The sequence below is a fragment of the Hyla sarda genome, chromosome 8, assembly GCF_029499605.1.
Source record: "Hyla sarda isolate aHylSar1 chromosome 8, aHylSar1.hap1, whole genome shotgun sequence".
Lineage (NCBI taxonomy): Eukaryota > Metazoa > Chordata > Amphibia > Anura > Hylidae > Hyla > Hyla sarda.
This window is the reverse complement of record NC_079196.1, coordinates 13,427,002-13,545,840: the sequence shown is the minus strand read 5'-3', so window position 1 is coordinate 13,545,840 and position 118,839 is coordinate 13,427,002. Positions and strand designations below refer to the sequence as shown.

At 47.6% G+C, this 118,839-nt stretch overlaps 4 protein-coding genes across 4 annotated transcripts in view; 2 read left to right on the top strand and 2 right to left on the bottom strand.

Annotated features, from left to right (window-relative positions):
* Positions 1–5,933: 5,933 nt before the first annotated feature.
* C8H2orf76 (chromosome 8 C2orf76 homolog) lies at positions 5,934–23,233 on the bottom strand. Its single transcript, XM_056535425.1, has 6 exons — positions 23,102–23,233; positions 16,045–16,179; positions 15,923–15,973; positions 14,769–14,806; positions 13,552–13,633; positions 5,934–6,580 (listed from the first exon to the last, which is right to left on the bottom strand). The coding sequence occupies exons 2-6, from the start codon at positions 16,172–16,174 to the stop codon at positions 6,504–6,506; spliced, it is 378 nt and encodes a 125-aa protein (XP_056391400.1). The 5' UTR covers positions 16,175–16,179; positions 23,102–23,233; the 3' UTR covers positions 5,934–6,503.
* Positions 23,234–41,871: 18,638 nt separating this feature from the next.
* Positions 41,872–51,049, top strand: DBI (diazepam binding inhibitor, acyl-CoA binding protein). Its single transcript, XM_056534005.1, has 4 exons — positions 41,872–42,028; positions 48,975–49,092; positions 50,683–50,745; positions 50,908–51,049. The coding sequence occupies exons 1-4, from the start codon at positions 42,020–42,022 to the stop codon at positions 50,982–50,984; spliced, it is 267 nt and encodes an 88-aa protein (XP_056389980.1). The 5' UTR covers positions 41,872–42,019; the 3' UTR covers positions 50,985–51,049.
* Positions 51,050–61,862: 10,813 nt separating this feature from the next.
* TMEM37 (transmembrane protein 37) lies at positions 61,863–69,803 on the top strand. The gene is made up of 2 exons (XM_056534004.1): positions 61,863–62,019; positions 68,969–69,803. Exons 1-2 carry the CDS (start codon positions 61,999–62,001, stop codon positions 69,485–69,487), a joined length of 540 nt encoding a protein of 179 aa, XP_056389979.1. The 5' UTR covers positions 61,863–61,998; the 3' UTR covers positions 69,488–69,803.
* Positions 69,804–76,906: 7,103 nt separating this feature from the next.
* Positions 76,907–118,839, bottom strand: part of SCTR (secretin receptor) — a 57,197-nt gene continuing 15,264 nt past the window's right edge. Inside the window, exons 4-13 of the mRNA XM_056534013.1 lie at positions 110,715–110,818; positions 107,442–107,539; positions 106,994–107,126; positions 98,241–98,394; positions 98,104–98,164; positions 92,596–92,665; positions 91,337–91,428; positions 90,287–90,425; positions 79,665–79,706; positions 76,907–77,556 (exon numbers count right to left, since the gene is read on the bottom strand). Coding sequence (XP_056389988.1) covers positions 77,377–77,556; positions 79,665–79,706; positions 90,287–90,425; positions 91,337–91,428; positions 92,596–92,665; positions 98,104–98,164; positions 98,241–98,394; positions 106,994–107,126; positions 107,442–107,539; positions 110,715–110,818 — 1,073 coding nt within the window. The 3' untranslated portion in view covers positions 76,907–77,376. The remainder of the gene's footprint in view (positions 77,557–79,664; positions 79,707–90,286; positions 90,426–91,336; positions 91,429–92,595; positions 92,666–98,103; positions 98,165–98,240; positions 98,395–106,993; positions 107,127–107,441; positions 107,540–110,714; positions 110,819–118,839) is intronic.

Sequence of the window (118,839 nt, the reverse complement as noted above, 5' to 3'; positions counted from 1 at the left end):
TTCTGCATTTTTCGAAGATTTTGTGTATAACTTTTCATATAAAAAAAACATAAATTACTCTTGCCGGTAATTGTTTGACGTTGAATCCACGACGGCACCCACGGAGAGATGACACCCTCATCCGCAGGACAGGAACAACTTGCATATAAGGATGACACAGGCTGCTATTCCCCAGTTCTTAAAGGGGTATTCCAGGAAAAAACATATATATATATATATATATATATATATATATCTCAACTGGCTCCAGACAGTTAAACAGATTTGTAAATTACTTCTATTGAAAAATCTTAAATCTTAATCCTTCCAATAATTACCAGCTGCTGAAGTTGAGTTGTTCTTTTCTGTCTGGCAACAGTGCTCTCTGCTGACATCTCTGCCTGACCCCCAAAATTTGTAACCCCATTTCTTCTGAGTATGGAAATACCCCATGTGTGGACGTCAAGTGCTCTGCTGGCGAACTACAATGCTCAGAAGAGAAGGAGCGCCATTGGGCTTTTGGAGAGAGAATTTGGTTGGAATAGAAGTTGGGGGCCATGTGCATTTACAAAGCCCCCCCCCCGTGGTGCCAGAACAGTGGACCCTCCCCACATATGACCCCATTTTGGAAACTACACCCCTCACAGAATTTATTAAGGGGTGCAGTGAGTATTTACACCCCACTGGCGTTTGACAGATCTTTGGAACAGTGGGCTGAGTAAATGAAAAATTAAATTTCATAAATGCTCACTGTACCCCTTATTACATTACGTGAGGGGTGTAGTTTCCAAAATGGGATCACATGTGGGGAGGGTCCACTGTTCTGGCACCACGGGGGGGCTTTGTAAACGCACATGGCCCCCGACTTCTATTTCAACCAAATTCTCTCTCCAAAAGCCCAATGGTGCTCCTTCTCTTCTGAGCATTGTAGTACGCCCGCAGAGCACTTTACATCCACATATGGGATATGTTCTTACTAAGAAGAAATGGGGTTACAAATTTTGGGGGGCTTTTTTTCCCCTATTTCCCCAAGCATTTTAGTTAAAAAAATAAAAAATTTTAGTCATTTTCCCATCCAACTTTAACAAAAATTCTTCAAACACCTGTGGGGTGTTAAGGCGCATTATACCCCTTGCTACGTTCCATGAGGGGTGTAGTTTCCAAAATGGGGTCACATGTGGGTATTTATTTTTTTGCGTTTATGTCAGAACCGCTGTAAAATCAGCCACTCCAGTGCAAATCACCAATTTAAGCCTCAAATGTACATAGTGCACTCTCACTCCTGAGCCTTGTTGTGCGTCCGCAGAGCATTTTACGCCCACATATGGGGTATTTCTGTACTCAGGAGAAATTGCGTTACAAATTTTGGGGGTCTTTTTTTCCTTTTACCGCTTGTGAAAATAAAAAGTATGGGGCAACACCAGCATGTTAGTGTAAAAAAATATATTTTTTTACACTAGCAGGCTGGAGTAGACCCCAAATTTTCCTTTTCATAAAGGGTAAAAGGAGAAAAAGCCCCCCAAAACTTGTAACGCAATTTCTCCCGAGTACGGAAATACCCCATATGTGGCCCTAAACTGTTTCCTTGAAATACGACAGGGCTTTGAAGTGAGAGAGCTCCATGCGCATTTGAAGACTATTATAGGGGTGAACATAAGGGTATTTTATGCCAGTGATTCCCAAACAGGGAGCCTCCAGCTGTTACCAAACTCCCAGAATGCCTGGACAGTCAGTGGCTGTCCGGAAATGCTGGGAGTTGTTGCTTTGCAACAGCTGGAGGCTCCGTTTTGGAAACACTGCCATACCATGCGTTTTTCATTTTTATTGGGGGGGGGGGTTTCAGTGTAAGGGTAGTATATATAGCGTTTTACCCTTTATTATGTGTTAGTGTAGTGTAGTGTTTTTAGGGTAAATTCACACAGGCGGGTTTACGGTGAGTTTCCCACTAGGAGTTTGCGCTGCGGCTCAAACGCAGCTCAGACTTGACGTAGTGGAGAACGTTCTGCTGCCTGCAACATCCTCCAGCATGACTGGTTTGGCGGTGGGTCAGGAATGGTGTGGGGTGGCATTCCTTTGGGGGGCCGCACAGCCCTCCATGTTCTTGTCAGAGGTAGCCTGACTGCCATTAGGTACCAAGATGAGATCCTCAGACCCCTTGTGAGACCATATGCTGATGCGGTTGGCCCTGGGGGAGCTTGGGACAGACCAAAGGGAAGAGCCTGAAATTGCAGGGGCACTAAGGAAATCCCTAGAAAAACTGCCACTCTGAGATACTTCTGGTGACCCTGGAAAATCAGGACATTATTGTATGCGTCTCTCAGATCCAGGGTGACCATCAAACAGTTCTGACTCAGGTTCAGGATGGCTAACAATCGTCTCCATACAGAATTTTTCGTATTTCAGGAAACTATTCAGCAGCTTCAGATGGATTATAGTGCGGAAGGAGCCATTTGGTTTTCTTACCAAGAAGAGGGACAAATAGTAAACTCGGCCCTGCTCCCTCACCCGAGTCAGAACTCCTTTCTCCAAGGCAGCTTGCTTCTCTGGAAACGCTCAGAGATCTGTTTGACCAAACCTGGAGGTCGGGAGACATGAAAAAACATTTTTTAAACCATATTTTATTGTAGAGAACACCCAGTGGCTTGTAGAAATGTTCTCCCATTGCGGTAGAAACTGGGACATCCTGCCTCTACCTCTCTTTTGGCCTTTGGTTCCCCCCTCCCCCGAAAGGGCTTTGTATTTTGGAAGGGAAAGGAAGGAACAGACGGAAACTTTTCTTCCTATCTGAGGCCTTTTCTGAAACTTGATCCAACTCTTTAACAAAGAGGAAAGAACCTTTCTCCTTTATCTGCTTTCCATTCCTTCAACCATATGGCTCTTCTGGCAGGGTTGGAATAAGCCGAGGCTCTAGCAGAAAGCTTTAAGGTATCTGCGGAAGCATCTGAAGTAAAGTCTGCTGCTGCCCCTAGGATTGATTGTAGTAGCGGTTCTCTTGGGGTACCATCTCTGATTTTATCCCCCAGCTGATCAATCCAGACCCTTAGAGATCTGGCTACTGATGTGGTAGCAATCATGGGTCTAAAGGAGCCAGCGGTCGCTTCCCAAGTTTTTTTTCTGGAAGCCATACGCCCTCTTTTCCATCGGATCCTTTAGAGAACCTGCATCCTCAAATGGTAGGGCTGCTTTTTTTTGCCATTTTAGCTACAGGTGGATCGATTTTAGGGGATCTGTCCCTATTCACAGAATCCCCTTCTTGAAAAGGATATTTTTTTTTTTATAATTCCTGGTACCACAGCAAACTTTTTATCTGGCTTCTGCCATTCAGACTTTATGATAGAAGATAAGGAATCATGAACTGTAAAGGCAATTCTCTTTTTGGGTGTAGGACCCTCAAACATATGCTCTTGCACAGACATAGGCTCGACTTTATCCTCTAGCTTCATAGTTTTCAGTAGTTACAAGAGCCCCGCTATGACATTCATCCAAAACTTCAGACTCCTCACGTGGGAAAGTGTCCCCTTACCCCACCATAAAGGTACTGGCTTAGCTACCACAGTGGGTTCCATATTCTCAATGCGGGTTGTTTGCTCCATCTTTCCATGGACTGGCGCGAAGTCCTTCTCCTTTAAAGGTCTGAGAAGGCCCTGGAACTGGCTGGGCACCTCTCCTGTTAAAATCCTCCACCGGATTACCACCCTTCCCGGCCTGAAGTCATGGGACCTCCCCTCTCTGGGTATTTTCCCATAGGCCGCAGCACCCCATCCTCCTTCCGGTCACATGATGATGTCGCTGCACGCACACCGCGTACGCAAGCTCAACCCCCTCCCCGGCCGCCGGTAGCGAACCCAGAAGAGGACAGAGCCCACATGGAGACCCAGCGCCGAAAGGAGTAAGAGGGACAGGGAGACGTGCGCCATGCACAGGCGGAGAGAGGCTGCACCAGGCTCTGTAGCGGCCTCTTGAAAGAGGACTTCTGCTGCTAGAGGTACCCTGTAAATCCCATCTAGACCAGGGTCCCACAGTTCCGTAATCCCTATATGCAATTCAGTAACGGAGACCCACCCTGTTCCTCCGCAGGACAGGAAACAAAACTGGGGAATAGCAGCCTGTGTCATCCTTATATGCAAGTTGTTCCGGTTTCCTGTCCCGCGGATGAGGGGGCGGTGTCTTCATGGACAACAGGGAAAAATTTTAGCTTTATATCCAGTAACTGTGAAAGTCTGGGCCATACTGGTCAGACTTAGCTGTGACACACTGTAACAGACCCTCAGTCGTGAGAAGTGCTGCACAGTTTTTCAGATTCTAGCTTTAATTGGTTAACGACCAATGGTGTATGGCGCAGGCTCCCGACTCGAGCCGGCGTTAATAGCAGACATGCGGCGAGCGCCACAGGTGGCTATTAACCCTTTAGATCGCTGCTGTCAAAGCTGACAGCGACATCTAAAGGAACCTGTAAACACTCCCTGGTGGTCCAGTGGGGTGGACAGCCCACCCGCAGCACAATTGCAGGGGGGGGGCGATCCACTGCTGAGGTAGCCGAAGGGCTTAACTCTCATCCTGTCCTTGTACCGGCTCTCGCATTGATAAAGCCTGGCTGAACCAGGCTTTATCAATCGATTGCAGATCACACAGATCAACGAAGTTCTTTGGAACCACATTGATCTATATGAGGAATCTACTGATTTCTCCTAATAAAGTGTAAAAAAAAGAGGGATTAAAAAGGTAACGTTTAATAAACGTTTACAAAAAGAAAGAAAAAATTTAATATTTCAATACCTGGTACACATATTACAGATCGAGATAGGAGATCGAGATATGAAGTCAAAAGCCTCCTCTGTTGATTTTCCTCCACACCAAGGATTAGGAAGGAAAAACCGGGCAACGCCGGGTACTCAGCTAGTACTCTTATAAATGTTGAGTTATAATGTTGCTGTAATGTAACTTCCTGCTGAGCCTGGGATAGATGTGTATTATATCCTGTAGCCAGAGGAAGTAGATCTGCAGGGGTGGGGCATTGCAGCAGCCTAAATCAGTAAGGAAGAGAGATGTCTCAAAAGGGAAGATCTGCAGGGGAGGAACACAGCAGCAGCCTGAACCAATCAGGAGAAAATGTGTGTCTGAGGAGGTAGCTCTGCAGGGGAGGAGCATAGCAGCAGCCTAAATCCATCAGGAAAAAGGTGCCTCTTAGGAGGTAGATCTGCAGGAGAGGGACATAGCATCAGCCTGAACCAGTAAGGAGAAAAGGAGGCGTCTCAAATGAGAGTTCTGCAGAGGAGGGGCATAGCAGCCTGAATCAGGAAGAAGATCCGCAAGGGAAGGGCATAACAGCAACCTGGACCAATCAGGAGTAAGTAGGTGTGTCTGAGGCAGGGGAAGAGCAGAGCAGCCTGAATCTTTAAGAGAAGAGGCTTCTCGAAGGCAAATCTGCAGGGGTGGAGCATAGCAGCAGCCTGAACCAATCCGGAGAAAGCGGGTGTGTCTACTACCACAGGACCCCATTATGCATTGAAGCTGCCGTGATGTGGCTGTGAGCAAAGATGGCTTCAAAAAATAAATAAAACCTATAGGGATTTATCAACTATTGTGTATCAGTTTTTTTTTTAAACTACATATATTTGTACAAATATTTTATAAAGAGGGTGTATTTAAATGAGAGAGAGGGCGTGACCTTCAACTTTGACAATTTATTAATTCCAAAGTCAGAAAATGTAACAAGTTTTAGAACAGTCCACACTGGCTTTTATTTTGTAATTCCAGAACAGACCAGAATACCCATTTCAGTCAAATTGGCACAAACTTACTCCAACAAACTGTAGGTTAAAGGGAACCAGTCATCGCTTTCCTGCGGCTTAAACCACGAGACATCAGGGTGAACCCCGGAAACTTCTCCCTGCTCCGCCCGCCTTCATTGATCTCAACCTGAACCCAAAATGGGAAGAGATCTACCAATAAAAATGTTTTTTTATTTTTTTACAGGCCATCGCTGCTTTATTCTAAAAACAGCGCCACTCTTGTCCAAAGGTTGTAGCTGGCATTACAGCCCAGCTCCACTGAATTAAATGGAGCAGAGTTGTAATACCACACACAACCTAAGGACAGGTGGGGCGCTGTTTATGGAAGAAAACCGCACTTGCTTGACTTGTCACCTAGTCTGACGCCCAGGGTAATGACGCGGTCATTGCTGCATTATTCAACACTCAGCTTTCTAAAGTAACAGATTGGAATTGAATTTTTAGGACAGTTTCCCAAGCAGCATTCCTCTCCAATTGTTGCAAAACTTCAACTCCCAGCATGCCCGGACAGCCTTCGGCTGTCCGGGCATGCTGGGAGTTGTAGTTTTGCAACAGCTGGAGAGGAACCCTGCTTGGGAAACACCGGTATAAGAAGCTGTCAAATTTTAAAGGGGTGACCCTGGTATTGAGGGGTGTCTCTGATCCTTTATGTTCAGACATCCAGCGCTCCGCGGTCTCCATTGTACGTGATAACAGGGATGATGGTCACATGTAGCGCGATCCAGTGCGGTGTCACCAGGACGACACCGGGTTCTGCTTGTACCGTCTATAGTCGGCGTCGCAAAAGAGGGCGAGCTCCGTCTCCTGGGCTGAGGACAAAGCAGAGGAGAAACATAGGACATGATCACAGGACCCCATATAATTCGTCCCGGATCATTCCCTTCAGTTATACAATTGCAGGAGCTACTGCTCTCTCCTATCTACAGGACCCTCGTACCCCCCCACTTCTAAGATCTGGTTAGCCTACATTACCCAGGCTTCTAGAACCTCCGGTAGACCCCCAGGCTCCCCGTGTGCACCCAACCGCTAAACCTACAGTATCTATGCTTCTAGAACCTTCTGTAGCCACCCCCAGGAGCCTGTGTGCCCACCACTCGGAGCACAACACCTACTGAAGCTTGTGGACCCAATGTCAGGGTGTCAGGTCGGGAAGCAGCCTGGATCTAGTCCGTCTCTGTAATATACAGTGGCGCTTGGGGAATCACATCTGGAGCTGCAGGAATGCAGAAGAAAAAAAAAAAAAAACGATCCTCCCGGCGCTCACCCGGTAAGTTTAAAGAAGCCGTTCGGACATGGATGAAAGATTAAAGGGGTATTCCAGGCCAAAACTTATTTTATTTTTTTTTATATATCAACTGGCTCCGGAAAGTTAAACAGATTTGTAAATTACTTCTATTAAAAAATCTTAATCCTTCCAATAGTTATTAGCTTCTGAAGTTTTCTGTCTAACTGCTCAATGATGATGTCACGTCCCGGGAGCTGTGCATGATGGGAGAATATCCCCATAGGAACTGCACAGCTCCCGGGACGTGACATCATCATTGAGCAGTTAGACAGAAAACAACAACTCAACTTCAGAAGCTAATACCTAATGGAAGGAGAGAAAGATAGATAGATATAAAAAAGGTTTTGCCTGGAATACCCCTTTATTTAGCGCTACAGACTATGCGTTTCAAGGGGTGAGACCCCCTCTTTGTCAGGTCCTCTGATAGGTTAAACAACATACACGTCATATTTATATGGGGGAAAACCCGTGAAAACGTACGTGTGTGTGAGAGAGATAGATAGATAGATAGATAGATAGATAGATATAGATATATATATATATCTCTATCTATCTATCTATCTCTCCCAATAAAATATAATATAACTATGTAAACCCTAATAACAATGCACAGTTAGATACACTGGATGTTTAAAAATTCACCTTAAATACCAATTCTAGGAATAATGCTTAAAACAAAACCAAGGAGACTCGATTTGCCTGGGAGTCTGTGCGGCCGTAAGTCCCTGTTAGGTGCCGTATTCCTATGGAGTAAAACCACGGATATTTTCCTAAAGCTGCTCAGTGTATATCACGGCTCTAATGAGAATGAGTTTTACTCCATAGGAATACGGCACCTAACAGGGACTTACGGCCGCACAGACTCCCAGGCAAATCGAGTCTCCTTGGTTTTGTTTTAAGCATTATTCCTAGAATTGGTATTTAAGGTGAATTTTTAAACATCCAGTGTATCTAACTGTGCATTGTTATTAGGGTTTTTATCATATATATATATAATAAAAACCCTAATAACAATGCACAGTTAGTGTGTGTGTGTATGTGTATATTATATATATATACATATACATATATATATATATATATATATATATATATATATATATATATATATATATATATATATATATATATATATATATATATATATATATATATATACACACACACACACACACACATATACACCGTATTTTTCGCCCTATAGGACGCACCGGCGTATAAGACGCACCCAATTTATAGGTGCAAAATCTAAAAAAAAATAAAGATTTTGAACCCAATAGTGGTCTTCAACCTGAGGACCTCCAGATGCCGCAAAACTACAACTCCCAGCATGCTGGGAGTTGTAGTTTTGCAACATCTGGAGGTCCGCAGATTGAAGACCACTGCATAGGAGGTAATACTCACATGTCCCCGCCGCTCCGGACCCGTCACCGCTGCCCTGGATGTCGCTCCATCGCTGTCGCCGTGTCCCCGTCGCTCCGGAACGTCTCTGCTGCCGGCCGGGTATCCTCGCTCTCCGTCACCACCATCACGTCGTTACGCACGCCGACGTATGTACGTGACGACGTGATGACGAGGAAGGAGAGCGCCGGCCATACAGGGGATCCCTGAACGGAGAAGACACCGAGGAGCCAGGTAAGGTCCCCAATAATTATATATATATATACACACACACACACTCTATTGTAACTTATTAACATGTTTTTGCGGGTTTTTCCCCGTATAAATATGACGTGTATGTTGTTTAATCAGAGGACCTGACGAAGAGGGGGTTCCACCCCTTGAAACGCGTAGTCCGTAGCGCTAAATAAAGGATTCTTAATCTTTCATCCATGTCCAAACGGCTTCTTTAAACTTACCAGGTGAGCGCCAGGAGGATCAGGTTTTATCTTCTGCATTCCTGCAGCTCCAGATGTGATACACAATATATAATGAATCAGTCTAAGTCTTCAGTACCTCTGCTTCTAGAACCTCCTGTAACCCCACCAGCGCCACTGCCGCCACCCCCCCCCCCCCCCCCCAGTTCTAAGCCTACAGTACCAATTCTTCTAGAACCTGCTTTTACCACCTCCAGCACCCACTTTTAAGCCAACAGTATCTATGAAGACCTCCTGTAACCCCACCAGTGCCCACCTACTCCCCCCATTTCTAAGCCTACAGTACCCATGCTTCTAGAACCTCCTGTAAACCCTCCCCCCAGTTCTAAGGCTACAGTACTTAAAGGGGTACTCCGGTGGGAATTTTTTTTTTTTTTTTTTTTAAATCAACTGGTGCCAGAAAGTTACAGATTTGTAAATTACTTTTATTTAAAAATAGCAATTCTTCCAGTACTTATCAGCTGCTGTATACTACAGAGGAAGTTTTCTTTTTTAATTCCTTTCCAGTCTGACCACAGTGCTCTCTGCTGACACCTCTGTCCATGTCAGGAACTGTTCAGAGAGCACTGTGGTCAGACAGACAAGAGCTATACAACTTCCTGTGGAGCATACAGCTGCTAATAAGTACGGGAAGGGTTAAGATTTTTTAATAGAAGCAATTTCCAATCTGTTTAACTTTCTGGCACCAGTTGATTAAATAAAAAAAAAAAACATTAAATTCCCCCAGAGTACCCTCTTTAAGCTTCTAGAATCTCCTATTACACTGCAACTCCGTCTCTAGGAACCGATCCATTCCCTGCATTTCTAAGCCTGCAGTACCTATGCTTCTAGAACCATCCTACAGTATCTATACTTTTAGTAACTCCTGTTACCCCACCAGTGCCTCCTGCAGGACCCCTGTACCCCCCCCCCCACTTTTAAGCCTACAATACCTTATATTTCCAGAAACTTGGTACCCCACCAGTGCCCCCTGCAGGACCCCTGTACCCCCCACTTTTAAGCCTACAGTACCTTATACTTCTAGAATCTCCTATTACACCACAACTCCGTCTCTAGGAACCGATCCATTCCCTGCATTTCTAAGCCTGCAGTACCTATGCTTCTAGAACCATCCTACAGTATCTATACTTTTAGTAACTCCTGTTACCCCACCAGTACCTCCTGCAGGACCCCTGTACCCCCCCCCCCACCACTTTTAAGCCTACAATACCTTATATTTCTAGAACCTCTTGGTACCCCCGCAGTGCCCCCTGCAGGACCCCTGTACCCCCTACAGTACCTTATCCTTTTAGAACCCCAGCAGTGCCCCCTGCAGGACCCCTGTACCCCCTACAGTATCTTATCCTTCTAGAACCTCTTGGTGCCCCCTGCAGGACCCCTGTACCCCCTACAGTACCTTATCCTTTTAGAATCCCAGCAGTGCCCCCTGCAGGACCCCTGTACCCCCCTACAGTACCTTATCCTTCTAGAACCTCTTGGTACCCCAGCAGTGCCCCCTGCAGGACCTCTGTACCCCCTACAGTACCTTATCCTTTTAGAACCCCAGCAGTGCCCCCTGCAGGACCCCTGTACCCCCTACAGTATCTTATCCTTCTAGAACCTCTTGGTACCCCAGCAGTGCCCCCTGTAGGACCCCTGTACCCCCTATTTTTAAGCCTACAGTACCTTCTACTTCTAGAGCCTCCTGTGACCCCCTGGACCCCTGTGTGCCCCCCATTTCCAGGACAGCTGCGTCTGGCACAATAAGACACGTAGAATCTTTTCCATTCTCCGTCTGTCGGTCTCATCACTCCTGATGATTAATTCATACAGCTGGAAGAATATGCAAAGTGAGAGACAAATTGGCTGCTCCTGCCGCACCTTCAAACACCTAATTACCCACATGGGACGGAGCCGAGCCGCAGCACATCGCAGCAGTCACTGCGCCGTCACCCCAACAGGTCAGCCACCCAAAACCCGTGTCAGCACATTTATTCATTCCAAGCAACGAGAGCCACACAGGAGCTCCAGCGCTAACCCCGACACCCCCTACCCCAGACGTCCAGACAGGAGCTGCATAAGGACACGGGGTGCAATGCTCTGCAGACAAAAGAGAACTTTTATGCTGTGCAATGCGCTGCAGCCAAAAGACAACTCACTGTGCAATGCTCTTCAGCCAAGAAACAATCATATACTGTGCAATGCCCTGCAGACTAGAGACAACTGATACTGTGTAATGCTCTGCACCCAAAGCAACTCATACAGTGCAATGCTCTGCAGCCAAGACAACTCCCAGTGCAACGCTCTGCAGCCAAGACCACTTCCAGTGCAATTCTCTGCAGCCAAGACAACCCACAGTGCAACACTCTGCAGCCAAGACAACACACAGTGCAACGCTCTTCAGCCAAGACAACACACAGGGAAATGCTCTGCAGCCAAGACAACTCATGACACAATGCTCTGCATACCAGAGACAACTCCTACTGTGCAAGGTTCTGCAGCCAAGGCAACTCATACGGGGTAATGCTCTGCAGAAAAGACAACTCATGACGCAATGCTCTGCAGCCAAGGCACAACTCATACGGGATAATCCTCTGCAGCCAAGACAGCTCATATGGTGCAATGCTCTGCAGCTGAAACAATGGATACACCATACATTTCTCTGCAGCCAAGAGTCAACTAACAGTGCAAAGCTCTGCAGCCAAGAGGCAACGTAGACTGCAATGACCTACAGCCAAATGAAAGCGTGCAATGCTCTGCAAAAAAGTACGTTTTCATTGTGCAATGCTCTGTAGCCAAGGAAGCGTTCACACAATACTCATTGCTCCGCAGGCAAAATAAACTTTGCATACCATGCAATGTTCTGCAACCAAGTGTGCATTGTAATGCTCTGCAGTCAAAGCCATCTACACGCTATGGAATGTTCTGCCAAAAAAAAAAAAAAACACAAGGAAAGGCTCTGCAGCTAAATGGCCATACACACAGTGTGCAACGCTCTGCGAGACAAACTATTCCCGTGTTGTGTAAGGCTGTGCAGCCAAGAGGCTGTTTACATATTGTGCAATGCTCTGCGGCTGAAAAGGAAGATATTCACGTGTAGCCAAGGGGGGGGCCGCATGTGCAATAATCTGCCACCACAAGTGCTATTCACACACACTATGCAATGCTCTGTTCCTGCAGTCACTGTGACCCTGGGAAGTAGGACAATGACACGCTCTGCAGAAATAGTTCTGCCCCCCTGATGCCAACAGCTGAGGGGCAGTTACTAATACCCCGCGGTGACCTCCTCGTCTGGATCATGATCAATGCCCGCAGCAGGGACAGGACCCCGGCCCTTCGCCCCCGCACACTCAGCTCGGGCTTTGTTTTTCGCCTCTGTTTTCTTGCCAGCTGCTCACACTGAGAATAAGGCTGCACAGAGCGCCCCCTGCTGATCATCTTTCCCAACCGCAGCATTGAAGCTGCTGGAGCAGTGTTTTCCCTTACCAGTGTGTCTCCAGCTGTTGCAAAACTACAACTCCCAGCATGCCCGGACAGCCGAAGGCTGTCCGGGCATGCTGAGAGTTGTAGTTTTGCAACAGCTGTAAAGAGACTACTGATAAATAACCCCGCCCCATTGTTTTTATACATTTTTGTATATCCTAATGATACATCTCTGCGGTCATCATTATCTTCCATTCTTTAGGGTACATTCACACGGGCGGATTTATGTGCGGGTTTCCAGCTGCATATTTGAAAGGGGGCTCTTCTCAGAAGATTTTCCGCTGCGGAATTTCTGCTCTGGAAAATCCGCCGCAGACCCTACTTGACTTCAATGGGGCTTGCTGTGGATTTTCCGCAGCGGAAAACCTGCTGCGGACAACCGCAAAGAACCCGCCCCCTTTCAAATACGCAGCGGGAAGCCCGCTAATAAATCAGCCTGTGTGAACGTACCTAGAGATGAGCGAATTTACAGTAAATTCGATTCGTCACGAACTTCTCGGCTCGGCAGTTGATGGCTTTTCCTGCATAAATTTGTTCAGCTTTCCGGTGCTCCCGTGGGCTGGAAAAGGTGGATACAGTCCTAGGAAAGAGTCTCCTGGGACTGTATCCACCGTTTCCAGCCCACGGGAGCACCTGAAAGCTGAACTAATTTATGCAGGATAAGCCATCAACTGCCGAGCCGAGAAGTTCGTGACGAATCGAACTTACTGTAAATTCGCTCATCTCTAAACGTACCCTTAGGCTAGGTTCACACTACGAAATTTCCGCCTGCCATTCCGCTTTGAAATTGCGGGCAGAAATTCCGTTTGCTAAAATGTATAGTGTAGCGAATGGGTTTCCGTTCACAAATTCAAACTTCAGAATTTGTGAACGGAAAATCCGCTTGGAAATTTCCGCCTGAAGAATGGCGTTGCTCATTCTTCAGGCAGAAATACTCGCGGAACACATTGCAGTCTATTGGAGACTGCTGCGTCCGCACGGTCCTAGTGCCGACTGATTCAGTCGGCGCTGGCCGCACTCGGAATCTATGGGCGGAAACTTTCTGCCCGGAGATTCCGCAGTGTGAACCTAGACTTTCACTACATCACTCGGAGAATGCACAGCAGACAGACTGCTCACTCTCCTGCACACCCCGGACATCCCCGTTGACTCTTACCTACTCCAGCTGCTCGCAGGGTGTCCTCACTCCGCAGGATCAGCTTCTCGTCGTCTTCTAGACTCACCACCAGTTCATTGGTCTAAAAGAAGGAGATTTTCTAAGTGTCTAGGAAGCACAAAGCCCAGCGCAGGCATCTAGCAGGCCTGACCATTATACACAGCAGTATTAGGGTGGGTTCACACCACGTGTTCAAGTACGTTTCCCGTATACGTTTTCATTATTGAAAACGTATGGAACCGTATTGAAAACCGTATACATAAATAATTGAAAACCATATGCATCCGGTTTGCTTGCAATACAGTTTTCTCCCATACTCAAAACCGTGGTTAATTCACGCTTTTGTCTCCAGTTTAAAAACCGTAATGCAACTGCATACATTTTTATTTATTTATTTTTTAACATGGACGTCAATGGGAAACACACATGTATACGGTTTTTACTTTGCACATGCGCATTTGCATCCTAAAGTCCCCACCCAACACCCCTCCCATTAAAAATGGACAAAATTTTCAAAAACGTATGTTTTTTTTTTTTTTTTTTATAAAAATGGACGGAACTGTATGCACTTTTAAAAACAGTATACGGTTTAAAATCGCATACGGTTTACTTTTTCCCCATACTGTTCCATCCGTTTTTTTGCCATACGGATTTCATTCCTTTTTTAATAATAATAATAATAATAATAATAATAATTAATAAATTATATAATAGGTTTTTGATAATTTTGTCCATTTTTAATGGGAGGGGTGTTGGGTGGGGACTTTAGGATGCAAATGCGCATGAGCAAAGTAAAAACTGTATACGGTTTCCTGTATGGAACTGTATACATGTGCGTTTCCCATTGACGTCCATGTTAAAAAAAATTTAAAAAAATGTATGCGGTTGCAGTACGGTTTTTAAACCGGAGACAAAAACATGGTCCCCCCCCCCCTCCCATTAAAAATGGACAAAATTATCAAAAACTTATGTTTTTTTTTTTTTTTTTTTATAAAAACGGACAGAACTGTATGCACTTTTAAAAACAGCATACGGTTTACTTTTTACCCATACTGTTCCATCCGGTTTTTTTTTGCCATACGGTTTTCTTTAGCAAAAACAGATTGAAAACAGTATGGCAAAAAACGTGATGTGAACCCGGCCTTAGTCACCATTCACACTAGTGCAGACATGATGTAGAGACCGGACTACAGATCTCAGCAATCACAAGTAAATACCTTAGATCCATGCGCCTGGTGAAGGATCTTCATCATATCTAAAGAGAGAAAACAAAAAAAACTTATCGGGGGCCAAGAAGTCATTATGTTACCTATGACCTCAGCATTTGCCAAAGCAAAATATAGTAGAAGTCCGTCCTATATATTTCTTATCCTTTTGGATCCACTTTTGGCCTTTGTTCAAAGACAATAAAAAACTACCACAAAAACGTCATCTGTGAAATCTCCGTAAGGCCGCATGCACACCACGTTTTTGCTATACAGTTCCAAGTTAAAAACCGTACGGAACCGTATAGAAAACCGTATGCATCGACTTAACATTGTAAACCGTACGTCAAACGCATCATCCGGTTTAGTCTGTTTTGTGTCTTATATGGTTTTGTCCGTTTATTTAAACCTACCCAAAACCGTAGTCTACCACGATTTTTGGTCAGGGTGAAAAACATTCTCTGTGATTGGGGGGGGGGGGGGGGAGAGGAACATTATTTGTGTTGAGGGGAAAAGACCATTACTAAGAATCGGACAGGTAAATGTCCATTAAAGGGTTACTCCGGCACTTAGACATCTTATCCCCTATCCTGCCGCTGGGGACCCCCGTGATCTTGCACGCAGCACCCCAGTTAAAAATCAGTCCCCGGAGCATGCTCGCTCCGGGTCTGATTACCGGCGACCACGGGGCAGGTGGCATGTGACATCACGCCTCCGCCCCTCAATGCAAGCCTATGGGAGGGGGCGTGATAGCTCCGGGGACTGATTATAAATGGGGTGCCGCGTGCAAGATCATGGGGGTCCCCAGCGGTGGGACCCCCGTGATCAGGCATCTTATCCCCTATCCTTTGGATAGGGGATAAGATGTCTAAGCGTCGGAGAACCCCTTTAAGGCCGAGCTGAGAGGACAGGAACAATCAACTACTGTAATACCAACAAGATGGAGCCCGACCACAACCAAACTACACTGACACCTTTCCCCTGCAGCGCCCCTAGAGGCAGAAATGCATATTAATTGCATTCTCAGTATATGAATTGTATTCCAGGATCTGCTTGTCTTCAGGTGAGACTGGAGAACTTATATAGTGTTATATATAGTGTTATATATAGTGTTATATATAGTGTTATATAGTTTGGATGTTTTATTCCGCCATTGAACAACTTACCGTACGAATGTCTCCTGAAGGGGGGAGGCAGCCCATCCCGCTGCGCCACATCTGAAATCAATAATCCACATATTACTGATCAGTAACAGAAGCCGCGCCCGACCTCTCCTCTAGACATTTACCTTTTTTGACAAATTCTAAGAACTCCTGCACCGTCTGATCCAGGATGACGTCATGGTAAACGACCGGACGGAAATTCCGATGTTCAAAGGATCTGACGAGACGAACGGTGACGGTAACTCCCCCGGACATGAGAACTGGGGGAAGAAGGATCATCACTGGTCGTCACCACAGAGGGGCCCCAACCTGCACGGCCCCTATAGACTTCATGTCAGCTGGACCAATGTTTACCAACCAGTGAGCTTCCAGCTATTGAAAAACTACAACTCCCAGCATGCCCAGACAAACAAAGGCTGTCCGAGCATGTGTAGTAGTTGTAGTTTTGCAACAGCTGGAGAAACCCTGGTTGGGAAACACTGATGCAAATACCGTAAGAAAAAACGTATTGGACCCCAATCATTGGATTCAGTCCCCCAGGTGTATAACATCAAGTGCAAACCTGTGCAGTCACCTCTACAGTCATTGGTGATACGATGGGACCCCCGCAGTGAGGCCCCCCCCCCCTCTATACTGGGACCCCACAGTGAGGGCCCCCCCCCCCCCTCTATACTGGGACCCCACAGTGAGGCCCCCCCTCTATACTGGGACCCCACAGTGAGGCCCCCCCCCCCCTCTATACTGGGACCCCACAGTGAGGCCCCCCCTCTATACTGGGACCCCACAGTGAGGCCCCCCCCCTCTATACTGGGACCCCACAGTGAGGCCCCCCCCTCTATACTGGGACCCCACAGTGAGGCCCCCCCCCCTCTATACTGGGAACCCACAGTGAGGCCCCCCCCCTCTATACTGGGACCCCACAGTGAGGCCCCCCCTCTATACTGGGACCCCACAGTGAGGCCCCCCCCCCCCCTCTATACTGGGACCCCACAGTGAGGCCCCCCCCTCTATACTGGGACCCCCGCAGCGAGGCCCCCCCCCCCCTCTACACTGGGACCCCCGCAGCGAGGCCCCCCTACACTGGGACCCCCGCAGCGAGGCCCCCCTCTACACTGGGACCCCCGTAGTGAGGCCCCTCTACACTGGGACCCCACAGTGAGGCCCCCCCCCCCCTCTACACTGGGACCCCACAGTGAGGCCCCCCCCCCCCTCTACACTGGGACCCCACAGTGAGGCCCCCCCCCCTCTACACTGGGACCCCACAGTGAGGCCCCCCCCCTCTACACTGGGACCCCACAGTGAGGCCCCCCCCCCTCTACACTGGGACCCCACAGTGAGGCCCCCCCCCCTCTATACTGGGACCCCACAGTGAGGCCCCCCCCCCCTCTATACTGGGACCCCACAGTGAGGCCCCCCCCCCCCTCTATACTGGGACCCCACAGTGAGGCCCCCCCCCCCCCCTCTATACTGGGACCCCACAGTGAGGCCCCCCCCTCTATACTGGGACCCCACAGTGAGGCCCCCCCCCTCTATACTAGGACCCCACAGTGAGGCCCCCCCTCTATACTGGGACCCCCACAGTGAGGCCCCCCCCCCCTCTATACTGGGACCCCACAGTGAGGCCCCCCCTCTATACTGGGACCCCCGCAGCGAGGCCCCCCCTACACTGGGACCCCCGCAGTGAGGCCCCCCTCTACACTGGGACCCCCGCAGTGAGGCCCCCCTCTACACTGGGACCCCCGTAGTGAGGCCCCCCTCTACACTGGGACCTCACAGTGAGGCCCCCCCCTCTACACTGGGACCCCACAGTGAGGCCCCCCCCCCCTCTACACTGGGACCCCACAGTGAGGCCCCCCCCCTCTACACTGGGACCCCACAGTGAGGCCCCCCCCCCTCTACACTGGGACCCCACAGTGAGGGCCCCCCCCCTCTACACTGGGACCCCACAGTGAGGCCCCCCCTATACTGGGACCCCACAGTGAGGCCCCCCCCCCCCTCTATACTGGGACCCCACAGTGAGGCCCCCCCCCCCCTCTATACTGGACCCCACAGTGAGGCCCCCCCCCCTCTATACTGGACCCCACAGTGAGGCCCCCCCCCCTCTATACTGGGACCCCACAGTGAGGGCCCCCCCTCTATACTGGGACCCCACAGTGAGGGCCCCCCCCCTCTATACTGGACCCCACAGTGAGGCCCCCCTCTATACTGGGACTCCACAGTGAGGCACCCCTCTATACTGGGACCCCACAGTGAGGCCCCCCCCCCCCTCTATACTGGGACCCCACAGTGAGGCCCCCCCCCTCTATACTGGGACCCCACAGTGAGCCCCCCCCCCCTCTATACTGGGACCCCACAGTGAGCCCCCCCCCCCCTCTATACTGGGACCCCACAGTGAGCCCCCCCCCCTCTATACTGGGACCCCACAGTGAGCCCCCCCCCCTCTATACTGGGACCCCACAGTGAGGCCCCCCCTCTATACTGGGACCCCACAGTGAGGCACCCCCTCTATACTGGGACCCCACAGTGAGGCCCCCCCCCTCTATACTGGGACCCCACAGTGAGCCCCCTCTATACTGGGACCCCACAGTGAGGCCCCCCCCCCCCTATACTGGGACCCCACAGTGAGGCCCCCCCCCCTATACTGGGACCCCACAGTGAGGCCCCCCCCCTCTATACTGGGACCCCACAGTGAGGCCCCCCCCCCTCTACACTGGGACCTCACAGTGAGGCCCCCCCCTCTACACTGGGACCCCACAGTGAGGCCCCCCCCCCTCTACACTGGGACCCCACAGTGAGGCCCCCCTCTACACTGGGACCCCACAGTGAGGGGCCCCCCCTCTACACTGGGACCCCACAGTGAGGCCCCCCCCCTATACTGGGACCCCACAGTGAGGCCCCCCCCCCCTCTATACTGGGACCCCACAGTGAGGCCCCCCCCCTCTATACTGGACCCCACAGTGAGGCCCCCCCCCCCTCTATACTGGACCCCACAGTGAGGCCCCCCCTCTATACTGGGACCCCACAGTGAGGGCCCCCCCCCCTCTATACTGGGACCCCACAGTGAGGGCCCCCCCCTCTATACTGGGACCCCACAGTGAGGCCCCCCCCTCTATACTGGGACCCCACAGTGAGGCCCCCCCCCTCTATACTGGGACCCCACAGTGAGGCCCCCCCTCTATACTGGGACCCCACAGTGAGGCCCCCCCCTCTATACTGGGACCCCACAGTGAGGCCCCCCCTCTATACTGGGACCCCACAGTGAGGCCCCCCCTCTATACTGGGACCCCACAGTGAGGCCCCCCCTCTATACTGGGACCCCACAGTGAGGCCCCCCCCTCTATACTGGGACCCCACAGTGAGGCCCCCCCCCCTATACTGGGACCCCACAGTGAGGCCCCCCCCCCCTATACTGGGACCCCACAGTGAGGCCCCCCCCCCTCTATACTGGGACCCCACAGTGAGGCCCCCCCCCTCTATACTGGGACCCCACAGTGAGGCCCCCCCCCCTCTATACTGGGACCCCACAGTGAGGCCCCCCCCCCTCTATACTGGGACCCCACAGTGAGGCCCCCCCCCCCTCTATACTGGGACCCCACAGTGAGGCCCCCCCCCTCTATACTGGGACCCCACAGTGAGGCCCCCCCCCTCTATACTGGGACCCCACAGTGAGGCCCCCCCCCTCTATACTGGGACCCCACAGTGAGGCCCCCCCTCTATACTGGGACCCCACAGTGAGGCCCCCCCCTATACTGGGACCCCACAGTGAGGCCCCCCCCCTATACTGGGACCCCACAGTGAGGCCCCCCCCCCCCTATACTGGGACCCCACAGTGAGGCCCCCCCCTCTATACTGGGACCCCACAGTGAGGCCCCCCCCCCTCTATACTGGGACCCCACAGTGAGGCCCCCCCCCCCCTCTATACTGGGACCCCACAGTGAGGCCCCCCCCCTCTATACTGGGACCCCACAGTGAGGCCCCCCCCCCTCTATACTGGGACCCCACAGTGAGGCCCCCCCCCTCTATACTGGGACCCCACAGTGAGGCCCCCCCTCTATACTGGGACCCCACAGTGAGGCCCCCCCTCTATACTGGGACCCCACAGTGAGGCCCCCCCCCCTCTATACTGGGACCCCACAGTGAGGCCCCCCCCCCTCTATACTGGGACCCCACAGTGAGGCCCCCCCCCCTCTATACTGGGACCCCACAGTGAGGCCCCCCCCCCCCTCTATACTGGGACCCCACAGTGAGGCCCCCCCCCCTCTATACTGGGACCCCCACAGTGAGGCCCCCCCCCCCTCTATACTGGGACCCCACAGTGAGGCCCCCCTCTATACTGGGACCCCACAGTGAGGCCCCCCCCCCTCTATACTGGGACCCCACAGTGAGGCCCCCCCCTCTATACTGGGACCCCACAGTGAGGCCCCCCCCCTCTATACTGGGACCCCCACAGTGAGGCCCCCCCCTCTATACTGGGACCCCACAGTGAGGCCCCCCCCCCTCTATACTGGGACCCCACAGTGAGGCCCCCCCCCTCTATACTGGGACCCCACAGTGAGGCCCCCCCCCCCCTCTATACTGGGACCCCACAGTGAGGCCCCCCCTCTATACTGGGACCCCACAGTGAGGCCCCCCCCTCTATACTGGGACCCCACAGTGAGGCCCCCCCCTCTATACTGGGACCCCCCGCAGCGAGGCCCCCCCTACACTGGGACCCCCGCAGCGAGGCCCCCCCTACACTGGGACCCCCCGCAGCGAGGCCCCCCCTACACTGGGACCCCCGCAGCGAGGCCCCCCTCTACACTGGGACCCCACAGTGAGGCCCCCCTCTACACTGGGACCCCACAGTGAGGCCCCCCCTCTACACTGGGACCCCACAGTGAGGCCCCCCCTCTACACTGGGACCCCACAGTGAGGCCCCCCCCCTCTACACTGGGACCTCTACACTGGGACCCCACAGTGAGGCCCCCCTCTACACTGGGACCCCACAGTGAGGCCCCCCTCTACACTGGGACCCCACAGTGAGGGCCCCCCCCCCTCTACACTGGGACCCCACAGTGAGGCCCCCCCCCTCTATACTGGGACCCCACAGTGAGGCCCCCCCCCCTCTATACTGGACCCCACAGTGAGTACCCCCCTCTATACTGGGACCCCACAGTGAGGCCCCCCTCTATACTGGGACCCCACAGTGAGGCCCCCCTCTATACTGGGACCCCCACAGTGAGGCCCCCCCTCTACACTGGGACCCCCACAGTGAGGCCCCCCTCTACATTGGGACCCCACAGTGAGCACCCCCCCCCCCTCTACACTGGGACCCCACAGTGAGCACCCCCCCCCCCCTCTACACTGGGACCCCACAGTGAGGCCCCCCCCCCCTCTATACTGGGACCCCACAGTGAGGCCCCCCCTCTATACTGGACCCCACAGTGAGGCCCCCCCCTCTATGCTGGGACCCCGCAGTGAGGCCCCCCTCTACACTGGGACCCCACAGAGAGGCCCCCTCTATACTGGGACCCCACAGTGAGGCCCCCCTCTATACTGGACCCCACAGTGAGGCCCCCCTCTATACTGGGACCCCACAGTGAGGCCCCCCTCTACACTGGGACCCCACAGTGAGGCCCCCCTCTACACTGGGACCCCCACAGTGAGGCCCCCCTCTACACTGGGACCCCCACAGTGAGACCCCCCTCTACACTGGGACCCCACAGTGAGCCCCCCCCCCCTCTACACTGGGACCCCACAGTGAGGCCCCCCTCTACACTGGGACCCCACAGTGAGGCCCCCCCTCTATGCTGGGACCCCACAGTGAGGCCCCCCCTCTATGCTGGGACCCCACAGAGAGGCCCCCCCTCTATGCTGGGACCCCACAGAGAGGCCCCCCCCTCTATGCTGGGACCCCACAGAGAGGCCCCCCCTCTATACTGGGACCCCACAGTGAGGCCCCCCTCTATACTGGGACCCCACAGTGAGGCCCCCCTCTATACTGGGACCCCACAGTGAGGCCCCCCTCTATACTGGGACCCCACAGTGAGGCCCCCCTCTATACTGGGACCCCACAGTGAGACCCCCCCTCTACACTGGGACCCCACAGTGAGCCCCCCCCCTCTACACTGGGACCCCACAGTGAGGCCCCCCTCTACACTGGGACCCCACAGTGAGCCCCCCCCCCCCTCTATACTGGGACCCCACAGTGAGGCCCCCCCTCTATACTGGACCCCACAGTGAGGCCCCCCCTCTATGCTGGGACCCCGCAGTGAGTCCCCCCTCTACACAGGGACCCCACAGTGAGGCCCCCCCCCCTCTATACTGGGACCCCACAGTGAGGCCCCCCCCCCTCTATACTGGGACCCCACAGTGAGGCCCCCCCTCTACACTGGGACCCCACAGTGAGGCCCCCCCTCTACACTGGGACCCCACAGTGAGGCCCCCCCCTCTACACTGGGACCCCACAGTGAGGCCCCCCCCCTCTATACTGGACCCCACAATGAGGCCCCCCCTCTATACTGGACCCCACAGTGAGGCCCCCCCCTCTATGCTGGGACCGCACAGTGAGGCCTCCCTCTATACTGGGACCCCGCAGTGAGGCCCCCCCCTCTATACTGGGACCCCGCAGTGAGGCCCCCCCTCTATACTGGGACCCCCGCAGTGAGGCCCCCCCCTCTATACTGGGACCCCACAGTGAGGCCCCCCCTCTACACTGGGACCCCACAGTGAGGCCCCCCCTCTATACTGGGACCCCACAGTGAGGCCCCCCCTCTACACTGGGACCCCACAGTGAGGCACCCCTCTATACTGGGACCCCACAGTGAGGGCCCCCCCTCTATACTGGGACCCCACAGTGAGGCCCCCCCTCTACACTGGGACCCCACAGTGAGGCCCCCCCTCTACACTGGGACGCCACAGTGAGGCCCCCCCTCTACACTGGGACCCCACAGTGAGGCCCCCCCTCTACACTGGGACGCCACAGTGAGGCCCCCCCTCTACACTGGGACCCCACAGTGAGGCCCCCCTCTACACTGGGACCCCACAGTGAGGCCCCCTCTATACTGGACCCACAGTGAGGCCCCCCCTCTATACTGGGACCCCACAGTGAGGCACCCCTCTATACTGGGACCCCACAGTGAGGCCCCCCTCTATACGGGACCCCCTGTGACTCTCTATATAACACACGCAGCCATCACTCACACTACGGCTCGCAGCAGGGGTCAATCCTCCTCACACTTCGCGGAACCTCGCCTGGATGGTCGTTATGACAACCGCCGGACGCCATGGGCGGAGCTATGAAGCGCGCGATGTGATGACGTCACACGAGGCTAGCGAACACAGAGGGGAAAGACATGACCCGTCAGCCATATTTGTGAAGACCGGAAACGTGAGGAAAAACATTGCGTCTGCACCTGTACACTGTAACGACCGCTCAGCTGTGACACGTATCAGTATAATGGGAATTTCCACCTACAGACACATATGAGGACTTGTTTTGGGCGCTCCCAAGTGTACTTTGTAATGGCATCACTCATTTTACTCTAAAATCTGCAGCAAAAGGGAAAAACTATTATTTGTGGAACAAAATTGATGAAAAAAAAAAGTTTTGCAACTTTTGGGGGCTTCCGACTTTAGCAGTGCAGTTTTCAGAAAAATGACGCATTATGTTTAGGTTCATACGATTATAAGGATTTATATAGGTTTAATTTTGTTTTACTACTGTAAAAAAAAAGAAGTATAATTTTAATATATTTAATTAATATGGTTAAAGGGGTACTCCGGTGGGAAACAATTTTTTTAAAATCAACTGGTGCAAGAAAGTTATACAGATTTGTAAATTACTTCTATTTAAAAATCTTAATCCTTCCAGTACTTATCAACTGCTGGATGTTCCATAGGAAATTCTTTCCTTTTTGAATTTTCCTTTCTGTCTGACCACAGTGCTCTCTGCTGACACCTCTGTCCATGTCAGGAACTGTCCAGAGCAGGAGAGGTTTGCTATGGGGATTTTCTCCTGCTCAGGACAGTTCCTGACATGGACAGAGGTATCAGCAGAGAGCACTGCAACATATAACAACCGATGAAGTACCTCTGAAACATACAGCAGCTAAGTACTGGAAGGATTAAGATTTTTAAATAGAAGTAATTTACAAATCTGTTAAATTTTCTGGCACCAGTTGGTTTAACCCCTTAAGGACGCAGGACGTAAATGTACGTCCTGGTGAGGTGGTACTTAATAATACTGATCTGTTCTATGTCCTATACATAGAACAGATCAGTATTAGCAATCATGATATTGCTATGAATAGTCCCCTATGGGGACTATTCAAGTGTAAAAAAAAATGTAAAAGTAAAAGTAAAAAAAAAGTGAAAAATCCCCTCCCCCAATAAAAAAGTAAAACGTCCGTTTTTTCCTATTTTACCCCCAAAAAGCGTAAAAAAACATTTTTTATAGACATATTTGGTATCGCCGCGTGCGTAAATGTCCGAACTATTAAAATAAAATGTTAATGATCTCGTACGGTGAACGGCGTGAACGAAAAAAAAAAAAAGAAGTCCAAAATTCCTACTTTTTTAATACATTTTATTAAAAAAAAAATTATAAAAAATGTATTAAAAGTTTTTTATATGCAAATGTGGTATCAAAAAAAAGTACAGATCATGGCGCAAAAAATGAGCCCCAATACCGCCGCTTATACGGAAAAATAAAAAAGTTAGAGGTCATCAAAATAAAGGGATTATAAACGTACTAATTTGGTTAAAAAGTTTGTGATTTTTTTAAGCGCAACAATAATATAAAAGTATGTAATAATGGGTATCATTTTAATCGTATTGACCCTCAGAATAAAGAACACACGTCATTTTTACCATAAATTGTACGGCGTGAAAACGAAACCTTCCAAAATTAGCAAAATTGCGTTTTTCATTTTAATTTCCCCACAAAAATAGTGTTTTTTGGTTGCGCCATACATTTTATGATATAATGAGTGATGTCATTACAAAGGACAACTGGTCGCGCAAAAAACAAGCCCTCATACTAGTCTGTGGATGAAAATATAAAAGAGTTATGATTTTTAGAAGGCGAGGAGGAAAAAATGAAAACGTAAAAATTAAATTGTCTGAGTCCTTAAGGCCAAAATGGGTTTGTGCAAAAAAAAAAAAAAAACTTCTAATTATAATTTGTGCAAATAATAAATACCGTATTTTTCGCCCTATAGGACGCACCGGCGTATAAGACGCACCCAATTTATAGGTGCAAAATCTAAAAAAATAAAGATTTTGAACCCAATAGTGGTCTTCAACCTGCAGACTTCCAGATGTTGCAAAACTACAACTCCCAGCATGCCCGGACAGCCGTTGGCTGTCCGGGCATGCTGGGAGTTGTAGTTTTGCAACATCTGGAGGTCCGCAGATTGAAGACCACTGCATAGGAGGTAATACTCACGTGTCCCCGCCGCTCCGGACCCGTCACCGCTGCCCTGGATGTCGCTCCATCGCTGTCGCCGTGTCCCCGTCGCTCCGGAACGTCTTTGCTGCCGGCCGGGTATCCTCGCTCTCCGTCGCCGCCATCACGTCGTTACGCACGCCGACGCACGTACGCGACGACGTGATGACGAGGAAGGAGAGCGCCGGCCATACAGGGGATCCCTGAACGGAGAAGACACCGAGGAGGCAGGTAAGGTCCCCCCCGGTGTCCTGTAAGCACTAACCCGGATATTCAGTCGGGCTGTTCGGAACCGCGGCGGTGAAACCGCGGCGGTCCCGAACAGCCCGACTGAACAGCCGGGTTAGTGTCACTTTCCCTTCAGACGCGGCGGTCAGCTTTGATCGCCGCCTCTGAAGGGTTAATACAGGGCATTACCGCGATCGGTGATGTCCTGTATTAGCCGCGGGTCCCGGCCGTTGATGGCCGCAGGGACCGCCGCGATAGGTGTGTATTCGCCGTGTAAGACGCACCGACTTCCCCCCCCCAGTTCTGGGGAAGAAAAAGTGCATCTTATACGGCATAAAATACGGTACAGCTCTACTGCAAAAAGTGGGGTACGATGGACCAAACAGTAGACAACCTTGAAAGATGTTCTACCAGAAATTGCGCAAAAAAAAAAATTAGTAAAAAATGCGATTGCAGGGACATTGAGAACATTAAAGTGGTGTAAAGCCAACGCTAAATGTCCCCCTATGAAACAAAAACCACCACTAAACCTACAAGGCTTCTCCACAAGGGTAATTATCGCTGTGGTCACCGCATCTGTGTTACATTTACTCATTTGTCCGTAACCGACAACATTACATCAACACAAACTATGACATCATATCCTATCAATTGCTACATCAACCGTAACATTACTAATATTATTTATGTGGCCGCCTGTACAGCAACATACAATATGTCGGACATACGTCTAATTCAGTGTTTCCCAACCAGGGGGCCTCCAGCTGTGGCAAAACTACAACTCCCAGCATGCCCATTGTCATTACTGTACGCTAAGTATTTAGCAATAAGGCAGCAATAAGGCAGAGGCCGGGCCACGCGTTATAGAATGGGAGAGGACTCAGGACGTACCGGTACGTCCTTGGTCCTTAAAGGGATACTCCCGTGGAAAACTTATATATATATATATATATCAACTGGTGCCAGAAAGTTAAACAGATTTGTAAATCACTTCTATTAAAAAATCTTAATCCTTCCAGTACTTTTTAGGGGCTGTATACTAAAGAGAAATCCAGAAAAGAAATGCATTTCCTCTGATGTCCTGACCACAGTGCTCTCTGCTGACCTCTGCTGTCCATTTTAGGAACTGTCCAGAGCAGGAGAAAATCCCCAAAGCAAACATATGCTGCTCTGGACAGTTCCTAAAATGGACAGCAGAGGTCAGCAGAGAGCACTGTGGTCATGACGTCAGAGGAAATGCATTTCTTTTTTGGATTTCTCTTTAGTATATAGCCCCTAAAAAGTACTGGAAGGATTAAGATTTTTTTAATAAAGGGATTTACAAATCTGTTTAACTTTCTGGCACCAGTTGATTTAAAAAAAAGTTTTCCACGGGAGTACCCCTTTAAGAGGTTAAAGGGATACTCCCGTGGAAAACTTTTTTTTTATTTTTTTAAATCAATTGCTGCCAGAAATTTAAACCGATTTGTAAGTTACTTCTATTAAAAAATCTTAATCCTTCCAGTACATTTTAGGGGCTATATACTGTTAGGATTCGGCAGGCTGGAGGTGGATCCTCTGTGTCAGCGAGGGATTGGCGTGGACCGTGTCGGTGGACCGGTTCTAGGTTGCTACTGGTTTTTACCAGAGCCCGCCGCAAAGCGGGATGGTCTTGCTGCGGCGGTAGCAACCAGGTCGTATCCACCGGTAACGGCTCAACCTCGCTGACTGCTGAGAAGGCGTGGGACAGAAGGACTAGACAGAGGCAAGGTCAGACGTAGCAGAAGGTCAGGGCAGGCGGCAAGGGTCGTAGTCAGGGGCAACAGCAGGAGGTCTGGAACACAGGCTTGGGACATACACAAAACGCTTTCTCTGGCACAAGGCAACAAGATTCGGCCATGACAGGAAGGGGAAGTGAGGTAATATGGACAGGGAGCAGGTGGAAGCTAATTAGGCTGATTGGGCCAGGCACCAATCATTGGTGCACTGGCCCTTTAAATCTTAGAGAGCTGGCGCGCGCGCGCCCTAAGGAGCGGAGCCGCGCGCGCCAGGACGAGACAGCCGGGGACCGGTACAGGTGAGTGACTTGGGATGCGATTCGCAAGCGGGCGCATCCCGCTATGCGAATCGCATCCCCGTCGGCAGTGTCAGTGCAGCGCTCCCGGTCAGCGGGTCTGACCGGGGCGCTGTAGAGAGAGGAACGCCGCCAGCGCTCCGGGGAGGAGCAGGGACCCGGAGCGCTCGGCGTAACAACTACAGAGGAAACTCTTCTGACTCAACCACAGTGCTTTCTGCTGACCTCTGCTGTCCATTTTAGGAACTGTCCAGAGCAGGAGAAAATCCCAATAGCAAACATATGCTGCTTTGGACAGTTCCTAAAATGGACAGCAGAGGTCAGCAGAGAGCACTGTGCTCGTGACAGAAAGAGAAATCCAAAAAAGAAAAGCATTTCCTCTGTAGTATACAGCCCCTAAAAAGTATTGGAAGGATTAAGATTTTTTAACAGAAGTAATTTACAAATCTGTTTAACTTTCTGGCACCAGTTGATTTAAAGACAAAAGTTTTCCACGGGAGTACCCCTTAAAGCATGCTGATATCTGTAGTTCCCCAGACTTGATGTATTTGTGCATAGGTCGAGTAAAACATTTTTATAAGCTTTTGAAAATGCCTTATACCGGTGTTTCCCAACCAGGGCGCCTGTGGCTGTTCCAAAACTACAACTCCCAGCATGCCCGGGCAGCCGTTGGCTGTCCGGGCATGCTGGGAGTTGTAGTTTTGCCACAGCTGGAGGCCCCCTGGTTGGGAAACACTGGTCTAATTCTTTGAAAACGAGATCTAGAAAACATCTTAAAGGGGTACTCCACTGGAAAACATTTTTCTTTAAATCAACTGGTGCCAGAAAGTTAAAAAGATTTGTAAATTACTTCTATTTAAAAATCTTAATCCTTCCAGTACTTTTCAGATGCTGTATGCTCCAGAGGAAGTTCTTTTCTATTTGAATTTCCTTTCTGTCTGACCACAGTGCTCTCTGCTGACACCTCTGTCCATTTTAGGAACTGTCCAGAGTAGGAGCAAATCCGCATAGCAAACCTCTCCTGCTCTGAACAGTTCCTGACATGGACAGAGGTGTCAGCAGAGAGCACTGTGGTCAGACAGAAATTAAATTCAAAAAGAAAAGAACTTCCTCTGGAGCATACAGCATCTGAAAAGTACTGGAAGGATTAAGATTTTTTAATAGAAGTCATTTACAAATCTGGCAAAACTTTCTGGCACCAGTTGATTTTAAAAATAATGTTTTCCAGAGGAGTACCCCTTTAATGACATAAACAATGATAATCTTAGTCGTCACTTTCGAGAAACACATGCTGGTGTCGTGGTGGTAGCATGAAAGGTAAACTCCTCAATAGATAGACATACTGGAATACCTACAGGATTAAATTCCTGACTAGATCGGGTGTTAAAGGGGTACTCCGGTGGAAAACTTTTTTTTTTTAAATGAACTGGTGCCAGAATGTTAAACCGATTTGTAAATTACTTCTATAAAAAAATATTTACCCTTCCAGTACTTATTAGCAGCTCTATTCTTTATGAATTTCTTATTGGCCTTGTCCACAGTGCTCTCTGCTGACACCTCTGTCCGTGTCAGGAACTGTCCAGAGCAGCATAGGTTTGCTATGGGGATTTTCTCCCGCTCTGGACAGTTCCTGACACGTACAGAGGTGTCAGCAGAGAGAGCACTGTGGACAAGACAAAAAAAATTTATTCAAAAAGAAAAGAATTTCCTCTGTAGCATACAGCTGCTAATAAGTACTGGAAGGGTAAAGATTTTTTAATAGAAGTCATTTACAAATCTGTTTAACCTTCTGGCACCAGTTGATTTAAAAAAAAAAATAATAATAATAATTCCACCGGAGTACCCCTTTAACCTATTAATAATTTACTATTGAGCTTACCTCTATATGTAATTCTGAACTAACTTTATGTTAGTCATTCCTCTTTTTTGTAAAAAAAAAAAAAAAAAAAACAAATCTGCAAAAAATCTGCTTATTGAGTACAGTGACCCCTCGACCTACGATGGCCCTTACATACGATCATTTCAACATATGATGCTTTTGTATGTCGGGGCCATCGCATAAACGGCTATCCGACAGAGCAGACTGCTTCAGCTGCCCCCGGATAGCCGTTTACAGTGCCCCGTGTGGTCCGCTGACGATCACTTACCTGTCCTCGGTGCTCCGGCGCATCCTCTTCGGGATCCCCTGCATCGTCGGCGCTCTCCATCGTCGTCATCACGTCGCTGCGCACGCCGTCCCGTCATCCAATAGGAGCGGCGTACGTAGCGACGTGATGGCGGCGACGGAGAGCGAGGATCCCGGGGAAGCAGAGGCCTTGCCGGAGCGTCTGGGACACCACGGGGACGCGGCGACAGTGATGGACGGCGACATCCAGGGCAGCGGTGACGAGCGGTGACGGTCCGGAGCGGCGGGGACAGGTGAGTACAACTTCCTCTAACAGTGGTCTACAACCTGCGGACCTACAACGTGCGCAGCGACGCGATTATGTGGATGCAGAGCGCCGACGATGCAGAGGAACCCGAAGAGGACGCGCCGGAGCCCCGAGGACAGGTAAGTGATCGTCAGCGGACCACACGGGGCACCGTAAACGGCTATCCGGTGGCAACTGAAGCAGTCTGCGATGCCGGATAGCCGTTTATGCGATGGCTCCGACATACAAAAGCATCGTATGTTGATGCTGCCTCTGAGAGGCCATCGCATGTTGAAATTATCGTATGTCGGGGCCATCGTAGGTCGAATGGTCACTGTACTATTCATTCGCTCGTGGCCACTATACTGTTCATACGCTTGTGGTGGTTGATACTTTTCTTAGGCTCTTGGCATTTATACTTTTTATATGCTCATGGTATTTATACTGTTCATTAGCCCACAGTATTTATATTGTTCACACGCTCATGACAGTTGTAATCATATGCTCGTGGCATTGATACTGTTTACACGCTCATGGCATTTATATTATTCATGCACTTTACACGATTATTTACACGATTCATACCCTCATGATATGCAGTTTCATATGCCCATAGTATTCATACTGTTTTAAACATTTATGGCTTTTCACTGTCCATTCGCTCGAGGCATTTATACTGCCCTTATGCTCTTGGCAATTATACTGATCATACGCTCACGGCATTCATACTGTCATACGCTCATGGAATCTATATTGTTCACACGCTCGTGGCATCTATACTGTTCATACACTCTTAGCATTCATACTGGTCAGACACTCAAGGCATTTGTACTGTTCACGTTCATGGCAGTCATACTGTTTTGCAATCAGGGTATTCACACTGTCCATACGCTCCCGTTGTTCATACATTCATAGCATTCATGTGGTATGGGCACTCGTGGTGTTTTGTGCTGCACATGCGCTTGTGCGTTAGGTGCAGGCACTCAGGGCATTTATAATGCGCATGGCGTTATACAGTTTTAAACGCTTATAGTATTGCAGTTGTTTTCCCATCATACCTGCCACGTCTGCAGGGGAATACATTGCATAGTTGTTGTTACTGACACGTCTTCGGAACAAAACATCACGACACATAGGCGGTTGTATATCCATTATACCTGCTACGTCTGCAGGGGGATACATTGCATAGTTTTTGTCACTGACACGTTTTCAGAGCGACAACATCACAACACATAGGTGGTCGTATACCCATTATACCTGCCACATCTGCAGAAGGGTACATTGTATAGTTGTTGTTACTGACACGTTTTCAGAGCGACAAAATCACGACACATAGGCGGTTGTATACCCTTTGAACCTGCCATGTCTACAGAGGGATGCACTGTGCAATTGTTGTTACTGACACATCTTCAGAGCGACAACATCACGACGCATAGGCGGTGGTATACCCATTATACCTGCCACGTCTGCAGGGGATACATTGCATAGTTGTTGTTACTGACACGTCTTCAGAGGGACAACATCACGACACATAGGTGGTGGTATACCCATTATACCTGCCACGTCTGCAGGGGCATACATTGCATAGTTGATGTTACTGATATGTTTTCAGAGCGACAACATCATGACACATAGGTGGTTGTATACCTACCATACCCGCCACATCTGCAGGGGAATAAACTGCACAGTTGTTGTCACTGACACGTCTTCAGAGCAACATCACAACATATAGGTGGCTGTATGCCTTGATACCTGACACGGCTGTTACTGACATGCTTTCAGAGCAACAACATCATGACACATAGGGGTCGTATTCCCTTCATACCTGCCACACCTGAAGTGGGATGCACTGCGTAGTTACTTGTGTGATTGTTATTGACACGCTTTCTGAGTTATAGTTTCATGACACATAGTTGGTTATAAAATAAAATAATGTAAAAAAAAACAATGGTTATGCAAAGACCTGTCACGTCCACAGGAACGATGGTTATGAAAAGACCTGTCACGTCTACAGGCACAATGGTTACGGAAAGACCTGGTGAATCTTCAAGCACGGTGGTTCTCGAATAGACCTACAGGTATGAGGGTTATGCAAGGAACTGTCACGTCTACAGACATCATGGCAATGTAGGTATCTGTCACTCGCGGTAGGATGTCACCCCAGAGACCAGTTTTTGAGTCAGATGTTCGGCAGTTTAAGGTTGGGTTCAGTGTCCAGGAAAGGGGTTGATCGAGTGTAGTCCCATAGTACGCAAGACCTGTTAGGTTGATAGGCACGTTGTTTACTCACAGTCCTGGCCCGTCTGCAGGCACGATGGTTATGCAAGGATTGATTACCCGCAGCAAGCCATTACTCTGAAGTCCAGTTGGTGGGTAGCTCATGGTATGGCTGTTGGTACAGTTCGGGTAGTTTTCAGGTAAGTTTCTCGAGCATAGTTCTGGTTACAGGTAATATGGAGATCATGGTCAAGGTCTGTCATGTGGTCTGGTTACTTGTTTGTCGGTTGGCTAACAATTTGTGTTTTTGGCCTCTAAAATCGGGATTTGGATAGCTTAGTGTTAGGCCTGACAGGCATCTATCCGTTTCCCTTGTCATAATGACACAGGTCAGTATGTTTAGCTAGTATGCTAGCCTGGTCCTGATTCAGTGCTGGCTTATTCTTCAGAGTAGGCACTGGCCATAGCTATTCAATACCAGGTATCGCCTTCATTGATAACTAGTTGGTAGATTCTACTGTCTCTCAGGGTAGGGTCAGTGTATTTAGGGTGTGGTGTTGTTTATGAGGTTTATGCATTCTGCTATTTACCCTAATGAGTTATGTGTTTTGCCCTCTTAAGGTGTGCCCTCAGTCACGGTTATGGGAATGGATCAACCTCTGTTCTTAGGTTTAATGTCTTCCATGCAGGTATGTAAAATGTTTGTGACACGAGCACGAGTGTAAGCCCTGAGCACAAGCGTTAAGCCTTTCAGGCTGTATTTGTGCAAGGGGCTGGAGTATTCCGCCCCTAAACTACTAGGCGGGGCATATTGGGGTTGTGGGTGGGGGGCAGGTGTATATAACACCCCCTGCTCTAACTAGCGGGGTGTACATGACATTTTTGTGGATACCTCCCAACCCTCCCTATCTTATTTATTCAATTTAATTTATTCATTACAGGGTATGCCCTCTTAAAGGGGTACTCCACCCCTAGACATCTTACCCCTAGGGGATAAGATGTCCGATCGCCGGGGTCCCGCTGCTGTGGACCCCCTGGATCTACCATGCAGCACCCACCTTTAGCGTCTTCCGAAACCGCAGGAGGTCCTCAGGCTGAGTCCATCTCGACCACCGGGATGGAAGATCGTGACGTCACACCCCGCCCCTCAATGCAAGTCTATGGGAGGGGGCGTGACAACAATAAATGTTTTCCAAAGGAGTACCCCTTTAAGCAGACCACTCTCAGTTTCTACTTTGATTTTCCCTCATTATGTTGGGTGAATCGTGCAACACGTGTGATGTCTGTTATACAACCCGCCACATAAATTGGGTATCCTTGTAACCGTATGGACCTACAGAATAAAGATAGGGGGTTAATTTTACCGATAAGTGCACTGCGTAGAAACGGAAGCCCCCCAAATTTACTAAATGTTTTTGGGTTTTTTTCACCCCACAAACAAGTTTTTATTTGTTTCCCCGCAGATTGTTATAAAATAAGTGATGTCATTACAACATACAATTGGTGACGCAAAAAACAAGCCCTTATATAGGGTCTTTAGGTGCAAAATTTATTGTGTTAGGATTTTTAGAAGGGAAGGAGGAAAAAACGAAAATTTGCTTGGTCCTTAAAGGGGTACTCCACCTCTAGACATCTTATTCCCTATCCAAAGGATAGGGGATAAGATGTCTGATCGCGGAGGTCCCGCCTCTGCACCCGGCGTTCGTTTAGAGCGTCGGGTGCAGCGCCGGAGGCTCATGACGTCATGGCCGCGCCCTGTTCGTGATGTCATTGCCACGCCCCCTCATTGTAAGTCCCATAGACTTGCATTGAGGGGGCATGGCTGTGACGTCACAAGCGGGACGCGACTGTGACATCACAAGCCTCTGCCCCGCATCGGCAGTCATCCGGCACGGAGCGAAGTTCAGATGTCTGGGTGTGCCGCATAGGTATAGGGGGATAAGATGTCTAGGGGCGGAGTACCCTTTAGGGCCAAAAATGGGCTTGGTCCCCAAGGGGTTAAGAGAGTGCTCCTAATCTCAGCTCGTAACCAATATAAAAGACATCTGGGAGCCAAAAATCTTGCCTATTCATAGGGGGTCAAATACTTATTTCTGTAAAATGCAAATCAATTCATAACTTATTTGAAATACGTTTTTCAGGATTTTTTTTGTTGTAATTCTGTCTCTCACTATTCAAATTAACAGACCATTAAAATTGTTATTAAAAAATTTTTGTCGGGGGAAACCATACAGCAGGGGGTCAAATACTTTTTTCCTTCACTGTACGTAATGGATGTTCTCATTCACTGACAGCAAGCAGTAAGGAATTAAAATACAAATAGTTTATTAGAAAGTTGCAGAAGTTTTCATTCTATGGCTATGAAACATTATACAATGTGATGATCTGCAGATCGTGACCCCCCCCCCCATTTTTCCCCAGTCACATGGTGCAGATTTATGTCCTGGTATTTGGGTCATGGGTCCGGCCCCGCTGAGGCTCACCCCTGCCCTCCTCTGCTGCTTGTTCTCATTCAGGGGTGATACTACTCAGGAATGGGGGACAGGGGGCACTCGACTCTAAACTGTGCGGCTCTGCACTTTACACGCCGGGGAGGAGACCCCCAACACAGACATAGTGATAATCCAGCACAGAATTGCAGAATTGTCATATAGTGTGCACTTTTTTTTGGGGGGGGGGGGGGGGGGGGAACACTTTCTTTCTGGGGGTCTGCCCCTTCCTGAAGATAATAACTCAGCTGTCTGATAATCCAGAATATCTGATCATCCAGCTCCTATCACAGTGGTCTCCAAATTGTGTGCCCCCAGCTGTTGCAAAACTACAACTCCCAGCATGCCAAGCCGTTGGCTGGATGTGCATGCTGAAAGTTGTAGTTTTGCAACAGCTGGAGGTCCACAGTTCGGAGACCACTGGTCTATAGGACAGTGGTTTCTTATATGTGCCTGTCCAGCTGTTACAAAACTACATCTCCCAGCATGCCCGGACAGTCCTTGGAGTTGTAGTTTTGCCACAGCTGGAGGTCCACAGTTCGGAGACCACTGGTCTATAGGACAGTGGTTTCTTATATGTGCCTGTCCAGCTGTTACAAAACTACAACTCCCAGCATGCCCGGACAGTCCTTGGAGTTGTAGTAATTTTGCAACAGCTGGAGGTCCACAGTTCGGAGTCCACTGATCTATAGGACAGTGGTTTCTTATATGTGCCTGTCCAGCTGTTACAAAACTACAACTCCCAGCATGCCCGGACAGTCCTTGGAGTTGTAATTTTGCAACAGCTGGAGGTCCACAGTTCGGAGACCACTGATCTATAGGACAGTGGTTTCTTATATGTGCCTGTCCAGCTGTTACAAAACTACAACTCCCAGCATGCCCGGACAGTCCTTGGAGTTGTAGTAATTTTTCAACAGCTGGAGGTCCACAGTTCGGAGACCACTGGTCTATAGGACAGTGGTTTCTTATATGTGCCTGTCCAGCTGTTACAAAACTACAACTCCCAGCATGCCCGGACAGTCCTTGGAGTTGTGATTTTGCAACAGCTGGAGGTCCACAGTTCGGAGACCACTGATCTATAGGACAGTGGTTTCTTATATGTGCCTGTCCAGCTGTTACAAAACTACAACTCCCAGCATGCCCGGACAGTCCTTGGAGTTGTAGTAATTTTTCAACAGCTGGAGGTCCACAGTTCGGAGACCACTGTTCTATAGGACAGTGATCTCTTATATATGCCTGTCCAGCTGTTACAAAACTACAACTCCCAGCATGCCCGGACAGTCCTTGGAGTTGTAGTAATTTTGCAACAGCTGGAGGTCCACAGTTCGGAGACCACTGGTCTATAGGACAGTGGTTTCTTATATGTGCCTGTCCAGCTGTTACAAAACTACAACTCCCAGCATGCCCGGACAGTCCTTGGAGTTGTAATTTTGCAACAGCTGGAGGTCCACAGTTCGGAGACCACTGTTCTATAGGACAGTGATCTCTTATATATGCCTGTCCAGCTGTTACAAAACTACAACTCCCAGCATGCCCGGACAGTCCTTGGAGTTGTAGTAATTTTGCAACAGCTGGAGGTCCACAGTTCGGAGACCACTGGTCTATAGGACAGTGGTTTCTTATATGTGCCTGTCCAGCTGTTACAAAACTACAACTCCCAGCATGCCCGGACAGTCCTTGGAGTTGTAGTAATTTTGCAACAGCTGGAGGTCCACAGTTCGGAGACCACTGGTCTATAGGACAGTGGTTTCTTATATGTGCCTGTCCAGCTGTTACAAAACTACAACTCCCAGCATGCCCGGACAGTCCTTGGAGTTGTAATTTTGCAACAGCTGGAGGTCCACAGTTCGGAGACCACTGTTCTATAGGACAGTGATCTCTTATATATGCCTGTCCAGCTGTTACAAAACTACAACTCCCAGCATGCCCGGACAGTCCTTGGAGTTGTAGTAATTTTGCAACAGCTGGAGGTCCACAGTTCGGAGACCACTGGTCTATAGGACAGTGGTTTCTTATATGTGCCTGTCCAGCTGTTACAAAACTACAACTCCCAGCATGCCCGGACAGTCCTTGGAGTTGTAGTAATTTTTCAACAGCTGGAGGTCCACAGTTCGGAGACCACTGGTCTATAGGACAGTGGTTTCTTATATGTGCCTGTCCAGCTGTTACAAAACTACAACTCCCAGCATGCCCGGACAGCCGTTGGCTGTCCGGGCATGCTTGGAGTTGTAGTTTTGCAACAGCTGGAGGTTCACAGTTCTGAGACCACTGTCTAATCAGGTCCTATGGAGGTCCCATATTTTTTAAGTCTCTATTATGGCCGACCGTGGGTCTGATGACCCTGGAGTTACCATAGTCAGTGGGGGGCAGTCAGGAATCAATGGGAGGACGCCATCGACATACAGGATACATTTGGGACCCCCCACTCGGACGCATAGGGCCCAATTGGATCGATCGCATACATCAGCGCTTATTCGCAGATTCGCACAAATCATCACCAATCACTGGCCCTATTACACAGGGACATATAGAGGGACATTTATCAAAACCTGTCCAGAGGAAAAGTAGCTGAGTTGCCCATAGCAACCAATCAGATCGCTTCTTTCATTTTGCAGAGGCCTTGTTAGAAATGAAAGCAGCGATCTGATTGGTTGCTATGGGCAACTCAGCCACTTTTCCTCTTGACATGTTTTGATAAATCTCCCCCCATAGTCCTGTTCATATAGTAGCCGCCCTGTGTAATAGGGCCCTTATAGTGGTGTGATTGGGGGCCCCTCTATAATAGGTCACACGTGTGTGGGATCTCCTGAGGGGCAGACTGTCTCTAGACGTGACATCCACGCCCTGTCTCCAGGACTTTGCCCCCCCCGTCAGGTGTCTGATAATCTGTATATGCAGCTCGGACTCTGATCCCTTAAATATGGCCCAGAGGTCAGATAAGGCCGGGTTCACACCACGTTTTTGCAATACAGTTCCCGTATCAGGTTTTTAATAAAAATAAATACATTTAAAAAAAAACGGATTCCTCAAAACCTGACTAAACTGTATAAAAACGTGTGTACCAATTATAATCCGTATACGGTTTGAAAAATTATGTCCGGTTGCATCAGTTTTTTAAGAAAAAAACGTATAAGTTTTTAAGTTTTCATTCCATTATGAATAAAGTTTCACTTGTTTGATTGAAATTCCAAGAAAAAAACTGTGCAAAGTCAAAAACCGTATGGTGAAAACCGGATGGAACCGTACACACATATAGTTCTGTACGGTTCCCATTGACTGCCATGTTAAAAATAAACATATACGTTTCAATAAGTTTTTTCACCCGGACCAAAGACCGTGGTAGGCTACGGTTATGGGTACAAGAAAAAACTGACAAAACCGTACAGGATGCAAAATGGGCACAACCGGATGCATCTTTTGGCATACGGTTTTCAATGGAGAGTCAATGCGTACGGTTTTCAATACGGTTCAATACGGTTTTCAAAGTGAAAACGTATACGGGAACTGTACTGCAAAAACGTGGTGTGAACCCAGCCTAACCCTTCACCCAGTGCCAGTGCAGGACCCCTACAGCTACACATGTATCATGGTGGGCTCAGACATGGCAGCATGACACCCTGTGACTGACACCACCCCCAGAAATCAGCAAATCCCAGCAACGCCGCCATCATGTTGGGCGGTTTATTCTATTTATCTGGCTGGTGGACAACAATATGCTTCCCACTATGACTGTCACAGGAATGGCTGCAATAAAGCAAACGTTGGGGCTGTCACCCAACTTTTCCAGACTCCGGACAATTCTATCTGTAGCAGATAGGTGACATATCACTGTGTATATAGGCAGATAGGTGACGTATCACTGTGTATCTAGGCAGATAGGTGATGTATCACTGTGTATCTAGGCAGATAGGTTACGTATCACTGTGTATATAGGCAGATAGGTGACATATCACAGTGTATATAGGCAGATAGGTGACGTATCACAGTGTATATAGGCAGATAGGTGACATATCACAGTGTATATAGGCAGATAGGTGACATATCACAGTGTATATAGGCAGATAGGTGACATATCACAGTGTATATAGGCAGATAGGTGACGTATCACTGTGTATATAGGCAGATAGGTGACATATCACAGTGTATATAGGCAGATAGGTGACATATCACAGTGTATATAGGCAGATAGGTGACGTATCACTGTGTATATAGGCAGATAGGTGACATATCACCGTGTATATAGGCAGATAGGTGACGTATCACAGTGTATATAGGCAGATAGGTGACATATCACCGTGTATATAGGCAGATAGGTGACGTATCACTGTGTATATAGGCAGATAGGTGACGTATCACCGTGTATATAGGCAGATAGGTGACATATCACCGTGTATATAGGCAGATAGGTGATGTATCACTGTGTATATAGGCAGATAGGTGACATATCACCGTGTATATAGGCAGATAGGTGACGTATCACTGTGTATATAGGCAGATAGGTGACATATCACCGTGTATATAGGCAAATAGGTGACGTATCACTGTGTATATAGGCAGATAGGTGATGTATCACTGTGTATATAGGCAGATAGGTGACATATCACTGTGTATATAGGCAGATAGGTGACGTATCACTGTGTATATAGGCAGATAGGTGACATATCACCGTGTATATAGGCAGATAGGTGACGTATCACTGTGTATATAGGCAGATAGGTGATGTATCACTGTGTATATAGGCAGATAGGTGACATATCACTGTGTATATAGGCAGATAGGTGACGTATCACTGTGTATATAGGCAGATAGGTGACATATCACCGTGTATATAGGCAGATAGGTGACGTATCACTGTGTATATAGGCAGATAGGTGACATATCACTGTGTATATAGGCAGATAGGTGACATATCACTGTGTATATAGGCAGATAGGTGACGTATCACAGTGTATATAGGCAAATAGGTGATGTATCACAGTGTATATAGGCAGATAGGTGACATATCACTGTGTATATAGGCAGATAGGTGACATATCACTGTGTATATAGGCAGATAGGTGACGTATCACCGTGTATATAGGCAGATAGGTGACATATCACAGTGTATATAGGCAGATAGGTGACGTATCACAGTGTATATAGGCAGATAGGTGACGTATCACAGTGTATATAGGCAGATAGGTGACGTATCACTGTGTATATAGGCAGATAGGTGACGTATCACTGTGTATATTGGCAGATAGGTGACATATCACAGTGTATATAGGCAGATAGGTGACGTATCACTGTGTATATAGGCAGATAGGTGACATATCACCGTGTATATAGGCAGATAGGTGACGTATCACCGTGTATATAGGCAGATAGGTGACGTATCACTGTGTATATAGGCAGATAGGTGACGTATCGCAGTGTATATAGGCAGATAGGTGATGTATTACTGTGTATATAGGCAGATAGGTGACATATCACTGTGTATATAGGCAGATAGGTGACATCTCACAGTGTATATAGGCAGATAGGTGACGTATCACTGTGTATATTGGCAGATAGGTGACATATCACAGTGTATATAGGCAGATAGGTGACGTATCACTGTGTATATAGGCAGATAGGTGACATATCACCGTGTATATAGGCAGATAGGTGACATCTCACAGTGTATATAGGCAGATAGGTGACGTATCACTGTGTATATTGGCAGATAGGTGACATATCACCGTGTATATAGGCAGATAGGTGACGTATCACTGTGTATATAGGCAGATAGGTGACATATCACTGTGTATATAGGCAGATAGGTGACATCTCACAGTGTATATAGGCAGATAGGTGACGTATCACAGTGTATATTGGCAGATAGGTGACATATCACTGTGTATATTGGCAGATAGGTGACATCTCACAGTGTATATAGGCAGATAGGTGACGTATCACAGTGTATATTGGCAGATAGGTGACATATCACCGTGTATCTAGGCAGATAGGTGACGTATCACTGTGTATCTAGGCAGATAGGTGACGTATCACCGTGTATATAGGCAGATAGGTGACGTATCGCAGTGTATATAGGCAGATAGGTGATGTATCACTGTGTATATAGGCAGATAGGTGACGTATCGCAGTGTATATAGGCAGATAGGTGATGTATCACTGTGTATATAGGCAGATAGGTGATGTATCACAGTGTATATAGGCAGATAGGTGATGTATCACAGTGTATATAGGCAGATAGGTGACGTATCACCGTGTATCTAGGCAGATAAGTGACGTATCACCGTGTATCTAGGCAGATAGGTGACGTATCACTGTGTATCTAGACAGATAGGTGATGTATCACAGTGTATCTAGGGAGATAGGTGATGTATCACTGTGTATATAGACAGATAGGTGACGTATCACAGTGTATCTAGGCAGATAGGTGACGTATCGCAGTGTATCTAGGCAGATAGGTGATGTATCACTGTGTATATAGACAGATAGGTGACATATCACAGTGTATCTAGGCAGATAGGTGACATATCACAGTGTATCTAGGCAGATAGATTATGGGGTGTATCATGTTTATTATGGGGTGTATTATTTATGGTTATTATGGGGTGCATTATCATTATTATGGGGTGATATGAGGGATTATGGGGTGTATTATCATTATTATGGGCTGTATTATGGTTATTATGGGGTGTATTATCATTATTATGGGGGATGTATTATCATTATTATGGGGTGTACTATCATTATTATGGGGTGTATTATGGTTATTATGTGGTGTATTATCATTATTATGGGGTGTATTATGGTTATGTGGTGTATTATCATTATTATGGGGTGTACTATCATTATTATGGGGTGTATTATGGTTATTATGGGGGATGTATTATCATTATTATGGGGTGTACTATCATTATTATGGGGTGTATTATGGTTATTATGGGGGATGTATTATCATTATTATGGGGTGTATTATCATTATTATAGGGTGTATTATCATTGGCGGGGAAATACGAGGTGATATAGTGAGCTCGTGATTGGTCCTGCAGCACCACGTGACACTCTAAGCATTGACATTAGAACAAAGATTGAATTGACAGGCGTTGCCCTTTGCCACATTCAATATGTCTGCCAGCACCTGTCACGTCTAATCACGTGAACGCATCGCAGCGTGTGATAGGCTGTGTGATCAGGTGACTGGGCGGAGTCATGAGTATTACTAGGAGCGACTGCCCCACGTGCCCGTTGAAAGTCCGGTCCTGAGAGGAGAGAGAACCCGGAACAATGTCCCAGGTAACGTAGAGTCTGCTCCGGGGAGTCCGGGCCCTACCGGCTGCGGTTATAGTTATTACTCTCTGCCTTACTGTCTCCGGCCCTGTAGCGGGTAATGGCGGCTCCGCTGGTGGCGAGAATAGCCCGGAGGATTCAGCTGTACCGCACCCCCCTAATTCCCGGGTCACCCCCTGATAATGTTATGGGCACCAGCACAGCTGACATTTACTGGATAGCTCCGCCCCCTCTTTGTGTTGTGAGCTCCGCCCATCCTACTGCAGTATGATAGGTAATCCCGCCCCTTTCTCCCTGCAGTAGTCGGCCACGCCTATTTTTCCTGCAGTTTGGTAGTCAGGGCCCCGCCCCTCTCCCCTGTCATGGTGTTTGCCCCCCTCCCTGTGGGGTCAGGGTCGGTGCAGCTATTATCTGGCTATTGCCCCCTCTCCTCTGGCGGGCGGGGTAATTACAGTGCTCCCCCCCATCATCTCCTCTGGCGGGCGGGGGAATTACAGTGCTCCCCCCCCCATCATCTCCTCTGGCGGGCGGGGGAATTACAGTGCTCCCCATCATCTCCTCTGGCGGGCGGGGGAATTACAGTGCTCCCCATCATCTCCTCTGGCGGGCGGGGGAATTACAGTGCTCCCCATCATCTCCTCTGGCGGGCGGGGGAATTACAGTGCTCCCCATCATCTCCTCTGGCGGGCGGGGGAATTACAGTGCTCCCCATCATCTCCTCTGGCGGGCGGGGTAATTACAGTGCTCCCCATCATCTCCTCTGGCGGGCGGGGGTAATTACAGTGCTCCCCATCATCTCCTCTGGCGGGCGGGGTAATTACAGTGCTCCCCATCATCTCCTCTGGCGGGCGGGGGTAATTACAGTGCTCCCCATCATCTCCTCTGGCGGGCGGGGGGTAATTACAGTGCCCCCCCCCCCCCATCATCTCCTCTGGCGGGCGGGGGGGTAATTACAGTGCCCCCCCCCCATCATCTCCTCTGGCGGGCGGGGGGTAATTACAGTGCCCCCCCCCCATCATCTCCTCTGGCGGGCGGGGGGAATTACAGTGCCCCCCCCCCCCCCCCCATCATCTCCTCTGGCGGGCGGGGGGGAATTACAGTGCCCCCCCCCCCATCATCTCCTCTGGCGGGCGGGGGAATTACAGTGCTCCCCCCCCATCATCTCCTCTGGCGGGCGGGGGAATTACAGTGCTCCCCCCCATCATCTCCTCTGGCGGGCGGGGGAATTACAGTGCTCCCCCCCATCATCTCCTCTGGCGGGCGGGGGGGTAATTACAGTGCCCCCCCCCCCCCTATCATCTCCTCTGGCGGGCGGGGGGTAATTACAGTGCCCCCCCCCCATCATCTCCTCTGGCGGGCGGGGGGAATTACAGTGCCCCCCCCCCCCCCCCCCCATCATCTCCTCTGGCGGGCGGGGGGAATTACAGTGCCCCCCCCCCCCCCATCATCTCCTCTGGCGGGCGGGGGGAATTACAGTGCTCCCCATCTTCTCCTCTGGCGGTCACTCAATGGTTAAAACTAATCTTGTTGCGCAACAGTTACAATTTTGTCCACAAATGTATCAAATATTTGTAGGATTCTGTGTAGATCTTGTAACCATAGCAACATGATGGAATAAACACCTGATGGATCTTTATGTATCTGTGCGGCTTCTGCCCTTCATACACCCGGGGGAGGACGTGTCATCAGTTTTACACTTTTTAATATTTTAACTTTTATTTTTTTTGATAGTTTCTGCATAAAAAATTATTTTTTTTTTAGTCATTTATCTTTTTGCAGCGGTCGGGGATTCAGCGTTTTAGATAATTTTTTTTTTTTTGCTACATTGATTGGAATCTGTGATAAATGTAGAATTTAGTGACTTTCCTCCCAGTCTCTTCCTATAAGGTGGAGGTGGTGAAACAAGTCGGGGATCTTGGCGATGTAACTCTTGGATAGCAGAGGTGCAGTGTTGTTTGTGTTACACCCCTCTAATCTAGGCTTCATCAGTGACTACTTTCCATATCTTCACATCATTCACTGTTGTGGCCAGAAAATTATACAGATTTGCAAATGTACTTTTGTATTTAAAGGGGTACTCCAGGGGGAAAAAAATTTAATTTTTTTTTAAGGTCTTTATAAGTCAACTGGTGCCAGAAAGTGAAACAGATTTGTAAATGACTTCTATTTTAAAAAAAAAAAAAAAAAAAAAAATTTACCCTTCCTGTACTTTGTAGCAGCTGTATGATACAGAGGAAATTCTGTTCTTTTTGAATTTCTTTTTTTGTCTTGACCACAGTGCTCTCTCTGCTGACATCTGATGCCCGCATCAGGAACTGTCCAGAGCAGCATAGGTTTGCTAGGGGTATTTTCTCCTGCTCTGGACAGTTCCTGATACTGGCAGAGGTGTCAGCAGAGAGCACTGTGGACAAGACAAAAAAGAAATTCAAAAAGAACAGAATTTCCTCTGTAGTATACAGCTGCTAAAAAGTACTGGAAGGATAAAGATTTATTAATAGAAGTAATTTACAAATCTGTTTAACTTTCTGGCACCAGTTCATAAAAAAATAAATAAAAAAAATTCACTGGAGCACCCCTTTAACTCCTTCCCAACCCTTGACTTACCGGTTCGTCACGGGTCGGGTAAGGGGTATATAAGGCACTAGAGTCGGGTGCTGATATCTGCCAGTATTGACTAACATCAGAGATCACTCCAATGCCGGTTAAATACCAGTAATCCCTGGTGTCTAGTGGCCCCATCGCCTCCTCTCTCCTCGTGATGTAATGGCGGGGTGCCAATAAGTTGCTAGGGAAACCCGGGGCCTTACCCTGGCCATGACATCTTCTCGGATTCAGGGATTGTTAAAGGGGTACTGAGGTGGAAATATTTATTTTTTAACTGGTGCCAGAAAGTTAAACATACTTGTAAATTACTTCCATTAAAAAACGTGTCCTTCCAGTACTTATTAGCTGCTGAATACTACAGAGGAAATCCTTTTATCTTTGAATTTCTTTTTTGTCTTGACCACAGTTCTCTCTGCTAACACCTGATGCTCGTATCAGGAACTGTTCAGAACAGGAGAAAATCCCCATAGTAAACTTATGCTGCTATGGACAGAGGTGCCAGCATAGAGCACTGTCGGCAAGGCAAAAAGAAAGTTAAAAAAGAAAAGAATTTCCTCTGTAGCTGCTAAAAAGTACAGGAAGGATTAAGATTTTTAAATAGAAGTAATTTACAAATTTGTTTAACTTTCTGGCACCAGTTAATTTGAAAAATAAAAAAAATTTCCACCGGAGTACCCCTTTAAAATAGGCCCCTAGAGGGACCCAAAAAAAAGTGTGAAAAGGGGGAGGGGGAAGTAAAATAAGATAAAATAATATATACAGTATATAGAAAAAAAACAGCTTCCCTTTCCCATTTTTTAAATGACACTGTATAAAGAAAATAACATGAATGCTTGTGGCCTGTGGTCTGTAGAATTGTCCAAACTAGTGAATTATCACATTTCTGATCCCGCACGGTCAATGGTGTAGATGCAGAAAAAAAAGTTCCAAAAGCCAAAATTGCTGATTTTATTTTTATTTTTTTGTCACCTCACACCAACTACATAAAGGTGGTATCACTAAAAACTATAGTTCATGGCGCAAAAAATAAACCCTAAAACAGCGCCGTAGGTGGGAAAAAAAAATGTGTGTTTGGTATCTTTGGAATCGTACTGACCCATAGAATGTAAGTTTTCCCATCCCATTTTATTTTTCTTCTGTCTGGTCTCTTTTCTTGTGTCTGGTCTGGTCTCTTTTTTTTTTTTTTTCTTGTGTCTGGTCTGGTCTTTTTTTTTCTTGTGTCTGGTCTGGTCTCTTTTTTTTTTTTTTTTTTCTTCTCTGGTCTGGTCTTTTTTTTTTTCTTCTCTCTGGTCTGGTCTCTTTTTTTCTTCTCTCTGGTCTGGTCTTTTTTTTTTTTCTTCTCTGGTCTGGTCTCTTTTTTTCTTCTCTCTGGTCTGGTCTCTTTTTTTTTTCTTCTCTCTGGTCTGGTCTCTTTTTTTTTTTTCTTCTCTCTGGTCTGGTCTCTTTTTTTTTTTTTTTCTTCTCTCTGGTCTGGTCTCTTTTTTTTTTTTTTTTTCTTCTCTCTGGTCTGGTTTCTTTTTTTTTTTTTTTTTTTCTTCTCTCTTGTCTGGTCTCTTTTTTTCTTCTCTCTTGTCTGGTCTCTTTTTTTCTTCTCTCTGGTCTGGTCTCTTTTTTTTTTCTTCTCTCTGGTCTGGTCTCTTTTTTTTTTTCTTCTCTCTGGTCTGGTCTCTTTTTTTCTTCTCTCTTGTCTGGTCTCTTTTTTTCTTCTCTCTGGTCTGGTCTCTTTTTTTTTTTCTTCTCTCTGGTCTGGTCTCTTTTTTTTTTTTTCTTCTCTCTTGTCTGGTCTCTTTTTTTCTTCTCTTGTCTGGTCTCTTTTTTTCTTCTCTCTGGTCTGGTCTCTTTTTTTTTTCTTCTCTCTGGTTTGGTCTCTTTTTTTTTTTTTCTTCTCTCTGGTCTGGTCTCTTTTTTTTTTTTTCTTCTCTCTGGTCTGGTCTCTTTTTTTTTTTCTTCTCTCTGGTCTGGTCTCTTTTTTTTTTTTTTTTTTCTTCTCTCTGGTCTGGTCTGGTCTCTTTTTTTTCTTCTCTCTGGTCTGGTCTCTTTTTTTTCTTCTCTCTGGTCTGGTCTCTTTTTTTTCTTCTCTCTGGTCTGGTCTCTTTTTTTTCTTCTCTCTGGTCTGGTCTGGTCTCTTCTAATGCACCAGAGAACTTTATCAGAACTTTTCCTTTGCACAGGTTTTGATAAATCTCCCCCTATACGGTATCATAAGGTGCGCAAAAGAAAAGTACAACTTGTTCCAAAAAGAACCAGCCCTAATATAACTTTGGCTATCCGGGCATGTTGGGAGTTGTAGTTTTGCAACAGCAGGAGGCACCCTGGTCAGAAAAAACTGATCTCGCCATTTGTCACAGGACAAACTATCAGCTGATGTCTATTATAGGAGCGTCAGGCCCAGTCAGGTGACAGGAGGACATGATCACATTTACCTTGGTTCGTGTTGTTGGGTTTTGCCAGAACTAATATTTATCTATCTCGTTAGGTGGAAGTGTCAAGGAGTCCGGGGCAGAGCTGCTTAAAGGGGTACTCTGCTGCTCAGCGTTTGGAACAAACTGTTCCAAACGCTGGAGCCGGCAGCTCGTGACATCATAGCCCCGCCCCCTCAGGACATCACGCCCTGCCCCCTCAATGCAAGTCTATGGGAGGGGGCGTGATGGCAGTCACGCCCCCTCCCATAGACTTGCATTGAGGGGGCGTAGCGTGACGTCATGAGGGGGCGGGGCTATGATGTCACGAGCTGCCGGCTCCAGTGTTTGGAACAGTTTGTTCCAAATGCTGACCAGCGGAGTACCCCTTTAAGTGCCACAGAACCGCTCTCCTCCTGCATGTGTCTCTCCCTGACTGGTTGATTGACAGACAAGCCTCAGGTTATAGCACCGAGCCCTGTCTCCAAATCCATTGCTCTGGCACTTAAAAGGGGAACTCCAGAGAAACAAAGAGGTTTCCAAATCAACCGGTGGCAGAAAGTTAAACAGATTTGTAAATTACTTCTATATAAAAAAAAAAAAAAAAAATCTTAACCCTTCCAGTACTTATCAGCTGCTGTATGCTCCACAGGAAGTTGTGTAGTTCTTTCCAGTCTGACCACAGTGCTCTCTGCTGACACCTCTGTCCGTGTCAGGAACTGTCCAAAGCAGGAGAGGTTTGCTATGGGGATTTTTGACAGTTCCTGACACGGACAGAGGTGTCAGCAGAGAGCACTGTGGTCAGAATGGAAAGAACTACACAACTTCCTCTGAAGCATACAGCAGCTAAGTACTGGAAGGATTAAGATTTTTTAATAGAAGTAATTTACAAATCTGTTTAACTTTCTGGCACCAGTTGATTTATTTAAAAAAAAAAAAACTATTTATTTTTCCGGAGCGCCTCTTTAATCAGTCAAGAAGATTTTAGTCTAATGCTTTGTAAATCTTCTCAGTTCACGCAAAAGTGATAACTTGTATATCTTTGAGAAGAGTCTCTTCTTCTGTGGGTACATGGATATCTCTAGTGCCCTCTGTTCCTTATTAACCCCATCAGCCGTATTTCTTGCTCTTGCTTTGCTTCTTGCAAAATTTAAAATGTGTAGTAAAAAAAAAAAAAAACAGCTCTGCCCTGAAAGAGTTAAAGGGGTACTCCACTGCTCAGCGTTTGGAACAAACTGTTCAGAGCGCTGTAGCTGCTGCCGGGAGCTCGTGGTGTCATAGCCCCGCTCCCTCAATGCAAGTCTATGGGAGGGGGCGTGACACTCCCCCTCCCATAGACTTGAATTGAGGGGGCGGGGCCATGACATCACGAGCTCCCGACTCCAGCGCTCGGAACAGTTTGTTCCAATCGCTGAGCAGTGGAGTACCCCTTTTTAATAAGGCAATCTGTAAATTGCATGGAACCCAAAATGTTGTCAGTTAAATAACTGCAACTCCTCCAGGGAGGGGGGGGGGGGGCGCTCTTATGACATCACAGATGACAAGCAGCTTGGCTCCATTGAGGTGAGTAGAGCCAAAGTGTAATACCACATACAACCTGAGGACAGGGATGGCGCTGTTTGGAAGAAAGCAGCTTTTTGTTTAAAAAAAAAATGGCTTGCTTCCAAACGGCGCCATCCCTGTCCTCAGGTTGTGTGTGGTATTACACTTTGGCTCTACTCACGTCAATGGAGCCAAGCTGCGTGTCCTCCGTGATGCTGTTAGATAGATATGTATATAGATATGTTATGTATATGTATGTATGTGTGTGGGTATTTAGCTAGTTTTTATTATTAATTATTAATTATCTAGGAAAATCAACATTTTAAGAGCATATTATGTAAAATGTTCCTGTAACCATGGATACACATGGCTCCTCCCTATCATCATATTTATCTTCATCCTTTCAGGCTGATTTTGATAAAGCGGCGGAGGAGGTAAAGAAGCTGAAGACTCAGCCGACCGACCAGGAGATGCTGGAGGTCTACGCCCTGTTCAAGCAGGCGACAGTCGGGGATGTGAACACAGGTGAGGGGGGGGGGGGGGCACATGGTAAATACATGAGTGTAACCAGAAATGTTCACATTCACTGACAGCAAGCAGAGCTCTTAACCCTCAGATGTGGTGCACGTGTCATCGAGGAATATGAAGTAAGTTCAGGAGCTTCACTCGCTTCATAGACTGTGGATACTGACTGGTAATGTCCCCCAATTGTGGCTTATAAATTAAAATTACCAGCGGAGTACCCCCTTTAAAGTGTGAAAACAACTCTAAAAATAAAAGAAAATTAAACATTTTGGAGAATATATAAAAGCCCCTCCTTAATAAAAAATTGAAATCATCCCCGCTCTTCAAATAATAAAAGTATTTGGTATTACTATGCTGAATGGCGTAAATGTAATATAAATTGGGTATCATTGCAGTCATATGCACCTACAGAATAGACAACGTGTCACTTATACTCTGCGTACAAATAAAAATCCCAAAAATGTGCAAAAATGATATAGAATATAAAATTTTTGGCTTTGGTATTTTATTTTTCCGCATTTGGACCTCATTTTTTGCGCAGTGATCTGAAGTTTTTATCGGTACTGTTTTTGTCTTGATCATTATTTATTTATGGTATGAAAAGTGACCTAAAATACACGACTTTTAGAATTTTGCTTGTACGTTATTGGTGTGCGGCTAAGTTAATTATATATTTTATAGTTCGGACATTTATGCACACGGCGATACCACATATGTTTTTATATTACTTTTTTTATGGGAAAAGGGGGGTGATTCAAACTTTTAAGAAAGGGTTACATCTAGAGATGAGCGAACTTACAGTAAATTCGATTCGTCACAAACTTCTCGGCTCGGCAGTTGATGACTTTTCCTGCATAAATTAGTTCAGCTTTCAGGTGCTCCTGTGGGCTGGAAAAGGTGGATACAGTCCTAGGAGACTCTTTCCTAGGACTGTATCCACCTTTTCCAGCCCACCGGAGCACCTGAAAGCTGAACTAATTTATGCAGGAAAAGTCATCAACTGCCGAGCTGAGAAGTTCGTGACGAATCGAATTTACTGTAAGTTCGCTCATCTCTAGTTACATCGCATTTATTAACTTTTAGTTTTTTACACTTTTTTTTTTTTTTTTTGCAATGTTATAGCTCCCATTGGGGACTATAGCAAGCAATACACTGATCAATGCTATGCCATAGCATTGCATTGATCAGCGTTATCGGCGGTCGATTGCTCAAGCATGAATCTCAGGCTTGGTGCAATCAATCGCTGATCTCACACGCAGGAGGCAGGTAAGGGACCCTCCTGGTGTGTCCTAGCTTATTGGGACACTGTTGTGAAAACAGCCACTGGGACCGACCTGATATGACCGCGTGACCCCGTGTTGTATCACAGGCACAGGGCGTACAGGTATACCCTGCATTCTTAAGAGGTTAAAAGGCGAGAAAGTGACAATGCAACTATGAGAAATTGCTGCATCCTTACGGGGTTAAGACTGTCTGCAGCTGTAGGGTCACCCTGGTAACTTACTGGTTCGTTTACGGACACGTGATTTATATCCTGCTCTCTGCATGTCATGGCGGTCGTGGTCACTCTTCGTATTCCCTTTGTCGCAGAACGGCCGGGATTCATGGACTTTAAGGGGAAGGCAAAGTGGGATGCCTGGTCTGCAAAGAAAGGTAAGAAGACGTCTTTAGCTTCTCTATAAATGTGGGGCGGAGCTTTCAGAAAAGTCTTGGTATTTGGCGCCCCCTGTTGGGTGGGTTCAGGCTGTGAATCTTCTTCAGGCGGGGGATCACTCCCATCATACACTGATGTCACCTTTTCCAATGTTTGTTCAGGTGTCTCCCAGGAAGATGCCCGGGTGCAGTACATCAAGGTGGTGGAGGATCTGAAGTCTAAGTACGGCACCAACTGAAGGATTATCGGCTACGACGCTCAGGAGCGGTTTCTCTGTGTTTGTAATAAACCTGTGTTACTTTTCATTGCTTTCTGTGTGTTTATTTTGACCAGAACATGGGGGGGGGGGGGGGGGGGGGGGGCGGCGCAAAAGTGTTAGGATCTATTTCTCCCTGTGATCAGTCATCTCCATCCGTGTTGATTAGTGGCCAGATTTAAAGGGGTATTCCAGGCAAAAACTTTTTTATATAGATCATCTGGCTCCAGAAAGTTAAACAGATTTGTAAATTACTTCTATTAAAAAATCTTAACTTCAGAAGCTCATAAGTACTGAAAGGATTAAGATTTTTTAATAGAAGTAATTTACAAATCTGTTTAACTTTCTGGAGCCAGTTGAGGTGTGTGTGTGTGTGTGTCTGTCTTTGCGTCTTTGCCTGGATAACCCCTTTAATGCACATGTATTGATACAGGCGGATGATCTCTTACATGCAGAGAATGCAGCTCCACAGAAGAAAATCATAGCCCAAAATAGATGACAGCCCTTTTATATGAGCTGATTGGATAAGGAACCCTGGTGGCTCTTGGTGCATAACTTTATTACCAATCACAGGGTTTCTTTTACACTTTCTTTCTTAGTAGCAAAAGCTTGTTATCCAATAAAAACCTAATTATTTTACCATAGTCTTTTGGATAGTTTTCGAGCATCACTGGGCGCTGGCCAGAACTAAGACAATGGCTAATTGGAACTAGAGATAGATATCAAAATATGTTGCCAACAAAAACTGCCCCCAATAAGATTCTACCCTAATTGAGGTGGGGGCTTTCAGAGGTAGAGCCGAGAGGAGTCTGAGTGCACTGAGGGGAACAGACAACTACATCCTAACTCTGTTGCCGTCTACACCAGGGTTTCCCAATAAAGACTCATTCAGCTGTTTCAAAACTACAACTCCCAGCATGCCTGGACAACCAGGGCTGTTCAGGCATGCTGGGAATTTAGTTTCACAACAACTGAAGGCACCCCTGGTTGGGAAACACTGGCCTAGAGTAATGTGAATTTTAGGGGGGGGGGAGCAATTTAACAGTACAACCTCTTATCTCTAACCGTGTAAGAGCTTAAAGGGGTACTCTGTGGCTCACCGTTTGGAACAAACTGTTCTGAACGCTGGTGCCGGGAGCTTGTGACCTCATAGCCCCGCCCCCTCAATGTAAATCTATGGGAGGGGGCGTGACAGCAGTCACACCCCCTCCCATTGACTTTCATTGAGGGGGCGGGGTGTGATGTCACGAGAGGCGGAGCGATGACATCTTGAGCTCCCGGCTCCAACGTTCAGAACAGTTTGTTCCAAACGCTGAGCAGCGGAGAACCCCCTTTTAAAGGGTCATTCCGTGGGAAACCATTTTTTCCATATCATCTGGTGCCAGAAAGTTATACAGATTCTTAAATGACTTCTATTTAAAAATCTTAATCCTTCCAGTACTACTTAGGGGCTGTATACTACAGAGGAAATGCTTATCTTTCTAGATTTCTCTGATGTCATGGCCACAGTGCTCTCCACTGACCTCTGCTGTCCATTTTTAGGTACTGTCCGGAGCAGCATATGGTTGCTATGAGGATTTTCTCCTGTTCTGGACAGTTCTTAAAATGGACAGCAGAGGTCAGTAGTCAGTACTGTAAGGATTAAGATTTTTAAATAGAAGTAATTTACAAATCTAGAGTGAAGTGTAATCACTCAAAGATTTCACCTACAACGGTGCATAATGATACTTCAGAAATTCCAGATTATTAGTATATTTTACATAAAATAACAGTAAAAAATATCCTGGCACAGAATGTAGGAATGTACCACCCCTGGGCCCTAGTGGGGATATTCACACTATATCTACAAATTAAAACCTTGATTAGTGATTATAAAAAATACATAAATAGCATCAATCCAATAATCCGGCAACCTAGTGGTTCAGTATATCTGCAGACAATAGGAGGTATGTCCAGAAGAAATGTAATATAGATGTATAAATGTAGAGATGAGCGAACTTACAGTAAACTTCTCGGCTCGGCAGTTGATGACTTTTCCTGTATAAATTAGTTCAGCTTTCCGATGCTCCCGTGGGCTGGAAAAGGTGGATACAGTCCTAGGAAAGTCTCCTAGGACTGTATCCACCTTTTCCAGCCCATGGGAGCATCGGAAAGCTGAACTAATTTATACAGGAAAAGTCATCAACTGCCGAGCCGAGAAGTTTACTGTAAGTTCGCTCATCTCTACATTTATACATCTATATTACATTTCTTCTGGACATACCTCCTATTGTCTGCAGATATACTGAACCACTAGGTTGCCGGATTATTGGATTGATGCTATTTATGTATTTTTTATAATCACTAATCAAGGTTTTAATTTGTAGATATAGTGTGAATATCCCCACTAGGGCCCAGGGGTGGTACATTCCTACATTCTGTGCCAGGATATTTTTTACTGTTATTTTATGTAAAATATACTAATAATCTGGAATTTCTGAAGTATCATTATGCACCGTTGTAGGTGAAATCTTTGAGTGATTATACTTTACTCTTTTTGACATTTTCTGGCCGGTGGGTTCCGGTACTTAATCACACTATGCTCAGATTTTTGGTTGTGAGCTGCACCTTTTTTTTTTATTTTTTTTTTAGATTTTATTTTTTTTTAAATTTACAAATCTTTTTAGATTTCTGGCACCAGTTGATTAAAAAAAAGTTTTCCACGGTAGTACCCCTTTAAACAGATTTGTAAGTTACTTCTATTAAAAAAAATCTTTGCCCTTCCTGTACTTTTTAGCAGCTGTATGCTACAGAGTAAATTATTTTTCTTGTTGAATTTCTCTTTTGCCTTGTCCACAGTGCTCTCTGCTGACACCTCTGTCCAGGTCAGACTGTCCAGAGCAGCATAGGTTTGCAATGGGGATTTTCTCCTCTCTGGACAGTTCCTGACCTGAACAAGTGGAGTCAGCAGAGAGCACTGTGGACAACACAAAAAAAAAACCTCAAAAAAAGAATTTCCTCTGTTGTATACAGCTGCTAATAAGTACTGGAAGGATTAAGATTTTTTTTTTTTTTAATAGAAGGAATTTACAAATCTGTTTAACTGTCTGGCACCAGTAGATTTAAAAATAAAAAGTTTTCCACCGGAGTACCCCTTTAATGGGTGTGGGATTTTGACCCTTCAGTCATTGTTGTGCAGCAGTGGCGTCACGTGCCAGTCTGGGGAACTTGCTCCGTCTTGTCGCGGACTGGTTTGCTGAAGACAGCCGCTGCCTCCCGAGCCTCTGTCTAGGTGACAGGATATTTTGGGCATCACTGAGGTCAGGGTTCGGCTGCTGTGTATGGAGACTTTATAACAAGTGCACTCCTATGGGGCTAGAGAACTCTTCCACCACTAGGTGGCGCTGCTTCCATAGAGATGGATATAGTGTTGCGATAACATTTAGAACGTTCCTGGTTATTGCCTACAAACTGATATCTGATACAGACAAGTAAAGGCAAATGCTGGATTCACCTTCTTATGGGGCGTTCACACGGCCGTCTGTCCCAGTTTTTTTTTTTAAGTTTTTTTATCCCCGTTTCTGTTCTGTTCTTGCAGGCTGTAAACAGATTAAACATTTATTATTATTTTTTTTTTAATCCCACTCATGTCAATGGGATTATTTTTTTAACCATTCGTTTGCACCCATCTGCACTTATTTCTTTTATTTTTATTTTTTTTTTGACTGCAGAAAAAAACGCCACATGCAGTACTTTTTCGTCCATCAAAAAAATAACGGAAGAAAAAACTGATAGTAAATTTAACCACTACTCAGTCTATGGAAAACTGAGCCTTTAATGTCACCCGTTTGCATCTGTTTTTTTTAATCACTCTTTATCATTTTTTACTTCTGAGCATGCTCAGAACTATATTTTTGTGTTAAAGGGGTACTCCACACCCCTAGACATCTTATCCCCTATCCAAAGGATAGGGGATAAGATGTCAGATTGGCGGGGTCCCGCTGCTGTGGGCCCCCGGGATCTCCTGCTTCTGCACCCACCTGTTTAGCTTCCACCTCACACCGGCAACGCTGGAGGCTTCGGAGCCCAACCACAATGGCGGACGAGCGTGACGTCGCGCTCAATGCAAGTCTATGGTAGGTCCGTCACGCCCCCTCCCATAGATTTGCATTGAGGGGGCGGGGCATGATGTCACGCTCGTCCGCCAGCGTTGCCGGTGAGGTGGAAGCCGAACCGGTGGGTGTAGAAGCAGAGATACCGGGGGCCCACAGCAGCGGGACCTTGGCGATCTGACATCTTTGGATAGGGGATAAGATGTCTAGGGGTGGAGTACCCCTTTAACTTGTAGTTTTGCAACAACTGAAGGCCCCCTGGTGCGACAACACTGGCCTAGAGTTATGTGAATTTGAGGGGGAGCAATATAACAGTACAACCTATATTATCTCTGCCCGTGTGAGGGAATGCTGGGAGTTGTAGTTTTGTAACAGCTGGAGACACACTTTGGAAAGCACTGCCCTACGCACGCACACAAGACAGGATTAGGGACAACTTAGTGAATGTCCTTAGTGGCCCAGCCAGAGCCTGGACCCAATGAGACGTCTCTGGAGAAACCTGAAAATGGCTTCACGGACCGTCCCCATCCAACCTGACCGAGCTGAGAGGATCTACAGAGAAGAATGGTCAGAGGTGTAAACCCAGGAAGACTGGAATCACTGCCAAATGGGGGTTAAAGGGGTACACCACTGGAAAAGTTTTTTTTTTTTTTCTTAAATCAACTGGTGCCAGAAAGTTAAAAAGATTTGGAAATTACTTCTAGTAAAAAAAAAATCTTATTCCTTCCAGTACTTATCAGCTGCTATATGCTCCACAGGAAGTTCTTTTCTTTTTGACTTTCCTTTCTGTCTGACCACAGTGCTCTCTGCTGACTGGACAGTTCCTGACATGGACAGAGGTGTCAGCAGAGAGCGCTGTGGTCAGACAAAGGAAATTCAAAAAGAAAATAACTTTCTGTGGAGCATACAGAAGCTGATAAGTACTGGAAGGATTAAAGGGGTATTCCAGGCCAAAACTTTTTTATATATATATATATATCAACTGGCTCCAGAAAGTTAAACAGATTTGTACATTACTTCCATTAAAAAATCTTAATCCTTCCAATAGTTATTAGCTTCTGAAGTTGAGTTGTTGTTTTCTGTCTAACTGCTTTCTGATGACTCACGTCCCGGGAGCTGTGCAGTTCCTATGGGGATATTCTCCCATCATGCACAGCTCTCGGGACGTGACATCATCATTGACAAGTTAGACAGAAAACTTCAGAAGCTAATAACTATTGGAAGGATTAATATTTTTTAATAGAAGTAATTTACAAATCTGTTTAACTTTCTGGAGCCAGATGATATATATAAAAAAAGGTTTTGCCTGGAATACCCCTTTAAGATTTTTTTTTTTTTTTTTTTTTAATAGAAGTAATTTACAAATCTGTTTAACCTCTAATGGATGCAGGGTGTACCTGTACGCCCTGCTCCCGCAATATAACTCGGGATCATGCTGTGACTCCGCGTCATATTGTGTAGGTCCCGGCGGCTAACGGTAACCGAGACCCGTGGCTAATACTGGACATCACTGATCGCGGTGATGTCCGGTATTAACCCCTTAGACTCGGCGATCAAAGTTGATTGCCGCGTCTAAAATGTAAGAAAAAAAAACACATCCCGGCAGCTCAGTTTGACTGAGCGGGATCATTGCGCTGAAACCGTGGTGTCCCGATAAGCGGATCGGCGATTGATAGCTCCAAGCCTGAGATCCAGGCTTGAGCAATTGACCGCCGATAACACTGATCAATGCAGTGCTATGGCATAGCATTGATCAGTGTATTGCATGTTATAGTCCCCAATGGAAGCTATAACATTGAAAAAAAAAAGAGGGAAAAAAAGTTAGATGATTTAACCCTTTCCCTAATAAGTTTGAATCACCCCCCTTTTCCCATTTAAAAAAAAATGTTTTTTTTATATATATGTGTATACACACACACACACACACACACACACACGTGGTATTGCCGCATGCGTAAATGTCCAACCTATAAATATAGATCATTAATTAAATTGCGTGGTCAATAGCGTACACGTAAAAAAAAAAAAATCCAAAGTCCAAAATAGCGTATTTTTGGTCTCTTTTTATACCATAAAAAAAATGAATAAAAAGTTATCAAAAAGTCCGATCAAAACAAAAATGGTACCGCTAAAAACTTCAGATCACGACGCAAAAAAATTTTTAAACGTTGTAATTTTTTGTGCATGTAGTTATGATTTTTTTCAGAAGTAAAACAAAATGAAACCTACCGTATTTTTCACCATATAAGACGCTCCGGCATATAAGACGCACCCAAAGGGTGAAAATCTAGAAAAAAATAAAGATTCTGAACCTTTAACCTGCAGACCTCCAGATGTTGCAAAACTACAACTCCCAGCAAGCCCGGAGTTGTAGTTTTGCAACATCTGGAGGTCCGCAGGTTGAAGACCACTGGTATAGGAGGTAATACTCACGTGTACCTCCCGCTACCGCTGCCCTGGATGTCGCCCTCCATCGCTGTCGCCGCGTCCCCGTGGTGTCCCCGTTGCTCCGGAACGTCTCTGCTGCCCGGGTATCCTCGCTCTCCGTCGCCGCCATCACGTCGCTACGCACGCCGCTCCTATTGGATGACGGGACGGCGTGCGCAGCGACGTGATGATGACGAAGGAGAGCGCCGCCATGCAGGGGATCCCGGCACGGAGCAGACACCGAGGAGGCAGGTAAGTTCCCTCCCGGTGTCCTGTAGGCTGTTCGGGACGCCGCGATTTTACCGCGGCGGTCCCAAACAGCCCGACTGAACAGCTGGGTTAGTGTCACTTTCGCTGCAGACGCGGCGGTCAGCTTTGATCGCTGCGTCTGAAGGGTTAATACAGGGCATCGCCGCGATCGGTGATGTCCTGTATTAGCCGCGGGTCCCGGCCGTTGATGGCCGCAGGGACCGCCGCGATAGGTGTGTATTCGCCGTATAAGACGCACCAACTTTCCCCCCCCCCCAGTTTTGGGGAAGAAAAAGTGCGTCTTATACGGCGAAAAATACGGTATATACCTAAGTAGGGTATCATTTTAACCATATATTCTGTAGGTCCAAAGAGGTGTCATTTCTACCAAAAAATGTACTACCTAAAAACAAAAGCCCCCAAAAGTTACAAAATGGCGTGTTTTTTTTAAAAAAAATTTATTTTAATTTTTTTGTCACACAATGATTTTTTATTTATTTTTTTGCCATAAATTTTTGGGTAAAATGTCTGTCATTCCAAAGTAGAATTGGTGGCGCAAAAAAAAAAAAAAAAATAAGCCATCGTATGAGTCTGTAGGTGCAAAATTGAAAGGGTGATGATTTTTAAAAGAAGAGGAGGAAAAAACGAAAGTGGAAAAACCCTGAGTCCTTAAAGGGGTACTCCGGTGAAAACCTTTTTTCTTTTAAATCAACTGGTGGCAGAAAGTTAAACATATTTGTAAATGACTTCTATTAAAAAAATCTTAATCCTTCCAGTACTTATTAGCTGCTGAATGCTACAGAGGAAATTCCTTTCTTTTTGGAACACTGATGACATCACGACCACAGTGCTCTCTGCTGACATCTCTGTCCATTTTAGCAACCATGCAGAGCAGATGTATGCGAAGGGCAGCATGGTGGCTCAGTGGTTAGCACTGCTGCCTTGCAGTGCTGGGGCCTTGGGTTCAAATCCCACTAAGGACAACAATAAATAAAGAGTTATTATTATAATAATGTCAGCAGAGAGCACTGTGCTCGTGATGTCATCAGAGAGAATTCCAAAAAGAAAAGAATTTCCTCTGTAGTATTCAGCAGCTAATAAGTACAGGAAGGATTAAGATTTTTTTAATAGAAGTAATTTACAAATATGTTTATCTTTCTGCCACCAGTTGATTTAAAAGATTAAAGGTTTTCACTGGAGTACCCGTTTAAGGGGTTAACTTTCTGGCACCAGTTGATTTAAAAAAAAAAAAAAAGTTTTCCAGTGGAGTACCCCTTTAACTTATCCCTGAGTAAAGGGTATGAATACTTATGTCACTGTGAGATTTGTAACATTTTGTCATTATGGGGCATTAAAGGGGTTATCCAGGAAAAAACTTTTTATGTATATCAACTGGCTCCAGAAAGGTAAACATATTTGTAAATTACTTCTATTAAAAAAAATCTTAATCCTTCCAGTACTTATGAGCTGCTGAAGTTGAGTTGTTCTTTTCTGTCTAAGTGCTCTCTGATGACACCTGTCTCGGGAACTGTCCAGAGTAGAAGCAAATCCCCACAGCAAAACTCTTCTCTGTGCAGTTCCCAAGACAAGCAGAGATGTCAGCAGAGAGCAATGTTGGCAGACAGAAAAACAACAACTCAACTTCAGCAGCTGATAACTATTGAAAGGTTTAAGATTTTTTAATAGAAGTAATTTACAAATCTATTTAATTTTCTGGAGCCAGTTGATATAAAAAAAAATTTTTTCCTGGAATACTGGGGGGGGTATGAAAACTTTCTGAATGCACTGTATATGACACGGTAGATGTGTCAAACTTTGTGCAGAGGAACCATAAAGCAGTTACCCATAGCGCCCCCTATAGACTGAGGAGGTCTCACAGGTGCAGCGCCCCCTATAGTCTGAGGAGATCTCACAGGTGCAGCGCCCCCTATAGTCTGAGGAGGTCTCACAGCAGCAGCGCCCCCTATAGTCTGAGGAGGTCTCACAGGTGCAGCGCCCCCTATAGTCTGAGGAGGTCTCACAGGTGCAGCGTCCCCTATAGTCTGAGGAGGTCTCACAGCAGCAGCGCCCCCTATAGTCTGAGGAGGTCTCACAGGTGCAGCGCCCCCTATAGTCTGAGGAGGTCTCACAGGTGCAGCGCCCCCTATAGTCTGAGGTCTCACAGCAGCAGCGCCCCCTATAGTCTGAGGAGGTCTCACAGCAGCAGTGCCCCCTATAGTCTGAGGAGGTCTCACAGCAGCAGCGCCCCCTATAGTCTGAGGAGGTCTCACAGGTGCAGCGCCCCCTATAGTCTGAGGAGATCTCACAGGTGCAGCGCCCCCTATAGTCTGAGGAGATCTCACAGGTGCAGCGCCCCCTATAGTCTGAGGAGGTCTCACAGGTGCAGCGCCCCCTATAGTCTGAGGAGGTCTCACAGGTGCAGCGCCCCCTATAGTCTGAGGAGGTCTCACAGGTGCAGCGCCCCCTATAGTCTGAGGAGGTCTCACGGGTGCAGCGCCCCCTATAGTCTGAGGAGGTCTCACAGGTGCAGCGCCCCCTATAGTCTGAGGAGGTCTCACAGGTGCAGCGCCCCCTATAGTCTGAGGAGGTCTCACAGGTGCAGCGCCCCCTATAGTCTGAGGAGGTCTCACAGGTGCAGCGCCCCCTATAGTCTGAGGTCTCACAGGTGCAGCGCCCCCTATAGTCTGAGGAGGTCTCACAGGTGCAGCGCCCCCTATAGTCTGAGGAGGTCTCACAGGTGCAGCGTCCCCTATAGTCTGAGGAGGTCTCACAGGTGCAGCGCCCCCTATAGTCTGAGGAGGTCTCACAGGTGCAGCGCCCCCTATAGTCTGAGGAGGTCTCACAGGTGCAGCGCCCCCTATAGTCTGAGGAGGTCTCACAGATTCAGCGCCCCCTATAGTCTGAGGAGGTCTCACAGCAGCAGCGCCCCCTATAGTCTGAGGAGGTCTCACAGGTGCAGCGCCCCCTATAGTCTGGGGAGGTCTCACAGGTGCAGCGCCCCCTATAGTCTGAGGAGGTCTCACAGGTGCAGCGTCCCCTATAGTCTGAGGAGGTCTCACAGGTGCAGCGCCCCCTATAGTCTGAGGAGGTCTCATAGGTGCAGCGCCCCCTATAGTCTGAGGTCTCACAGGTGCAGCGCCCCCTATAGTCTGAGGAGGTCTCACAGGTGCAGCGTCCCCTATAGTCTGAGGAGGTCTCACAGGTGCAGCGCCCCCTATAGTCTGAGGAGGTCTCACAGGTGCAGCGCCCCCTATAGTCTGAGGTCTCACAGGTGCAGCGCCCCCTATAGTCTGAGGTCTCACAGGTGCAGCGCCCCCTATAGTCTGAGGAGGTCTCACAGGTGCAGCGCCCCCTATAGTCTGAGGAGGTCTCACAGGTGCAGCGCCCCCTATAGTCTGAGGAGGTCTCACAGGTGCAGCGCCCCCTATAGTCTGAGGAGGTCTCACAGGTGCAGCGCCCCCTATAGTCTGAGGAGGTCTCACAGGTGCAGCGCCCCCTATAGTCTGAGGTCTCACAGGTGCAGCGCCCCCTATAGTCTGAGGAGGTCTCACAGGTGCAGCGCCCCCTATAGTCTGAGGAGGTCTCACAGGTGCAGCGCCCCCTATAGTCTGAGGAGGTCTCACAGGTGCAGCGCCCCCTATAGTCTGAGGTCTCACAGGTGCAGCGCCCCCTATAGTCTGAGGAGATCTCACAGGTGCAGCGCCCCCTATAGTCTGAGGAGGTCTCACAGGTGCAGCGCCCCCTATAGTCTGAGGAGGTCTCACAGGTGCAGCGCCCCCTATAGTCTGAGGAGGTCTCACAGGTGCAGCGCCCCCTATAGTCTGAGGAGGTCTCACAGGTGCAGCGCCCCCTATAGTCTGAGATATCACAGGTGCAGCGCCCCCTATAGTCTGAGGAGGTGTCACAGGTGCAGCGCCCCCTATAGTCTGAGGTCTCACAGGTGCAGCGCCCCCTATAGTCTGAGGAGGTCTCACAGCAGCAGCGTCCCCTATAGTCTGAGGAGGTCTCACAGGTGCAGCGCCCCCTATAGTCTGAGGAGGTCTCACAGGTGCAGCGCCCCCTATAGTCCGGTGCAGGGTCATGTGACTGAGTGTCAGCTCTCGGGTCCAGCAGTGACGTCACTCCCCGGTGCTCCGCTCCTCCCCCCGCTCCGGGCTCATCTGCTGATTCAGCGGATCCGGTTGTCAGTCTTCTCCCGGCTCCGCTCGGTTCTCCTCTCTGCTCCGGACATGACGGCTCTGGGGGTGCAGGTAAGAGGCGGCGGAGGGGACCCCGAGAACCCCAATCGGGAGCCCCAAAACTTCCTGAACTTCACGGGCACCGAAATAACTTCTCCGAAAGTTCCCGAAGTGTCCGCAGGGTCCGGGGGGGCGCTGCTCGTGGATCGGGGGTCGTGCTTGGGAGTGAGGGGTTCGGGGTCCCAGGGATTTCTGGAAGGGGGGGGGGGGGGGGGGGAATAGGGATTTGGGGGTCACGTGATGTTATTACAAATCTTGTTTTGACACAAATAACCTGATGACCCGGGAAAATGAGCGCCCCCTGCCGCCCGCCCCGGGAACAACGAGGACAGGGGGCAACATGGGATCGGGCGGCCCAACTGGAGGTCTCCATTTGCTGCTGAACTACAACTCCCAGCATGACCCAGTGCCCGGCTATACTGGGGGATGTATTATCACAAGCGCTATAAAACCTCTGGAGATCAGTTATATATAGGGGCAACATACAGGGGGCGTCCTTCATACAGGATCATCACACATAACTACACAATCATCATTCATACAGCATCATATATACAAGATCATCATCGCACAACTACACAATCATCATATATACAGGATCATCACACATAACTACACAACCATCATCATATATACAGGATCATCACACAACTACACAATCATCATTCATACAGCATCATATATACAGGATCATCACACATAACTACACAGTCATCATTCACACAGCATCATATATACAAGATCATCACACATAACTACACAATCATCATATATACAGGATCATCACACATAACTACTCAGTCATCATTCATACAGCATTATATATACAGGATCATCACACATAACTACACAGTCATCATTCACACAGCATTATATATACAGGATCATCACACATAACTACACAGTCATCATTCATACAGCATTATATATACAGGATCATCACACATAACTACTCAATCATCATTTATACAGGATCATCACACATAACTACTTAATCATCATTCATACAGCATCATATGTACAGGATCATCACACATAACTACACAGTCATCATTCACACAGCATCATATATACAGGATCATCACACATAACTACTCAATCATCATTCATACAGCATCATATATACAGGATCATCACACATAACTACTCAGTCATCATTCATACAGCATCATATATACAGGATCATCACACATAACTACTCAGTCATCATTCATACAGCATCATATATACAGGATCATCACACATAACTACACAGTCATCATTCATACAGCATTATATATACAGGATCATCACACATAACTACACAGTCATCATTCACACAGCATCATATATACAGGATCATCACACATAACTACTCAATCATCATTTATACAGGATCATCACACATAACTACTCAATCATCATTCATACAGCATCATATGTACAGGATCATCACACATAACTACACAGTCATCATTCACACAGCATCATATATACAGGATCATCACACATAACTACTCAATCATCATTCATACAGCATCATATATACAGGATCATCACACATAACTACTCAGTCATCATTCATACAGCATCATATATACAGGATCATCACACATAACTACTCAGTCATCATTCATACAGCATCATATATACAGGATCATCACACATAACTACACAATCATCATTCATACAGCATCATATATACAGGATCATCACACATAACTACTCAGTCATCATTCACACAGCATCATATATACAGGATCATCACACATAACTACACAGTCATCATTCATACAGCATCATATATACAAGATCATCACACATAACTACACAATCATCATATATACAGGATCATCACACATAACTACACAGTCATCATTCACACAGCATCATATATACAGGATCATCACACATAACTACACAGTCATCATTCATACAGCATCATATATACAGGATCATCACACATAACTACACAGTCATCATTCACACAGCATCATATATACAGGATCATCACACATAACTACTCAATCATCATTTATACAGGATCATCACACATAACTACTCAATCATCATTCATACAGCATCATATGTACAGGATCATCACACATAACTACACAGTCATCATTCATACAGCATTATATATACATGATCATCATCACACATAACTACACAACCATCATTCATACAGCGTCATATATACAGGATCATCCCACATAACTACACAATCATCATTCATACAGCATCATATATACAGGATCATCACACATAACTACTCAGTCATCATTCATACAGCATCATATGTACAGGATCATCATCATCACACATAACTACACAGTCATCATTCATACAGCATCATATATACAAGATCATCATCACACATAACTACACAACCATCATTCATACAGCATCATATATACAGGATCATCACACATAACTACACAACCATCATTCATACAGCATCATATATACAGGATCATCACACATAACTACACAGTCATCATTCATACAGCATCATATATACATGATCATCACACACATAACTACTCAATCATCATTCATACAGCATCATATATACAAGATCATCACACATAACTACTAAATCATCATTCATACAGCATCATATATACAAGATCATCACACATAACTACACAACCATCATTCATACAGCATCATATATACATTATCATCATCACACATAACTACACAACCATCATTCATACAGCATCATATATACAGGATCATCACACATAACTACACAACCATCATTCATACAGCATTATATATACATGATCATCACACATAATTACACAATCATCCTTCATACAGCATCATATATACAAGATCATCATCACACATAACTACACACTCATCGTTCATACAGCATCATATATACATTATCATCACACATAACTACACAATCATCACTCATACATCATATATACATGATCATCATCACACATAACTACACAACCATCATTCATACAGCATCATATATACATTATCATCATCATCACACATAACTACACAATCATCACTCATACAACATATATACATGATCAGCATCACACATAACTACACAATCATCATTCATACAGCATTATATTTACATGATCATCATTCATACAGCATTATATATACATGATCATCATTCATACAGCATCATATGTACAGGATCATCATCATCACACATAACTACACAATCATCATTCATACAGCATCATATATACAGGATCATAATCACACATAACTACTCAGTCATCATTCATACAGCATCATATATACAAGATCATCACACATAACTACACAATCATCATTCATACAGCATCATATATACAAGATCATCATTCACACAGATATGTTTACATCATATACACAGAATCTTACATAAACACATCTACATACTGAGACATCATACATGTACGTCCATCACACATACGGGACCTGTCCATCACACATACGGGACCTGTCCATTACACATACGGTATCTGTCCATCACACATACGGTATCTGTCCATCACACATACGGGACCTGTCCATTACACATACGGGACCTGTCCATCACACATACGGGACCTGTCCATCACACATACGGGACCTGTCCATCACGCATACAGGACATCATATACATGACACCCCGGCGCCCCCATCATAGTGGAGGGGACATGTCTGATCATCATCCTGCAGACTATAATTTTACACCCCCTCGGGCCCCAGGTCAGACACGTGAGGGCCCCAGTGTCCCTGCCCTATACTTCTCTCCCAGGACTCTGAGGGTTAATGGCTGCGGCTGTTTATAACCTGTACTTTATATGGGTGATTATCATCCGCCCTGTGATTGGAGGAGACGGTTTACAGCCTCAGTGCAGAGCAATGTCTGCTGGGGAAAGGTCGTCCATAAACAGGGAGAATGGGCCCAACCCCCAAAACTGGGAACGTGTGTGATGTGTGTTATAGGGAGGGAACGTGTGTTATAGGGAGGGAACGTGTGTGATGTGTGTTATAGGGAGGGAACGTGTGTTATAGGGAAGGAACGTGTTATAGGGAGGGAACGTGTGTGATGTGTGTTATAGGGAGGGAACGTGTGTTATAGGGAAGGAACGTGTGTGATGTGTGTTATAGGGAGGGAACGTGTGTTATAGGGAGGGAACGTGTGTGATGTTTCATACAGGACAGTATAGGGATGGCGGTTGTATATAGGACAGTATAGGGAGGGCGGTTGTATAAGGACGGCAGTTGTGTATAGGACAGTATAGGGATGGCGGTTGTATATAGGCCAGTATAGGGAGGGCGGTTGTATATAGGCCAGTATAGGGATGGCGGTTGTATATAGGACAGTATAGGGAGGGCGGTTGTATATAGGACAGTATAGGGAGGGCGGTTGTATATAGGTCAGTATGGGGATGGCGGTTGTATATAGGACAGTATAGGGAGGGCGGTTGTATATAGGCCAGTATAGGGAGGGCGGTTGTATATAGGCCAGTATAGGGATGGCGGTTGTATATAGGACAGTATAGGGATGGCGGTTGTATAAAGGACAGTATAGGGATGGCGGTTGTATATAGGACAGTATAGGGATGGCGGTTGTATATAGGACAGTATAGGGATGGCGGTTGTATATAGGACAGTATAGGGATGGCGGTTGTATATAGGACAGTATGGGGATGGCGGTTGTATATAGGTCAGTATGGGGAGGGCGGTTGTATATAGGACAGTATAGGGAGGGCGGTTGTATATAGGTCAGTATGGGGATGGCGGTTGTATATAGGACAGTATAGGGAGGGCGGTTGTATATAGGTCAGTATTGGGATGGCGGTTGTATATAGGACAGTATAGGGATGGCGGTTGTATATAGGACAGTATAGGAATGGCGGTTGTATAAGGATGGCAGTTGTGTATAGGACAATATAGGGATGGCGGTTGTATATAGGACAGTATAGGGATGGCGGTTGTATAAAGGACAGTATAGGGATGGCGGTTGTGTATAGGACAATATAGGGATGGCGGTTGTATATAGGTCAGTATAGGGATGGCGGTTGTATATAGGACAGTATAGGGATGGCGGTTGTATATAGGTCAGTATAGGGATGGTGGTTGTATATAGGTCAGAATAGGGATGGCGGTTGTATATAGGACAGTATAGGGATGGCGGCTGTATAGGGATGGCGGCTGTATAGGGATGGCGGTTGTATATAGGTCAGTATAGGGATGGCGGTTGTGTAGGGATGGCGGCTGTATAGGGATGGTTGTTGCATAGGGATGGCGGTTGTATATAGGTCAGTATAGGGATGGCGGTTGTATATAGGTCAGTATGGGGATGGTGGTTGTATATAGGTCAGTATAGGGATGGCGGTTGTATATAGGTCAGTATAGGGATGGCGGTTGTATATAGGACAGTATAGGGATGGCGGTTGTATATAGGACAGTATAGGGATGGCGGTTGTATATAGGACAGTATAGGGATGGCGGTTGTATATAGGTCAGTATGGGGATGGTGGTTGTATATAGGTCAGTATAGGGATGGCGGTTGTATATAGGTCAGTATAGGGATGGCGGCTGTATAGGGATGGCGGTTGTATATAGGACAGTATAGGGATGGCGGTTGTATATAGGACAGTATAGGGATGGCGGTTGTATATAGGACAGTATAGGGATGGCGGTTGTATATAGGACAGTATAGGGATGGCGGTTGTATATAGGACAGTATAGGGATGGCGGTTGTATATAGGTCAGTATGGGGATGGTGGTTGTATATAGGTCAGTATAGGGATGGCGGTTGTATATAGGTCAGTATAGGGATGGCGGCTGTATAGGGATGGCGGCTGTATAGGGATGGTTGTTGCATAGAGATTGCGGTTGTATAGGGATGGCGGTTGTATATAGGACAGTATAGGGATGGCGGCTGTATAGGGATGGTTGTTGCATAGAGATGGCGGTTGTATAGGGATGGCGGTTGTATATAGGACAGTATAGGGATGGCGGCTGTATAGGGATGGTTGTTGCATAGAGATGGCGGTTGTATAGGGATGGCGGTTGTATATAGGTCAGTATAGGGATGGTGGTTGTATATAGGACAGTATAGGGATGGCGGCTGTATAGGGATGGTTGTTGCATAGAGATGGCGGTTGTATAGGGATGGCGGTTGTATATAGGTCAGTATAGGGATGGTGGTTGTATATAGGACAGTATAGGGATGGCGGCTGTATAGGGATGGTTGTTGCATAGAGATGGCGGTTGTATAGGGATGGCGGTTGTATATAGGTCAGTATAGGGATGGTGGTTGTATATAGGACAGTATAGGGATGGCGGCTGTATAGGGATGGTTGTTGCATAGAGATGGCGGTTGTATAGGGATGGCGGTTGTATATAGGTCAGTATAGGGATGGTGGTTGTATATAGGACAGTATAGGGATGGCGGCTGTATAGGGATGGCGGCTGTATAGGGATGGTTGTTGCATAGAGATGGCGGTTGTATAGGGATGGCAGTTGTATATAGGTCAGTATAGGGATGGTGGTTGTATATAGGACAGTATAGGGATGGCGGCTGTATAGGGATGGCGGCTGTATAGGGATGGTTGTTGCATAGAGATGGCGGTTGTATAGGGATGGCAGTTGTATATAGGTCAGTATAGGGATGGTGGTTGTATATAGGACAGTATAGGGATGGCGGCTGTATAGAAATGGCGGCTGTATAGGGATGGTTGTTGCATAGAGATGGCGGTTGTATAGGGATGGCGGTTGTATATAGGTCAGTATAGGGATGGTGGTTGTATATAGGACAGTATAGGGATGGCGGCTGTATAGGGATGGTTGTTGCATAGAGATGGCGGTTGTATAGGGATGGCGGTTGTATATAGGTCAGTATAGAGATGGCGGTTGTTTACAGTCCAGTTGGTGGCAGTCAGTGTCCGGTAATAGATGTTGCAGATGATGGCGATATTGTCCCCTGTGGTCTCCTTCCTAATGGCTGCCGTTTTGTCCACAGTTGAAGCCCACCATGCCTCAGCTCCGCCCCCGCTCCTTCTTTGAGACCCTCATCCGGGTTCTGATCACGCTCAGCGTGGGCACGGCGGTGGTCTTGTCCTCCATCTCGGTGTGTGACGGTCACTGGCTTTCTTCTCCAGGACGACAGCTCTTTGGCGTGTGGGGAACGTGTGGGCAGGAGACGTGCAGCCCGGAGATGGCGCGGGTCAGCAGAGCCATGGTGGTGGTCCGCACGGGCGTGTCTCTGGCCGTTGTCATGGCGATCTTCGGTCTGGAGCTGCTGATGATTTCCCAGCTGTGTGAGGACGGACATTCCCGGAAGAAGTGGTGCCTGGGCTCGGTGCTGCTCCTGGCGGCCTTCTTCCTCTCCTCCACCGGGACCCTCACCTACATCTTCCTCCTCAAGGACTTGGCGGAGTACAGCGCCTTCACCCTCACCTTCTGGTGCCAGTTCCTTGGCACTTTCCTCTTCTTCCTCAATGGCGTCAGCGGCCTGTACATTAACCGCCTGAGCGCCTGAGCTGCCCCAAAGTCAGCTCCACCGTAACGTGCAGAATATTCGGAGACTGTGGCCTCATGGAGGACTGAACATGGAGGACACCGGCAGCGCGGAGCCATGATGTTATGTGGCCCCCGGCACCAGGGATTGCACCGTAGAACGTCCCAAACGCTGGAGAAACCTGTGTGATGTATGCCACTACTGTAGTCCTGAGGGACAACCCTCATCATCCTCATCCAGAGACTGACGTTAGGCTGGGTGCACACTACGTTTTAGGCAATACGGGACCGCATATGTATGTGGGGGAGGGAGCCAGAACCGGGCGCTCCCGTATCCCTGCCGTATGTAATGTATTTCAATGAGCCGACCAGAGTGAAGCGCTGACTCCGGTCGGATTATTTTTCTCCCGTATGCGCTTTTCCCACCGGACCTAAAACCATGGTCCACCACCATTTTAGGTCCGATGGGAAAAGCGCATACGGGACAAAAATGATCCGACCGGAGTCAGTGCTTCACTCCGGTCGGCTCATTGAAATACATTACATACGGCAGGGATACGGGAGCGCCCGGTTTTAGCTCCCTCCGCATCCGTATACAGTCCCATATTGCATAAAACATAGTGTGAACCCAGCCTTAAAGGGGTATTCCAGGGAAAAAAAATTATTATAATTTTTTTTTTTTATATCATCTGGCTCCAGAAACTTAAACAGATTTGTAAATGACTTCTATTAAAAAAAATCTTAATCCTTCCAATAATTATCAGCTGCTGAAGTTGAGTTGTTCTTTTCTGTCTGGCAACAGTGCTCTCTGCTGACACCTCTGCTTGTCTCGGGAACTGCACAGAGTAGAAGAGGTTTGCTGTGGGGATTTGCTTTAAAACTGGGCGGTTCCCGAGACACGTGTCATCAGAGAGCACTTGGACAGAAAAGAACAACTCAACTTCAGCAGTTCATAAGTACTGAAAGGATTAAGATTTTTTTTTTTTTTTTAATAGAAGTAATTTACAAATCTGTTTAACTTTCTGGAGCCAGTTGATATATTTTTAAAAAAAGTCTTTTTTCCTGGATAACCCCTTTAACCCTTCACACACTGCATCTAATGTTTTATTTAGAGGCCCAGGCCAGATGATGATGATGATGATAGGGGGACATAATGATAATTAGGGGGTGATGATGATGAAGGGGACATGATGATCATGGGGAGGGGGGCGGATAATGATGATAATGGGAGGGAGAAGGAGGGCAATTATGATGGGGGGGGATGATGATGATGATGGGCTTTGTATACTTGGCTTCCTGCACTGTATATATGAATGCTGTGTTTGCTTTGTATAGAGTGAAATAAACCTGTTGAACAGAGTCCTCTGAATAGTGAGTCTGGTTGAAGAATAAGGTAAATCACCCAGGTCAGTGTTTCCCAACCAGGGTGCCTTCAGCTGTTGCAAAACTACAACTCCCAGCATGCCCGGACAGCCTTTGGCTGTCCGGGCATGCTGGGAGTTGTAGTTTTGCAACAGCTGCGGGCATCTGGGTTGGGAAACACTGATCAAGGGTGACCTCCGCTTTTAATTGTGCACATGTTGCTGCATGGCATATTGATGGTGGGTAACAGAAGAGAGCGCCCCCTAGTGATGGGGTAAACCCTGCACTTGTCTATACAAAGCAGCAATTAGTGGGAAAATATTTTTTTTTATATATATTTATTTTTTAAAATAAACTGGTGCCAGAAAGTTAAACAGATTTGTAAGTTGCTTCTATTAAAAAAAAAAAAATCTTAACCCTTCCAGTACTTATCAGCTGCTGTATGCTCTGCAGGAAGTTCTTTTCTTTTTGAATTTCCTTTCTGTCTGACCACAGAGCTCTCTGCTGACACCTCTGTCCATATTAGAAACTGTCCTGAGCAGGAGAGGGTGTTTATGGGGATTGGCTACTGCTCTGGACAGTTCCTAAAATGGACAGAGGTGTCAGCAGAGAGCGGTGTGGTCTGACAGAAAGGAAATTCAAAAAGAAAATAACTTCCTGTGGAGCATACAGCAGCTCACAAGTACTGGAAGGGTTAAGATTATTTTTTAATAGAAGTAATTTACAAATCTGTTTAACTTTCTGGCACCAGATGATTTAAAAAAAATAAAAAATTGTTTTTACACCAGAGTACCCCTTTAACATTGTCTGATTTTGCCCATAGCAACCTAAAGAAATAAAACCTAACTTGTGAATGGTTGCTATGGGCCAAACCAGACAGTTCTGGTTGCTATGGGCCAAACCAGACAGTTTTGGTTGCTATGGGCCAAACAAGTCTAGATTTGCCCTTAGCAGCCCGTCTCAGCTCCGCTTTCGTATCCTAAGGAGCTCTGGTAAAATTAAACCTGAACTGTGATTGGTTGCTATGGGTAAAACCAGACTTGTTTGGCCCATAGCAACCAAAACCATCTTTTTTCCATAGGAACCAAAACTGTCTGGCTGGTCCATAGCAACCATTCACAGCTCGGCCACAGTTTGGCCCATGGCAACCAAAACTGTCTGGTTCAGCCCTTAGCAACCAAAACTGTCTGGTTCAGCCCTTAGTAACCAAAACTGTCTGGTTTGTCCATAGCAACCAATCACAGCTTAGCTTTTATTTAAGGAATTTAGAATTTTTCTGCATAAAATCTCCAGAACAGAGTGAGTTCAGGTGATGCGATGTGTTGGCAGCAGCTACATGGCGGGAAGAGCGAGTCACCGAGGGAAGTAACCGGAGTCTTTGCTGCCGCAGATTATACGGAGTTACATTATAATGTTTCCGGATGCAGTCACATGACGTGATATATCTTTATAGGGGTGATCTTCATATAGAGTACATCAGTGTTTCCCAACCAGGGTGCCTCCATCTGTTGCAAAACTACAACTCCAAGCATGCCCGGACAGCCGTTGGCTGTCCGGGCATGCTGGGAGTTGTTGTTTTGCAACAGCTGGAGGCACCCTGGTTGGGAAACACTGGAGTACATGGTGAAATTCTGCTGCCTGCAGCCACCTCTGGGGTGCGCTCTATACATACTGTATACATTTACTAATGGCACAGTATGGGGTGAGCTCCCTCTAGTGGTGTCTGCAGGGAGCAGAATTTCTACATTGCACCTAAAGAAGAATATAATGGAATGAATCTGTGCAGATTGTTGGAGCTGATGATAAAGGTCAGAGACCACCATCTGCTTAATTGGGGGAGATATTCTTATTTTATTAGGTAATATTAAAATCCATCAAAGTGGGAGAACAGAATCCTATTCTGGCCTGAAGTGCTTCGTGGGGGAGTGCGGAGACTCTGAGCACTGGGGATTTTGTTCCTCCACTTCATTATGTATTTTAATATGGTTTAAAAAAATAGTTTATTTTATTCACGGTTAAGTTGACGCTTAAATCTGTGTATAAAACGGGTGTTTCTGCCTCTCGTTCTGGCAGCAGCATTAAACCCTCCTGTGTTCTGCTGCAGCATCACTCATTGCCGTGACAACACCCAGGCCAATCAGGAGGCGTGGATGATGAACCACTAGTCCACACCCTCCTGGATCGGCCTTTTTATATCACAGGCTTTTTTCATTGCGTTGCCTGTGATAGAGGTTTAGTTCTTGCACAAGCTCCTGCATTTATTATATTGTCCTCCTGTTTTCTGACCTTTGACTTGTTCTCTGACAACCCCTTTGCTTAGTGATTTGGTACTCCGCGACTTCCTGGTTCTGACTTGGCCTGCCTGATCTTGCACTTTTTTTTTTGGTCTGGTTTCTGTTTACCTGTCTTTGCTTCCTGGTCTGGTCCCTGGTTAACCCTTTGTATCCTGACTTACTCCCAGACCTATACACTGGTGTTTTTTATTTTTTGTTTTACCTCACTTGTTCAGAGTAGCGACTGTTGCCCATTGGGCGAATCATCAAGTAGGCAGGTAAAAGGATTGTGAGTGATTAGGTAATATTAAAATCCATTATAAAGTCCAAAACCAAAATCCTATTCGAGCTTGAAGAACTTTGTAGGGGAGGACGGAGACTCTGAGAGCCAAAGAGAGCGGCCACTGTGAGCACTGGATATTGTGAGGGCTAAAGAGAGCGGGCACTGTGAGCACTGGATATTGTGAGGGCTAAAGAGAGCGGGCACTGTGAGCACTGGATATTGTGAGGGCTAAAGAGAGCGGGCACTGTGAGCAGTGGAGACAGAGCGGGCACTGTGAGCACTGGATATTGTGAGGGCTAAAGAGAGTGGGCACTGTGAGCACTGGTTATTGAGAGGGCTAAAGAGAGTGGGCACTGTGAGCACTGGTTATTGAGAGGGCTAAAGAGAGCGGGCACTGTGAGCACTAGATATTGTGAGGTCTAAAGAGAGTGGGCACTGTGAGCACTAGATATTGAGAGGGCTAAAGAGAGTGGGCACTGTGAGCACTAGATATTGAGAGGGCTAAAGAGAGTGGGCACTGTGAGCACTAGATATTGAGAGGGCTAAAGAGAGCGGGCACTGTGAGCACTGGAGACAGAGAGTGGGCACTGTGAGCACTGGATATTGTGAGGGCTAAAGAGAGAGGGCACTGAGCACTAGACTGTGAGAGCGGGCACTGTGAGCACTGGAGACTGAGAGCGGGCACTGTGAGCACTAGACTGAGAGCTAGAGAGCGGGCAATGTGAGCACTACCTGTGGAAAAAGAAAAAAGGGGAGAGGGCTGCACCTCGTGTATTACCCAGGGTATCTGTGTCCCAATCAGGGACTAGGGGAGCCGCAAATCTATAAAATGGCTGCTCACCAGATATATGTAGAAATAGGCATATCACCCCTTAGGGTTACTCAGCATGTGGAAGCGAACTGCGCGGCCCAGGGTCCAACGGGAGATGATGAAATCAAGAAGAAATGAAGAGAAAAAAACGGAAACTTGTCTAGGCGCTGTTCGCAGATCCAGGTTAATGAAACACGAATATGTATGGAAAGTAAAGTGCCCGGAAGCACTAGGTTTATTAATGGAGCTTCCAATGACGCGCTTCGGAGGAAAAACCTTTCGAAACGCGTCAATGGAAGCTCTAATGTTTCATTAACCTGGATCTGCGAACAGCGCCTAGACAAGGTTCCGTTTTTTTCTCTTCATTTCTACTGCGAGCACTAGACGGTGAGAGCTAAAGAGAGCGGGCACTGTGAGCACTAGACGGTGAAAGCTAGAGAGAGCGGGCACTGTGAGCACTAGACGGTGAGAGCTAGAGAGAGCGGGCACTGTGAGTACTAGACGGTGAGAGCTAGAGAGAGCGGGCACTGTGAGCACTAGACGGTGAGAGCTAGAGAGAGCGGGCACTGTGAGCACTAGACGGTGAGAGCTAGAGAGAGCGGGCACTGTGAGCACTAGACGGTGAGAGCTAGAGAGAGCGGGCACTGTGAGCACTAAACGGTGAGAGCTTGAGAGAGTGGGCACTGTGAGCACTGGAGACTGTGAGAGCTAGAGAGAGCGGGCACTGTGAGCACTGGAGACTGTGAGAGCGGGCACTGTGAGCACTGGAGACTGAGAGCTAGAGAGAGCGGGCACTGAGCACTGGAGACTGAGAGCTAGAGAGAGTGGGCACTGTGAGCACTGGAGACTGTGAGAGCTAAAGAGTGGGCACTGTGAGCACTGGAGACTGTGAGAGCTAGAGAGAGCGGGCACTGGAGACTGAGAGCTAGAGAGAGTGGGCACTGTGAGCACTGGACTGTGAGAGCTAAAGAGAGTGGGCACTGTGAGCACTAGACGGTGATAGCTTGAGAGAGTGGGCACTGTGAGCACTGGAGACTGTGAGAGCTAGAGAGAGCGGGCACTGTGAGCACTGGAGACTGTGAGAGCGGGCACTGTGAGCACTGGAGACTGTGAGAGCGGGCACTGTGAGCACTGGAGACTGAGAGCGGGCACTGAGCACTGGAGACTGTGACAGCGGGCACTGTGAGCACTGGAGACTGTGAGAGCTAGAGAGAGCGGGCACTTGAGACTGTGAGAGCTAGAGAGAGCGGGCACTGTAAGCACTGGAGACTGAGAGCTAGAGAGACCGGGCAGTGTGAGCACTAGACTGAGCTAGGGATTGGGCTTTGAGCACTGGAGACTGTGAGAGCTATCGAGCGAGCACTGTGAGCTGTGGAGACTCTGAGGATCAAAGGGAGAGCTGCGGAGACTCTGAGAACCAAAGAGAAAGCTGCGGAGACTCTGAGGACCAAAGAGAAAGCTGCGGAGACTGAGAACCAAAGAGAGAGCTGCGGAGACTGAGAACCAAAGAGAGAGCTGCGGAGACTGAGAACCAAAGAGAAAGCTGCGGAGACTCTGAGAACCAAAGAGAAAGCTGCGGAGACTCTGAGAACCAAAGGGAGAGCTGCGGAGACTCTGAGAACCAAAGAGAGAGCTGCGGAGACTGAGAACCAAAGAGAAAGCTGCGGAGACTGAGAACCAAAGAGAGAGCTGCGGAGACTCTGAGAACCAAAGAGAAAGCTGCGGAAACTGAGCACTGGGGATTCTGCTCCTCCACCTCATGAAGGATTCTAATATTGTCTCTTGTATAACATCACAATGGGGGAGATTTATCAAAACCTGTGCAGAGGTTGCCCATAGCAACCAATCAGCTCGCTTATTTAATTTTTAACAAGGCCTCTGCAAAATGAAAGAAGCGATCTGATTGGTTGCTATGGGCAACTTTTCCTTTGCCCAGATTTTGTTAAATCTCCCCAAATGTGACATATAAACACTGTTTAGTGCAGTGTTTCCCAACCAGTGTGTCTCCAGCTGTTGCAAAACTACAACTCCCAGCACGGCCGGACAGCCAACGGCTGTCCAGCCATGCTGGGAGTTGTAGTTTTGCAACAGCTGGAGGCACACTGGTTGGGAAACACTGTTTAGTATGACACTCTGTACCTTCATCTTGTGGCTCTCCAGCTATTGCAGGACTATGGCCGTTGGCCCCCTGGCCATGCTGGTAGTTGGGGGGGGCACATATTGGTTCCCGCCTTTTTATATATTATCATTGATCACATCATATATCATTCCCAGTCTATCACATGACTGTGGTGAATAACACAAGGGGGCGGAGTCTGACACCATTTTTCTATTATGGGAAACTCTTTGTCAAAAAGAATCGGGAGCTGCTACAACGGAAAGACCCCCGGACAGTAACACTGACTATAGGGGAAGGGGGTGACTGGAGTGACCGGATCTTGGGGCAGACATGTTTATTATAATGTCACACTATGAGCGGATAATGATGACGTATAGAACACTGGGTGCGAAGGTGTCATGGCGGCCAGCACACACCGCGCCCCAGTACACGGATACACACACATACTTTGGGGGAGATTTATCAAAACCTGTCCAGAGGAAAAGTAGCTGAGTTGCCCATAGCAACCAATCAGATCGCTGCTTTCAGTTTTGAAAAGGTCTGTCAAAAATGAAAGCAGCGATCTGATTGGTTGCTATGGGCAACTCAGCAACTTTTCCTCTGGACAGGTTTTGATAAATCTCCCCTGATATACATGGAAGATGGAGCCTTCACTGGGTCATGTGACACGACTTCAGTTCTGTCATGTGACCTGCGCTGTCGGTTGTCGACTCTCTGGGTTGCGCCATGTTGACCTCCAGCTCCGCGGGGTTCCTCCGGCTTCTGCTCCGTGACCGGCCTGGACTTGTCGACTTCCCAAGCAGATTACAAAAATGTCTGTACAAATCCTCCGACGAGTTAACCCTTCGCCTCACAGAAAAGCGCCCCTCCCCCGGCATGTAGTCATTATAAGTGATAATATCAGGATTATAATATTCTGTCCATTTCTCTCGGATTCCACTATCATTCTGATCCAGGGTCCGTCACGGTCTATGGCAGGGTCCGACCTCCCCGAGACCACCGCGCTCCATGATACCCGCCATCGTCCGGGCCCAGTCTCCGCTGGTCATACAGTCGGTCTCTGTCAGATGAGGCTGGTCATGGGGGTGGAGTTCTTCCTCGCCTCTCTCTGGCTGACCTGGCTGACCTGTATCACCTGGGTCAGGACGCTGCCGCCATTACTCACCGTCGGTTTGTTCTGTCGCAACCAGGAGTATTTCCTCAGGTGATATCTGCGCCACTTCCTCTGGATTTCGAACTGCACCTGGAGGATCAAAAAATAATAATATCCTGTAATACATTGTGGAGTATTGTGATGTATTTCGATACGGGGTGACGTAAGTTCAGTGGCCACTTTATTAGGTACACCTGTTCAATTGCTTATCACAAATAGCTAATTAGCCGATCGCATGGCAGCCACTCAGTGCAGTTAGGCATGTAGACCTGGTCAAGACAAGTTGGCCGAAGTTCAAAGAGCATCAGAATGGGGACAAAAGGGCATTTAAGAGACTGATCGTGACATGGTTGTTGGGGCTGAGTATTTCTCAATCTGCTGATCTACTGGGATTTTCACACACAACCATCTCTAGGGTTTACAGAGAACGTTCCGAAAAAGAGAGAATATCCAGTGAGTGGCAGGTGTGTGGAGGAAAAGACCTTGTTGGTGTCAGAGGGTAATGGGTAGACTGGTTCGAGATGAACAGGAAACTGAGGTGACAGTTCACACAGGCACCAGAACTGGACAAGGGAAGAGCGTTGTCTGGTTTGAGGAGTCTCCATTCCTGCTGTGACATTCAGATGACAGGGTCAGAATTTGGTGTAAACAACATAAAGCCTGGATCCCTCCTGCCTTGTATCAGGGTCAGGCTGGTGGGGGTGTAATGGTGCGGGGGACATTTTCTGGGCACTTTGGGCCCCTTAGTACCAATTGATCCTGGAATAAACCCCACAGCCTACCTGAGTATTGTTACTGACCATGTCCATCCCTTTATGACCACAGTGTCCCCTGTATCTTCTGATGATACTTCCAGCAGAATAATGGCCCATGTCACATGACATCATCTCATACAGGACAATGAGGTCACATGACATCACCTCATACAGGACAATGAGGTCACATGACTCCAATGGCCTCCACAGTCACCAGATCTCATCCAATAAATCACCGCTGGGATGTGGTGGAACCGGAGATTCTCATCATGGATGCACAGACGACTGCGTGATGTCATCATGTCCATATGGAGGAACTGTGTGATGTCATCATGTCTATATGGAGGAACTGTGTGATGTCATCATGTCCATATGGAGCAACTGTGTGATGTCATCATGTCTATATGGAGGAACTGTGTGATGTCATCATGTCCGTATGGAGGAACTGTGTGATGTCACCATGTCCATGTGGAGGAACTGTGTGATGTCATCATGTCCATATGGAGGAACTGTGTGATGTCATCATGTCTATATGGAGGAACTGTGTGATGTCATCATGTCCATATGGAGGAACTGTGTGATGTCACCATGTCCATGTGGAGGAACTGTGTGATGTCATCATGTCCATATGGAGGAACTGTGTGATGTCACCATGTCCATGTGGAGGAACTGTGTGATGTCATCATGTCCATGTGGAGGAACTGTGTGATGTCATCATGTCCATATGGAGGAACTGTGTGATGTCATCATGTCCATATGGAGGAACTGTGTGATGTCACCATGTCCATGTGGAGGAACTGTGTGATGTCATCATGTCTATATGGAGGAACTGTGTGATGTCATCATGTCTATATGGAGGAACTGTGTGATGTCATCATGTCCATATGGAGGAACTGTGTGATGTCATCATGTCCATATGGAGGAACTGTGTGATGTCATCATGTCCATATGGGGGAACTGTGTGATGTCATCATGTCCATATGGAGGAACTGTGTGATGTCATCATGTCTATATGGAGGAACTGTGTGATGTCATCATGTCCATATGGAGGAACTGTGTGATGTCATCATGTCCATAAGGAACAAAATCTCTAAGGAATGTGTCCACCGCCTTGTAGAAAGTATAAAGGGGGTCCAACCCGGGACTAGACAGATGTACCTAATAAAGTGGCCCCTGAGTGTATTGTGATATATTGTGATATGCAGTAATGTACTGTGATATACTGGATGTATTGTGTTGTGATTTGCATCAAAGTCAAATTACAGAAGAAACGATATTACAGATTCCTTCTACTCTTTGTGATGCTCTGTGGTAACTTGTGGTTTATGTTGCCGTCACACTGAACTGCGCCATTTCTTAGTATTCTCTCCAGTGACGCCTGTAAATATTCTATGATTATTGTGGATATTGTCTGTTCCCGTGCTGAGGTCAGAGGGCACTCACCTCACCATTCAGAAAGCAGTAGAGCACGGCCACCACAAAACCCTGCAGGAAAGAGGGAATATGACAAGATTACTGACCACAGACCCGTCTACGAGCAGATAAAAGTGTTAGAACCACACACAGTGTATATGACATCCTGCGCAACAGATCCCGGCCTCCCTCCACCTGAAACCCCCTCACAGATCCCGGCCTCCCTCCACCTGAAACCCCCTCACAGATCCCGGCCTCCCTCCACCTGAAACCCCCTCACAGATCCCGGCCTCCCTCCACCTGAAACCCCCTCACAGATCCCGGCCTCCCTCCACCTGAAACCACCTCACAGATCCCGGCCTCCCTCCACCTGAAACCACCTCACAGATCCCGGCCTCCCTCCACCTGAAACCCCCTCACAGATCCCGGCCTCCCTCCACCTGAAACCCCCTCACCGATCCCGGCCTCCCTCCACCTGAAACCCCCTCACAGATCCCGGCCTCCTTCCACCTGAAACCCCCTCACAGAACCCATCCTCCCTCCACCGGAAACCCCCTCACAGATCCCAGCCTCCCTCCACCTGAAACCCCCTCACAGATCCCGGCCTCCCTCCACCTGAAACCCCCTCACAGAACCCATCCTCCCTCCACCGGAAACCCCCTCACAGATCCCATCCTCCCTCCACCTGAAACCCCCTCACAGATCCCGGCCTCCCTCCACCTGAAACCCCCTCACAGATCCCGGCCTCCCTCCACCTGAAACCCCCTCACAGATCCCGGCCTCCCTCCACCTGAAACCCCCTCACAGATCCCGGCCTCCCTCCACCTGAAACCCCCTCACAGATCCCGTCCTCCCTCCACCTGAAACCCCCTCACAGATCCCGTCCTCCCTCCACCTGAAACCCCCTCACAGATCCCGTCCTCCCTCCACCTGAAACCCCCTCACAGAACCCGTCCTCCCTCCACCGGAAACCCCCTCACAGATCCCATCCTCCCTCCACCTGAAACCCCCTCACAGATCCCGGCCTCCCTCCACCTGAAACCCCCTCACAGATCCCGGCCTCCCTCCACCTGAAACCCCCTCACAGATCCCGGCCTCCCTCCACCTGAAACCCCCTCACAGATCCCGGCCTCCCTCCACCTGTAACCCCTTCACAGATCCCGGCCTCCCTCCACCTGAAACCCCCTCACAGATCCCGGCCTCCCTCCACCTGAAACCCCCTCACAGATCCCGTCCTCCCTCCACCTGAAACCCCCTCACAGATCCCGTCCTCCCTCCACCTGAAACCCCCTCACAGATCCCGTCCTCCCTCCACCTGAAACCCCCTCACAGAACCCGTCCTCCCTCCACCGGAAACCCCCTCACAGATCCCATCCTCCCTCCACCTGAAACCCCCTCACAGATCCCGGCCTCCCTCCACCTGAAACCCCCTCACAGATCCCGGCCTCCCTCCACCTGAAACCCCCTCACAGATCCCGGCCTCCCTCCACCTGAAACCCCCTCACAGATCCCGGCCTCCCTCCACCTGTAACCCCTTCACAGATCCCGGCCTCCCTCCACCTGAAACCCCCTCACAGATCCCGGCCTCTACCACCAGGAGTCATGTGCAGATCCCATCCCTGTTTGTGTAAAAACAAGAGAGAAACTGAAAGTGCTGAAAAACCCAGTGGAAACTTTCCCAGAACCATCTCCAGCTGCTGGGGATTTTGGAGATGTTCTGAGGTGATTACGTGACCTTAAGAAGTCAACCCTGCCTTTTTTTTTCCACCCAAAGCCCCTCACTGATCCCAGCCCCTTCCACACTGGCTCCTACACAGATCCCGGCCTCTACCACCAGGAGTCACGTGCAGATCCCATCCCTGTTGTTTGTGTAAAAACAAGAGAAACTGAAAGTGCAGAAGAACCCAGTGGAAACTCCTAGAACCATCTCCAGCTGCCGGGGATTTTGGAGATGTTCTGAGGTGATTACGTGACCTAAAGCAGAAAGAAGTCAGACAGAGAGCTTTCGTTTCTGGGGGCCTCTGCTTGTTTTCATGGTCAGAGGAGTCATCAGGGCACAGAGCGGGCGTGGCCCAGCACTGACTATCAGGTTTATCTGCCCTCCCAGAACTAATTACTGTAATTACTGATCAAATGACCTAAAATGAAGGGGTTATGGGGCTTCTGCAAAACTTCATGAGGAGCCACACACTGGGGACATCTCCACCACTAGAGGGGGCACACAGGAGACATCCCCACCACTAGAGGGGGCACACAGGAGACATCTCCACCACTAGAGGGGGCACACAGGAGACATCTCCACCACTAGAGGGGGCACACAGGAGACATCTCCACCACTAGAGGGGGCACACAGGAGACATCTCCACCACTAGAGGGGGCACACAGGAGACATCTCCACCACTAGAGGGGGCACACAGGAGAGATCCCCACCACTAGAGGGGGCACACAGGAGACATCTCCACCACTAGAGGGGGCACACAGGAGAGATCCCCACCACTAGAGGGGGCACACAGGAGACATCTCCACCACTAGAGGGGGCACACAGGAGACATCCTCACCACTAGAGGGGGCACACAGGAGACATCCCCACCACTAGAGGGGGCACACAGGAGACATCTCCACCACTAGAGGGGGCACACAGGAGACATCACCACCACTAGAGGGGGCACACAGGAGACATCTCCACCACTAGAGGGGGCACACAGGAGACATCACCACCACTAGAGGGGGCACACAGGAGACATCCCCACCACTAGAGGGGGCACACAGGAGACATCTCCACCACTAGAGGAGGCACACAGGAGACATCTCCACCACTAGAGGAGGCACACAGGAGACATCCCCACCACTAGAGGGGGCACACAGGAGACATCCCCACCACTAGAGGGGGCACACAGGAGAGATCACCACTAGAGGGGTCACACAGGAGACATCCCCACCACTAGAGGGGGCACACAGGAGAGACCCCCACCACTAGAGGGGGCACACAGGAGACATGTACACCACTAGAGGGGGCCACACAGGAGACATCTCCACCACTAGAGGGGGCACACAGGAGACATCTCCACCACTAGAGGGGGCACACAGGAGACATCTCCACCACTAGAGGAGGCACACAGGAGACATCTCCACCACTAGAGGGGGCACACAGGAGATATCACCACTAGAGGGGGCACACAGGAGACATCTCCACCACTAGAGGGGGCACACAGGAGACATCTCCACCACTAGAAGGGGCACACAGGAGACATCTCCACCACTAGAGGAGGCACACACGAGAGATCCCCACCACTAGAGGGGGCACACAGGAGAGACCCCCCACTACTAGAGGAGGTGCACACACAGGAGACATCCCCACCACTAGAGGGGGCACACAGGAGACATCCCCACCACTAGAGGGGGCACACAGGAGACATCCCCACCACTAGAGGAGGCACACAGGAGACATCTCCACCACTAGAGGGGGCACACACGAGACATCTCCACCACTAGAGGGGGCACAAAGGAGACATCTCCACCACTAGAGGGGGCACAAAGGAGACATCACCACTAGAGGGGGCACACAGGAGACATCTCCACCACTAGAGGGGGCACACAGCAAACATCCTCACCACTAGAGGGGGCACACAGGAGACATCACCACCACTAGATTAGGCACACAGGAGACATCACCACCAGTAGAGGAGGCACACAGGAGACATCCCCACCACTAGAGGAGGCACACAGGAGACATCACCACTAGAGGGGGCACACAGGAGACATCTCCACTAGAAGAGGCACACAGGAGACATCTCCACCACTAGAGGGGGCACACAGGAGACATCTCCACCACTAGAGGGGGCACACAGGAGACATCTACACCACTAGAGGGGGCACACAGCAAACATCCTCACCACTAGAGGGGGCACACAGGAGAGATCCCCACCACTAGAGGGGGCACACAGGAGACATCTCCACCACTAGAGGAGGCACACAGGAGACATCTCCACCACTAGAGGGGGCACATAGGAGACATCACCACCACTAGAGGGGGCACATAGGAGACATCTCCACCACTAGAGGGGGCACACAGGAGACATCTCCACCACTAGAGGGGGCACACAGCAAACATCCTCACCACTAGAGGGGGCACACAGGAGATATCACCACCACTAGAGGGGGCACACAGGAGACATCTCCACCACTAGAGGAGGCACACACAGGAGACATCCCCACCACTAGAGGGGGCACACAGGAGAGACCCCCCACCACTAGAGGAGGCACACACAGGAGACATCCCCACCACTAGAGGAGGCACACAGGAGACATCCCCACCACTAGAGGAGGCACACAGGAGACATCTCCTCCACTAGAGGGGGAACACAGGAGACATCTCCACCACTAGAGGGGGCACACATGAGATATCTCCACCACTAGAGGGGGGCACAAAGGAGACATCTCCACCACTAGAGGGGGCCCACAGGAGACATCACCACTAGAGGGGGCACACAGCAAACATCCTCACCACTAGAGGGGGCACACAGGAGACATCACCACCACTAGAGGAGGCACACAGGAGACATCACCACCACTAGAGGAGGCACACAGGAGACATCACCACCACTAGAGGAGGCACACAGGAGACATCACCACCACTAGAGGAGGCACACAGGAGACATCCTCACCACTAGAGGGGGCACACAGGAGACATCACCACCACTAGAGGAGGCACACAGGAGACATCACCACTAGAGGAGGCACACAGGAGACATCACCACTAGAAGAGGCACACAGGAGACATCTCCACCACTAGAGGGGGCACACAGGAGACATCTCCACCACTAGAGGAGGCACACGGAAGACATCCTCACCTCTAGAGGAGGCACACAGGAGACATCACCACTAGAGGAGGCACACAGGAGACATCACCACTAGAAGAGGCACACAGGAGACATCTCCACCACTAGAGGGGGCACACAGGAGACATCCTCACCTCTAGAGGAGGCACACAGGAGACATCCCCACCACTAGAGGGGGCACACAGGAGACCACTCCACCACTAGAGGGGGCACACAGGAGACATCTCCACCACTAGAGGGGGCACACAGGACACATCTCCACCACTAGAGGGGGCACACAGCAAACATCCTCACCACTAGAGGGGGCACACAGCAAACATCCTCACCACTAGAGGGGGCACACAGGAGAGATCCCCACCACAAGAGGGGGCACACAGGAGACATCCTCACCACTAGAGGGGGCACACAGGAGACATCTCCACCACTAGAGGGGGCACATAGGAGACATCTCCACCACTAGAGGAGGCACACAGGTGACATCTCCACCACTAGAGGGGGCACACAGGAGACATCTCCACCACTAGAGGGGGCACACAGCAAACATCCTCACCACTAGAGGAGGCACACAGGAGACATCACCACTAGAGGAGGCACACAGGAGACATCACCACTAGAAGAGGCACACAGGAGACATCTCCACCACTAGAGGGGGCACACAGGAGACATCTCCACCACTAGAGGAGGCACACGGAAGACATCCTCACCTCTAGAGGAGGCACACAGGAGACATCACCACTAGAGGAGGCACACAGGAGACATCACCACTAGAAGAGGCACACAGGAGACATCTCCACCACTAGAGGGGGCACACAGGAGACATCCTCACCTCTAGAGGAGGCACACAGGAGACATCCCCACCACTAGAGGGGGCACACAGGAGACCACTCCACCACTAGAGGGGGCACACAGGAGACATCTCCACCACTAGAGGGGGCACACAGGACACATCTCCACCACTAGAGGGGGCACACAGCAAACATCCTCACCACTAGAGGGGGCACACAGCAAACATCCTCACCACTAGAGGGGGCACACAGGAGAGATCCCCACCACAAGAGGGGGCACACAGGAGACATCCTCACCACTAGAGGGGGCACACAGGAGACATCTCCACCACTAGAGGGGGCACATAGGAGACATCTCCACCACTAGAGGAGGCACACAGGAGACATCTCCACCACTAGAGGGGGCACACAGGAGACATCTCCACCACTAGAGGAGGCACACAGGAGACATCTCCACTAGAGGAGGCACACAGGAGACATCTCCACTAGAGGAGGAACACAGCAAACATCCTTACCACTAGAGGAGGCACACAGGAGACATCTCCACCACTAGAGGGGGCACACAGGAGACATCTCCACCACTAGAGGGGGCACACAGGAGACATCTCCACCACTAGAGGAGGCACACAGGAGACATCTCCACCACTAGAGGAGGCACACGGAAGACATCCTCACCTCTAGAGGAGGCACACAGGAGACATCTCCACCACTAGAGGGGGCACACAGGAGACATCTCCACTAGAGGAGGCACACAGGAGACATCTCCACCACTAGAGGAGGCACACAGGAGACATCTCCACCACTAGAGGAGGCACACAGAAGACATCTCCACCACTAGAGGAGGCACACGGAAGACATCTCCACCACTAGAGGAAACACACAGGAGACATCTCCACCACTAGAGGGGGCCCACAGGAGACATCACCACTAGAGGGGGCCCACAGGAGACATCTCCACCACTAGAGGGGGCCCACAGGAGACATCACCACCACTAGAGGGGGCCCACAGGAGACATCTCCACCACTAGAGGGGGCCCACAGGAGACATCACCACCACTAGAGGGGGCCCACAGGAGACATCTCCACCACTAGAGGGGGCCCACAGGAGACATCTCCACCACTAGAGGGGGCACACAGGAGACATCCCCACCACTAGAGGGGGCACACAGGAGACATCCCCACCACTAGAGGGGGCACACAGGAGACCTCTCCACCACTAGAGGGGGCACACAGGAGACATCCTCACCACTAGAGGGGGCCCACAGGAGACATCTCCACCACTAGAGGGGGCACACAGGAGACATCACCACCACTAGAGGGGGCACACAGGAGACATCCCCACCACTAGAGGGGGCCCACAGGAGACATCTCCACCACTAGAGGGGGCACACAGGAGACATCCTCACCACTAGAGGAGGCACACAGGAGACATCACCACCACTAGAGGAGGCACACAGGAGACATCTCCACCACTAGAGGGGGCACACAGGAGACATCACCACCACTAGAGGAGGCACACAGGAGACATCCTCACCACTAGAGGGGGCACACAGGAGCCATCACCACCACTAGAGGAGGCATACAGGAGACATCTCCACCACTAGAGGAGGCACACAGGAGACATCTCCACCACTAGAGGGGGCACACAGGAGAGATCCCCACCACTAGAGGAGGCACACAGGAGACATCTCCACCACTAGAGGAGGCACACAGGAGACATCCCCACCACAAGAGGGGGCACACAGGAGACATCTCCACCACTAGAGGAGGCACACAGGAGACATCCCCACCACTAGAGGGGGCACACAGGAGACATCTCCACCACTAGAGGAGGCACACAGGAGACATCTCCACCACTAGAGGAGGCACACAGGAGACATCTCCACCACTAGAGGAGGCACACAGGAGACATCTCCACCACTAGAGGAGGCACACAGAAGACATCTCCACCACTAGAGGAAACACACAGGAGACATCTCCACCACTAGAGGGGGCCCACAGGAGACATCACCACTAGAGGGGGCCCACAGGAGACATCTCCACCACTAGAGGGGGCCCACAGGAGACATCACCACCACTAGAGGGGGCCCACAGGAGACATCACCACCACTAGAGGGGGCCCACAGGAGACATCTCCACCACTAGAGGGGGCCCACAGGAGACATCTCCACCACTAGAGGGGGCCCACAGGAGACATCTCCACCACTAGAGGGGGCCCACAGGAGACATCACCACCACTAGAGGGGGCCCACAGGAGACATCTCCACCACTAGAGGGGGCCCACAGGAGACATCTCCACCACTAGAGGGGGCCCACAGGAGACATCTCCACCACTAGAGGGGGCCCACAGGAGACATCTCCACCACTAGAGGGGGCCCACAGGAGACATCTCCACCACTAGAGGGGGCACACAGGAGACATCCTCACCACTAGAGGAGGCACACAGGAGACATCTCCACCACTAGAGGGGGCACACAGGAGACATCACCACCACTAGAGGAGGCACACAGGAGAGATCCCCACCACTAGAGGAGGCACACAGGAGACATCTCCACCACTAGAGGGGGCACACAGGAGACATCACCACCACTAGAGGAGGCACACAGGAGACATCTCCACCACTAGAGGAGGCACACAGGAGACATCTCCACCACTAGAGGAGGCACACAGGAGACATCTCCACCACTAGAGGAGGCACACAGGAGACATCTCCACCACTAGAGGGGGCACACAGGAGACATCCCCACCACTAGAGGGGGCACACAGGAGACATCCTCACCACTAGAGGGGGCACACAGGAGCCATCACCACCACTAGAGGAGGCATACAGGAGACATCTCCACCACTAGAGGAGGCACACAGCAAACATCCTCACCACTAGAGGGGGCACACAGCAAACATCCTCACCACTAGAGGGGGCACACACGAGAGATCCCCACCACTAGAGGGGGCACACAGGAGACATCCTCACCACTAAAGGAGGCACACAGGAGACATCTCCACCACTAGAGGGGGCACACAGGAGACATCTCCACTACTAGAGGGGGCACACAGGAGACATAACCACCAGAGGGGGCACACAGGAGACATCTCCACCACTAGAGGGGGCACACAGGAGACATCCTCACCACTAGAGGGGGCACACAGGAGACATCACCACCACTAGAGGGGGCACACAGGAGAGATCCCCACCACTAGAGGGGGCACACAGGAGACATCCTCACCACTAGTGGGGGCACACAGGAGACATCTCCACCACTAGAGGAGGCATACAGGAGACATCTCCACCACTAGAGGAGGCACACAGGAGACATCTCCACCACTAGAGGGGGCATACAGGAGACATCTCCACCACTAGAGGAGGCACACAGGAGACATCTCCACCACTAGAGGGGGCACACAGGAGACATCCCCACCACTAGAGGGGGCACACAGGAGACATCCCCACCACTAGAGGGGGCACACAGGAGACATCCTCACCACTAGAGGGGGCACACAGGAGACATCCCCACCACTAGAGGGGGCACACAGGAGCCATCACCACCACTAGAGGAGGCACACAGGAGACATCTCCACCACTAGAGGAGGCACACAGCAAACATCCTCACCACTAGAGGGGGCACACAGCAAACATCCTCACCACTAGAGGGGGCACACAGGAGAGATCCCCACCACTAGAGGGGGCACACAGGAGACATCCTCACCACTAAAGGAGGCACACAGGAGACATCTCCACCACTAGAGGGGGCACACAGGAGACATCTCCACTACTAGAGGGGGCACACAGGAGACATAACCACCAGAGGGGGCACACAGGAGACATCTCCACCACTAGAGGGGGTACACAGGAGACATCTCCACCACTAGAGGGGGCACACAGGAGACATCTCCACCACTAGAGGGGGCACACAGGAGACATCTCCACTACTAGAGGAGGCACATAGGAGACATCTCCACCACTAGAGGGGGCACACAGGAGACATCTCCACTACTAGAGGGGGCACACAGGAGACATAACCACCAGAGGGGGCACACAGGAGACATCTCCACCACTAGAGGGGGCACACAGCAAACATCCTCACCACTAGAGGGGGCACACAGGAGACATCTCCACCACTAGAGGAGGCACACAGGAGACATCTCCACCACTAGAGGGGGTACACAGGAGACCTCCCCAGCAATATTGGGGGCACACAGGAGACATCTCCACCACTAGAGGAGGCACATAGGAGACATCTCCACCACTAGAGGGGGCACACAGGAGACATCTCCACTACTAGAGGGGGCACACAGGAGACATAACCACCAGAGGGGGCACACAGGAGACATCTCCACCACTAGAGGGGGCACACAGCAAACATCCTCACCACTAGAGGGGGCACACAGGAGACATCTCCACCACTAGAGGGGGTACACAGGAGACCTCCCCAGCAATATTGGGGGCACACAGGAGACATCTCCACCACTAGAGGAGGCACATAGGAGACATCTCCACCACTAGAGGGGGCACACAGGAGACATCTCCACCACTAGAGGGGGCACACAGGAGACATCGCCACCACTAGAGGAGGCACACAGGAGACATCTCCACCACTAGAGGAGGCACACAGGAGACATCTCCACCACTAGAGGGGGCACACAGGAGACCTCTCCACCACTAGAGGAGGCACACAGGAGACATCTCCACCACTAGAGGGGGCACACAGGAGACATCTCCACCACTATGAAGGTCACACAGGAGACATCTCCACCACTATGAAGGTGACACAGAGATGACATCACACCAATAATATTGGAGAGATCATAATGGTGGTGCCTTAGAGCGGAAACCAAGTGCCAACAGCCCTGTCTTCACACCTCGGGAGACACTGCTCTGTTCACACTTAGGTCACAATCCTGATAAGTGCCCCCATTATACAGCAGATTTGGGGTGCCACAATATTAAATGTTAAATATGAAATGTGTCAGATTTATTTGATGTTATAAGGAACGCCTGAGCACACCCTGTGACCTGAGGGATCAGCAATCACCTGGAAAGAGCCGAGCGCCAACTCAAAGGATAAGCGGATCTCCACTGTGCCGCTGCTCACATCCTCTGGGAAGAAGGCGAAGATGATGTAATGGATCCCGAAGAGAGGGATGAGGAGGAGAGTAGATCTGGCCAATCTCCTGCAAAAACCACACATGACATATTAGCACTATGGGGGCCACTGATCCTGGGGGCACTCACAACGTCACACATTGCAGCCACTGATCATTGTTTTTGCTGAGATCAGCACAATTCTTCACCGTTCAAGAAATGGCAAAAACCCTAAGCCCTGGAAAGATTGGGGTGGCAGTCAATATGGCCGCCATTATTCCTACAACAGTTATTAAGTGTGACAATACTTCCTCACAATGACATCACTATGTGGGGGAGACATATTTAGCTTATAACAAGATACCCTGACACTTGGGGCCCATGACAGCCCCACATGGACACATGACAGCCCCACATGGACACATGACAGCCCCACATGGACACATGACAGCCCCACATGGACACATGACAGCCCCACATAGACATATGACAGCCCCACATGGAAACATGACAGCCCCACATAGACATATGACAGCCCCACATGGAAACATGACAGCCCCACATGGACACATGACAGCCCCACATGGACACATGACAGCCCCACATGGACACATGACAGCCCCACATAGACATATGACAGCCCCACATGGAAACATGACAGCCCCACATGGACACATGACAGCCCCACATGGACACATGACAGCCCCACATGTACACATGACAGCCCCACATGGACACATGACAGCCCCACATGGACACATGACAGCCCCACATGGACACATGACAGCCCCACATGGACACATGACAGCCCCACATGGACACATGACAGCCCCACATGGACACATGACAGCCCCACATGGACACATGACAGCCCCACATGGACACATGACAGCCCCACATGGACACATGACAGCCCCACATGGACACATGACAGCCCCACATGGACACATGACAGCCCCACATGGACACATGACAGCCCCACATGGAGGGCCACACTCACTTGTACTGGTTGAAGTCATTTCCCCAGACATCTGACGTCCTCAGTTTCTTCATCAGAATCCGAATGATTCTCACAAACAGAATAAAGTTTATCTGAAGGAGACACATAAAGGGTCAGAGCTGTACATGACTGCTGAGAACACCTCCCTGCAGCCTCTGACAGCGAAGAACACCTCCCTGCGGCCCCTTACACATGAGAACACCTCCCTGTGGCCTCTGACAGCTGTGAACACCTCCCTGCAGCCTCTGACAGCTGAGAACACCTCCCTGCGGCCCCTTACACATGAGAACACCTCCCTGTGGCCTCTGACAGCTGTGAACACCTCCCTGCGGCCTCTGACAGCTGAGAACACCTCCCTGCGGCCCCTTACACATGAGAACACCTCCCTGTGGCCTCTGACAGCTGTGAACACCTCCCTGCGGCCTCTGACAGCTGAGAACACCTCCCTGTGGCCTCTGACAGCTGAGAACACCTCCCTGCGGCCTCTGACTGCTGAGAACACCTCCCTGCAGCCTCTGACAGCTGAGAACACCTCCCTGCAGCCTCTGACAGCGAAGAACACCTCCCTGCAGCCTCTGACAGCTGAGAACACCTCCCTGCAGCCTCTAAAATCTGAGAACACCTCCCTGCAGCCTCTGACAGCTGACAACACCTCCCTGCGGCCTCTGACAGCTGAGAACACCTCCCTGCCGCCTCTGACAGCTGAGAACACCTCCCTGCGGCCTCTGACAGCTGAGAACACCTCCCTGTAGCCTCTGACAGCTGAGAACACCTCCCTGTAGCATCTGACAGCTGAGAACACCTCCCTGCAGCCTCTGACAGCTGAGAACACCTCCCTGTAGCATCTGACAGCTAAAACACCTCCCTGCAGCCTCTGACAGCTGAGAACACCTCCCTGCAGCCTCTGACAGCTGAGAACACCTCCCTGCAGCCTCTGACAGCTGAGAACACCTCCCTGTAGCATCTGACAGCTAAAACACCTCCCTGCAGCCTCTGACAGCTGAGAACACCTCCCTGCGGCCTCTGATAGCTGAGAACACCTCCCTGCAGCCTCTGACAGCTGAGAACACCTCCCTGCAGCCTCTGACAGCTGAGAACACCTCCCTGCAGCCCCTGACACCTGAGAACACCTCCCTGCAGCCCCTGACACCTGAGAACACCTCCCTGCAGTCCCTGACAGCTGAGAACACCTCCCTGAAGCCTTTCATAGCTGGGAATACCTCCCTGCAGTCCCTGACAGGTGACAACATATAACTTACAAATATGGACAGAATGACTGGTCCGCGGATTATCCACCACACGCTGGCATTGGAGTTAATGTTCCAGCAGCTGAAAGAGAAGCCATAAGTGACGGGGGAACAAAAACGGAGCCTCAGCCTTTACTATTAAGAGACCCTGATGATTACCTGGGGTTATGGACAATATTATGGAGGGGTTATGGGTAATATTATGGAGGGATTATGGGTAATATTATGGAGGGGTTAGTGGTAATGGTGAGGGTTATGGGTAATATAATGAGGTGATTATGGGTAACGTAATGGTTAGGGTTATGGGTAATATAATAGAGCTGATTGTGGGTACTGTATTGGTAAGGGTTATGGGTAAGATAATGGAGGTGATTATGGGTAATGTAATGGTGAGGGTTATGGGTAACATAATGGAGGTGATTATGGGTAATGTAATGGTGAGGGTTATGGGTAACATAATGGAGGTGATTATGGGTAATGTAATGGTGAGGGTTATGGGTAATATAATGAAGGCGATTATGGGTAATGTAATGGTGAGGGTTATGGGTAATATAATGGAGGCGATTATGGGTAATGTAATGGTGAGGGTTATGGGTAATATAATGGAGGTGATTATGGGTAATGTAATGGTGAGGGTTATAGGTAATATAATGGAGGTGATTATGGGTAATGTAATGGTGAGGGTTATAGGCAATATAATGGAGGTGATTATGGGTAATGTAATGGAGGTGATTATGGGTAATGTAATGGTGAGGGTTATGGGTAATATAATAGAGCTGATTATGAGTAATGTAATGGTGAGGGTTATGGGTAATATAATGGAGGGGATTATGGGAAATGTAATGGTTAGGGTTATGGGTAATATAATAGAGGTGATTATGGGTAATGTAATGGTGAAGGTTATAGGTAATAAAATAGAGGTGATTATGGGTAATGTAATGGTGAGGGTTATAGGCAATATAATGGAGGTGATTATGGGAAATGTAATGGTGAGGGTTATAGGTAATATAATGGAGGTGATTATGGGTAATGTAATGGTGAGGGTTATGGGTAATATAATGAGGTGATTATGGGAAATGTAATGGTGAGGGTTATAGGTAATATAATGGAGGTGATTATGAGTAATGTAATGGTGAGGGTTATAGGTAATATAATGAGGTGATTATGGGTAATGTAATGGTGAGGGTTATGGGTAATATAATAGAGGTGATTATGGGTAATGTAATGGTGAGGGTTATGGGTAATATAATGGAGGTGATTATGGGTAATGTAATGGTGAGGGTTATGGGTAATATAATGGAGGTGATTATGGGAAATGTAATGGTTAGGGTTATGGGTAATATAATGGAGGTGATTATGGGTAATGTAATGGTGAAGGTTATAGGTAATAAAATAGAGGTGATTATGGGTAATGTAATGGTGAGGGTTATAGGCAATATAATGGAGGTGATTATGGGAAATGTAATGGTGAGGGTTATAGGTAATATAATGGAGGTGATTATGGGTAATGTAATGGTGAGGGTTATGGGTAATATAATGAGGTGATTATGGGAAATGTAATGGTGAGGGTTATAGGTAATATAATGGAGGTGATTATGAGTAATGTAATGGTGAGGGTTATAGGTAATATAATGAGGTGATTATGGGTAATGTAATGGTGAGGGTTATGGGTAATATAATAGAGGTGATTATGGGTAATGTAATGGTGAGGGTTATGGGTAATATAATGGAGGTGATTATGGGTAATGTAATGGTGAGGGTTATGGGTAATATAATGGAGGTGATTATGGGAAATGTAATGGTTAGGGTTATGGGTAATATAATGGAGGTGATTATGGGTAATGTAATGGTGAAGGTTATAGGTAATAAAATAGAGGTGATTATGGGTAATGTAATGGTGAGGGTTATAGGCAATATAATGGAGGTGATTATGGGAAATGTAATGGTGAGGGTTATAGGTAATATAATGGAGGTGATTATGGGTAATGTAATGGTGAGGGTTATGGGTAATATAATGAGGTGATTATGGGAAATGTAATGGTGAGGGTTATAGGTAATATAATGGAGGTGATTATGAGTAATGTAATGGTGAGGGTTATAGGTAATATAATGAGGTGATTATGGGTAATGTAATGGTGAGGGTTATGGGTAATATAATAGAGGTGATTATGGGTAATGTAATGGTGAGGGTTATAGGTAATATAATAGAGGTGATTATGGGTAATGTAATGGTGAGGGTTATGGGTAATATAATGGAGGTGATTATGGGTAATGTAATGGTGAGGGTTATGGGTAATATAATGAGGTGATTATGGGTAATGTAATGGTGAGGGTTATGGGTAATATAATGGAGGTGATTATGGGTAATGTAATGGTGAGGGTTATAGGTAATATAATGGAGGTGATTATGGGTAATGTAATGGTGAGGGTTATGGGTAATATAATGGAGGTGATTATGGGTAATGTAATGGTGAGGGTTATAGGTAATATAATAGAGGTGATTATGGGTAATGTAATGGTGAGGGTTATGGGTAATATAATGGAGGTGATTATGGGTAATGTAATGGTGAGGGTTATGGGTAATATAATGGAGGTGATTATGGGTAATGTAATGGTGAGGGTTATGGGTAATATAATGGAGGTGATTATGGGTAATGTAATGGTGAGGGTTATGGGTAATGTAATGGTGAGGGTTATGGGTAATATAATGGAGGTGATTATGGGTAATGTAATGGTGAGGGTTATAGGTAATATAATGAGGTGATTATGGGTAATGTAATGGTGAGGGTTATAGGTAATATAATGGAGGTGATTATGGGTAATGTAATGGGGATGGTTATGGGTAATATAATGGAGGTGATTATGGGTAATGTAATGGTCAGGGTTATAGGTAATATAATGAGGTGATTATGGGTAATGTAATGGTGAGGGTTATAGGTAATATAATAGAGGTGATTATGGGTAATGTAATGGTGAGGGTTATGGGTAATATAATGAGGTGATTATGGGTAATGTAATGGTAATGGTTATGGGTAATATAATGGAGGTGATTATGGGTAATGTAATGGTGAGGGTTATAGGTAATATAATGGAGGTAATTATGGGTAATGTAATGGTGAGGGTTATGGGTAATATATTGGAGGTGATTATGGGTAATGTAATGGTGAGGGTTATAGGCAATATAATGGAGGTGATTATGGGAAATGTAATGGTGAGGGTTATGGGTAATATAATGGAGGTGATTATGGGTAATGTAATGGTGAGGGTTATAGGTAATATAATGGAGGTGATTATGGGAAATGTAATGGTGAGGGTTATAGGTAATATAATGAGGTGATTATGGGTAATGTAATGGTGAGGGTTATAGGTAATATAATAGAGGTGATTATGGGTAATGTAATGGTGAGGGTTATGGGTAATATAATGAGGTGATTATGGGTAATGTAATGGTGAGGGTTATAGGCAATATAATGGAGGTGATTATGGGAAATGTAATGGTGAGGGTTATAGGTAATATAATAGAGGTGATTATGGGTAATGTAATGGTGAGGGTTATGGGTAATATAATGAGGTGATTATGGGTAATGTAATGGTGAGGGTTATGGGTAATATAATGGAGGTGATTATGGGTAATGTAATGGTGAGGGTTATGGGTAATATAATGGAGGTGATTATGGGTAATGTAATGGTGAGGGTTATAGGCAATATAATGGAGGTGATTATTGGTAATGTAATGGTTAGGGTTATGGGTAATATAATGAGGTGATTATGGGTAATGTAATGGTGAGAGTTATAGGTAATATAATGAGGTGATTATGGGTAATGTAATGGTGAGGATTATGGGTAATATAATGGAGATGATTATGGGTAATGTAATGGTGAGGGTTATAGGTAATATAATGGAGGTGATTATGGGTAATGTAATGGTGAGGGTTATGGGTAATATAATGAGGTGATTATGGGTAATGTAATGGTGAGGGTTATAGGCAATATAATGGAGGTGATTATTGGTAATGTAATGGTTAGGGTTATGGGTAATATAATGAGGTGATTATGGGTAATGTAATGGTGAGAGTTATAGGTAATATAATGAGGTGATTATGGGTAATGTAATGGTGAGGATTATGGGTAATATAATGGAGATGATTATGGGTAATGTAATGGTGAGGGTTATAGGTAATATAATGGAGGTGATTATGGGTAATGTAATGGTGAGGGTTATAGGTAATATAATGAGGTGATTATGGGTAATGTAATGGTGAGGGTTATGGGTTATATAATGGATGTGATTATGGGTAATGTAATGGTGAGGGTTATGGGTAATATAATGGAGGTGATTATGGGTAATGTAATGGTGAGGGTTATGGGTAATATAATGAGGTTATTATGGGTAATGTAATGGTGAGGGTTATAGGTAATATAATGGAGGTGATTATGGGTAATGTAATGGTGAGGGTTATAGGCAATATAATGGAGGTGATTATTGGTAATGTAATGGTGAGGGTTATGGGTAATATAATGAGGTGATTATGGGTAATGTAATGGTGAGGGTTATAGGTAATATAATGAGGTGATTATGGGTAATGTAATGGTGAGGGTTATGGGTAATATAATGGAGGTGATTATGGGTAATGTAATGGTGAGGGTTATAGGTAATATAATGGAGGTGATTATTGGTAATGTAAGGGTGAGGGTTATGGGTAATATAATGAGGTGATTATGGGTAATGTAATGGTGAGGGTTATGGGTAATATAATGGAGGTGATTATGGGTAATGTAATGGTTAGGGTTATGGGTAATATAATGAGGTGATTATGGGTAATGTAATGGTGAGGGTTATGGGTAATATAATGGAGGTGATTATGGGTAATGTAATGGTGAGGGTTATGGGTAATATAATGGAGGTGATTATGGGTAATGTAATGGTGAGGGTTATGGGTAATATAATGGAGGTGATTATGGGTAATGTAATGGTTAGGGTTATGGCTAATATAATGGAGGTGATTATGGGTAATATAATGGTGAGGGTTATGGGTAATATAATGGAGGTAATTATGGGTAATGTAATGGTGAGGGTTATGGGTAATATAATAGAGGTGATTATGGGTAATGTAATGGTGAGGGCTATGGGTAATATAATGGAGGTGATTATGGGTAATGTAATGGTGAGGGTTATGGGTAATATAATGGAGGTGATTATGGGTAATGTAATGGTGAGGGTTATGGGTAATATAATGGAGGTGATTATGGGTAATGTAATGGTGAGGGTTATAGGTAATATAATGAGGTGATTATGGGTAATGTAATGGTGAAGGTTATAGGCAATATAATGGAGGTGATTATTGGTATTATAATGGCAGGGGTTAATGGTAATATAATAGGGTGGCTATGGGTAATATAACAGATATATGAATGTTATAATGCAGGGGAGTTATGGGTAATATCATAGGAGGTGGGGTTAATATAATGAAGGTGTATTATAGATGGAGGATAATATAAGTAGATTTATGGGGTGCTCACCCAGTGTTCTCGTACACCTGCCGGCATATGGACCAGGCGATGATAAAGACCAAGGGAGACCCTGTAATATACAGAACAGGATGAGTTGGGGTCCGGCTCCTGGGATCAGCCCTCACCCCTCTGCAATGTGCACTTACCCCACCCGAGGGCGATGTACCAGCAGAAATACTTCCACTCAGAGAAGAAGGAGACGACGAGCAGCGTGTGCAGGTAGAGCCCCTCCACCAGCAGCCAGCTGTAATTGGCCATTATACAGTACTGGAAGAAGATCATGACGTAGTGACAGTCCTCCTGGGGAGGGAATAACACAGGACCCTATAAGGGGGGATACTGTGCACCCCTGGACTGCAGATGTCTGACCTTTATACTTGCTAATCACAAATGCCCCAAAGGGCAATCCGGGATCTGATTAACTGAAACACAATTACCCCAGAGCACATGGCCTGGGGTACAGATATCCCTACATGGTAGGATTCCCTAAAATTTTACTTTTATTGATATGTATTAAACAGAAACAAACTAATGGTGCTCAGGGTGAGTTTAAAAATACATGTACTATATATATATTTATATATATATATATATATATATATATATATATATATATATATATATGCCCATTCTCATCATATTAACAGGTGGCACACCACTCTCTATAAGTACTAATAGTGGGAGAACAATACATAGTCCCACATTGAGTGGCATATGTATTTTACCACTCAATGTGGGACTATGTATTGTTCTCCCACTATTAGTACTTATAGAGAGTGGTGTGCCACCTGTTAATATGATGACAATGGGCAGATATATAGTACATGTATTTTTAAACTCACCTTGAGCACCATTAATTTAATACATATCAATAAAAGTTACGTTTTAGGGAATATCTGTACCTCAGGCCATGTGCTCTGGGGTAATTGTGTTTCACACTTCTATACTTGGCTGCATTGCTGCAAGATTTTAGCCACATAATACAATGAATAGCAAAGACGACACTGTATATAAATGTGGTGTCCCGGTACTGTATTTAATACTGTACCTGGTGTGCTGGGTCCCCAAAGTCAGAGTTCCTTGGTAACGTTGGGGTCCGCTTGCTGAGATAACCCCTAGTCACCTCTTTGTTCTTTAATTTTATGTGTTACATGTATATAATTAGTGTAATGTATTGATCTATATAGTGTCTGCAGGACCTTAGGTCACATGACTTATGTTTCTACTGTTATGGTATGCTAAAGGACCTTCCAGGTCACGTGGGTAGTCACATGTTCTACCATAATGCTTTGTGTAAAGGACTGACAGTTGGGATGAACCAATCAGCTCAAGGCCAGCCCCTGCCCATATAAGGGAGCTGCCAGCCAATCCTCTGGCTCTTCTCTTGCTCCTGAGCTGCAAAGCAAGCAGCATCTCTTGGGTTCTAGCAGAGAGAGGAGATCCGTGCGACTTACCAGGCAAAACCAGGCCGGAAGCCTCACAATCCCGCAACTTACTAACCGTGAGTTACTAAATCAAATCCCCGCTAAAGCTTGCGTGACTGCTGGACCTAAAACCAATCCCCTAAATCCAGCGGAACAGCATAAATCAATCTCCAGAGCTTATACTCATAAGGTCCCAACCAACTGTCAGGATCCTCATAGACTGTACATATGTAAAGACTGTTCCTGTTTTACCTCTGCATAAAATCTGCAGTAAAGTTTTCTGAATCTCCGGTTGTGGACAATCATTTATTCCTCCCTATCGTTTTTGGGACGGGTGGCGATAGGACAAGCATATATTGAGGAGCCCTCACCCTGGCGTCACAAAAGTTAAGGGTTAAACCAGCACCCTTTCATCACTGCACAGCTACACTCCGTATATCCTATACCCCCACAAGCTTACCACATAGCTTTTTGGCGTCACGAATAGGATAAGGGTGTGTGCCTACAGCTGTTGCCACCATTAACAGAGTACTCCCCCCATGTGAAGAACTTTATTCATGTACTGTGAACTAGGGATCGACCAATATCGATTTTTTAGGGCCGATATCGATACCGATAATCTGTGGAGGTTAAGGCCGATATTCCGGTATAAATTATCAGCTATTTCTCTCCCCCCCCCCGCCCCTGAAGCCGCTGCAGGTCATTGATTTAAAGCGGGCACTTTAAATCAATGAACTGTAGCGGCTTTTGCGGTGCCATAGACCGCTGCCACCACTTGCTTCTCTCCCCCTGCCTGTATAAAGCCCCCCTGACTTATAATACCCCCTGTCCTGTGCCCCTCATATATAATGCCCCATGTGCTGTGCACCTCACATATAATGCCCCCTGAGGGTGCAGAACAGGGGGTATTATATGTGAGGGGCACAGGACATGGGGCATTATATGAGGGGCACATGTCAGGGGGCATTATATGAGGGGCACATGTCAGGGGGCATTATATGTGGGGGCACATGATGGGGGCATTGTATGTGAGGAACCCCAGGACATGGGGCATTATATGTGGGGGTCACAGGACAGGTGGTATTATGTATGAGGGGCACATGACGGGGGGATTATATGTGGGGGCACATGACAGCCCACTCCTGTCATGTGCCCATATAATGCCCCCCTGACTTATAATACCCCCTGTCCTGTGCCCCTCACATATATTGCCCCCTGTCCAGTGCCCCTCACATATAATGCCCCATGTCCTGCCCCCTAAGGGGGCATTATATGTGAGGGGCACAGGACAGAGGGTATTATAAGTCAGGGGGGCATTATATGGGCACATGACAGGGGCTGTCATGTGCCCCCACATATAATCCCCCCTGTCCTGTGTTCCTCACATATAATACCCCCCTGATATGTGCCCCTCACTTATATTTGCCCGTCCATCCATACAGCGCCCGAGCAGTGCTCACCTCACACGCTGATACGTTCTTGTACTGTGAGAGCTGCAGGGACGTGATCTCCGGGCGCCGGCGTGATGATGTGATGTCATCACGCCGGCCTGCCGTGGATGGCGCCCCGCGGCTCTCACTCCCACTGCAAGAATGAAGCAGCTTGAGAAAGGTAAGGGAGTGGAGGAGCGGGACAGCTGACAGCTCCCTCTCCACCATGCTGTCAGCTGTCAGGCAATTGCTCCGCACGGCAAAACAACACTTGCGCACGAATCGCGGGACTTCAGTCCCGGCCTGAAGTCCAGGGCCGGGACTAAAGTCCCGCGATTCGTGCGCACGCCTTGTTTTGCGCATTATCGGCAGGTTAGAAGCCGATACCGATAACGGGAAAAAACGTGAATATCGGCCGATAATATCTACTGTGAACCTCGTTCAAGTGTACGGGACTTTGCTTATGGTACTGTGTGCGACAAATGCGCACGAAAAGTAAGGGGGAGGCGAAAATGTATTGGCTGCAAAGATGTGTAAAGTACGGGGTGAATTCATGCTACGATCCTCTGGTCCGTACAGTAATGCAAGAGTTAATCCGCTTCCAGAAAAGCGCGCAAAAAAAGCCAAAGGGGAACTTGAAGCCAAAGGGGAACTTAAATTCACTGCTGTTTGCTGGGGGACCGGAAGTCGGGGCTGCACCGATGACGTCCTTCCGGTTGGTGTCCATTTTGTAGAAGCCAATTATAGCAGGAGCCCTGCACAGCGACCTCTTCAGTCTGCACCAGGAAGAGAAAGAGAGTACAGACATGGCGGAGAGCAGCATTCCACATAGTGAGAGCCCCAAGATGGCACCGGAGCAGGGGAAAGTTGTGGCGGTCGCAGCCCAACTATTCCAGCATATTGTCGACCGTCTGCAGCAGTTGTCGCTGGACATGGAGGGGGCTTTTGAACTACCCCCGTTGCCCGACGACGATGATGACTGGCCGGACACCCCTCCAGGAGAATATGCCAGGACACCAAGAGTGGCATCACTGGTGAGACTGTCCCCTCACCACCGGACATGGGGTTCATGGGCTGAGATCCCGTCGGAGGAATCTTCTGTAAGTACCCAAAACAAGCTGCATTTTCTTCCTCCTCCAGCCCGGAGCCAGAGGCACCCTTTTCCGATTTAACTTTGCAGAGTGCACGACCGCGCTCACCCAAGTTGCCTAAGTGGGTAATCGGGGATGAACCGGAGCTGATTGAGTATGTGCACAAGACTGTTCTCCCTGAACCCGGTAAGCCACTTTCACCGATTCCCACGGCACAATGGGAAAAAGCCCGCCATGAGGCCAAAATGGCCAAACTTATGGAACAGCTTAAAGCCCGACATAGGGCACTCTATACACCCAAACATGTCCATCTGCCCTGTGAAGAGAGGACCCGCTACCAGTAGAATACCAAGGACTTAGAGGCCCTCTACATCCGCATGTGGGACTATCCCTGAGAAGGGGAAAAACTGTTGGAGCGCCGCCGTGTTACAGTGGCCAAGTTCAACAAGGCCAGAGGTTATGGTACCCTTATTGATTGTCGGACCGGGTGCACCATCCTAGTAAACCGTCGGGCTGGCTAGAGACCTTATCTACACAAGAAGTTTCATTCACTGGAGGTGGGAGAGATAGTTGAATTCACGCCTGTCCAGGGTCTGTGAGGAGAGTAAGCTGCCGCAGTCACCAGACCTGCAGCTCCAACCCAGATTCCATTCTGGGAGGTGGATCCGCATGGAATGAGGCCGAAGAGGTCCATCCCCATTGCCTCCCACAACAGAGGTCCTCATCCACAGCATCTAGACGTCCCTATGCCTTGTAATGTGCCTAGGCCTACTCCTATGAAGGAGGTTTGGCCTATTCATCAGGCACCCACGCATGTGCCGCGGCCCACTCCTTGCAAGGAGGTGGGGCCGAATCAACCGGCACCAACCATTGTGCCATTGGCATCAGCAGCAGCGGCCATGAATTACATGGTCAATGTCAACCCTTCAGTATTCCAGTCTTCCCTCTCTAATGTGGTGTGGGACACCACCATCAACCCCGTCAAGGACTCTTTGCCATGTTCAGAAGTTAAAAGGGGCCGGGGTTCTATCAGAGGAGCGGGACGTCTTAGGAAGAGCTTCTTTTAAGGGTTGACTCTCATGTTTAATTTCAGTTTTGTCTCCACAGACTGTTTCAACGTTCAAGGAAGCACCTAGCAGAACTTTGCTAAGGCGGTTTTGAGTTATCTATGCAACCATCAAGCTTTAGGAGCCTTAGGAGATTCGTAAGTGTTTGCCCGGCTAAATTGTGCTAGCTGCGTTCTGTGGACTCCTTGTAGTAGCTGTATGTAGGTGGCTCTCTCAGGGTAATCTACCCCTCAGATACCAGGACTGACTCTTCAAATAATTCATGTACACATAGTACATAATACAGTCACTTCAGTGTACCTACCTCATACTAAATTCAGTACACAAAACAAAATATCTCACATTCTAAGTAACCAAAAATACAAAACTTTAGGGACTGTAGCATATGTCATTAATCAGTTCCTACCACTGTTTGTACACTAACTTGTTCTCTCCTCTTTTTACGTGTTCAGGATGCTCTTCCTGGCCAGAAGGCGCTCCTGTAAGCCTAAGTGTACACGTATTTAATAAAGGTAACCTAGGTAAGGTTTATCTGGTGAGTTCTAGGGATAAGTGCGTGTAGCTAATGGACCCTAGTAGCTAGTTATTGGTCAGACAGCCTCAGGCAAGCCAGTAGAACTCCAGTGTGCTAAACAGGTAACTAATGTGGCAAATAAAAATGTCAAGTGAGATTTATAATATCTGGTATATAATACTTCTAGTGAGTCAAGAGAAAAAGAAAAAGTAAAATAAGTAAAAATGTTAGGATGTATCTAATGTTTGATAATATCATCCTGTTACTAAATTCATGAACAATACAATCCTGTTCGTGAGTTTATCAGTACTCATGTTTGTACATCAAAAATTGTATGATTTTTTTTGCATAAAACATAAAAGAAAAAAAATAATCATACTAATTTCTTCAGAGCTTCTAAGGACATTTATTATGTGCAAAGACTCTCTTGTTGTGTTCATACAGCCTGCCTAATAGACATTTAAAATTATGCCCAGGACTGTTAAAGAACTTTCGGACTTTGTCCCTCTGCCTTAGGGGACAGATGTCGGGGTCGACTTATCTTAAGTAAGGGGGCTTGTGGTGTCCCGGTACTGTATTTCATACTGTACCTGGTTTGCTGGGTCCCCAAAGTCAGGGTTCCTTGGTACCGTTGGGGTCCGCTTGCTGAGATAACCCCTAGTCACCTTTTCATTCTTTAATTTTATGTGTTACATGTATATAATTAGTGTAATGTATTGATCTATATAGTGTCTGCAGGACCTTAGGTCACATGACTTATGTTTCTACTGTTATGGTATGCTAAAGGACCTTCCAGGTCACGTGGGTAGTCACATGTTCTACCATAATCCTTTGTGTAAAGGACAGACAGTTGGGATGAACCAATCAGCTCAAGGCCAGCCCCTGCCCATATAAGGGAGCTGCCAGCCAATCCTCTGGCTCTTCTCTTGCGCTCTTGCTCCTGAGCTGCAAAGCAAGCAGCATCTCTTGGGTTCTAGCAGAGAGAGGAGATCCGTGCGACTTACCAGGCAAAACCAGGCCTGAAGCCTCACAATCCCGCAACTTACTAACCGTGAGTTACTAAATCAAATCCCCGCTAAAGCTTGCGTGACTGCTGGACCTAAAACCAATCCCCTAAATCCAGCGGAACAGCATAAATCAATCTCCAGAGCTTATACTCACAAGGTCACAACCAACTGTCAGGATCATCAAAGACTGTAAATATGTAAAGACTGCTCCTGTTTTACCTCTGCATAAAATCTGCAGTAAAGTTTTCTACAGTTTTCTGAATCTCTGGTTGTGGACAATCATTTATTCCTCCCTCTCGTTCTTGGGACGGGTGGCGATAGGACAAGTATATATCGAGGAGCCCTCATCCTGGCATCACGACAGTTAAGGTTTAAACCAGCACCCTTTCATCACTGCACAGATACACCCCATATACCCTATACCCCACAAGCTTACCCCATAAACTCATTGACAAGAAATATAAGGCACCCAGATAGAAATGTCTCATGGTTCCAGAACTGGTCATATACAGTAGTTGTGCCTCAGGCCGATATGATTATAAATCATTCTGTTAAGCCACTGCAGATTCTTGGGCATTGTGCCCAAGCTGGTAGGAGGTGCTGGGGGCAGTTGTTATGTGAGGGCACACATGGTGAACAGATCAGATCACTAGACGAGAGGACAAGCACGAGCAGCTCCCACAGTTTCCTTGTCCAACATCCAGAAAAAGGTGGGTCCTTCATTACAGCCCCTGTCTCATCATTACACTCCCTGTCTCTTTCTTACACTTACCGTCACTTCATTACACCTCCTGTCTCTTCATTACACTCCCTGTCTCTTCATTACACTCCCTGTCTCTTCATTACACACTCTGTCTCTAATTACACACCCCTGTCTCTTCATTACACTCCCTGTCTCTTCATTACACAACCCTGTCTCTTCATTACACCCCTGTCCCTTCATTACACTCCCTGTCTCTTCATTATACAAACCTGTCTCTTCATTGCACTCCCTGTCTCTTCATTACACAACCCTGTCTCTTCATTACACAAGCTGTCTCTTCATTACATTCAACTGTCTCTCTTTATTACACACCCCTGTCTCTTCATTACACTCAACTGTCTCTTCATTGCATCGCTTCTCCCTTCAATACATTCCCGTTTCTGCATTACACACCCTGTATCTTCATTACATTCCCCTGTTTCTTCATTGCACTCCCTGTCTCTTCATTACACCCCCTGTCTCTTCATTACACTCCCTGCCTCTTCATTACACCCCCTGTCTCTTCATTACCCTCCGTCTCTTCATTACACACACTGTCTCTTCATTACATTCAACTGTCTCTTCATTGCACACCTCTCTTCATTACATTCCCGTCTCTGCATTACACACCCTGTATTTTCATTACATTCCCGTTTCTTCATTACACCTATTGTCTCTTCATTACACCCCCTGTCTCTTCATTACACACTCCGTCTCTTCATTACACCTATTGTCTCTTCATTACACTCCCTGTCTCTTCATTACACTCCCTGTCTCTTCATTACACCCCCTGTCTCTTCATTACACACTCCGTCTCTTCATTACACCTATTGTCTCTTCATTACACTCCCTGTCTCTTCATTACACCTATTGTCTCATCATTACACACCCCTGTCTCTTCATTACACATCCCTGTCTCTTCATTACGCAACCCTGTCTCTTCATTACACTCCCTGTCTCTTCATTACGCCCCCTGTCTCTTCATTACACTCCGTCTCTTCATTACACACGCTGTCTCTTCATTACATTCCCCTGTCTCTCTTTATTACACACCCCTGTCTCTTCATTACACTCAACTGTCTCTTCATTGCACCCCTTCTCTCTTCATTACATTCCCGTCTCTGCATTACACAACCTGTATCTTCATTACATTCCCCTGTTTCTTCATTACACACTCCGTCTCTTCATTACACCTATTGTCTCTTCATTACACATCCCTGTCTCTTCATTACACTCCCTGTCTCTTCATTACAAAACCCTGTCTCTTCATTACACCCCTGTCTCTTCATTACACACTCCTGTCTCTTCATTACACCTATTGTCTCATCATTACACACCCCTGTCTCTTCATTACACTCCCGGTCTCTTCATTACACACTCCTGTCTCTTCATTACACCCCTCCCCCATATCAATGAGCCTTAGGTTCCCATAACCCTGCTCCTGGTCATCGGTTGCCTGACTCTACACATCACTATTTAACCCTTGTCACAGTCGCTCAGATCCTTACACCTGCCCATTTTTCTTTCTTCCAACATTAACTTCATTACCTGTCCAGTTGCAGTGTCCTGGTCCCATCTACCGCAGGTAATTTGTTGGTTGTCTTACCTCTACAGTCGTCCTTACCAGGTAGACGTTGCAGTGGTTGACATCATCCACGGAGAAGAGCACGGCGTCCTTGATAAAGATGGACAAGGCCCGGAGGATGAATGAAGAGAAGAGGTTCATGTGGATGTAGTTCCGTGTACAGCGCAGTCTCCTGCACCCAGCAACATAAATATATGAACCATAGCTATATACTGCTCCATGATCAGCACAGCCTATTCATGTACCACCCATTCATGACATCCAACACAAAGATATATCAGTGACACCAGGAGCTCACAATCTAAACTCCTACACACAGACCGGAAACGCATCATTTTTATGTATTTTATTTGCTTTCATTTATTTAATAACTAAAAACATTCATTCTTCTGCTCTCTAATATCTTACACAACAGATCGTTCCCAACATAACCAAACCCAGGAGCTCACAATCTCATCTCCCCATCGCACACATTATTGTATCTCACCGAAAAGACAATAGGACAACAAGAGCCAGGACCAGAGAGCTCAGGGACGTCCCATATCCCACAGTGTACAGGGTCTTCAGGTGCATGTAATACTCCTGCTGTAATATAAGACATATAATAAAATTAGAATATTACAGCTGTAGTATATCAGGGGTGCAGTGATATAGTATATTACAGCTGTAGTATATCAGGCATGCAGTGATGTAGTATATTACAGCAGTAGTATATCAGGGGTGTAGTGATGTAGTATATTACAGTAGTAGTATATCAGGGGTGTAGTGATGTAGTATATTACAGCAGTAGTATATCAGGGGTGCAGTGATATAGTATATTACAGTTGTAGTATATCAGGCATGCAGTGATGTAGTATATTACAGCAGTAGTATATCAGGGGTGTAGTGATGTAGTATATTACAGCAGTAGTATATCAGGGGTGGAGTGATGTAGTATATTACAGCAGTAGTATAGCAGGGGTGCAGTGATGTAGTATATTACAGCAGTAGTATATCAGGGGTGCAGTGATATAGTATATTACAGCTGTAGTATATCAGGCATTCAGTGATGTAGTATATTACAGCAGTAGTATATCAGGGGTGTAGTGATGTAGTATATTACAGTAGTAGTATATCAGGGGTGGAGTGATGTAGTATATTACAGCAGTAGTATATAAGGGGTGGAGTGATGTAGTATATTACAGTAGTAGTATATCAGGGGTGGAGTGATGTAGTATATTACAGCAGTAGTATATCAGGGGTGTAGTGATGTAGCATATTACAGCAGTAGTATATCAGGGGTGCAGTGATGTAGTATATTACAGCTGTAGTATATTAGGGGTGTAGTGATGTAGTATATTACAGCAGTAGTATATCAGGGGTGCAGTGATGAAGGATATTACAGCAGTAGTATATCAGGGGTGTAGTGATGTAGTATATTACAGCAGTAGTATATCAGGGGTGTAGTGATGTAGCATATTAGCATATTACAGCAGTAGTATATCAGGAGTGCAGTGATGTAGTATATTACAGCAGTAGTATATCAGGGGTGCAGTGATGTAGTATATTACAGCTGTAGTATATTAGGGGTGTAGTGATGTAGTATATTACAGCAGTAGTATATCAGGGGTGTAGTGACGTAGTATATTACAGCAGTAGTATATCAGGGGTGTAGTGATGTAGCATATTAGCATATTACAGCAGTAGTATATCAGGGGTGCAGTGATGTAGTATATTACAGCAGTAGTATATCAGGAGTGCAGTGATGTAGTATATTACAGCAGTAGTATATCAGGGGTGCAGTGATGTAGTATATTACAGCTGTAGTATATCAGGGGTGTAGTGATGTAGTATATTACAGCAGTAGTATATCAGGGGTGTAGTGATGTAGTATATTACAGCAGTAGTATATCAGGGGTGCAGTGATATAGTATATTACAGCTGTAGTATATCAGGGGTGCAGTGATATAGTATATTACAGCAGTAGTATATCAGGGGTGTAGGGATGTAGTATATTACAGCTGTAGTATATCAGGGTGTAGTGATATAGTATATTACAGCTGTAGTATATCAGGGTTAGAGTGATACAGTATATTACAGCAGTAGTATATCAGGGGTGTAGTGATGTAGTACATTACAGCAGTAGTATATCAGGGGTGTAGTGATGTAGTATGTTACAGCAGTAGTATATCAGGGGTGCAGTGATGTAGTATATTACAGCAGTAGTATATCAGGGGTACATTGGTGTAGTAAATTACAGCTGTAGTATATCAGTGGTGCAGTGATGTAGTATATTACAGCTGTAGTATATCAGGGATGTAGTGATGTAGTATATTACAGCTGTAGTATATTAGGGCTGTAGTGAAGTAGTATATTACAGCTGTAGTATATCAGGCATGCAGTGATGTAGTATATTACAGCAGTAGTATATCAGGGGTGTAGTGATGTAGTATATTACAGCAGTAGTATATCAGGGGTGTAGTGATGTAGTATATTACAGCAGTAGTATATCAGGGGTGTAGAGATGTAGTATATTACAGCAGTAGTATATCAGGGGTGTAGTGATGTAGTATATCAGGGGTGCAGTGATATAGTATATTACAGGGGTTTATCAGGGGTGTAGTGATGTAGTATATTACAGCTGTAGTATATCAGGGGTGCAGTGATGTAGTATATTACAGCTGTAGTATATCAGGCATGCAGTGATGTAGTGTATCATAGCTGAAGTATATCAGGGGTGTAGTGATGTAGTATATTACAGCTGTAGCATATCAGGGGTGTAGTGATAAAGTATATTACAGCTGTAGTATATAAGGAGTGTAATGATATGACTATATCACAGCTGTATTAAATCAGGGGTGTAGTGATGTAGGATCATATACCTGTAGTATGTCGGGGGGGGGGTGCAGTGATGTAGTATATTACAGCTGTAGTATATCAGGCGTGCAGTGATATAGTATGTAATACCTGCAGTATATCGGTGGTGTAGGGATGTAGTATATTATACCTGCAGTATAGGGGGAGGGGTGTGTGTGAAGTGATGTAGTATATTACGGCTGTAGTATATTAGGGGTGAAATGACTGCATCTCTTTGTAACCACCAGATGGCAGTAACACATTAATAACTACAACACAGTATATTTTTATATTCAAACAGAAATTAATTGTTACAGCGTTCATTATCTTTCTCCAGGACGGTCATCATACAGGATGTCCAGGAATAATTTGCCTCTACTGACCATGTTTTCGTACTCACACTGACCATGTCCTTGTACTCTGTGTCACTGATGTTATACTCATACTCACCATGTCCTCGTACTCACACTCACCATGTCCTCGTACTCACACTCACCATGTCCTTGTACTCTGTGTCACTAATGTTTTACTCACACTCACCATGTCCTCGTACTCACACTCACCATGTCCTCGTACTCACACTGACCATGTCCTCCTACTCACACTCACCATGTCCTCGTACTCACACTCACCATGTCCTTGTACTCTGTGTCACTGATGTTATACTCACACTCACCATGTCCTCGTACTCACACTCACCAAGTCCTCGTACTCACACTCACCATGTCCTTGTACTCTGTGTCACTAATGTTATACTCACACTCACCATGTCCTCGTACTCACACTGACCATGTCCTCCTACTCACACTCACCATGTCCTCGTGCTCACACTCACCATGTCCTTGTACTCTGTGTCACTGATGTAATACTCATACTCACCATGTCCTCGTACTCACACTCACCATGTCCTCGTACTCACACTTACCATGTCCTCGTACTCTGTGTCACTGATGTTATAGTTGCAGGCTATGTCCACTGGGGGGAAAGGTGCTGACCATCCATCTTCTGTACAGTTCCGATTCACTGTGCCTGGTATACAGCAAAACAGCAAAAATCACTAAAAACAGCTGTCTGCACAGTCAACAGCAGGGGGCGCCCTCCCCTCAGCAATAATCTACTACAATAATCAGCAGGGGGCTCTCTCCCCTCAGCAATAATCTACTACAATAATCAGCAGGGGGCTCTCTCCCCTCAGCAATAATCTACTACAATAATCAGCAGGGGGCGCTCTCCCCTCAGCAATAATCTACTACAATAATCAGCAGGGGGCTCTCTCCCCTCAGCAATAATCTACTACAATAATCAGCAGGGGGCGCTCTCCCCTCAGCCCTGATCTACTACAATAAACAGCAGGGGGCGCTCTCCCCTCAGCAATAATCTACTACAATAATCAGCAGGCGGTGCTCTCCCCTCAGCAATAATCTACTACAATAATCAGCAGGGGGCGCCCTCCCCTCAGCAATAATCTACTACAATAATCAGCAGGGGGCTCTCTCCCCTCAGCAATAATCTACTACAATAATCAGCAGGCGGTGCTCTCCCCTCAGCAATAATCTACTACAATAATCAGCAGGGGGCGCCCTCCCCTCAGCAATAATCTACTACAATAATCAGCAGGGGGCTCTCTCCCCTCAGCAATAATCTACTACAATAATCAGCAGGGGGCGCCCTCCCCTCAGCAATAATCTACTACAATAATCAGCAGGGGGCTCTCTCCCCTCAGCAATAATCTACTACAATAATCAGCAGGGGGCTCTCTCCCCTCAGCCCTGATCTACTACAATAATCAGCAGGCGGTGCTCTCCCCTCAGCAATAATCTACTACAATAATCAGCAGGGGGCTCTCTCCCCTCAGCCCTGATCTACTACAATAATCAGCAGGGGGTTCTCTCCGCTCAGCAATAATCTACTACAATAATCAGCAGGGGGTACCCTCCCCTCAGCAATAATCTACTACAATAATCAGCAGGGGGCTCTCTCCCCTCAGCAATAATCTACTACAATAATCAGCAGGGGGCGCTCTCCCCTCAGCCCTGATCTACTACAATAATCAGCAGGGGGCTCTCTCCCCTCAGCAATAATCTACTACAATAATCAGCAGGGGGTACCCTCCCCTCAGCAATAATCTACTACAATAATCAGCAGGGGGCTCTCTCCCCTCAGCAATAATCTACTACAATAATCAGCAGGGGGCGCTCTCCCCTCAGCCCTGATCTACTACAATAATCAGCAGGGGGCTCTCTCCCCTCAGCAATAATCTACTACAATAATCAGCAGGGGGCGCTCTCCCCTCAGCCCTGATCTACTACAATAATCAGCAGGGGGTGCTCTCCCCTCAGCAATAATCTACTACAATAATCAGCAGGGGGCGCTCTCCCCTCAGCCCTGATCTACTACAATAATCAGCAGGGGGCTCTCTCCCCTCAGCAATAATCTACTACAATAATCAGCAGGGGGCGCTCTCCCCTCAGCCCTGATCTACTACAATAAACAGCAGGGGGCGCTCTCCTCTCAGCCCTGATCTACTACAATAATCAGCAGGGGGCGCCCTCCCCTCAGACCTGATCTACTACACTGCACAGCAGGGGGCGCTCTCCCTTCAGCCCTGATCTACTACACTGAACAGCAGGGGGCGCTCTCCCCTCAGCCCTGATCTATTACACTGCACAGCAGAAACTCATCGCTGAGTATTAGGAGTAAGAAGATACGTGACATCAAAAAACCACCTTGTGTTTTCAAGTTAAACATTTATTAATTTTTTCTGATTTTTAAGTTATTTTCCATGTCACATTCTCTATTTAAAACAAAAATAAATAAACCCAGAATTCCTGCAGTTTTCACTTCTCATGTACCTTAGGATAATTACAGGAGGAGAGTCATTAGCCTTCTAATTACCATAAGAGGGTGGGTCCAATAGTAATCTCATTACCATGAAATTAGATTAGTATAAAAGGACAAAGTCATTCATTATGAACATAGGGAGGGGTCAGCTGACTATCATCATAGGCGGGAATATAAAGATTGGTCACTCCTATATATAGATAACATAGGATCCACCATTCACAATATGTGATGGTCACACTTCACCTCCTCCCTCCTCAGGTCACAAAGCATGCCCACAACCCTCTTCATAGAAGTCAGTACATGATGCTCACCGCTCAACTCACATGCTTGACATGATTTCCCATAAAACCAACCAAAAAAAACATGAAGGCCACATGAAAGCGGTCAGAGGTGCGCCATGAACCGCGTCCGAGGGCATCCCTGTAGAGGGCATCCCCTATAATAAAAGAATAAAATAGGGGAGGGTTGGGAGGGTTCCGCAAAACGTCACGTACGCCCTCCTGTATGGAGCAGGGGCCTTATATGCTCATGCCCCTCCCATGATTCCTATATGCCCCACCTACAGGTTCAGGGTGTGTGAAATACTCACGCCCCTCTCACAAATACAGCCCTAATGGGCTCCAAACGTGCTGGAGTCTGCAACATTGCATACATACCTGTATGAAAACCTTAAACTTAGCAAAGCGGTCAGAAGTGTGCCATGAACCGCGTTCGAGGAGACGCCTATAGAGGGCAAAAGTCAACTTAGTAGGATGAAAGACAATATTCATAACTAACAAACAAACCACACACTTGACATCAAACATCACATACACTATACTAGACTCTACCGTGCCTGACAAAAAGAGTTGCATCTGCCAACTAGAAAACTTGAGGCGGTCCTTGTACCTGAGAAGCTGTGGTAGTATCGCCCACTCTGAGAGAACGACACTGAAAACAAGAACAAGCTGACATACTAACTGAGACACTACCTGTGACAGCACTACAAAAGGGACACTGACAGATGCTTGTCAGGTAAGACATAGTGCTACCCCAAAATAAGAGGCAAAATAAACTGTCAAGTGAATGCAAAGTAAGAACCTGACTACATGACAGACCTTTGGAGACAATGCTCTTGCGGGGCCACATCGCCTGTAGACCAAAAATGAGACTCATGTATGTACCTTACCTGAAGACTTCGACTATATAGTCAAGTGATAACCCACTGCAGGTGACAGGTCCCTACAAAATCATCATGCCTGCAATTTTACAGGACTTTGCAAAACAGTCGTGCCTACAGACATGACCGATGATTGCGCAACCATCGTGCCTGTAGATGTGACAGGTCTTTGTGCAACCATCGTGCCTGTAGATGTGACAGGTCTTTGTGCACTCATCGTGCCTGTAGATGTAACAGGTCTTTGCAAAAACCCTTGTGCCTGTAAACGTGACAGGTCATTGCGCAACCATGATGTCTGTAGACGTGACAGGTCTTTGTGCAACCATCGTGCCTGAAGACGTGACAGGTCTCTGCATAACCATGATGCCTGTAGATGTGACAGGTCTTTGTGAAAACCTTGTGCCTGTAGATGTGACAGGTCTTTGCGTAATCAACGTGCTTGTTGACGTGACAGATCTTAGCGTAACCATGGTGCCTGAAACGAGGCAGACATGACTGGTATACCACCACCTATCTCTCGCAAACTTATTGTTCTAAGACGTGACAGTAACAATAACACTGCAGTTCATCCCCTTTGCCAACATGGGAGGCATGACAGGTAAACAACTTCCTATGTGTCCACATATTTGCCTTGAAGAAGTGTCAGAAACAACCACTAAAACAATGCATCCACCCCGCAGGCATAGCAGCCACTATGTGTGTGTTTTATTGATATGTGCCTTAACATGATAACTGCTATTGTTGTGTGCATGGAATGTCATGAACATAAGCATGGTATAATTGCTATGACCGTATACATGATGAATGCTATGAATGCAAGATACCTATGAGCAACAATAACTAAAAGCATGCCCCCTACAGATGTGACAAGCAGTATGAAACTTATGCTCAGTATAGCTGCTATGCAAGTATGTACCGTATGAATGCCATGACGTTTATTATAAATGTATGCACGGTAAAGCTAGGAACCCACCCAGAACAGTTGCCAAGCCGTCACGCCCCCTCCCATAGACTTGCATTAAGGAGGCGGGGTGTGATGTAATGAAGGGGCGGGGCTATGGCGTCACGAGCTCCCGGCACCGGCTCCAGGGTTCGGAACAGTTTGTTCCAAATGCTGAGCACCAGAGTACCCCTTTAAGTTTCTTTGTGGGAATTAGTATATCATGGGGTGGAGCAGAGAAAGATCCATAGACTATGCTATATGCAATATTTGAATGAATTGATCCCCATAAGACACGCCCCATTCATCTGCAGTAGAAGGGGGTGTGGTTTATAAACTAACTTTACCATCTCAATATAGAGATTATATAAAACCAGTTCTGCTCATCTACATGATATAATTCCGTCCACATTAAAAATGAGGTAGCTTAATCAAATAAGAAACCTGTGTATCGAGAGTATGCATAGTTGCACTTCTGGATAAAGGAAAGATGGCTGCCCGGGGTCCATGGAAACGCCTATAGTCATAACCGGTCATTAGAGTAGAGATTATTAGGAAATAAAGCTATCCCCCTGGCTCTGCCCCTTCATCTTGCCTCTAGGGACTTCAGTGATGGGGTTCTGTGATCAGGATCCCCTATGTCTCACTTACACATGTTTTTAACCTGTATCCTATCTTAAAGATCCACCCAAACAAATATCATGTCATCCAATAAAGACGGGGTGAGTGTGTGTATGGAAATCAGGTTCTAGTCACATGACATCACAGCTAATCATTTATTATAACAGTGTATTGTATGATTAAATTCACTATAAGTGATATATACATACATGTATATATAATTCCTGTTATAATATGACAATGCAGCATATCAATGGTATATTGATCACATTATTGGATCATATATAGGGATGGTTTAATGAAGTAATTCATCAAGCTTCATTTCACATTTTTCTGATGATTCTGCACCTTGTTGACTGACTCTTAGGAACATGTCTTTTATTTACAGTCCCCCGGTGTCTCTAGGTTAGTACATATAACACCTATTTGCCCTCATTTACTATGGCAGACCTGATGCCATCACCAGAATTAGTTCCAGAATTGAAAAAAGCCCGACTAACTCCCTTTTACTGAGAAAACCCGAAAAAGGGGCATGGTCGTCTTGGAAAAGGGGGCATGGTCACCAAAAATGATCAGTCAGATCAGAACGTGTAAAAAAAAAAAGCAAAATATAGGAAAAGGGGAAAATGTAGGGAAACCTTAGTAAATACCGTGGGAAAAAAATTGTAGGGAATTAAAACCCACAAAGAAACCTACACAACACTCTTAGTAAACCAGGGCCATTGTGTTTAATCGCAGCTACCACAGCTAAGGCTGCGTTCACATCACGATTTCTCCATCCGACTTGAGCACCCGATTTCAGACCCGAACAAAAGTCGTGTGAAATCGGATGCGGATCAAATCGGATGTGTGTAATGGATCCTATTTTTTAATGGTGGTCAATGGATCCGACTTTATATACGATTTCATATACGATTTTAGGTTATAAAATCGTTTAGTCAAGTCGGATGGAGAAATCGTGATGTGAACGCAGCCTAAGATTGAAAGATCTCTAGTACAGTGACCCCCGACCTACGATGGCCCCGACATACGATCATTTCAACATACGATGGCCTCTCAGAGGCCATCGCATGTTGAAAGCAGCATCAACATGCGATGCTTTTGTATGTCGGGGCCATCGCATTAACGGCTATCCGACAGCGCAGACTGCTTCAGCTGCCACCGGATAGCCGTTTACGGTGCCCCATGTGGTCCACTGACGATCACTTACCTGTCCTCGGGGCTCCGGCGCGTCCTCTTCGGGATCCCCTGTATCGTCGGCGCTCTCTCTCGTCGTCATCACGTCGCTGCGCACGCCGTCCCGTCATCCAATAGGAGCGGCGTGCGTAGCGATGTGATGGCGGCGACGGAGAGCGCGGATGCTGGGGAAGCAGAGGCCTTGCCGGAGCGTCGGGGACACCTCGGGGACGCGGCGACAGCGATGGAGGGCGACATCCAGGGCAGCGGCGACGGTCCGGAGTGACGGGGACAGGTGAGTACAACTTCCTCTAACAGTGGTCTTCAACCTACGGACGTACAGATGTTGCAAAACTACAACACCCAGCATGCCCGGACAGCCGTTGGCTGTCCGGGCATGCTGGGTGTTGTAGTTTTGCAACATCTGGAGGTCCGCAGGTTGTAGACCACTGTCCTATACTTTACATTGCACGGATCCCTCAACATACGATGGTTTCAACAAACGATGGTCCATTTGGAACGGATTACCGTCGTATGTTGAGGGACCACTGTATTTGTTTATCTCAAGACTTTGCCAATGTTTTGGTTTCTGTCTACATTTCTCTTAGAATAGATAACACCTTTACAAAAATTCAAATGTGGTGTCCCGGTACCACATCCTATACGGTACCTGTATATAGGTCCCCATAGCCAGAGTCCTTAGGACGTCGGGGTCCTTCTTATCTAGTCCGCCCCTTGTCACCTCTCATCTAGGTATTAGTAATTTAACAGTTTATTCAGGATGTATATAAATATAATCATACAAATGTATATAATTGGTTAATTACCTGCACGGAGCGTGGCAGGACCTGCGGGTCACGTGATCAGGTAAACTCTATGGTTTTTGCTTAAGGACCTTTGGAGGTCCCTATGACGTATTGCACCCATCGTTCCTTGTAACGGTGAGTGACAGTTATTCGGACCAATCAAATGGCCCGCCCCTGCCCATATAAGGGCGCGGCGGCCATTGCTCGCTCTCTTGTTCCTGTGCAGCCAAGCAAGCAACATCTCTTTCCTCGTGGGCTCTTGTGAGAGAAGGATCTGCACTGCTGTCATCCGTGAGTTTCGGCCTGAGCCTTGCGGCGAGGGCTGATTATTACAAAACCGTGAATGTATCAATCCCTAAGCACTCTGCAAGATCGCCGGACCTTATCTATCCCTTAAATCCGGACGGATCTTCGCAATTAACCCTAAATTCAGAGACTTATATCCAAAGTCAAGGTCCGCAACAACTGTTAGTCACTGAAGTGTATAGAGACTGTTTGAATGAGACTGTTGCTGTTCATTGGATGTACCGCAAGCCTTTTAAGTAAGGTTTATCCAAGTTCAAGTTCAGCTACCTTGTGGACCTTCAGTCATTATTCGCATGCGCCTATCGTTACTGGGAAGGGCGGTGATAGGCCGGAGAATTACCTCAGCATACTAGCCCTCAGCCTGGCATCACGAACAATATGGTTAACCTTAACCCCTGATATACTAAAGCAAAACCCTGACTACACTACCCCTACCCCAGAGGCCTACCACACAAAGGAATACACATTTTTAGAGATACTGTGACCTTTCAATGAATTCCACTTAGGTCAACATACAAAATGTCCTGACATCATCATAGTGATTCATCTTGGGGCCTACAATACGTATGACACTCCATGGGGAATAATGGCACCAACTGTTGTAAACTTCTCCCCGAGCTGCTTGGCGATGGTCTTGTAGGCCATTCCAGCCTTGTGTAGGTTACAATCTTCTCACTGACATCATTGGACGGCTCTTTGGTCTTGACCGTGGTGGAGAGTTTGGAATCTGATTGATTCTGTGGACAGATGTCTATTATACAAGTAAGAAGCCGAGATTAGGAGTGTTCCCTTTAAGAGAGTGCTCCTAATCTCAGCTCGTCACCTATATTAAAGACACCTGGGAGCCAGAAATCTTGCTGATTGATAGGGGGTCAAATACTTATTTAGCTTCTGGGCTTCTCGGTAGGAGCAAATCCCCATAGCAAACCTCTCCTACTCTGAACAGTTCCTGACATGGACAGAGGTGTCAGCAGAGAGCACTGTGGTCAGACCGGAAAGAACCACACAACTTTCTCTGGAGCATGCAGCAGCTGATAAGTACTGGAAGGATTAAGATTTTTATATGGAAGTAATATAAATCTGTATAACTTTCTAGCACCAGTTGATTTGAATTTTTTTTCAACTCCTTTAACCCCTTAACGACGCAGGACATAAATGTACGTCCTGGTGAGCTGGTACTTAACGCACCAGGACGTAC

What these genes read in the sequence shown, in the direction of transcription:
- C8H2orf76 (XM_056535425.1), bottom strand. Translation starts at nt 16,174, where the DNA reads ATGTCCGGGGGAGTTACCGTCACCGTTCGTCTCGTCAGATCCTTTGAA. An exon ending in CTTCAGGAGACATTCGTACG is followed by an intron (nt 14,807 to 15,922) that starts GTAAGTTGTTCA and finishes TTCTCTCTTTAG; the next exon opens with ATATGATGAAGATCCTTCAC. An exon ending in ACCAGGCGCATGGATCTAAG is followed by an intron (nt 13,634 to 14,768) that starts GTATTTACTTGT and finishes TCCTTCTTTTAG; the next exon opens with ACCAATGAACTGGTGGTGAG.
- DBI (XM_056534005.1), top strand. An exon ending in AGTCGGGGATGTGAACACAG is followed by an intron (nt 49,093 to 50,682) that starts GTGAGGGGGGGG and finishes CCTTTGTCGCAG; the next exon opens with AACGGCCGGGATTCATGGAC. An exon ending in TGCCTGGTCTGCAAAGAAAG is followed by an intron (nt 50,746 to 50,907) that starts GTAAGAAGACGT and finishes ATGTTTGTTCAG; the next exon opens with GTGTCTCCCAGGAAGATGCC.
- TMEM37 (XM_056534004.1), top strand. Translation starts at nt 61,999, where the DNA reads ATGACGGCTCTGGGGGTGCAG. An exon ending in TGACGGCTCTGGGGGTGCAG is followed by an intron (nt 62,020 to 68,968) that starts GTAAGAGGCGGC and finishes TTTTGTCCACAG; the next exon opens with TTGAAGCCCACCATGCCTCA.